General features: G+C 29.8%; 2 protein-coding genes and 1 pseudogene across 9 annotated transcripts; 1 reads left to right on the top strand and 2 right to left on the bottom strand.

The window, feature by feature from the left end:
- The first annotated feature begins 68,568 nt into the window (after positions 1–68,568).
- LOC111311639 (uncharacterized) lies at positions 68,569–87,880 on the top strand. 4 transcript variants are annotated; one of them, XR_002692655.2, is made up of 8 exons: positions 68,569–68,779; positions 69,230–69,667; positions 70,264–70,383; positions 70,529–70,582; positions 71,392–71,555; positions 76,917–77,093; positions 87,251–87,367; positions 87,535–87,668. XR_002692655.2 is itself a non-coding variant. In XM_022911201.2 (7 exons), exons 2-7 carry the CDS (start codon positions 69,296–69,298, stop codon positions 87,743–87,745), a joined length of 1,098 nt encoding a protein of 365 aa, XP_022766936.1. In that variant the 5' UTR covers positions 68,576–68,779; positions 69,230–69,295; the 3' UTR covers positions 87,746–87,880. The 4 variants fall into 4 exon arrangements, 3 of the variants coding, with proteins under 3 accessions (XP_022766936.1, XP_022766942.1, XP_089622020.1); XM_022911201.2 differs by lacking the exon at positions 87,251–87,367 and having other exon boundaries at positions 68,576–68,779; positions 87,535–87,880; XM_022911207.2 differs by lacking the exon at positions 87,251–87,367 and having other exon boundaries at positions 68,579–68,779; positions 69,362–69,667; positions 87,535–87,880.
- On the bottom strand, positions 85,658–86,715 carry LOC149516875 (uncharacterized; annotated as a pseudogene).
- A 34,504-nt stretch (positions 87,881–122,384) lies between the features above and the next one.
- On the bottom strand, positions 122,385–139,121 carry LOC111311625 (uncharacterized). 5 transcript variants are annotated; one of them, XM_022911175.2, is made up of 14 exons: positions 138,861–139,121; positions 138,478–138,548; positions 138,324–138,378; positions 137,712–137,983; positions 137,551–137,625; positions 137,400–137,458; positions 137,149–137,284; positions 136,826–136,922; positions 136,652–136,718; positions 134,909–135,007; positions 134,358–134,447; positions 130,014–130,168; positions 122,905–123,006; positions 122,385–122,814 (listed from the first exon to the last, which is right to left on the bottom strand). In XM_022911175.2, exons 4-14 carry the CDS (start codon positions 137,962–137,964, stop codon positions 122,691–122,693), a joined length of 1,257 nt encoding a protein of 418 aa, XP_022766910.2. In that variant the 5' UTR covers positions 137,965–137,983; positions 138,324–138,378; positions 138,478–138,548; positions 138,861–139,121; the 3' UTR covers positions 122,385–122,690. The 5 variants fall into 5 exon arrangements, 3 of the variants coding, with proteins under 3 accessions (XP_022766910.2, XP_089622018.1, XP_089622019.1); XR_016345193.1 differs by having other exon boundaries at positions 122,675–122,814; positions 122,905–123,011; positions 138,861–139,119; XM_089765892.1 differs by lacking the exon at positions 130,014–130,168 and having other exon boundaries at positions 122,525–122,814; positions 122,905–123,011; positions 138,861–139,119.
- Between the last annotated feature and the right edge of the window lie 5,058 nt (positions 139,122–144,179).

The raw sequence follows: 144,179 nt of genomic DNA, 5'->3' as shown, positions 1-144,179 counted from the left end.
GCAATGCTTCAACTATTACATCAGGGTAGTCTTCTACCTAATATTCATCACTTTCTATGCGTAAGCTATGGCATGCAAGTTGGTGTGCTACCCTATTTCCTATTCGTAATACATGCATGATTTGGCATAGTTGAAAACTGGCCAACCTCCATCTTGCCTCCTCTATGATCGTGCCTATAGGTGATAGATCAAACTCTGTCATCTTCAGTTTTCTGATCATTGCTAACCCTTCAACAATACGTTTTCAAACTTTATAGCAATCACCGCTGCTCTTGCTTTAGCTTGAAATGGGTTGCTAACACCACTTATTTGAATTGCTGCGGCTCCAAGAACTGCGCCCTGATGGTCTCTAATAATAATTCCTATGCCTTCTTTCCGTTCCTGTCGACAAAAGGATCCATCGAAATTGACTTTAACTAGCCCTTGTACCAGCTGGGTCCATTGCTGTGTTAAGAGCTATTGACTTTCTTTCCCAACCTGATACGTACCTTATTCTGCATTATATTGTTGAAGAAAGCATGCTGTTGCTTGTGGTGATTTCCTCTGTTCACCATGCTTTTCCTTGTTATATTCTCCCCATATCCCTTATATTGCTGTCATAAAGGCTCCAGTTGCCCATCTTTTAAGTTGTTACATGCATGTTTTATCCACGCTGCAGTATCAGTAAGGTTGTTCCAATCATTTTAATGTAGCTTTAGGTGACTCCATACCCTTAAAGCGTGCGGGCATTGAAGGCTTGCATGCAGTACCGATTCTTCCACTTCACCACACCTTGGGCATGCTGTGTTTACAGTCAAACCTCTCCGGTTAAGGTTTAACATGGTTGGTAATGCCTCACGGCTCAAATGCCATACCAATATCTGGACTTTAGGGTGGATACTTGCATTCCATAATTTCCTCCATGCCATCTCTGGGTTACGTTGCATTTATTCAACCCCTACTTGTTGCCCCTCTTCCGTTAGGATTTTGTAGGTGCTTCTCACTGTGTATTCCCCTTTGTTATCATGATGCCACATTAGAATATCAGGGCTGCTTAGAAAGCTGATTGGTATCGTACAGATTATGTTTGCTTTCCACGGTGTGAAAATTCCATTGATAATCTCTTTGTTCCAATACCTGCCTTGATGATCTATGAGATGTGCCACCATGGTATTTTCCTACTGCTTTCCTCGTTGTGTTTTCACTTTGAAAGGCCATGCCGTTAGGAGCCAGTTGTCCTCCCATATGTGAATGTTTTGCCCATTGCCGTCCCGCTATCTTAACCCTTTAACTAATATCTCCTTAACCCCCGTATGCTCCTCCACGTGAGTGAGGGGTTATGGCCCAACCTTGACCCCATGAAGGATGTATTCAGGAAATACCCAGCCTTAAGGACTTGGTTCACTAATGTGTTTGTTTGGATATGAGCCTCCGCCCTTTTTTCCCAGCAAAGCCTTGTTAAAAGTATCCATTTCTCTAAATTCCAATCCAACCTTCGATTTGGGTAGGCACAGCTCTTTCCACTTAAACCAATGAATGCCTTTCACATTTGTCCCTTGCCTCTACCAATATCTCTCGATTATGCTATTAATTTCTTTACACAAGCTTTTTGGTAGCATAAAACAATTCATAGCATAGGTTGGGACAGCTTGTAAAACTGACTTAATGAAAACTTCTTTCCCACCTTGTGGTGAGCATCTGTTGTTCCACCCTTCTATTTTTTTTTTTGATCCTCTCTTTGATCTCTCTGAAAGCTCTTGTTTTATTCCTCCCCACCATTGATGGCAGCCTAAGATACTTTTCAGGACTTTCTGTGGCTTGCACTCCAAACATTTCTTTAACGATCCCTTTCTGCTCTTGTCCCGTATTTGTGCTAAAATACAGTGTTGATTTATCGAAGTTGATCTGCTGCTTGGAGCCTTTTTCGTACTTTTGTAGCATGCTCTTCACCCTCTCGCCTTTACTTGATGTTACCTTAGCGAACAATAAGTTGTCATCTGCAAAGAATAGGTGAGTCGTTCTGGGGCCATCTCGGCTACCTTGGACTCCTTCGATGGAGCCCTCTCTGAGCTTGGCTAACAAAGATGACAATCCTTGACTGCATAATAAAAACAAATACGAAGATAGAAGGTCTTCTTGCCTAAGACCCCTTCCTGGCCAAAATTTGTCAATGATGCTTCCATTTATAATAATCGAATAAGAAACGGTTGTGACATATTGCATTATAAGAGATGTCCATCTAGGCTTGAAACCCATTCTGCCCATCATTTCTTTCGGGAAATCCCATTCAACCTTATTATAGGCTTTACTCATTTCGAGCTTTAAAGCAAGTATCCTTTCTGTCCATCTTTTTTTTTTTTTTTTAAAAGGAATGGAGAAGTTCATATGCAGCCAAAATATTATCAGTGATTAGTCGCCCTGGGACAAAAGCACTTTGAGACTCACTAATGCAATGTGGAAAGACACATTTTAGCCTGTTTGCTAGCACTTTAGTAATAATTTTATACAGCACATTATATAAACTAATGGGTCTAAATTGCATGATGTTCCTAGGGTCACTTATTTTGGGGATTAAGACTATTTTGGTGTGATTGACTTCCCTCAAATTACCCTTCTCATTAAAAAGGAAAGACAGAACTGGGTTACATCAATACCTACTAAATGCCAAAATTTTTTATAAAATAACGCAAACACACAGTCTGGTCCTGGGGATTTTAATGGATGCATTTGTTTTATGGCCATCTGGATCTCTTTAGTAATGAACTCCATTAGCAGAAGATCGTTCATCTCGTCGAATACTCGGCTTTCCACTGCTTCTGGGATCTCTTCCATGTTTCCACGCCCTTTGATTTGGAATAAGCTTTGAAAGTAGTTAGTGGCAATTTTTGTGATCCGTTCATCCTCTTCGCACCATTCGCCCCTATTATCCTCAATCCTTATATATTATTGCATCTTCTATGTTGGTTAGCTTTTGCATGAAAAAAGTCGTGTTGCGGTCCCCCTTCCTGAGTTAATTAATCCGTGATCTTTGTGACCAGAATAACTCTTCCCTTTTAATGGCCAAATTCAGCTCCTCCCGAACCACTCTCATCTGTTCCAAGTTTGCTTGATTCGACCTATCTTCCTTTAGCTGTTGGAGGTCTTTCGTAAGCTTTCTGACTTTTTCATGCAATCCTCGAAAGTGTTTTTGGTGCCTTTTAGAGAATCGAGTACTCGTACAAGCCAGTTTCCCATTCAACTGTACCTTACTACTTTCTTTCCAAGCGTCCTTGATCATGTCTTCACACTCTCTTTCTTTCGCCCAGGAGCTTTTGAATCTGTACGTAGACTTCTTCGCTTCTCTCTCTTTGAAGCTTTGACCATTTTTGGTATTGATTACTATTGGGTTATGGTTGGACACTGTTGATATTAGATGAGTGATCGTATATTATGGGAATAGCAAACCCCATGCTTGGTTGGCCACGCCTTTATCTAGCCTTACCCTTACATTATTTGTTAGGTTGTTCCCTTGTTCCTACATGTACCACTGACCCTTATACTCTAGATCATCAAGGCCTACCTCATGCAACACAAACAGAAATTCCTCTATCTGCCTTTCATGCCTAAGACATTTTTCGGACTTCTTGTGTGACCAGATGACCTCATTAAAGTCTCTTATACATATCCACAATGTTGTGAATTGCTCTACCAGCCTTTTTGAAACACCCCACGATTGCCATCTCCATCTCGTGTCAGGTTTCCCATAAAAACCAGTAAGTCATCATTTTTGTATGCTACTACTGTCCTACACCTCCATGTTTCGAATAGCTTAGCAGATGTAGCTTAATCCCATCATTCTATAACATTGCCAAACCCTCACTGGTACCATTAGCATCAATGCTAATGTATGACTGCATACCACATTTCCTTCTTATTTGATCCATCTTCTTAACATGTAACTTCATTTCAATAAGAAAAATCACACGGGAAGCTTCTGTTTTCAGTAGTTGTCGAAAGGCTCAAACAGCATGTAGGTTCCCGAGCCCACGGAAGTTCTATGATAAGCACTTCATGGCTTTTGGCGGGGCTGGCCACCAGCCTCCGCCTTTTCAAATGACTTTCCTTCTTTTTGGTTTGCTTTAATTCTGGTTTTCTTACCTTGGATGACATCTGTCGCTAATTCACAGTCAAATTCCCCTTCCATTTTAGTTGCCCTTCTCTTCCCCAAGTTTGTTTCCAGCATGCTTGACCCTGCTGTTTGATTCCTAGCTTTGCTCTTTCAAATTGTCTTTTCTCTGACTGCATTCTCTTTGTTTCCTATCTAGTGACTGCCTGTTCCATCAGACTACCCCATCTAGTGTGTTGTCATAAATGGTTCCATGTAGGTGGGTTATACCATTATTTTTTTCCACGTCAGAACCCATCTGTTTTGCATATTTCCTTTTTCCATTCTCTGGGATTCCTTGATTTGAAGATTTTCCCCACGTAGAATCCATCTTCTTAGTAATAATATCCTTTGCATTAGTTTTGCCCTCAATCTCGGCTGTTATCTCAATAAGTCATGATCCCCTACTAACTGTTCTTAAAAATCTTGTCGTGATTCCCTCTACGTGTTTGGATCCCTATTGAATGCTCTCGCCGCTCGTTCCCCTATCGAGGATCGTCCTTTGTCTCACCACCACCCTCTGTGTGTGTTGTACTCACATTATCCCAGTCGATCCAGTCTTCTTTTGTTTTGCCACCCTTCTAGCATCATTTTGGGGTAGTCGATATTGCTTCTCATGTTCCATTCCTGTTCCATTTCATCTACGCTTGGACATTCATTTGGTATGGTCTAGCATCCCACAAGCGCAACAAAACTTTGGTAGCCTTCCGTACTTGAGTTTGCCCCATATGTTGTTATTAAGTTATGAACCTTCTTAAGAGGTTTGGTCACATCAATCTCTACTCGTATTTCAAGGAACCTTTCCCACCCCATACAATCCATGTTATCATCTATTCATTTAACTACTCCAATTTCCTGGCCCACTCTTACTGCCATCTCTTAGTTGATCCATTTAAACGGGATGTCATACACTTTGACCAAGAATAAATCTCTATCAGAATTGTAATCAGATGACTTTAGATCTTCATTGTAGTCATGAAACAGAAGAAGCATTTTTTTGAAGGACCAAGGCGCCCCTTATAACACCCTTGTCTTGTCTTTTTTTGATCCAAACTTGAAAAGAAAAAGATTGTTGTCCAGAACACAGATCTAAACTTCTTGTACCAACTTCTATATTACCTTAAGAGTGCTTATCATTGCCTTTTAGTTAAAAGGTCTTGTGGTTAAGAGTTTCCCCACCAACCAGCAAGCGGCTTGGGCGTCACTATCTTCTTATTGTCTCGCTTCGATCTTTATATGTTCATTCTCTTCCTCGGTCAACTTCAAGCTTTTCCAAACCCCTTCCAAGCCATCTGCCATGATACACACCCCACTGCCATCGTCTTCTGTATCTCTTTTTGCCACTAACTGCTAACTACTAACTTTCTAGCCCCAAGTTTGCTTCAATGAAGAGCTCTTGAGGCAAACTTTGTATCCTACTAGAACTCATTCCTCCCACAGTGCTAAAACCCTAAGGAGATTCTAATACGTGACACCTTATTATTATTGTTGATTCTTATAATTTAATAATTTGAATTAAGTTCCCATTGGATAAATTATTTTGCTCCATCACTTGTGTCAGTATTGATGTGAATTATATGATGTCACTTTATTAATAACAAAATATAAAATTTTATTAACTTTTAAAATAAATACTGTAGATAATCTATCTTATTCTAGAATTTTTTGAAATTCATTGAGTTTTGAATTTTAATTTTGATTATGTAATTGGACCTTAATTGTAAAAATGAATTTTAGACCTGAAGATTAAGTCTTAAATGTTATTTGTATTTTAATTTTTTTTGTTTAAGTTTTGGTTTAATTTTTGTATTTTTAGTCAAAAGAATCAAAGCTAATTAGTAAAAAAACAAAAAAAGGGTAAAAATAAAAAAAAATGTGAGATTTTGCATGAAAAATCTTGGATTCAATTCAACTTTTGGATTCTATCTTAGATTTTAACTTTAATAGTTGAATAATTTTGGAAAGACTTAAGGCTTAATTTATTGAAAAAAGAAAGATTATATAGATAATAAAATTTGGAGAGAAATTCTAGATTCGGTTGAATTAATTTTTTCCAAATCGAAAGGGATTCACTCTCTGTATAAGGACATTGAATCTAAGATTAAAAGGGGGCCTCAGAGCAATTCACTTCAAAATCAAATAGAGATCATTGAAAAAAGAGAAATTTTGGGCAAAATTTTTAATCAATAAGGAAGAAGCAATCTAGCAAAAAATATTGCAAGAAGATCCAGTTGGAGTTTTTAGAAAGAAAGCTAACATTTATAGTAGGAAGCATCAATTTTAAAAGGTGAAAAATTGTTGGAATCTATTGAGGTAGTTTTTTTTTTTTTTTTTGTGATTTTTGCACAATTTTTATAATATTTAATTACTTACTCTTATTTTTATATTTATTGCATGGTATTTATTTTTGCATGAATTTGCATGACTAATATTGTATTTGCATGATAACTTATTTGCCTAATATATTTGTTTGCATGATTAATATATTTATTTGTGTGATTTATTAATATATTTGCATGATTATTAATATATTTATTTGTATGATTATGTTTAATTTGATTGCATGATTATTAATATATTTAATTACTTGATTATTAATATATTTATTTACATGATTATATATTTAATAACATGTTTATTTGCATGATTATATATTTAATTGCATGTCTATTTATATGATTATAAATTCATTTGTTTGTATGATTATTAATATATTTATTTGCATAGTTATTTATTTATTTATTATTATTGCATGATTTTATATTTATTGCATTATATGATATTGTATAATTAATATTATATTTGAATGACATTTGATTGCATATTTCTATATTTATTGTGTGCATAATTGCATGATTATATTTAATTTCATAATATATTTGTGTGATTATATTTGATTTCATGATTATATATTTGTATGGTATTTTATATTATTGCATGATAATTAATATATTTGCATGAATATTTAGTATGATCTAGGCATGATATTATTACATGACATTTGGTATGATTTATAATATATTTGCATGATAATTTTTGCATGGTATGATTTAATATTTATTGCATGATTGCTTGATATTCTTGATAGAATTGTTTGTATCACCATGTTTTGTAAATAAATAAAAGGATTGGAATTAATTTATTTGCATGATAAAACTATCTTTGATAAGGCTTAATTTAGATTACACATAATCAATTTGGTACCAATTTTGGGCGTAAAGGGGTGCTAATACTTTTCCTACACGTAATCAACTCTTGAATCTTAATTCTGTTGATGTAGACCAAAACCTATGGTTTTTAGAGACCCTTAATTTACACTTAGGACAACCTTAAAAAGAATAGATTCATATAGGTGGCCAATCACAACTAGGTAAAAAAGATTGGTGGTGACTCATGATTTTTGTGTCTAATGGGTAAGTTCTCCCAATCTAGACGTTATGACAGTTTGACGACTCCATTGGGGATTGATTAGAAAGTTAAGCCATTAGTTAGTTATATGTTATCTTAAGCCTTACTTTGATAGTTTTTATTATGTAATTATTTATGATTTAATGTGGACTAACCTATTTGTTTGTGATTTCTCATTATTAGCTCAATGACTTGGAATAAACCAAGAGGGGGTAATTGGTTTTAATAAAATTTTCAAAGATAATATTCAATAATCACAAATTATCAAAACAGATAAGCACAATAAATGAATATAAACAAGAGATAGGGTTAGAGAATTTAACACCAAGATTTATAGAGATTCGGTCCTTTCTTAGGCACCTATGTTCTCTCTCTTAGCCTCTTTTGCTAATGAGTTCAATCCACTATTAGATGAGGATTACAACTAAGCTTTCACAAAGCTTTACAAACTCAACAACATACACTCTTAAGGGTTATCCTCCCCCTTAAGCTTACACACTCACAATACAGAAATTTATAAGTATTTGGCAAACTTTAAGAACCTCACAAAGGTTAGGTGCTTGCTAAGTTGAAGTACACAGAGGTATAGATAAGAAAGTAGAGAAAAACTGATATGAATTCTGCACTTTTTCTCTTTTTAAGCTTTGAATGCTTAAGCAGATTGGTAGGTGAATAGCAATAAGTTTCTTTGGCTCTTGTTGCTCTTGGTCTGCAGTGGAATGCTTGATTTATGGTTAGGAAGAAGTTGAGACCCGTTGGAATGCATTTAATGCTTCTTACCTACAGAAATTTTAGCAAAAAAAATAGCTATTGAGAGTTTCTGACCTTCAGGGGATCGATCCCTTCCCTTAGGGGATCGATTGGTTCATGTTTGAGAAGGCTCGATTTTGTGCCTATTTTGCCTTACCCGATCTATCCCTTTCTTTAGGGGATCGATCTGTTCTTTAGGTGATCGATCCCTTATGTAGGAGGATCGATTGGTTTTTTTAGTTTCAACACTTGGAGAGCATTCTGTTTGAACAACCGATCGATCCCTTTAAGAGGGGATCGATCCCTTACCTTAGGTGATCGATCTCTTATGTAGGGGATCGATCCTTTTTCTAAAAAATTTCACGAAGAAAGCATTCTGTATGAAAAAGTGATTGATCCTTTGATTGAGGGGATCGATCTGGTCATCTTTCAACCTCAACCAATCAATCCCTACAGGGAGGGATCGATTGGTTTTTGCCAAAACTTGAAGGATTTTTTGTTCTAGAAGAAAACAGGATCAATCTTTTTTGCTAGGGGATTGATCTGGTAAGGAGGGAATCGATCCCTTCCATCACATCTTGCACTAAACATGTTTTGTTTCGATAATTTGACATATTTTGATTTTCAAATTGATTTTGGCAAGATAGAATGGTGGAAAAATGTTCATTTCAAACTTAGACAAGGTTGATTCAAATTAGGCAAATTTTTGTTTTGTCAAATCAAAATTCTTGATTAATTCAAGGCCAACAATCTCTCCATTTTTGATATGACAAAACCAAATGAAAAATTTGCATGAAAAACATTTTTCCTTTTGAAAACAAGTTCCCCCTAAACTTATGAAAGGCAAACTCCCCCTGAATTTAGGCATAAGATTTAAGGCAACTAGGTAAGAGTAATATCACCATAACCATCAATATCAAAGCATCATCAAATTTTCATATCAATATTTCTCTCCCTTTTTGTCATAACAAAAAGAATGAAGCAAATCAAAATAAGGGAATAAGCAATTCAAGGCCACCCAAGTGCACTTCAAACATCAAACCACACAACAATGCCACAAGCCACAAAGTTACAAGCCACAAGAGAATAAAAGATAAGTTGTATTAATATAAAGATCAAAGTCTACAAACGATAATGCAAAGTTATATTTACAAAATATAAAATATGTGGGAAAACACAATGGATGACACTAATGAAGCTCATTGTGGTGGAGGTGGAGAATGGGACGACTGATGAGGATGAGGAGAATGAAAAGATGGCTGCCCCATGGGTGAGGATGTAGACCTTATGTTCTCAACATCAACTCAAAGATGACGAACTTGTGTTACCAGCTCATGTTGAGTTTCCTCTATAGTCTCCAATCAAGTATTTATACTGCAAACCATTAAATACAAGCTATTCATCTGAAGTAAGAGCATCTCTAAGGTTCCTTGAAGATGGGATGGTTGGGTAGGGGGTTCATCTGGTTGTTCAGGCATATCCATAGGGTCTTGCTTTTCCCCCTCTTCCTGTGCAGCTCTAATGTCACCCTTTTTGACCCACAATCCAACTGTATTTTGAATGTACCCCATGCTATGTAATGTAGGAGCTTCAAGAACACTAAAAGGGTCATTGAAGGTCATTTGCTTATCTCCTCTAGTAGTTATCTCCAAATACCTCAACAGATTACTAATTGTATACCCATAGACTAAAGTAATATCTTTGTTCTGGACTACCCTCATCATATCATGAAAAATGAAATGCACCAAATTTGGTTTCTACTCATTCTTGATCTTATACATCCACCAATAATCTTGCTTTCTAATGGTGGAGTACTGTGTCCCAAAAGGTGCTAGAACATGGGTAACTATGAGATGGAGCAATCTATCATGCATGGGTAATCGAAAGGCTTGAGTTGGAGCAACTAAGAGATTTGGATTACTAAAGATATATTGTGCAAGTTGCACCATATCACATCTAGTGTCTGTTTCTCCCACATCATCTAGCTTGAAGGTTTCAACTAACATTTACTTGGTGACTAAAATTTCCCTTCTCATCACATAAGTTCTAAACTTATCAAGATAATGCCTATTTCTTCCTTCAATCTGAATACAACTTGCATTAATATAGAAAACTCTTACTAAGTTCTCAAATAACAGGCCTTCCATACACAAGTAATGTAGCCAACCAAATGCCTTAAAGATATGCAGATAAGGGAAGTTTATGGAGCGAAGAAAATATAGGGAAATTACCTTATCGTGTTTGACTTCTCGATGGGCAAAGTTCATCTCGTATTGGTCCTTTGCCTTTGAATTGTTGAAGTTCTGATTAAATGAGGGCTTCATCATAATGCTTGATGCCTTTCTTGGGGGGTTCCTTCGTCTGGCAGTAACTTTGGTTCTTGGGACCATTTTGAGGCAAAATTAATGGGTTTCAAAGAGGAATTTTGGCAAGAGGCCAAGTTGGAGTGAAGGAATTTGCACAAAATGGAGCTAGGAAGGAGCAATTTTGGGTGAAAAGTGTTTAGGGTTTGGAAAAGATGAGAGAGAAAATCTAAAATGATTGGTGAAAATGAGAAGACTTGACTTTATTACGCCCAAAAAACACGACCCGATCGATCGATTGAAGTAGGGGATCGATCAGTTATGGGTCTTTACATGGAACCGATCAATCTGTTTTGAAGGGGATCGATCGATTTTGCTCATTCCAACCTTCTTATAGCTACTAGTTAAATACCCGATCGATCCTATCCTAAGGGGAATCGATCGGTTCATGAGTTGAATGAAAATTGGCTACTGCCTACTCATCCGATCGATCCCTTTCCAAGGGGATCGATCGGTTCCTTATGTTTTCCCTTTAATCTAGCTACTGAGTGAATAACCAATCAATCCATTCCCAAAAGAGATCGATTGGTTTGAGCTGTAGCATTTTTTTATTTTTTAAATAATTAAAAAGATTTGAAAAACATGCAATATGATCATTTAAGTAGACAATCATGCACAAATAACAAAAAAATTTAGATAAACACACATTAGAACAATCAAGAGTGCACAATTCATCATAACATCAAGAAATTCACTTTAAGAAACATTCATCATGTCAAGTTCACCTCTAATTGCATAAAATTTATCTTTATCAAGAGGTTTTATGAAGATATCAGCTAGTTGATGCAAGGTATCCACATATTCAAGCACAATATCACCTTTTTGAACATGATCTCTAATAAAATGATGCCTAATTTCAATATGTTTGGTTCTAGATTATTGAATTGAATTTTTGGTGAGATTGATGGCACTAGTATTGTCACATTTAAGGGGAATATGATCCATGGTTATTCCAAAATCCTTCAATTGTTGTTCAATCTACAAAACCTAAGCACATCAACTTTCGACCGTTACATATTCAACTTCGGTTATAGATTGAGCAACACTATTTTGTTTCTTGGAAAATCATGATATGAGCATATTTCCAAACAATTGACAAGTACCAGAAGTACTTTTTCTACAATTTTGCACCCACCAAAATTTGCATCGAAATAGGCATGTAAAGCAAAATAAGAGCCTTTTGGGTACCATAATCCTAAATTTGGGTTCTCCTTGAGGTATCTAAAAATTCTTTTGATAGTAGATAAATGTGTTTCTTTCGGAGATTATTGAAATCTAGCACATAGACATACACTAAACATAATATCAGGTCTACTAGCAATAAAATATAGCAATGAACCAATCATAGACCTATATAGTTTAGAGTCAACACATTTACCTCTTTCATCATTGTCAAGCTTTGTTGAAGTGCTTGTTGGTGTCAAGCAAGGCTTTGATTCTCCCAATCCAAACCTTATGAGCAAATCCTTAATGTATTTAGCTTGATTAATGAAGGTGCCATCTTTTGTTTGCTTTACTTGTAGTCCCAAGAAGAATGTGAATTCTCCTATCATGCTCATTTCAAATTCACCTTGCATAATCTTAGCAAATTCTTAACAAAGAATTTCATTAGTAGCACTAAATATAATATCATCAACATAAATTTACACTATGAGAATGTTCTTACCTTTTGTTTTAATAAAAAGTGTAGTGTCAACCTTCCCTCTATTAAAACCATTTTCAATCAAAAAAATTGGCAATCTTTCATACCAAGCTCTAGGAGTTTGTTTTAAACCATATAATGCTTTTGTCAATTTATAAACATGATTTGGAAATTTTGGATTTTCAAAATCGGGAGGTTGCTCTACATACACTTTTTTATTTATAAAACCATTAAGAAATGCACTCTTGACATCTATTTGAAAAAGCTTAAAAATTTTAAAACATGTAAATGCAAGCACATCCTTATGGCTTCTAACCTTGCTACCAAGGCATAGGTTTCATCATAATCTATTCGTTCCTCTTGGCTATACCCTTGAGCTACCAATCTAGCTTTATTTCTAATGATATTCCCATTCTCATCCATTTTATTCCTAAAGACCCATTTGGTGCCTATGGTGGGATGATCACTAGGCCTAGGTACAAGATTCCATACATGGCTTCTTTCAAATTTGTTCAATTCTTCTTGCATGGCTAAAATCCAATGATCATCTCCTAATGCTTCATCTATATTTTTGGGTTCAATATGGGATAAGAAAGTAACATAATTACACACATTAAAAGAAAATTTAGTTCTTACCCCTTGAGTTGGATCACCAATGATTTCACTATCTTTTACATATCTCTTTTTTCTAGGATGACTTGGCTCTCTATCCTCTAAAAACTCATCTTCTTCCTTTCAATTTTTCTCTTCAATGTTATGAGGTGCATCATTGATCCATTCTTATTTCACTATCTTTGACATATCTCTTTTTTCTAGGATGACTTGGCTCTCTATCCTCTAAAAACTCATCTTCTTCCTTTCAATTTTTCTCTTCAATGTTATGAGGTGCATCATTGATCCATTCTTGAAATATACCTACATCATCATCATCAAGAAGCACCTTTCTCGGAGATGGGTTAGACTCATTAAAAATAACATGTATAGATTCTTCAATCACTAATGTTCTTTTATTGAAAACTTTATAAGCTTTTGAGTTCAAAGAATATCCTAGGAAAATTCTTTCATCACTTTTTGCATCAAATTTACCAAGATCATCTTTGCCATTGTTCAAAATAAAATATTTGCAACCAAAATGATGAAAATAACTTATGTTAGGCCTTTTTCCTTTAAAAAGTTCATAGGGGATTTTCTTCAAAATTGGCCTAATCATAGCTCTATTTATAATATAACAAGAAGTATTTATGGCTTCCGCCCAAAAATATCTAGGTAAATTATTTTCACAAAGCATGGTTCTAGCCATTTCTTCTAAAGTTCCATTTCTCCTTTCTACTACCCCATTTTGTTGAGGAGTTCTAGGAGCAGAAAAATTATGGCTAATACCATTTTCACTACAAGATACATTAAAGCCTAGATTTTCAAATTCCTTTCCATGATCACTTCTAATACTAGTAATTGAATAACCTTTTTTATTTTGTATTTGTTTGCTAAAAGTGATGAATTTTTCCAAGGCATCATTCTTTGAATGCAAAAAGAGAACCCATGAGAATCTAGTAAAATCATCAACAATAACAAACCCATATTGTTGTCCACCAAGACTCATTATTCTAGTAGGGCCAAAGAGATCAATATGCAATAGTTAAAGAGGTCTAGTAGTTGAAATGTAATTCTTAGGTTTGAAAGAAATTCTTCTATGTTTTTCTTGAGCACATGCATCACAAATTTTGTCATTTTCATATTTCAACTTTAGCAAACCAACAACTAAATTATTTTGAGAAAGTTTTGAAATTACATGCTTACTTGCACGTCCAAGCCTTCTATGCCAAATCCAACTCTCATTTTCTTTTTGAGCCATAAAACAAACATTTTTAGAGGATAGGTCATCTAGATACACTACATAAATGTTTTCTTGATGGTGTCCAACAAAAACAAGCTTGTTAGTTTTGACATTAATTACTTGACAGCACATGGATTCAAACACAACCCTAAATCCTTTATCACATAATTGACTAATGCTAAGTAAATTATTCTTGAGACCTTTTATAAGTAAAATATTTTCAATAGATGTAGAGGAATTGTTACCAATGGAGCCAATCCCTTTAATTTGGCTTTTTGAGTTGTCACCAAATGTAACATCTCCTTCACTTTTCGTTTTCAAGTCTTTAAAGAGAGTTTTGTCTCCAGTCATGTGTTTTGAGCATCCACTATTAAGGTATCATTAATTGTTCTTGCTTGAATTGGCTTTGTAGCAATGCTCATCCACCTTTGGCTCATCAAGAGCCATGAGACATAGGTTGGCTATTTCCCCCTCATTTGATTCATCATCGAAAAAGTCGCTATCACTCCATGTTGCTACCATAACTTTCTTCTTTGGCTTAGTCATGTTTTACTTTTTCCACAAAGGACAATCAAGTTTAATGTGACCTAGTTTATTGCATTCATAGCAAATAATTTGATCCCTTTCTCTTCTACTTGATTCCTCTTTAGTCATCTCCCTTTGTGGTCTTCTCCTACTTGGGAACTTGTTCATTCTTATGAACTTCTTGAATTTTTTTGTAAACATGGCCATCTCTTCATCTTCATCATCCTCTTTTTGAGCAAAATTTTCTTCATCCTCTTGAAAGGTAAATTTGAGAGTAATGTCACCTTTCTTGATTGGTTCTTATCCCCTTTTGATCTTTATTTCATAAGTGAAGAGAGAGCCCATTAGTTCATCAAAAAAAGTGTGTGAGGATCTTTAGACTTTTCAATGGCTATCACTTTGGCTTCCCAACTCTTTAGTAGACTATTAAGAATTTTCTTCACCATCTCCATATTTGAATATGTCTTCCCAAAAGCCTTTAAACCATTAATGATGTCGGTGAAGCGATTTGACATCTCACTAATGGTTTCATCGGGTTTCATCTTGAACAGCTTATAATTATGAGTAAGCATACCTATTTTTGTCTCATTTACTTGGTTTGTACCTTTATGGTGACAGTCAGCTTATCCTAAATTTTCTTTGTATTTTCACACAAGGAAACTCTATTATACTCACTTGGTCCCAATGCGCAAAAAGAGTGTGTGCATTGCTTTGGCATTGAGTTAAGCCATCTTCATGCCATTGATATCCTATTCACTCTCTAGCTTTATCACCTCTTTAGCATCCACCATCTTTATTGGAATTTGAAGACTATTTACATGACCCTCCAGACTTCATAATCATTAGCTTAAATGAACAACCTCATCCTAGTCTTCCAATAGAGTAGTTGTCACCAGCAAAGAGAGTAGTCTTCTAATAATTGAATGCCCTTCACTTCCAAGAGATGTTGTAATTGTTTCATTTGCCATGAGACACACCTCTTATTGGTCGGTATAGTTATTGTAGCTTGAGGATGGTTCTTCCACATTGATTACCATATTTCTTTGAGCCATTTTTAAGATCACTCTTAGGTTGTTAAACCTACAAAAAAGAGTACTAGCTTTGATACCAATTGTTAGCTTAAAGACTTGGAATAAACCAAGAGGGGGTGAACTGGTTTTAATAAAATTTTCAAAGATAATATTCAATAACCACAAATTATCAAAATAGATAAGCATAATAGATAAATATAAACAAGAGATAGGGTTAGAGAATTTAACTCTAAGATTTATAGAGGTTCGATCATTTCTTAGGCACCTACATCCTCTTTCTTAGCCTCTCTTGCTAAGGAGTTCAATCCACTATTAGATGAGGATTACAACTAAGCTTTCACAAAGCTTTACAAACTCTCTTAAGAGTTATCCTCCCCCTTAAGCTTACACACTCACAATACAAAAATTTAGAAATGTTTGGCAAACTTTAAGAACCTCACAAAGGTTAGGTGTTTGCTAAGTTGAAGTACACAGAGGTATAGATAAGAAGTAGAGAAAAATTAATATGAATTCTGTATTTTTTCTCTTTTTAAAATTTGAATGCTCGAGTAGATTGGTAGGTGAATAGCAATTAGTTTTTTTGGCTCTTATTGCTCTTGATCTGCAGTGGAATGCTTGATTTATAGTTAGGAAGAAGTTGTGACCCATTGGAATGCATTTAATGCTTCAAACCTGTAGAAATTTTAGCAAAAAAATAGCCATTTGGAGTTTCTGACCTTCAGGGGATCGATCCTTTCCCTTAAAGGATCGATTGGTTCATGTTTGAAAAGGCTTGATTTTGTGCCTATTTTGCCTTACCCGATCGATCCCTTTCTTTAGGTGATCGATCCCTTATGTAGGGGGATCGATTGGTTTTCTGGGTTTCAACACTTGAGGAGCATTCTGTTTGAACAATCAATCGATCCCTCTAAGAGGGGATCGATCCCTTACCTTAGGTGATCGATCCCTTATATAGGGGATCGATCCCTTTTCTAAAAAATTTCATGAAGACAGCATTCTGTATGAAAAAGTGATCGATCCCTTGATTGAGGGGATCGATCTGGTCATCTTGCAACCTTAACCAATCGATCCCTACTGGGAGGCGATTGATTGGATTTTGCCAAACCTTGAAGGATTTTTGGTTCTGAAGGAAACAGGATCGATCCCTTTTGCTAAGGGATCGATCTGGTAAGGAGAGGATCGATCACTTCCCTTAGGGGATCGATCTCTTCCATCACAGCTTGCACTAAACATGTTTTGTTCTGAGAATTTGGCATATTTTGGTTTTCAAATTGATTCTGACAAGATAAAAGGGTGAAAAAATGTTCATTTCAAGCTTAGACAAGGTTGATTCAAATTAGGTAAAATTTTGTTTTGTCAAATCAAAATTCTTGATTAATTCAGGATCAAGCGCTTACCATTACACTAAAAGCTATAGTTGATAGTGAAGGCGTAACTCTATTTTTTTATTCTTTTTTAGTAGTGTAAAGCTCCATATTAAGCGACAGGTGAACATAAGGGGCTTCACAAAGCCTTCATGGGATACCTCACCCATTGGGCCTCGACAGGTTGAGTTACCATACACCAGAGTCTGATCCACCATGGGATATCCCACCAAGATGAATTGACATATCGAGTCCCTAAAAAAGACTACTGGATCCCATAATCTAACAATCTTCCCTTCAATGGCACCTTGGGGACTCAAACCTGCAACCTCGCTCTGATATCAATTTTTAGGATCAAGCGCTTACCATTACACAAAAAGCTATAGTTGATAGTGAAGGTGCAACTCTATTTCTTCATTCTTTTTTGGTAGCGCAGAGCCCCGTACTAAGTGACAGGTAGACATAAGGGGCTTCGTAGTGACAGGTAGACATAAAGGGCTTCGTAAAGCCTTCGTGGGATACCTCACCCATTGGGCCACCATAAGATACCCCATACATCGAAATCTGATCCACCATAAGATACCCCACCCAGATGAATCGACATATCGAGTCCCTAAGGGAGACCACTAGACCCCATAATCCAACAGTAATTTATTTGTTTTATAGATATTAGTTTTTATTCACACCTATTTATTTGATTATTTGACATGTCCCTTTACACACATCATACTTGCATTTATGCATAAGCTCTATACCTAGGATTTATCCTTTATTAGGAGCGAGCAAGTACCTACACTCTTATAAGGTGATAACCTCCATGTGAGTTAGCAAAAACTTCCACTCAAATTAAATCATTTCCATTTGAGTCTATAACGATGGACAATGATTGTGATGCCCTACTAGTCTATAATGGACAATGATGTAGGGAATAGTTTAAGAGCCTTTAGATTGTCAAGCATTTGAACCTAGTATGTACATGAACCTTAAGGATCCAAAACTAAGCTAAAGCCCTACCCTTTCTTAAATTAGAAAAAACCTAAATAGGACACATGATGAGATAGTTATTATTCTTGTTAATTTATGTTATTTCTTGTATATATTTTTGCATATTAACCTTTTATATGTTGTTATTTCTTGTATATATTATATTATGTTAACTAACCTTTTTTTTCTTTACTTTATTGTGTATGCATGTATCATTGAGATTTACATAAAAAGTGATTGCCATAAAATAATCTTAACAAAAAGAATCTTAATTACATCCATTGAGAGCCTATCAAAGTTTCTTATGTGCCTGAGAATGAAGTCTAATGAAGCTTAGCTTAAATGAGGTAATTGTTTATCAGCTAATTATGTAACTACTCTGCTTACCAAAATCCATCTCAATCTCAAATGAAATGATCTTAGTGATTTGGTTAATATTTGGAGCCAATGGAGTGTCACTACCAATGAGACTTTCCAAAAGAAGTTTAGGGACTTTGCATTACTTCTTTTAGTTTTTGTTGATTAATGATCAACTTATTAAGGCCATGGTTCAGTTTTAGGACCCATCATATCACTACTTTGTGTTTAATGAGGTTGATGTGGTGCCAACTATTAAAGAATATTCAACTTTTCTTTGCTTGGATCTCGTTAATCCTGATAAGGTATATTGGAAAAATAAAAAGATTGATTGCCAAAAAAAGCTTGCTCAAATTATGGTCGTAGATGTCCAAACTATTGATACTTAGGTAAAAGAAAAAGGTGAAAGTTTTGGTATTCCTTAGTCCATTGTTCGTGACTTTATATATAAATATTTGGCACTAAAAGAGGAATGAATTTGATGGCATTGGCTTTCTATAGGATGATGGTATTTTTAAAAGTAATTGGCTATATTGATGTTGTAGTGGTGGATTTCTTTTATCAACTTGGTTACAAAATCAAACCTATTCTTGCAATTTTGGCTGAGACTATTAGATTTTTAAATCATTGTAGCTAAAATAAAAAGGACCCTTTTATTGGATGTGCTCAATTGTTAACCATTTGGATGAAAAGTCATATAAAAATAATGGTGGTAATTTTCACAAGCCATATTTCACTACAAGCACTCCCATCAAGGAATTCTATGAAAATGAATGGCCTACACAAAAATCCAAGAAAACATGGATCATATTTTTGCGCAAGCTCACTAGTTAAAATGTGATATGGAGAGCTCTTTGGATGCCTTATGGACCAATATTATATAGTTGTAAAGATAAGCTTTGGGTTCCACATTTAGGCCTTTGGGGTGCAATGAGTTATTCTTCCATCATGGTGCAAAGATAATATCACTATGAATAGTTTATCCCAGTCACTTTTTGACTTAGCAAAATGAAGTTCTCATATGCTAAAATTGATGCCTCCATAAAGATAGCCAAAGCCCTGCAAGCTTGGAATTGCCTTAAAGGGAAGATAAGAGAAGACAGTCAAATGAGGTTACCTTTGAGTACTTTGTGTGGCACATTAGGTGAGGTAAAGATATTAAAATCCTTGAAGAAACAACTCCAAATGACCCAATGAAATCACTACCTCTTGATCCCCTATTGGCAATGGAAATCATTAAAAGAATGCTCTTAGTTGAAAAAAATAAATTGGAGTTTGTAAACAAAAGGCTAAAAATAGAGTTAGAGGGAAACAAAAAGGTTCAAGCACTCAGACAAGAAATGGATGAATGGAAGAATTTTTTTTTCTAATCTCAACATCACACATTCATCCATTAATCATGAGTTAGCCCAACTTTTGAAAAAAAATAAACAATTGTAAGCAAAAATGCAAGAAAAAGATGAAGCACTCACTCACCGAAGCACAAAAGCACATCCAAATGCTTAATGAGGTAGTGGTTAAAATTGGAACACAAATGGGTGTTGTGAATGAAAAATATGAACAAACCAAATAAGCATATGTGAGAAAGCATAACCAATTAGAATGCCTTCTTGACCGAATCACTATGGCTACTTATAAAGCCAAGGACATGGTAAAAAAGGTTGAAAAATAAAAAACAAAAGTACCACCAGTAAGAGCACATAGCCAAAAGCTACTAGCTTTCTTTAATGAAGTGTAAGGGCAATATTAACAAATTAGGGATTTTTTTTCATAATAAATTTTAGACTTTTCATGGATATAATATTGGATTTGGTTAAAAATAACTTTCAATTCAATAAAGATTTTCTTTGTTAACAATTGTTATGTGGCAATTCCTACTTATTGCATTCATGCATTCATACATAAACATCTCTTCAAAGTGCATGATAATAAGTCACCCTAATTATTAAAAATTATGAAAAATCAAGATTTAATGATAACTCAATCTTTAAACAATTTGAGAGACTACAACACTAGATGTCAAGCAAGGAACATGGAAGAAAAAAACAATATTCACCTTAAAAAGCTAGAAAGAAAACAAAAAGAACTGAATAGACAATTGAAAACTACTACCGAATTGTTGAAAAGCATAAACAAAGAAAAGAAAGTGGTGAAAGAAGTAGTGATACAGAATGAGATTGATCCATTATTCCTTCTTGGCTTTAACCCATATTTAGCACGTGCATCCCAAAAGCCTAGCATAAAATGCCATTCATTACAAGTTATCCTTTTGTGCAGACTGACATGCTAACAACTGCTGCTCATGCTTTCATTTTCCCTGTTCTTGACATCAAAACATTTCATCCTACATAAGTTCCAAATCTTTATGACCTCAAGAAATAAGAAAAGCCAAAGATAGGCCTTGTTAAAACTAAAAAAAGCTTTGGTTCTTAAAAGATAGATCCCATAAAAGAAAGGCTTAAAACCATTAAAGGAACAAACTTTTATTGATCAATGGGTGCTACTAGATTATGCCTAATTTTTTATGTTGTGATTCTACCAAAGTTTAAAATACTTGAGTTTGAAAAGTATGATGGGACTAAATGCTCTATCACACATATTATGATGTATTATTGTAAGATGGTTACATATGCTTATAATAAAAAATTACTCATCCATGTATAGACACCCTAATCTATCTGGGGGTCTACAAGATATGGATTTTGTTAATAAAAAGATTAAAAAATAAAAAAAGGGAAAAATGGAAAAACCAAAAAAAAAATATGGTTGAAGAGTCTAAGTCGGATTAAAGGTTTGAAGTTAGAACTTAAAAGGGATTGAAATACCATATGGCTTAGATTTTCAGATTTGAAAACCTTATAAATATAGCCTTGGACACATAGATCAAAAGACATAGAAAATAAAAAAATAAAAAAAAATAAAAAACAGAAGTGGGAAAAATGTTTAAAAGGGCTACGGGAATCCTAGAAGTTTTAGAAATTTTTTCAAATTTTTGACAGTTTTTTTCCCTGGAAAATTTTTGGATTTTGGCGAAGTTTGAATTTTTTTTGGCAATTTTCAGGTGACTACCCAAGATTTCGACGAAGCTTCTAATGAGCTTTTGGCCAGATTCCGGTGACCTTACCCAGATTTCGATAACAATTCCAGAATCTAATGAAGGATTCAACCGGTGTTCTTGAATCATAGGGAGAGAAAGAGAGAAAAGATGGAGAAGAAAAAAAGGAAAAAAGGGAACTTCGGTGAAAAAGGCTGAAATTAGCCTTTTATACCATTGCTAAACAACATCGTTTTGGTGTTAAGAAAACTCCCAAGATCCGCACATTTTTATTCGGACCAACCCAACCTGAGTGCAACCCCCTTTTGGCCGACCCGCATTTCAGCCAACTCTTCAGCTGAGCTAAGCCGAGCCAAGTCACGTCTCTTAAGTTGCGCCTTCAAGTCATTTTTTGTGCCTCAAGCCAAGCCACTTCATTTTTTTATATTTTTTATTTATTTTTTTATGTGTTTGTTTTTTCTTGGTTTTTTTTTTTTGCATGATTAAATTTAGAAAAAAATAAAAAATAAAAACATAATAAATTTTGGGAATAAATATTAATTATCCAATGATGGAATTTATAGAAATTTCAAATGGTAAATTTTCATAAAATTCTTAGGTGAGAAATTTTGTCTAAATTTGTCCCAAATGATGGAATAATTTAGATAAAGTTTTAATAACAATAATTAATATTTATTTTCAATCCAAAAAAAATAAAAAAAATTTTGGTTGAAAGTTTTTTACAATTATCCAAGGATGAGATTCTTAGAAATTTCAAATGGTAAATTTTCTAAGAAATCTTTAGGTGAGAAATTTCTTTAAATTTGTCCAAATGGTGGAAGAATTTAAATGAGATTTCAACAAAAATAATTGTCATATTATTTTCTTTCTGAAAGGAAAAAAAAAAAGAAAAAAGAAAAAAAATTTCTAAATTGACCTAAATGGTGAAAAATTTAGTAATTCAAAAAGAGAAAATATTTTTAATATGGGCCAAATGGTGGAATAATTAGTTATATTTTCAATAAAAATCTTTCCAACGATGGAGCCTCTTCAAGAAATCAAATGGGATTCTTGAATACTCTTGAGGTGAGAAAATATGTTTAAAAATTTTACCAAATTAATAGAGAAATCTTAAGAATTATTTTCAATATTCAAGCATAAAAGTTGAAACCATTAGAATCAAGACCCTAGGATAAATTTAAAATAATATGGTACCATTCTTCGGATGGGTATGTGGAGGTGCTATAACATTTCCTATATATAATCAAACTTTCGAACCCTATTTTAGTTTGTAAACCTTGTAGACACCTAATTTGGTCCAGGCCCGGATAATTGGGCCTGGTCCAAATAGGGCAAGATAAGCCTATTTTTATTTTTATTTTTATTTTTTTTATTTTTTAATTTTTATTTTCAAATTTTAATTATTATTATTATTATTATTATTTGATTTATTTGTTCTGAATTTTGTTTTAATTATTATTGTTTTTTTTATATATGATTTTTTTTTTAGAAGAAACATTTTTGCCGTGAATTTGGGGGTTGGTAGAGTTTGAATTGGATTCAAAGATTGAATCCCAATCCTATAAGAAATTGGGATTGATCAGAAACTCTTTTGATCAATCCCTATAAATAAACGCTAGAACACAGAACAAATAACACACGAAACAGAAGAAAACATAAGCAAAAAAAAGGGTTCTAGAGAAAAAAAATAGTTTTATATTTTTTAGGAATTTTTCAAAATTTTGGGTTTTTTTTTCTAGAAAATTTTTGAAAAATTTCCAGAATCCAATCAATTTTCCTGTGAATTTTTTGACCAACTTTCAATTTTTCGGTGAGATTTTCCAGTTTTCGACGTGTTTTTCCAGATTTTGATAGAACATTCAATCGGAATCTGGGTTTTTTTAAAAGAAAAAGAAGAGAAAAAGAAGGGAAAGGAAAATCTAAAGGAAGATCGGGTTTCAACCTTTTTATACCCCTGCAAAATGACGTTGTTTTAGCATTAATAAGTCCCCAGGATTCGCGTGTTTCTGCTTGGGCTAACTCGACCCGATCGTGATCCGATTCGCTAACCCGCTTGCCAGCTGATCCTTAGAGCCAAGACGAGTCGCATCTTCCCAATCAAGCCCATGAGCCGCTTTTTGTTTCTACAGCTGAGCCATTCCAAATTCCAAGCCAAGCCATTTTCAATTTTTTTTTTTGATATTTTCTTATTTATTTTATTTAAGTATTTTATTTTTGTATTTTTTTTCCTTTAGTATTTTTTTCTCTTTTATTAAATTAAATAAAAAATAATAAAAATAAAATTTTGGGAATAAATATAAATTATCCAATGATGGAATTTATAGAAATTTCAAATGATAAATTTCTATAAAATTCCTAAGGTAAAAAATTTTGTCGAAATTTGTCCCAAATAGTAGAATAATTTAGATAAAGTTTCAATAACAATAATTAATATTTATTTTCAAACAAAAAAGTATAAAATAAAAAACCATAAAAATATAAAAAAAATTGTTTAAATGCAAATTACCCAAGGATAAGATTATTAAAAATTTCAAATGGTAAATTTTATAAGAAATCTCTAGGTGAGAAATTTTCTCTAAATTTGGCCCAAATGGTGAAATGATTTAAATGAAATTTCAATACAAGTAATTGTATTTTTTTTCCAAATAAAAAATTTTGCTTGAAAATATGTGATAATTACCTAATGATGAGATTATTAGGAATTTCAAATGGTAAATTCCCAAGAAATCTCTAGGTGAGAAATTTTCTCTAAATTTGGCCCAAATGGTGGAATAATTTAGATGAAATTTCAACAAAAATAATTGTCATATTATTTTCTTTCCAAAAAAAATTAAAAAGAATTTCTAAATAGGCCTAAATGGTGGAAAAATTTTAAAATTCAAAACAAGAAAATATTTCTAATTTGTCCCAAATGGTGGAATAATTAGATATATTTTCAACAAAAAAATAAAACTAAAAAAAAATTTTTTAAGGACGAAGCCTCTTTAAAATATCAAATGGGATTCTTGAATACTTTTGAGGTGAGGAAGTATTTTTTAAGAATTCTACCAAATTGATGAGAATCTTAAAAATTATTTCCAATATTTAACATAAAATTTGAAACCATTAGACTCAAGACCTTAGCATAAATTTGAAATAATATGGTACCATTCTTTGGATGGACATGTGGGGGTGCTATAAGCTTCCCTACACGTAACCGACTCTTGAATCCTGTTTTGGTTAGTAGACCCGAACTTATTCTTTTAAGGACCCTTAGTCAAGCTTAGAAACTCCTTAAAGGGATAGATTCATTAGGTGCCAATCACACCTAGTTAAAAAAGATTGGTGGCGACTCCATCCATTTGTTAAGTCTAGCTATAGATTTACGGATTTATATGTTATGACAGACCCGAACCTATTATTTTAGGGACCTTTAGTCAAGCTTAGGAACTCCTTAAAATGATATATTCCTTAGGTGGCCAATCACATATGGTTAAAAAAGATTGGTGGCGATTCCATTCATTTGTTAAATCTAGCTATAAATTTATGGATCTATATGTTATGATAGTTTGGCGACTCCATTGAGGATAGCCATAGAGAGCCAAGCCATAAACTTTTAAATTTATCCTATTCTTTGGTCTAATGATTTTAAATTGTAATGATTTGTGTTATTTATTTACTAATGCTTTTGTTTTTTTTTTTTCCTTTTATTTTTAGGGCATGAAACCTATATGTTCCTTCACACACTCTATCACATGCATTTGCATTACATGAGCTTTATACCTAGGCTATGTCCTTCTTAAAAAGGAGTAAAGTACTTACACTCTCGTGAGATGATAATCTTCGCAATGGCTAGCAAACTATTCTCACTTAAATTGAATCTTTTTCGTTGGTAGCCTGTGATGGGTGAGGATTTGACTGTCTTACTAGTCTGTGATGGATGATGATATAAGGAATAATTTTAGAACCTTTAGTGGTCAAAATCACCTAACCTTGTATATATTGTACACTTAAAAGGCCAACCCTAAGATAAAGCCCTTCCTACCCAAGATAGATATACCCCAAAACTAGGACACAATAAGGAATTTGTGTTTATCTAACCATTTTGATTGTTTGACTTTGTGTATTTGTATGTCATGTAACATTTTCATTGCCATATGTAATATTGTGCATTTACATCATATTAGATTTCATCCATGAAAAGGTACATTTCATGCATCAACATATCATGCATAAAGCATAACATTTTTTATCATAATTATGATACTCAAGGTTCAAGGATAGCTCTACCAACCAAGAATCACATACAATCAACTCACCAATACAACACAAGAGCTCGAGCCAAACAAATGGAATAAAAAATTTCTAATCATCTCGAGAGGATAGAGAAAGCCCAAAAGAAGCTAGAAGAAGAGTTGAATAGGATTTTATAAGCTTTAAACAAGGGAAATGGTATAAAAAAGGTACTAGCCAACAAGACAATCTATCACAAGAGGTGACTAACCTTTTATACCCTCCTGACTTTGGGCCTTATCAAGCCCAGTCCACTCAGGATGCACCACCTCAGTAATTTACATACCCTATAAGGTATACATACCCTTGAATGACATTAACTTCAAACCCAGGGAGTACCAGAGTTATATAAATTCTATCTTTACTGAAAAAGCAGTATAACCAATACTAGTCTCTAATTTAAATGATCCAAAAGAGAAAGAAAAACTAAGGCCTAAGGAGAAAGAGACTTTAGAAGTCTTAAAAGCTGAACAGAAGATAAACTTGTTAGAGGAAAGGCTGCGAGTAATGAAAAGAGTTAGTTTTTATGGTTCAATGGATGCTGCTAGGCTTTGTTTAGTCTTAGATATGGTTATTCCTCTAAAATTCAAGGTTTCAGAGTTTGAAAAGTATGATGGTACAAAATACCCAAAGACCCACATTATCATGTACTGTCAAAAAATGGCTACCCATGCTAATAATGAGAAGCTATTGATGCATGTTTTTTAAGATAGCTTCACGGGCTCTACTACTAGGTGGTATGTCCAGTTGGATTGGACCCGTATTCATTCTTGGAATGATATGGCCTATGCTTTCATTAATCAGTACCAACATATTATAGATTTGGTCTTTGATCACCTTTCTTTACAGAATATGGAAAAGAAGGTGACTAAATCATTTAAGAAATATTTGCAAATGTGAAAGGATATAGCTTCTCAAGTACAACATCTTTTAACTGAAAGGAGACTACAATGTTGTTTGTCAGCACTTTGAAATCTCTCTATTATGAAAAAATGAAAGGAAATGTCATAAAAAATTTTGTTAATATGGTGATCTTAGGAGAAATTATTGAGAATGTCATTAAAGATGGCAAGTTGAAAGGAGGGGAAACCACAAAAGTGCCAAAGAAGAAAGAGACTGAAGCTTAAGCTATGAGTCTTGATAGACAATTCAGGGGATATCAACCCTATCCATCACAAGGTTACTTTTCATATTATCCTGTTGTGAACAATATCTCGCCTTACCCTTACCAACCATATCCATAACCAGCTTACTCACTAACTTACCAATCAGCCTTTCAAGTACCTACATATGGTTCTAGTCATATCATTACATCAGCTTCAAAGCCTAACAACTAAGTGAGTGATTTAAAGAGATCTCGGGATAACCAAGAAAGGGCACATATTGATCCTATCCCTATGACTTACATTCAGTTATTCCTAAAACTGGTTAAGAACAACTTGGTATCTTCAATTATTCTAGAACCATTAAAGCCACCCTATCTAAGTGGTACGATGCTAATGTGATGTGTGATTATCATAGTGGAAACTTGGGTCATTCTATTGAAACCTGCCCTACTTTCAAATATAAAGTGCAAAATTTGATCTGCAAAAGCTTAGTGAGCTTTGACGAATTAGGGGGACAAGATGTCAATAAAAGTCCTTCACTTGATTACACATGGGTATAATTTTGAGAATGATGTTAAGAATGGTTGAGAGTTGCTTGTCATTGTAGGATTTCTTTTAGAGTAATGTTAGGATTTCTTTTTTGCAATAGGATTTCATTTGTTATCATTTTAATAAAAGGCAAGGATAATACATTTCATTACATTTTCTCTTTCATTAAACCATTATTCCATGCTTTGTTACCTTTCATAACTTTTCATTCTCATTCTTAAATTTTAGGTGGTGAATATTTAGACAATGATAACAATAATTCTTGGATTAATTTTAAGAACTCATTTACATTGATCTGAGGAGACTATTTGAGTAAAAGAAGCCAGCTGCTGGCAGATGTGAAATAGATATATCTTGAAGATGTGCAATCATTTATAAAGATCCATAAGCTTATTTTTGTTCAATAAATGATGTTCAAGGAAAGCATTAACATTTAAGATAAAAAATAGCCATCTTTCTTTTACCATTCGAAAAACCATTCATTGCTATCCCTTTGAGCTTATTATGATTTTTTTTTCTAAAAAAACCCTGACCAAGGATCACCTTCTATACTGAAGGTAATTTAAAAAAAAAAAAAGGCAAAAGGTCACAAAAGGTCTAAAAGTTAAAAAAAAAAAGAGAAAAAAAAAAAGAAAGAAAAGCAAAATGAAATAGAGAAAAGAGAAATGAATGCCACACATGATTTAGGGCATGAGATGGATGAAAACGAAAAAGTAGTGAAATGATGAGGCAAAATGTCAAGTTGTATCTAATGATAAGAAATGATCATTTGGTTTTGAACCCTCTAAACACATGTTTTGAGCCCATTTCATCCATTTCTTTCATGACCCATCACCATAGCCCACGTTACAACCTTTAAAAGTCCATTTGGATCAAAGGTGAGTACTCAAATTGAATGATCATATGTTGGGCTAAAGCATGCTTGTGATGGAATAATGGAATCATGCTGTATTGTTTTATAAATTGATGTGGAAGAGATATCAATAATGTGTGAAAAAATGAAAGAAAGATAAAAAGAAAAGAGAAAAAAGAAAAAAATGAAAAAGAGAGAAAAGGAAAACTCAAATTGAAAATCTGAAATAGCGATTTGGGTAGAAAAATCTCTAAGTTGAGAGTTGGATAAATAGTTCACATGGATAGAAGGTCAAAGACATTTGAAAATTTTTCAAAGCTGGGGCAAAGTTCAATGAGCTCAAAATGACTTCTAAAGTCAATGAAATGAAAAAGAATTCTAGATTAAAGTTAAAAATTATCTAAGTATTCATTGATTGGACATTGTCACACCATTCAATACCATTTTCAAGGACATACTCTGAATTTGTTCGTTTGCCTATTTATTTTATACCAGACTCACTCTTTATTAATTACCTTTCTCTCAATTCACCTTATGCTCTTCTATTCTTACATCCCTAGAGTGAATCAAGAAAGCGTGTGAATTCATTATATTTGTCATGATTTGAAATGATGATGAATGAATGACAAAATGCATAAAAGATTCTTGCATTCCTTTAAAAAAAATCTAGGATAATAGGGAGCAAAAAATGAAAAGTGCAAAAACTTGAAAAGATGATTTGAAAGAATACATGGTATGATCAAATGATGAATATGGTGATGGATTGGTCAACAAATGAAGAGAGGTTAAAAATTTTTAAAAAAAGATCAAGAAATAAATATGATGATGAATTGATCGACATAACTTGTGAGTTGAGGTCAAATGGTGGAAATAATATGGATCAAAGGAAGAAATTTATTTTGAAATGGCTAGTACTAAGAAGCCTGTAAATTATGGTGAAAATAGTATGGATTAATGGATGAAATCTATGGTGAAATTGCTAGAGCTGAGAAGCTTATGAATTGTGATCAAATGATGAGGATCAGTGGACGAAATTCATTCTAGAATGGATAGTGCTAAGAAGCCTATGAATGGTGATCAAGTGAAAATAATGTGGATAAAAGAACAGAATTTATTCTGAAATGGCTAATGCTGATAAGCCTGTGAATTGTGGTGAAAATAGTATGGATCAATAGATAAAATTTATTCTAAAATTGTTAGTGTTGAAAAGCCTGTGAATTGTGATCAAGTATTAATTAACGAAACTTGTTCTAAATGGTTAGTGCTGAGAAGTTGGAAAAGAAAGATGAGGGATGGTGAAGCTTGAGAACCATATTACCATAATTAATTAAAATTTCATGACATGGACATCCGCATTACATGTATTAGGCATTATTGTTTGGAGAATATTTGAAACTTTGAAATCATGATTGAGAACATGACATTTGTAGTATTGTGAGGATCTAGATTATTGCATTTGCATCATTAAGAAAGCATTTGCATCATTGATCATGACATTCATTATATACAAAATTTTGACTTTGGTAAAAGTTTGAAAATCATATGGAAAAAAAATTTTAAATCTTTGGATGAAGTCTTTTAAGATAAAATTATTAATCTTCGAATAAGAATCTTTGAGTCTTAAATGAAAATCTTTAAGACATTTTCAAATGAGAAGCTTTGAGTCTTAAATGAAAATCTTTAAGATATTTTTAAATGAGAATCTTTGAGTCTTAAATGAGAATCTTTAAGACATTTTCAAATGAGAAGCTTTGAATCTTAAATGAAAATCTTTAAGATGTTTTTAAATGAAAATCTTTAAGACATTTTGAGTCTTAAATGAGAATCTTTAAGATGTTTTCAAATGAGAATCTTTGAGTCTTAAATGAAAATCTTTAAGAAGTCCTCAAATGAGAATCTTTGAGTCTTAAATAAGAATCTTTAAGGAATCTAAAATTCAAATGAGAATCTTTTAGTCTTAAATGAGAACTTTTAAGACGATTTCAAATGAGAAGCTTTAAGTCTTAAATGAAAATCTTTAAGATGTTTTCAAATGAGAAGTTTTGAGTCTTAAATGATAATTTTTAAGATATTTTCAAATGAGAATCTTTGAGTCTTAAATGAAAATCTTTAAGACATTTTCAAATGAGAACCTTTGAGTTTTAAATTAGAATCTTTGATAATTTTTTAGTTTTCAAATGGAAATCTTTAAGATGTGAAACTCTGAAATTTGTCAGATATGAACCTTTGAACTCGAATGAGAAGCTTTGAACTTTTGAATGTGAATCTCCAAAATTCAAATAAGAATCTTTGATGTGAGTCTTGCAATTTGCAAATGCTAATCTTGAAATCTTGCAAATCTGAATTCATGTATATCTGTAATTTATGAATCAAATTCTTGTGAGACTAAAGTTTTGAGAATCAAGTTTCAGTGAACTCTTGCAAAGCTGAAAGGTTCTTGTGAATCTAAACCTTTGAATTTTGAACACAAATTATGAATCTTTAAGTTTCTATTTCATCACTTGATCTATGACTCCTCTAGATGTGATTGTCAATGAGCCTTTTATTTTTCAAAGTTATTAAACCTCTGATTGGAGGAGCCTTTTATTTTTCAAAGTTGTTGAGCCTCTGTTTAGAGGAGCTTTTTTTTTTTTTAAAGTCGTTAAACCTATGTTTAAAGGAGTTTTTATGTTATACAAGGAGTTTGTGTTGAGTTGATTGGATTATCTACGTCTTTGCAAAATTCTTGTTTCACAAAAAATGTGCAAAAAAGGGTAGTTGTGACACCTTAATCTGTCTGGGGGTCTACAAGATATGGATTTTGTTAATAAAAGATTAAAAAATAAAACAAATGGGGAAATGGAAAAACTAGAAAAAAACGTGGTTGAGGAGTTTAAGTCGAATTAAAGGTTTGGAGTTAGAACTCAAAAAGGATTGAAATCCCATCTGGCTTAGGATTTTTTGATTTGAAAACCCTATAAATATAGCCTTGGACACACAGATCAAAAGACATAAAAAATAAAAAAATAGAGAAAACAGAAAGCAAAAGTGGGGAAAAAGTGTTTAGAATGGCTACGGGAATCTTAGAATTTTTAGAAATTTTTTCAAATTTTTGACAGTTTTTTTCCTGGAAAATTTTTAAAAATTTTCCAAATTTCAGCAAAATTTTTTGACAAAATTTGAATTTTTTAATGATTTTCCAGCGACTTCTTCAGATTCGACGAAGTTCCTAGTTTTCAGCATCCATTTTCCAAAAAGTCGGTGAGCTTCCAGCCAAATTTCAATGACCTTACCCAGATTTTGGGAATAATTTTAGATTTTGGTGAAGGATTCAATCGGTGTTCTTGAATCCTAGAGAGAGAAAAAGAAAAAAGGGGGAAAAAGAGAGAGGGAAGAAGGGAACTTTGGTGAAAAAAGCGAAAATTAGTTTTTTATACAATTGCAAAAAGACATCGTTTTAGCGTTAAGAAACTCCTTAGGATCCGCATGTTTCTATTTGGACCAACCCGTCCTGAGCGCAACCCACTTTTGGCCAACCCGCATTCCAGCTAACCCTTCAGCCAAGTCGAGTCGAGCCACATCCCTTGAGCCGCGCCTTTGAGCCGCTTCATTCTTTTGGTATTTTTTATTTTTTTTATTTATGTGTTTGTTTTTTCTTAGTATTTTTTTGCATGATTAAATTTAGAAAAAAATAATAAATAATAAATTTTAGGAATAAATATTAATTATCCAATGATGGAATTTATAGAAATTTCAAATGGTAAATTTTCATAAATTTCTTAGGTTAGAAATTTTTTTCTAAATTTGTCCCAAATGGTGGAATAATTTAGATAAAATTTCAATAACAATAATTAAAATTTATTTTCAATCCAAAAAAATAAAAAAATTTTGGTTGAAAGTATTTGACAATTATTCAAGGATGAGATTCTTAGAAATTTCAAATGAAAAATTTTTTAAGAAATCTCTAGGTGAGAAATTTCTTTAAATTTGTCCCAAATTGTGGAATAATTTAAATGATATTTCAATAAAAATAATTGTCATATTATTTTCTTTGCAAAAATTTAAAAAAAAAAAGAAAAAAGAAAAAGAATTTCTAAATTGACCCAATGGTGAAAAATTTATAAATCCAAAAAGTAATAATAAATAAAGATAATTTCTAAATAGACCTAAATTGTGAAAATTTTAAAGATTCAAAAAGAGAAAATATTTCTAATTTGACCCTAATGGTGGAATAATTAGTTATATTTTCAATAAAAACCTAATAAAAAAATCTTTTTGATGATAAAGCCTCTTTAAGAAATCAAATGGGATTCTTGAATACTCTTGAGGTGAAGAAATATTTTTAAGAATTTTACCAGATTGATGGAGAAATTTTAAGAATTATTTTCAATATTCAAACATAAAATTTGAAACCATTAGAATCAAGACCCTAAAATAAATTTAAAATAATATGGTACCATCTTTCAGATGGGCATATAGGGGTGCTATAACCTTTCTCACATGTAACCAAACTCCTGAACCCTATTCTAATTTGAAGACCTGAACCTATTCTTTTAGGGACCCTTAGTCAAGCTTAGAAACTCCTTAAATGGATAGATTCCTTATGTGGCCAATCACACCTGGTTAAAAAAGATTGGTGGCAACTTCATTCATTTTTGAAGTCTAGCTATAGATTTACAGATCTATATATTCTGACACCATGTTTTTCAAGACAATTTTATTGGTTCAGTTGCTAGGTAGTATGTGTAACTGGATTGATCTCGCATTTATGGATAAAAAGAACTTGCTAGGTTTTCATTATACAATACAAACACATTATAGATCTGGTACCAAATCACATGTCTCTACTAAGCATGAAAAAGAAAGATACTAAAAGTTTCAAAGAATATGCCCAGAAATGGAAGGATATTGCTACCTAAGTTCAACTATCACTCACTGAATAGGAGACCACAATCCTGTTTGTCAATACTTTTAAGGCTCCTTATTATGAACAGATGATTAAAAATGTCACTAAAAATTTTAATAATATGGTCATTTTTGGAGAGATCATTGAAAATGCTATCAAGAATGGAAAGCTTGAAGGTTGTAATGCAAAGAAAGGGGCTGTGCTAAAAAAGAAAGAAGGAGATGCTCAAGTTATAATTCATGAGGGGCAATAGGTTGAAGGTTTCACCTTATATTCTCCTTACTTGATGTACCAACCTTACTATTCAACCACCAATAATGTTTTCCCAAGTCCTTATGCTCATCAACCAGTCATACAGTCACCCAACTTTTAGTCAGTTGCTCAACATAAGAATCAGATGGAAAAAGAAAGAGCTCCTATAAATCCAATTCTTATGACATACACTGAGCTACTTTCTTAACTCATTGAGAACTATTTAGTCATACCTATTTATTTAGAACTTATAAAGCTTCCCTACCCAAGTGGTATGATGCTAATACTACTTATGATTATCATCTTAAGATTGCTGGCCATTTTATAGAAAATTATACAGTATTGAAGTATAAAGTGCAAATTTTGGTCAAAAATGGTTGGTGAATTTTGATCAAAAAGTTGGGATATATGTTATCAATAACCATTTGCTTAACCACATTAGGGCATAATTTTGAAATAGTTTTTATAAATGTTTGGCACATTAGGAATTTTAAAAAATAATGCAAGTCAGGACCATTTGAGAGTCTTTTATGTCAGTCTTTTATTTATCTTTCATAATTTCAATAAAGTGATAGATGTATTTTCATTACTTTTCCTCAGTTTCATTGTTTCTATATACATGTCTTTTATATTTCACCAGTTCTCATACTCTAAATAATGAATTTTTAGACAATCATGATAATAATTTAAGATTCGATTTTGAAATCATTATTCATATTGATCAAATTAATAAGTTCAAACTCTTAATCTGTTGGGATCAATGAAGTAAAAGATGATAGATTTTGTGAAATGAAACTAGCTTGTAATTTCGCTCATTCATAGATAAAAGTGATGTAATGTGTGGTTTTTTTTATGATGGTTTGCTCACAAGTTTGCTTTTAGTCAATAAAATGTTATTCATTGAGAGTATTCATATTTGAAATGAGAAATGATCATCTTTCTTCTACCCTTCACATAAGGAGTAAAATTATCCATTTATGATACTATTTAAGCTATTGAATTTTCTTTAAAAAAAACCTAAATCAAGGATCATCCTCCACACTGGGGGTAAAGTTTGAAAAAGGCTTGATCGCAAAGAAAAAAATAAAGAAAAATGAGAAGTGAAGGTTCTTAATGACTGTATGGGGGAAAAAACTCTTTGGTGCTCAGATCTTTCTTGAAAAAAGATGGAAAGTGCAAATCGAAAAAATATGAAGAAAAGAAAGAAAAAAAAAGAGAGAATTGATGAAGAATGGGGCAAAAAACCAAGTTACTCCATATAATAATAAATGATCATTTAGTTTATAACCCTTCAAATTAACTTTGAGCCTACTTTGTCTATTTTTTTCATAACCTCTTACCCTAACCTACATTATGTCTTTTAAAAGTCTATTTTAATCAAATGTGAATGCTTGAAGTAGAGACTCATAAACTAAACTAAGACAAACTTGTAATGGAAATGTTAAATTTTTTTATCGAAATATCATTAATGGATTAAGAGAAAAGGGAAAATGAGAAGGAAATGATGTGAGAAAGATGTGCCAAAGAAAAGCAAAAAAAATAAAAAAAAATATAAAACAAAAAATTAAAAAAATGAGAAAAAAGGAAAACTTAAATTAAAAACCCAAAAGGGTAGTTTAAGTAACAAAAAGAAAACTTGAAGAAACAACCTTGATAAAGATCCTCAAGAAATAGGTATAATGTTTGAATTGATAAAAGATCAAGAATATCAATGGAATGAGCTTTTGAAGAATTCAAAATTAATTTGTCTAGAATCATCTGAATATTCATTTTCTTAGATGTTGCATACCTTTCCCAACATTTAACTTGATTCATCCTGAAATGATTTCTTTGTCAATTTATTCTTTAACAGACTTGTTTTTATAATAATTACCCTTTATTTGATTTTACTTGTTCTTCACCATTTATTTTTTCTCGTGATGAATTAAAGAAATGTGATGGATTACATTCGATATTAAATAAAATGATGATGAATGAATAAATGATTTTTATGAAAGATCCTTGCATTATTTTAGAAAAAATGAAAGTGATTGGGGCATATTGAAAATGAAATGTGAAAGATGAAAAAAAGTTTAAAATTATGTTGATCCTTGTGGCTTACAAATGAAAAGAAATAGTTCAAATGTCGAGATCAAATGATGAAGCTAATGAAGAAGAGTTTTTGGTCACAAATCAGTTGATACATTTGTTGGCCAGTTTCAAAGAAGTTGAAGCAAAACATTATGTGAAGCTAAAAAGAATACATGAAGAAAAGCCTTGAGATCCCATTGAAAAAAGAAAACTTTAGATTTAGATGATATAATGGATAAGCCTACTTGATGATGCGTGATAGCTCATGTTAAAAATCACAAGTATTGAAGCGTTAAAGAAACTAAGAAGATAAATTAAGAGCCTTAAGAATCCTCTGATTTACCACAATTGAAAAGATAAATGAATTGCATAGCAAACATTGCATTCACCACATGTATTACATGCATGTATCATATTGAGAATATTGCACTCATTCATGGCATTCATCATGCTATTTGAAAAAGAAAAGAAAATTTAAAGTTTGAAACTGAGTAGGAATTTTGCATTCATGCATTGTATTCACAGCATTTATTACATGTTGCATATATCATCGCATTTATTGCACTCATGCACTTCATGTTTGAAAAAGAAAGATCAAAGTTTAAGTTGTGAAATTAGGATAAAATTTTAAAAAATCTTTAGCTCATGCATTCATTGTATGCATACATTGTGTTCATCATATTCATAACATGCATCGTGCATGTTTGAAAAGAAGAAAAATTAAAGTTTGAATCTTGAAATTGAATTTGAGAATTATGAAGAATCTTTTCATTCATTGCATGCATTCATTGCATATGTTTGAAAAACATAAGGAAAAACTAGAAAAGGAAATAATTTTAAGAAGAGACATTGGAAGGCAATCAATGATAATTCAGATAAGATGCAGAAACTTAATTTAAGGTAAAATTTTTTAAAGTTTCAATACCTTTATCAAGGAGAAGCTTTTCAAGATAAAAATGATGATATTTCATTTTTCAAAAGTTTCAAAGCCTCAAGTGTGGGGGAGCATTTTATTTTTCAAAGTTACATATCCTCAATTGTGGGAGAGCATTTTATTTTTCAAAAGTTCCAAAGCCTCAATTATGGGCAAACATTTTATTTTCAAAGTTTCAAAGCTTATTTGTGGGGAGCAGTTTATATTTTCAAAGTTTCAAAGCCTCAGTTGTAGGGGAGTATTTTATTTTTCAAAAGTTTCAAAACCTTAGTTGTAAGGGAGCATTTTATTTTTCAAAAGTTTCAAAGCCTCAGTTATAGGAGAGCATTTTATTTTCCAAAGTTTCAAAGTTTCATTTATGAGGAGCATTTTATTTTAAAAAGTTTCAAAGCCTTAATTGCAGGGGATCATTTTTCCAAAAAAAGAAGTTTCAAACCTCTGAAGAGAGCCTTTGCAATTTTCTTTTTCGATTTCTCTTGATTCAGACAAAATGGATATCTTTTGTCTTTATACAATTCCTATTTCATAGAAAAGTGCATAAAGAGGGGCAACTATAGACACCCTATTTTGTTTAGAGATTTTTCGAAATACATTGGGCTTTGAATTTTAATTTTAATTGTGCAATTGAGCCTTAATTGGAAAAATGAATTTTGGGCCCAAATATGAAGCCCTAAATTTTATTTTTATTCTAATTTTTTAGTTTAATTTTTGGTTTAATTTTTTTTTTTTTGGTCAAAAGAGTCAAAGTCAATTGGTAAAAAGACAAAAAACAAAAAAAGGGTAAAAATAAAAAAATATGGGATTTTGCATGAAAAATCTCAGATTCAATTTAACTTTTGGATTCTATCTTAGATTTTAGCTTAAATGGTTGAAAAATTTTGGAAAGACTTAACGCTCAATCTATTAGAAAAAGAAAGATTACATAAGGAATAAAATTTGAAGAGAAATCTTAGATTCAATTGAATTAATTTTTTTGAAATTGAAAGTGATTCAATCCTATATAAGGACCTTGAATCTAATATCAAAAGAGGGGTCTTAGAGTAATTCACTTCAAGATCAAGTAGAAGTCAATGAAAAAAAGAGAAAATTTAGGCAAAATTTTTAATCAACAAGGAAGAAACAATCAAGCAAAAAAAATTTGCAAGAAAATTCATTTGGAGTTTTTGGAAAGAAAGCTAAAATTTATAGTAGAAAGCATCAATTTTTAAAAGGTAAAAAATTGTTGGAACCTGTAAAGGTAATGTTTGCTTTTATTTTTTATTTTTTGTGATTTTTGTATAACTTTTATAATATTTAATTACTTACTCTTATTCTTATATTTATTGCATAGTATTTATTTTTGCATGAATTTGCATGACTAATATTGTATTAGCATGATAAATTATTTGCCTAATATACTTGTTTACATGATTAATATATTTATTTGTGTGATTTATTAATATATTTGCATGATTATTAATATATTTATTTGTATGATTACACTTAGTTTGATTGCATGATTATTAATATATTTAATTGCTTGATTATTAATACATTTATTTACATGATTTTATATTTAATTGCAAGTTTATTTGCATGACTATATATTTAATTACATATTTTGCATAGTTTATATATTATTATTTACATGATTGCATGATTTATGTATTATTATTTGCATGATTATATATTTAATTGCATGTTTATTTGTGTGATTATATATTTAATTGCATATCTATTTGCATAATTATTAATTTATTTATTTGTATGATTGTATGATTATTAATATATTTATTTGTGTGGTTATTTATTTATTTAGCATTATTGCATGATTTTATATTTATTACATGATATGATATTGTACGATTAATATTATATTTAAATGATATTTGATTGCATGTTTCTATATTTATTGTATGCATAATAGCATGATTATATTTAATTACATAATATATTTGTGTGATTATATTTGATTTAATGATTATATATTTGCATCATCTTTATATTATTGCATGATATTATATATTTACATGATTGTTATTATTGTATGATAATTAATATATTTGCATGAATATTTTAGTATGATCTAGGCATGATATTATTACATGATATATGATATGATTTATAATATATTTGTAAGATAATTTTTGCATGGTATGATTTAATATTTATTGCATGATTGCTCAATATTCTTGATAAAATTATTTGTATCATCACATTTTTGTAAATAAATAAAAGGATTTGAATTTATTTATTTGTATATAAAAACTTAAAAAATTATTGTTTAGTACAATTAATCTTAATATTAATTACTTATATTTTATAAGACTATTATACTTAATAATTAAAATGAATAAATATAATATTATTATTTTACCTCTAAAATATATATTTTTTAAAGTTAATAATTAATTTTTATATTTATTACTTATTAATAAATAATAAATTTGATATATATATATATATATATAAAGTTAAATTAATCAATTGATCATATTTTGACCATTTAAATTTTCTTTCTTTCAAAATTGAAAATATAAAATTTCAACAGAAACCAAAAAAAAAAAAAAATCCATTCAATTTAATATCAACCTTAAATTTAAGGTTTGGTCATTTCGAATTCAAATTAATTTGTATTCATATTAATTCATATTCAAATTCAGTCAAATTTGAATAAATTTGGGTTCAAATCAATTTAAGTTAAAATTAGATTCGATTTTGATTGTTGACTTTTTAGTCAAATAAAATTCATTGATATGAGTTCGAGTTGGTCAGGCAAAATTTTTTTAACCTTACAATAAGGTAAACAAATATTAGCCATTCAATTCGATTAGTTGAATCTCAATCATTGATCAAATGTTAAAGTAAAGAATAGTAAAACTTATTTATCTAGTAATGAGATTGCAAAACAAATTTTAAATATTTTTATGCAATCTTTAGGTGGTTTTTCACTTTATGCACTAAAAAATCTAGTCTTTAATTTTTCACTTTCTTACTTGTTTATCGAATTACATAAAAATGAAAAACAATAAATTAAAATGTTCCTATTTCTAAAAAATTTTTAAAGTAACTTATATCTCTTAAAATAAAAAATATTATTAAATAAAAAGTATAATTCTACACAAATTAACAAAATATTACATAAAAAATACTTTCAAGAGAAAAAACAGCATAAAAGAATTGATATTTTAATAAAAAAAATTCAAAAAATTATTAACGTAAGATGAGAGGAAAAATTTTTTATATTAATTAACATAAAATGAGTTAAAAATTACATAATACCCTAAAAACGAGTTATCAAAATTTTAACCAAAAAATAAAAATAAATGATAGAAGATATTATTTTAATATAAATAATTAAGTTGACAATGTAAAATTTAAATTAATTATATTTCATGTAAATAAATAAGGCTAACGGTGGAAAAAATTGCTTTCAAGGCTAAAAAACAAATAATATAAAAAATGGATATTTTAAAATAAAAATAATTAAAAAATATAAATGTAAAACTTTTTTTTGAAGTTCCTAGTCTACTTTCAAACCTCCTTACCTTACTAATTATCTGACTGAAAAGGATTTTAATCACAAATTCTTTTGAACTTAACCTCTAAATGTCAATTGCAATGACATGCCAATTGATCTAAAACTCAATCAGCATATAAATGTAAAATTTCACTATTTAGATAATTACAAGTAGACCTAGCAATTTAATACACGATACTATAACATGATATTAAAATGATACGAATAAGAGACACGAAGGTAACACGGTTTAAAATTTTAACAAAACTAATAAATATGTTTAACAAAATAAATATATATTTCATAACATGAATTGTGATAAGTAATTTTCATATAAAATATGACACAAATATATGAATTATTAATATTTTTCACGACACAATACACGAATTCTCAAGTCTAATTGCAATAAGATATTATGGATATGGATATTGTAGGGCCAAGAACTTGTGTTGTTTAAGTAGTTATTAACATTTTTCCTTAAAAAAAAACCTAATTACTTAGGTATACAATACATTTGACTCTTTTATCATTCAAGAAACTCTTTTACATCTATGATATAACCAAAAATAACATGTGTTGGTTTTTATTTTTTAAGACATAAATGGACACATGATACTTAATAATTTTATCTTAATTTAAAATAAAGTAATTAAAATTTTGAGAAATAGATATAGTAAAAATCTACTTCTTTGATCATAAAATTTAAATATGTAAAAAAAAATTGAGTGAAAAATTGAGCATTGTGAGAGTTCATCCCTTTATGTTTCTAACAGATATGTATAAATTAAAAGCTATATTAAGTAATTCCTTTTTCAAGCATGTTTGTGAAGAAAACCACCAAATTGTGTCTATATCCAAGCTACATTCTTGTCCAATTTAGAATTAATAAAAATTACATTATTGATAAATTTCTTTGCATTCAATTAAGAAGCCATGCATTAAAAAGCAAAAAAACCAAAGATGCACAAAGATTATTTAGTGTTGGAAAACTAATTAATTAATAGTAGTTTCATTAAAAAAGAAAAATCAAAAGATACAAAGTCCAAAGAAGCTTATTCCATTCCAACTTTGCAAATTGCATATGGATACAAGTAAGATCACGAAAGTGTGAAATACCTTATTGTGAGCTGTAGAGCCACCATAGTGGTGCACAAGTGTGTCACCCATCCTCTCATGGAAACCTATTAATTCATTTGCCAAAAGATCATTGAGGTCTATTTTAGGTATATTTAATACCTAAAGCATGAAGCTAGTTCCCAAGAGTAGCCAATTCATATGCATGCCACCAAACATTTGTGCGATCTAGACAATTTATACAGTTGGTCCTAAACACACCTCTTTGGAATGTAGGAGGCTTAACAGAATTATTTCCATTAACAACATTATTATCTTTAGAAAAATTCTTGTTCGATCTATAAACATCCTCATTAACATTATTGAAATATTTTTTATGTGACATGTCACCATATGGATATTCCTACATCATATTTTCAAAACCAAAATGCCAATTTCAACTCAAAACAAAGAACATAACACAAATTATCAATATTTTATAACATGGCATCATTAAAATCCTACCATAATTATATTACTATAAGATAAAATGCCCGAGTAATTCATAAAGCCAAGTCACTTATACTAACCCCCTAAAACTTACAATCACATGCTCTTTTTTGGTAAAAAAACACATATGTACCACTAACCAGTTAATACATAATGATAACCTTTCAATCAAGTTACTTATGGTATTAACAAATCTAACTTTATAATAAAATAAGTTTCAAAGCGACAGTAACATAAATAGCTTCATGAAATGTGTTTTATGTCCTATCTAGCTAATTTTAGAATTATGCTTATTATACCAAACACCAAGCAACAATTTCATTAATTAACAGCCCATATTTTCAAACTTCACAATAAGATGCGAAATACAAAAAAAAAAAAAAAGCATTTTATAGCATATGGAGGGAAAATAAGACATATTCTTTTAATGTAAGTAAATGTAATGCAAAACATCTTAAATAAAAGGTAGATTAATGTAGTATTGAAAAATACATCTTATATAGAAGTTATACCAAATTTAATAATAGTAGTAGTAGTAGTACTTGTAAACAATTCAATCTTATTAATAAAATTGAAAAAATTGCAAAAAAAATGGATAAAACAAATATTTAGTCTTTATGATTTTAATAAATAAAAGCAAGTTTTTTGACTAATGAACAGAGTTATGAAAGTAGACAACATCTTCAAGTGATAAGCTTAAACTATACAAATACAAACTAATAAAAAATTAGAACAGATTTATATCTTTCTTTAAGGTAAGTAAGAATTCGTGAAGTTCCTTAACATTAGTAGTTATGATTTCCTTCTAGCTATTAATGAATTTTTCCATAGGATAAAAAAGAAATCATAGAAAAGAATGCATAAGGAAAACCCACAATCATAAACAAATAAAAATGGTCTATCGAAAAAGTGAAAGCAAAATGTAAATCATTTAATGTTACAAAGAGCATGAAAATAATAGAATTACACACCTTAGCAGCAACGCCTCATTTCAGCAACTCTTGAATGTTTAAGATTTGTGTACTCAATATTTTGTAAGTAACAAATGCATTGATTTTAGAAATTAATATTACTTGGGTGTCAAAATACATTGAAGTAATATATTCTTTCTTTCAAAAAGTACTTAATTTGAATAGACAATATTTTTTAAAAGGGCTGAATAAAAATAGATTTGTCTACCTTTTAAAATATAATCAAGCATAATTTTTTAGCTAATAATCTTGCAATAAGTTAAATGAGTGTTAAAAGGAAAACAAAAAAGTTTATTAGTAATATTTAAATTGCCTTCATATAGACCATGTTCCACTACCTTATCATGACAATACAATAGAATAAAAAAAATAAGAATCCATAAAAGAAAAATAAGTGTAAAATAGAGTAAAACTATGAAAGATTAAATCGCTTGAGCATACCTTTAAGTATTATTCGTAGCCTTAACTGCAAAACATAAAGTCTAAATTATATTGTGAGATCAATGATAAAAAGAACCATAATGAAAGGATGAAGGAATTCTTTTATATTACTAAAAATATTTATTCTACAAAAGAAAAACATGATAAAATATTATGCAAAAAGCTGTAATAATATATGTAGATACTTGATTTTGATTTTAGTTACTAATATTTTATTCTTATAAATTTCTCTAAAGTTTTTAAAGTTGAGATTAAGTTAGAACAAGTGATAAGGTTTTTCAGTAAAGATTATTTTATGGAAAAATTATTCAGGGAATAACTCTTTCATATAATAGTTATTCGTGAAAAAATTATTCAAAGAACAACTCCTTCACAAAATAACTATTCAAGGAACAACTCTCTTACGAAACAACATTTTCATAGAACAGTTATTGTCGAAACAACTTTCTCAAGAAACAACATTAACACCTTTATCGAAAACTCTTTAACCAAAAGTTGCTTCACTAAGAGTTATGCCACAAAATACGCTTAATCAAATATTACTTCACTGAATGAATATGTGAAAATAACTCTGGAATATGGTAGGATTATTGGGTTAATTTTACTATTAAAATGTTTCAGAGAGCTTGACTTGGTATATCAGATATAGAGTTAGTTAAGAGGTTTCCTCTTAACCTTTTCTTGAAATATAAGTGCTTATCCATTTTTTTTAGAACAGATAGTGAACTTCTATATTCACTATGCCTATCACTAAAAAATTAATTAAACTCCATTAAACAATACATTAATACCTTTTGTAATAGCCAATTCTCCCATTATTCATCATTATTCATATTTAATACTCATGTTATGTAACTCCCATTTTGAAGACCTATAATAGAAGCTCCCACAACTCTTTTGTGGCTACTTTTGGAGACTGCGGCAAATTTACTCAATTTTCTCTTCCTAAACCCATTTCTCATCCTTATTCTTTTTTCTTACTTAACCTTACTTCATCACCTACCGCTGCATTCAATACTTCAGAATCTGCTCCATCTTCTTCTTTGCCATCTCTTAGCATATCATGTTCTACTTGTTTGCAATGTTTTCTCATCTCAACAAAGAACCCTTTTATATTTTGGTGACTCTGTTGGGGAAGAGTGATTGCATGGGGTAAAACTCCACCAAAGACAGGATATGAGCAACTCTGCTAGATATGAAAAATCTTAGTACCATAAGAATACTCAATAGTGGAGCAATAATCTGGTTAGAACATTTTTTCTTTTATATTAGAAGTTTAATTAGTTATAAATATTTTAATCTTCACTTTTACTATTTTTCAACCATCTAAACATTTCTTTAGTATTATTATTTAGTGCATACACGTTTAAGAATTTCAATTAATTGATAAAAGGCTAAATGTGAAAAAAATAAAAAGCTAATAAATGCCTATTCTAATGTACGCTTCTTTATCAAATATTGTAAAAGTGATGAAAACGTTTACTTTTCTATAACTTTAAGAAAAAAGTTATTACCCTAAATTGTGTTAAGAGTTTTCTTTAATTGTATATGAGATTAATGTTTAAAATCAAATTGAGATACTAAGTTGATATGGCCACTATGTTGAATCCACCTTTATTGGCTATAATTTAATAATTCATGCTTTGAAATCAAATTAATCTCCTTGGAACTAAGTCAAGAAAAAAATTATCTCCTTAATACATAGTGAACTTTAATTTTTTCTTTTTGGGTTAAGAATTTACCTCCCTAGTATAAAATTGAGAATCACTCATTGGTCACAGCTTTATCGCTCATTCTTTGGTCACTACTCTATTGTTGATACTTGCTATCAAGTGAACCTTTTTAGTACCAAGTTAAGAATTATCTCTAAATCAAAAATTGTTATTTGGCCATAACTTTATGGTTTATACTTGCTATCAAGTGAGTTCCTTTAATATAAAGTTGAGAATTATCTCTTTCTTATAAATTAAGAATACAATTATTGGCTACAACTTTATCGCTTATTTATTGGCTTTAATTTTTTAAGCACTGTGATGTAAATCATTTCTCTTGATGCTTTTGGTTGCTTCATCACTTTTATTTGGATTGAGCATCTCCTTTGTATTGGGTTGAGAACTTCCCTAATATGAAGTCGAGAGTTCTCTTTGGCCATGCACACAATTATATTAGTGTTATTATTATTCACCTTACCTACCTCATAAGTGGAGATATTACAATTACAATTACAATGAAATGCTAATGTTATTAAGACTTTTTAAACATCAAAGTTGAAAAATCTCATGAGTACTACATCATATATATATATATATATTATTATATCATATATTTTTTATATGATAAGAAGTTCACCTTACGACAAAAGTAATTTGCTTATGAAACACTTAAAACTGTTTGGAATATAATAAAGCAAAAATGCATAGTGTATATATATGATGATACAAATTTGAAAGAATGGTTAATTCCAAATTTAAAAATTTTCATAAAAAAAATCCTAAAAGAAGCTAAACATCTTAAATTTTACTATTTCATTCAGTTTACATATGAGTTTTTCTAATAAAAAGCCTTATGGTCTTGTACTATTTTAGTCACTACCACATATCAAATATCTCAAAGAGAAAATTTCATAGCATTGCATTACTCTTGTTTGTAAGTTCTTCCCAATAAACAAAAGTTTGATGTTGTGATCTCTTTACTTTCTTCTGTCACTCTTTTAAAAAGAGAGTTCCATGTAACTCTCATATACAAGTTTTTCTTGAAATGAAGTTTATTGTTACAGTATTTTCTACTACTACATTACCTTATATACAAGTACTTCAAAAGAAAAAAAAGAAAAATTGACCATTGAAGTCTTCTGTATTATATTCTTATTGCTACTACTTTACTCTTTTATTAAAAATTCTTTCAAAAGAAATCAATTGACAATTGAAATCTCTTGCATACTTTTTATTGTGAAAAACTTCTTGTGCAACATCTCAAGAAACAACATCATCATTTTAAAAAATATTTCACTCATACTTGCATGTCACTTCAAATTTTTTTTTAGAAAAGGTGTATTTCTTGCATTATTCCAAGAAACGCTTTTAAAAAAATGCTTCTTGTTTAATATCGTAATATGGCTTCTATGTGTCATTTTTAAAAATTACTTTTGTTAGCTTTTTAGGTGAAATGGTGATTCAAGAGGGGTGCGAATTAGATCTCTCTAAGTTCCTCTTAAAAAATGATTTCAAAATAATTGAATGAAAAATTAAAATCAATATCAAACTATGATGCAAATGACAATAATTGATATATATTGAAGTAAATATAATCAACAATGAAAATAAAGAGATAGGAATAGAGAAATCAAACATAAAGATTTATAGAGGTTCGATCCTTTTCTACAAAGCACCTATATCCCCTAGTTTTGGTTATCCACACCAAGGTTTCAATCTAATAATTTTTAATTGAAAATGCAACCCTGCCTGTGTTTTTTTAAGGCTTAAGATAAAAATCTCTACCCTTTATAGTTTTTTACCAAATCTCACTACAAAGCTCTCAAGAGAATACCTCACATCTTACTCTCTTCTCTTTTTATATATCAAAGGTAATTTTGTAAACAATAAAACAACCTTTCTAAGGCTAGGTGTTTACTAAGTTTAAGTACAACGAAATGATGAATGAATAATAAATATGATTTGGATACAATAAATACAAAGATATAAACTTTAAAGCTCTTAAACTCTTGATTTCTTTAAGAGAATAAATATATATCTTGTTTGATCTTTCTCTCTTGATTCAACAACTTCTTGATATGTTGGAATGCCCAATTTATAGAGAAAAATGAAGAAATAGCCGTTAGGATTTCTTAGAAAATGAAAAACCATGTTTTCCTCCTTTGAAACTAACTGTTAGAGCTTGTTTGGCACGTAAGGATTGATTGGTTCTTGAATTCCACTCAATTTTTAGCGATTACAGCTAAGGGGAATGATTGGTTTTGGTACCCGATTGATTGGATTAGTCAGGTTTTGTATTCCCAACGATTCTGAATGAAAAGTGTCGTTAGTAGTCTCATGTTTTGCACTTTACTCACTAATGATCTAATTTGATCATATCTTGAGTTATACAATTCCAACTCAAGAACCGTTTGAAGATTTAGAAACTAAACTTAGTGGGCTTTCTATCCATATAAAATTCATCATCTAATTCAATGTATAAAAATTATAGTGAATTTTCAAAATTACCCCTTGTGCAGTTTTTAGACAACTTCATAGTTTCTAGTAAAAATTAAATTTTTTTCTTAACAAATTTGAATTTTGATTTTGTTTGATCCATTAAAAAGTAGATTCAAAGATCTTTTCAACCATATAAAATTTAAATGTTAAAACTTTGTGAATTAATATAGAAAAATAAAACAAATTCAATGTGAGAAAACTTTGTTCTTACAAAACAACTTTTTTAAGTTAATTTATTTTTTAAAGTCAATATTATCAAAATTTTATTGAATCCAAGATAAATAAGTTCACTTTAAAAATAACAATTGAACTTTCATTTAAGGTAAAATAAATAATATTTAAAGATAGTTTTGATTTGAGAAGTCTGAAAATAAAGAAAGGTTTGTTTACACTTTAAAAAACATATTATTCATTTAGTATAAAAAATAATAAAACTTAAAAACATGTATTAAATAAACCTTTTTCAAAATCTCAATCAAACTTATTTAGCTTAATATTTTGTCATTTCAAAATAAGGATCAATTAAAAGCTAACAAACTCTCCTTTTTTGATATGACAAAACTTAAAGATAAATTTGCTTAATGAAAAACTTTCTTTAAAATATTTAAGATTTTTGAAAAATATTTTGAAAAACTCTCCCTTAAACAATACATGGCAAAACTCTCCGTTAATTTATGCATTCTAATCCAACACAACTCAACAAAAAAATGTTACTCAAATATATCAAATAAGCACACTCAAGAACTTAAACAAGCAAGACACAATCAAATTTGTCTATAGATATTTTTTCCCTTTTTTGTCAAAGCAAAAATGTATGAGCAAATAAATACAAAGAGGCATTAATAAATATATTCATGAGACATTTCTCCCCTTTTTGTTTAAGCTCTTTATACCAAATGTTGAAACTCTTATAGTAATAGCTATAAGCATACAAAAAGAAATATCTATAAACTCTTTCCCTTTTTGTCATAACAAAAGAAAGAAAGATCAATTCAAGGTAAAGGACAAAATGCATGATACCAATAATATCAAGAGTATTTTTAAATGCATGTAATCAAGTGTAATATGCATAATGAAGTTCACATGCATGTATTCAATTACAAGAGCATAAAAGTATTCTAATGTATCCAATTTAAATGTTATAGCACAAAATCATTCATTCAACCTAGCCACATGAAATTTATGAGCAAAAGGATAATCAATGATATGCAACCTACTCATAAATCATGTTATCTTAAGATGTGTTTAGAACCTAAAACATCAATAGCAATTAAGCATAAATTCAACCATATGCATATAAGCTCATACCAATTATTAAGAATACCAATTGTTAAAGATATGTTATCATTAAGCATACCAATTATTATCACAAAATAAATCAAGCAAAATTGTATTCTAAGATTTCCCATTCTTTTCAAAATAAGGATTAATCAATTTAAAACACATACAATTTTGCATGAAACGTAAAAGCTAAATCAAGGATGAGCACATATGCAAGTATCCATGAAAGTTAAAAAATTCTTTAACAAGTTTGATACCAATTGTTAACAATTGTTAGCTATTTTGTTCACAAACTTTCAATGATCACAATATATTTCAAGCATATGAAAAGTTCAATCAATACATGCATAATAGCATTCTTTCATAAGCATATCCTATCCAAAACAAATATTCAATCATCATGTTATAGTAAAGAATTATAAAAGCATAATGTCCCTAACATGATGAACACATATGCTATAGCAAATAAATAATGAAAGTATAATCATTCAAATGTAATCAAAATTATTTCAATGCATAGTAATGTACTTACCCTAACATATACAGGTATTCAATCATATATTTTAATCAAAATCATACAAGTATATGCAAAATACATAAGCAATATACCTATTTCAAAAAACATATATATGCAAGCATTTAGGTATAATTTGATACATACTATCTCAATCAATGAACATGTATATAAATTTCAAATTTATAATTCATAATCTATGAGTCAAATCAATTTAAAGATCAAGAAATCAACATAGTTAACTTATAGCCATGTTCAAAGATTCATCTTAAATAAATATTCATGCAAAAAAAATATTAATCACATCAAGGTAATCAAGAATTAGCCGTGAATATTAATCAAAGTGAATTAATCAATCCAAGCTTTCAAAAACACTAAGACAAATTTTATCAAATAGCTTGGTGACTAATTTATGCAATGTGTTTATATGTTCAAGCATAATATCTCATTTTTGTACACAATCAAAGCATTCAAAACAAATAAGTATTTTAAGCACATATCAAGGCAAACATGTACTAAAACTCATTTATCATAGGCACATAGCATAAAGTCAATACATTTATCTCCAGCCATGTCAAGCTATGTTGTTAAGCTCACTTGGCTTTGAGTTCTTCATTCCAAATGTTTTGAGCAAATCTTTAAGGTACTTGAGCTTGATTGATAAGGATGCTTTGCTTACTCGCTAAACTTCAAATCCCAAAATGTAAACTCATTCATTCTCATTTCAAGTTCTCCTAGCATAGACTTAGAAAATATTCTTCATGAAGAAATGTTCATTAATAGCATCAAGAATATCAATTGATAAAAATTATACCAATTGTTAGAAAGTGATTTTCATATTCTAAGTCATAATAAGGAAAAGAAAATTTTATTATTAAACAAAATTGCCAAAAGCAATGGAGTATCCTTAAGCTAGAGGCTATATATCAAATTAAATATCATATATCACAAGAATGGCACAAAAGCAAAAGTTCACTTATATATGCAAAAGTCAATTTGTGAAAATAATGTACACAAAGAAAACATATTCAATATTCAAAATTATTCAAGAAATCACAAAAGAATATGTCAAAGGACATATTAAAATTGAAAAGCTCAAAGAAGACATATTTATCATCCAAATATATTTAAGAAAATTTCACCATTAAAGTATAAATTTGTTTACACAAATTATAGGCCATAATGGACAATGATTTAAGGTAAAAATAAGCATTATAAGAAAATCATGCACTTAAGTCATGTTCTAATCATATGAACTCTAGGCATAAAAATTCAAATATCAAGTTAAGCTAAATCATATTTAGCATACACTTGATAAGAATAATAAATGAACCAATAATATATTTAATTTAAAATTAAGTAATTCATCATGCATTAAATTTAAAAGCAAAAATCAAGAAATAAACAATTTAAAAATTTTCAAATCAAACATTTTGACCACATGAGCATTGCATCAAAAATTAATTTCATCCATATGTGCACATGAGATTTATGAGAGTAATAAAATTGAATTTCAAATATAAAAAATAATAAATTCAAGTTTTGAAAGCAAATTCTCAATTTTAGAATAAATACTTGTTCCAATGTAGCATTTAAAAATATTATCAAATAAATATTCATAATGCATACCCTTTTAATTCAAAAAATATTTATTTTTTTAAATTATTGAAAAAATTCAAGGTCAAAGTCAAAAGTCAAAAGGGTATAACATAAGTTTGGCACTTGTGATTTCAACCTATTTGAATAGCCAAAACTCAATTTAGTGGCATTTGATAGAATGGATCGATTGCCTTCATAAAGGGATTGATATTGTCATTGGGGTGATCGATTCCCCATGTAGGGTGATTGATCCATTCTTATGATTTTCAAGTCCATTTTGTTTTTTGGTCAGAAAATTAATCAATCCCTTAAAAAAGGGATCGAGCCCTTTTTTCTTTTGAAATAATAAATCAGTGAAAAATTATAACTTTTTGATTCCAAATCCAGGATTTTGATGTTTTTAGTCAAAAATAAATTTTAAACATGTTAAAAACATCATTTTAGACTTGTAAAAATAAGGCATTTCGATCAAAAATATTTTAAAGCAAAATTTTGGCATGATTTTGTAAATGTTCTAACTTTACCCTTTTTTGCAACTCAAGTACGAAAATGTGTTTGGATAAAATTTATACGTTGAAACCATTTCAAGCAAGTTTGAAATAATCAAATAAATATGATAAAAGTACAAATATTCAACAAATGCATGTATTTTAAATGTTTAATGGTCCAAACCTCGTTTATCCATGAATAGTGCCAAGAACATCCTTGAAATATTAAACCTTTGTCAATTTCATTCAAAAGACTTTGCAATAAGTTTGTAAACATTTTTTTCATAAATAAAAAAACTTGTTTAAGTCATAAAATATGTGTAATATGAACAAATTTCTCAAGCAAGCTTATTAGGCCTTATATAATTCAACCATCAATATATACTACACAAAATGCATTATGACCATAAAAATTATTTTTATAGCACTAAACTTATTTAAACAAATTTATTTATGCAAAAAAAAAAAGAAGGATAAACCATTCAAAGCTAAGGATTTTCAAGATTTTGATTTTTGACACCTTAAAGCTCATTTTCGCTTAGAAAATACATTTAAAAAAATTTTAAAACTTGTCAAAGTCATTTTTAACCAACTTGAATAATTCCAACAAATTTCAAATGTCAAAACAAAGTTGTTCAAGCGGTCATTTAGCCTTAAAAATAAGGAAATCAAAAAGTTGATTCTTAAACCCCATATTTTTTTTTGAAAATGGCTACTAAGATGGGCAAAAATATTAAAAATATATTTTAAGCTTTTTAAACCATTTAAAAAAGTTTTATATTACAATTTAAAAATGTTCAAATGGTTTTTATACCCCAAAATATTCATAAACAAGATTTAATCTTTTAAGCTCCAAAAACCTTTAAAACTTGCATGTAATACTATGAAAAATTAAAACCAATGCAAGTTATCAAGTTTCTTTATTTGAGCAAGTTTAAAACATTGAATACAAGATATTCAAATTCATTTTACACTTAAAAACTTGTTAAAACAAAATTTCATATTTTAAAACTTGACTCTAGCAAAAATCATTTTCAAAGCAAAACTTAAAAATTCAAAATCACTAAACTTTGTATGCTCCCCCTTAGTTTGTGCATAAATATAAAAATAATCAAGCACACAATTAATCACACCAAACATATAACATCAATATCAACTATTTTAATCAACAACAATACACATATGATCCTCAAAATAAGTACAAACATCTCTCAAACAATTAAACACTAAAATCAATTTCAATAAGCATCTCAAACATACTTTAGAGCAAAATTAAATACATACTCAATAACAATTTTAATATTCAATAAGAATAGGCAACCAATTTCATGTTCACTTTAATTTAGCTTAGAAGTTACCCATCTCTATTGAGTGTCTAGAGTTCCATTCTTCAAACTGACATTGTAGCTCTTTGCTTTAAATTACTTACAAGAGATATTCTCATTTGATTTTTGGTATCTAAATTGCTTTGGGTCCTTGAGAGTTAGTGACTAAATTTTTTGTTCTTTTAGGAACTCATACTTGCCTAATTTTGAATGGGACTTTTCTTTTAATAGGACAAGTGTGTGTGGTATGATCATTAAAATTACAAAAATTGCATTTCATCATTTTAGTACTTAAACAATTCTTGAAAAGGTTTTGTTTTACATTCATCAATTCATCAAATTTCTTTTGCAAATCAAAATTTTCATTTCTAAAACTTAATTTCTATTTTGAGAGGTTTCAAAATCTATTTTCAACTTTTCATTTTTTTTTCTAAAATATTTGCATTATCCATCACTTGCCTTATGTAATTTGCATCATTTGAAGGAATTCTAAGCCCTTTCTCTATCACATTCGAAGCTCTAAAATCTTGGGCAATTATAAACACCTTCATCCTCATTTTCCATTCATAAAACTCATATTTATTGATCATTGAAGCTTTGAAGACTTCCTCACCATCTTGGAACCTAAATTGAGTTATAGGATATTTACTTAAGTTGGTTAAACCTATAAAAATAAACCAAAACTCTTATACCAATTGTTAGCTTTTTAAGTGAAATGGTATGCAAGAGGAAGTGAATTGGATCTCTCAAAATTTTTTTCAAACAATGATTTTAAAATAATTAAATGAAAAATTAAAATCAATATCAAAATATGATGCAAATGACAACAATTGATATATCTTGAAGTAAATATAATCAATAATAAAAATAAAGAAATGGGGATAGATAAATCAAATACAAAGATTTATATAAGTTTTTATCCTTCTCTATGAGATACCTATGTCATTTCTTCTTGGTTGTCCACACCAAGGCTTCAATCTACTAATCTTGAATTGAAAATGCAACTCTATCTTTTTCTCTTTAGGCTTAGGATAGAAACCTCTGCCTTTTATAGTATTTTACTTAATCTCACTACAAAGCTCTCAAAAGGATACCTTACCTTTTACTCTATTTTCCTTTTGTATATCAAAGGTATTGTTGCAAACAATAGAACAACCTCTCTAAGGCTAGGTGTTTGCTAAGTTTAAGTACAAGATAATAATGAATGAATAACAAATATGATTTGGATACAATAAATACAAAGATATAGATTTTAAAGCTTTAAAACTCTTGATTTTCTTTAGAGAATGAATATATGACTTGTTTGATCTTGCTTTCTTGATTCATTAACTTTTTGATGTGTTGGAATGCCCAATTTAGAGAGAAAAATGAAGAAATAGCCATTAGGAATGCTTGGGAAATGAAAAACCTTGTTTTTCTCCTTTGAAATTAGCTGTTGGAATTTGTTTAACACAAATGGATCAATAGGTTTTGATAAGGGATTGATTGGTTAGTGAATTTCACTCAATTTTTTACTGTTACAACTAAAGGGATCAATTGGTGTTGGTAACCGATCAATTGAGTTAGCCAGATTTTGTATTCCCAGTGATTCTATATGAACAATGCCATTTGTAATCTCTTATTTTGCAGTCTACTCACTAATTTGATCATATTTGAGTTATATAATTCTAAATTAAGAACTATTTGAAGATTTAGAAACTAGACTTAAGGATCTTTCTATCGATAAAATCATCATCTAATTCAATGTATAAAAATTATAGTGAATTTTCAAATCTAACTTTTGTGTAATTTTTAGGCAACTACATAGTCTTTAATAAAAATTAAAAATCTTTTCTTAAAAAATTTGGATTTTAATTTTTTTTATCCATTAGAAAGTAGACTCAAAGAGCTTTTCAACCATATAAAATTTAAATATTAAAACTTTGTGAATTAATACAAAAAAAAAAATAAAACAAGCTATATGTTGGAAAACTTTGTTTTTACAAAATAACTTTTTGAAGTTAATCTATTTCTCAAAACCAATATTATCAAAATTTTATTTAATCCAAGATAAACAAGTTCACTTTAAAAACAACAATTGAACTTTCATTGAAGCTCAAATAAATAATGTTTAAAGATAATTTTGATTTGAGAAATATGAAAACAAAGAAAGGTTTGTTTACACTTTAAAAAATATATTATTTATTTAGTACCAAAAATAGTAAAACTTAAGAACAAGTATTTAGCTTAATGTTTTGTCATTTCAATATAAGGATCAACAAGACTAACAGCTTCTTTTGTACACAACATCATAAAAAATGATTTTTGCCACTAATTGTCTAAGAAACGCCTAGACAATAATTGTGCTTCACTTTAATAGGTATTTCTTAAGAAAAGAATTTCATGCATAACTTTAAAAGTTCTTTTCGTAATAAGTTTTCATGAATTATCCTATAAGATATTTTCATGCATTACTCAAAGAAACAATTCTCATTTAAAAATAAAAATTCTCTCTATGTACTCTCATGATGTCTTAATAAGTACTCTTCATGACTTAATAAGTACTCTTCATGAGTTTACTCTAAAAGATATTTCTTATTATTCAAAAGATAATTCTTAAAATATTCATGCGTATTTTTTTTTTAGAAAATCTTTCTACTTTCTAATGAAACACTTCATTAGCTATTTTTTTTAAGTGCATTTCATACATACTTCTGTAAAATGCTAAATGATGGGTTAAAAAAAAATTCTCCAAGAACTTTTTTGTTCATAATTTTTTAGAAGTATATCTCTTGCACCACTACAAAAAAATGCCTTTTACAATTTAAAAAGTGATTGACAATAAGCATTTCTTAACAAAGAAAGATTTCAACATGTTATTTCAAAGGTCATTTCTCATGCACTCTACAAAATGTATCCTGAAAATTAAAATTACAATGTACCCCATATTGTTTTGGGAAGTATTCCTTAGTATTGTTCCAAGTAGTTGTTTTTTTCACTACCTAAAAGTTAATTTTAAGACTTTCTATCATTCATTATTTTAAAAATGTATATTTCTTATGTACACTCCCAAAAAGAATGTTTTCCAAGAACCAATTTTCATTCACCATTTTCTAAAAAACGTTTCTCATATATTATCCTAAGAAACTTTTTCTCATTATAAAATTGTTTCAAAACACTTGCACACCTTAAAATAAAAAAATTCACAAGTGTAGCCATTTCTAAAAAGGAAATACACTACGCACAGGTGCTATTTATTCCACCAAATTCTATGCCACTAACAAAAATTTTTTTGGACTACTTAAGTTAAAGAATTACAAGGACATGTGAATAGCTTTGTACAAAGCTATGCACCACCAATTTCTATGTTACAAAATTTTTTTAATAGGAAAACAAAATGTTAGTTTGATATAACTAAAGTAATAGTACCTTGCTTTGCATGCCAAAAGGCATTTGTACAGATCCTTTTTTTTTTAAATGACAAGACTTTTATTGATTGATCGTAGTTCTCAAATTTATTTCATTGTGTCATATATTAAAATTACTAAAATCAACAATACTTGATTTATTTGTTTTCATTTTTTTTTAAAGAAGTATTGTCATTATTTATTCTTCTATTTTTTAGAAAAATATTTCTATTACTTGTTCTACTATTTTTTAGAAAAGCATTCGTTTTACTTGTTCTTCTATTTTTTAAGTAAACATTCTCATTGCTTATTCTTTTATTTTTAAGAGAAATCTTCATATTAATTGTTCACTTATTTTTTAAAAAAACACTCTCAGTACTTGTGTTTCTATTTTTTTTAGAAAAAAACACTTATTACTTGTTCTCCTATTTTTTAGGAAAACACTCCTATTACTTATTTTTCTATTTTTTAGGGAAATGCTCACCTATTTTTTAGGAAAATACTTTCATTACTTATTCTCATATTTTTAAAAAAAATACTCTCATTATCTTTTTTTTTTTTTAGAAAAACCCTTTCATTGCTTTTTTTATTTAAAAAAAAACACTAACGTTATAGCTTAAACTTTCATACACTATCTATCTTACAAGTAATTTTTTCATTTATATTAAAATTTACTTATTTTATATGTAGACACCTAATTTTGTTTGAGACTGTATGAGTTTACTTAATTTTTGTGCTTGATTTCACGTCCTAATTTGAACCCATTTGGACTTTTTAATCGGATTTATTTTATTTTGGGCCTAAATGAGTTTTGTTTTAGGATTAATTGTTTTTGGGCTAATGTCATAAGAGGTTATAGGTTCAATAGAAGTTCAAAATCCAAAATTTGCTTTTAAGACCCAAATTTATTGTTTTTAGGATTAATTTGATTTTAAGGCCCAATTTTATTTATTTATTTTTTTTTAGATTTAATTATTTTTATTAATTGATAAATTACAAAAAAATCAAAAAAGAAAAAGAAAAAGCCTAAATCCTAAAGCTTTGTCCGCCATGGTTGCCATCTTTCCCCACTAGAAACTTCCATTTTCCTAGGTGCATATCCCATATTTGGCTTTTTGTTTTCACTTTCTTTTACCCCACTGACTTCAAACATAATTTGAACAAAAAAGCTTGAAACCTCAAACAACAGTAAGCCATTGCTACCACTGTAACTACATTCCAAAATTTTCAATCATCTTTTTAGATGAATTGGAGAATTTCTATTGAAGGCTTCTGATAACAGAGGGAAAATCCACAACAAAAAAATTCACAGACAAAAAAGGTTCCAAGGAGCTTCTCTTTGCCACCGTAACTAAATCTCCATCACAGCCCCTATCAACCACCCATTTAGCAAGCCTTTACCCTCCACCATAATTGTAGCTGGTAAGCCTGCACCACCAGTAGCAGCTAGCCACCACACCCTCACCTATGCCTCACTTTATACCATCGCCACCATCAACCTAGCAAAAACTAAAACCAGCCGAACCTATAACCCCCCATCACCATCACTATCAATTTTACCTAGCAAAGCTTTTTTGCCATCCACTACCTTTTTGAACCAAAACCACTTTAGACCCAAGGCTATAAACCCTTCTAACGGTAAAAAAAAATCAATAACATTCATTCATCAAACTCGGCACCTTCCTAATCGAAACCTTTATACAAAACAAAACAATTAAAAAAAAATCAAAGCAACCCATCCTAGTCCACAAAAAACCATAAAAAATACAACACAAAAAAAACCACACATCCCCTTTTCAGGGAATCATAGAAAAACAAGAAAATTTTCTTTTAAATGCAAAACCAGGATTTCAATTTTTCAAAGTTCTAGGGAATTTTAAGCTATGATTTTTTGTGGTGGGAACAAGCAAGAAAAGGGAAACTATATAGTCTAAAACAATAAGAAATGGGGTAATCAAAATGGTTGTTTTAAGGGGTGAAGTTGTAACTTTCAGTTTAGATTTAAGAAGTTAAGTGGGCTTTCAAGCAAAATTAAGGTTAGAATAGTAAAAAAGGAAGCAGTAAAGATATTTGGGTGAAATTTGGGGTAATTTCAATGCCGACAAACAACGTCTAACGACGAAAGAAAAGGTAGTGACAGTGGTGGCTGTCAAATTTTGGGTTTTGGGTTTGAAGGTTGCCGACCATTTTTTGTTTATTTGAGAGAAGTGAATTTTTTTTTAGGAGAAGTTGTGAAATGAAGTAAAAAATTTTTTTAAGTTTTATAATAAAAAAAAGAAGAAAAATCGAAACGATATCGTTTAGGGTGTGAAGATCTGTACGTCGACCCAATCCGACTTAAAAAATTACGCGCCCAACTTGTAACCTACGTCAACCAACTGTACCAGATTAATCCAAACCAAAAAGCCAGTGAACTAGTTTGACCCAAAAATAACCGGTAAAAACCGTTAAAAACTAAAAAATTTACTCCAAACTGTTGGAAAAACTACCTCAAACTAACCAAACTGCACTTAGATCGTTGATCGAGATTAATTGGTTGATTTTTGACAATTTTCTTAATTTTTTTCAAGTTATTTAAATTATTTATTAATGCATGTTTACGTTTTAAATTCCTAGAATAAAAATATTTTTTAGAAATAAAAAATTTGGTTTTAAAAAATTTAGTAAATTAAAAAAATATATAGGTAAAAAATGTATAAAAATAAAAAAATACAAATAAGAATAAGAATAATAATAATAATAATAATAATAATAATAATAATAATAATAATAATAAGTCTCTTAAGATGAGATATTAAAGAAGTTCGAGTAGCCATTCCTTAAAATCTCTAGGTGATGATATTTTTTTAAAATACTATCAAAGTAACAAAGTCTTCAGAAAAAATTTTCAATGCACAAGACACTACAAGAAAACCGTTCTATACTGACATTCAAAAAACTATCAGTAAAACTTAAAAATCCATCAGTATAGCACAATAAACCATTTACTAATGGTTAAAATATCTATTCTGATGAATTTATAATCGTTAGTATATCCTTTGTCAGTATAAACCTATATTGATGATTTTTAAGTTGTCGAAATATGTAACAGAAATATAATGATGATTTTAGTCTGTCACTATATGTATAATTGTTGGTGTAGCAACTATTGTGTTTCCACACTATACCTTTTATCGACGATTATTCTCGTCAGTATAAACTCATATATTTTTAATTATTCAACTTATACCGATGATATCTCCATCAATATATCTTTTACCAACAATCAATGCTTGTCAATATAGCCTTATGCGTTTTAACTTTTACAACGATCTGTGATTACTGTCAGTATAGCATGAAATATTTCAATAGTAAATGCATCAATATAAATTTTAAGGCATCAGTAGAAACTTTTTTAATTATATTTTTAATTATTAATATTAATTTATTTATAATCATAATATGATATAGTTTCATATAAAGTAAAAATAAACAAAAAAGTAAAAATATTTAATAACATTTGAAATAAAAACAACAACCAAATTATTTTATAATCCACAAATTTAAAATAAGTCAAGAACTAACATCATTGTACCAAATCCAAAAAAAAAAAAACATTAATATCTATGATTGAATGTCTACAAACAAGGTGCTCGAAGTAAATAAACAACTCCCTAAAGTAAGATGATACCATCCCAAGTTGGTTTGAATACCTATTTATTAGTAAATCCCAATAAAAAATTCCATGTCTAACTAAGCTTTTACCAGTAAATTAACATAGGATATGTTTCCAAGGTCAAGTCAAGCATACCAAAAACTATAAACAAATGATTTCCTTACAAGATTTATCCACTGTTATAAACTCCTTCTGCTTCACCAACCCAAACAATTGCTGAAGTTGCTAAATTCTTCAAAATTGTTTAAGGGTCTCAAAGGGCTATTGCCCACCATCTAGATAAAATGGATCTAGGATTTTGTTCATAAGTTGATTATCATTACCTACATATAGGGAAAATATGTAATTTAATAATTGAATTCCAGGAAATATTTTTCAAACAAAGCAACTTACTATTTTGTTATACCTGCACCAAGGTTGTAAATGTGTTAAGCTATTACTTGCAGAGATTTGAGTGTTTTTTGTACAAATTGTGTGAACCAATTGGCATCAAAGAATCCTCTTGGTGCTATTACTAATGGCTGAATCTCAAATCCTCTATATATATTCTGAGCCTAGATTCATCCAATACAATAAAAAATATAAAAAATAGGCATGCTCGATGATACAAAATTAAAATACAAAAAATAAAAAATACTTTTGCGAAATGATGAAAGTCTTAATGCTTCAACTTTAATTCAACTCTAAAACAAAATGGGTGCTGATGGGTTTAAGTTTGTAAAGTTAATGAGAGGTGGAGAGAGTTGGTGGGAGGTAGAGATTAGGTTATGGGTACTGATGGGTGGAAAGAGTTGGTGGGAGATAGAGATTAAGTATGTAGAGTCGATAAGAGATGGAGGCAAAGAAAATGATTTAATTTAATAAGCCCACCATTTTTTTTGGATTATTCAAGGTGTTTTTAGCCAGAAACTCCTTCAATAATCCCTTTAAAAAATTCAATGGGGTTATTCAATATGTTTTTAACTAAAAATACCTTAAATAATCCCTTTTAATTTTTATTGGATGGGATTACTTGAGGTGTTTTTGGCCATAAATGCTTTAAATAATCCCTTCATTAAAATTAAATGGGATTATTCAAGGCATTTACGGTAAAAAACGCCTTGAATAATCCACTGCCTTTTTTTTTTGGGATTATTGAAGGTGTTTTTGGCTAGAAACGCATTGAATAATCCTTTACAAAAAATTAAAGAGGATTATTCAAGGAGTTTTTGACAAAAAATGCCTTGAATAATCCTTTAACAAAAACACTGAAGTAGTTCAATCAGTTAAAACATACACTTATTAAACATAAAGGTTGTAGGTTCGATCTTTTCCTCTAACAATTTGAGGGTTTTTCAAATGATTATTTAAGACATTTTTGGTAAAAAAACACCTTTAATAATCCATACAAATTTAATTAAGAGGATTATTGAAGGCATTTTGGCCAAAAATGCCTTAAATAATCCTTTGAAAAACCCTTAAAATGCTAGAGGAAGGGATCGCACCTATGACCTTATAATTATTAGGCGTATGTTCTAACCAACTGAGTTGCTCCAGTGTTTTTGTTAAAGTCTCATAAAATTGAAAGGGATTACTCAAGGCTTTTTTGGCCAAAAATACCTTGAATAATCTTGACCATTTTTTTTGGATTATTCAAGGCATTTTTGGCCAAAAACGCCTTGAATAATCCTTTAACAAAAACATTATAGCATTTTAGCTTGTTAGAGCATATGCCTATTAATCATAAGGTCATAAGTTCGATCCCTCCCTTTAGTGTTTTTGTATGGATTATTGAAGGTGTTTTTGTCCAAAAATACCTTAAATATTCCCTTGGAAAACCTTCAAAACACTAGAAGGAAGGATCGAACCATGATCTTATGGTTAATAGTTTTATACTCTAACTGATTGAGCTACTCCAATGTTTTGTTAAGGGATTATTGAAGGCATTTTTGGCTAAAAACACCTTGAATAATTTCCTCATAAAAATTGAAGGAGATTATTCAAGGCGTTTTTGGCCAAAAACGCTTCAATAATCCTATTTAATTTTTTGTAAGGGATTGTTCAAGACATTTATGGCCAAAAACATATTCAATAATCCCTTCCAAAATTTTTTGTTTGGATTATTGAAGTCATTTTTGGCCGAAATGCCTTTAAAAATCTCTTTCCAAATTTTTTTGAATGGATTATTGAAAGTGTTTTTGGCCAAAACTACTTTCAATAATCCTATTCAATTTTTTGTAAGCTAATTTTTTTTTTGTTTTGAGCCTATACTAACGATTACGTTAATAACCGTTAGTATATAATATATTTATACTGACAGATAGTCATATACCATTAGAAAAAGTTTATTTATACTGACGGTTAAACAAAGTGTTGGTATATATATTCTGACGGTATTAAAAATCCATAAGTAAAAGTCTCTTTTACTTACAGAATTTGATAGTCAATATAATCAAATGTCAGTATATGAAAAATTGTTTGTAGTGAGATCTTCGTTTACTTTTTTTTTTTAATGTAAAATAATAATAAATAAAAATAAAAGAATATTAATAAAAAATAATGGAAATGATCAAAGAAAAATGAATCATTTTTAGTAATAAAAATATATTTAAATATACATAAATATTATTGACAATAATTAATTATTATTTTTCTTAGAAAAAGAAGGAGAAAACAAAATAAAAATTTTCGAGGATGAGATCTTAAAAAAGTCAAAGTAATTATCCTTTAGGAATTTTTAGGTGAAAGAATTTTTCTAAAACACCACCAACGTATTGAAACATTTAATATAATTTTTTAATGAAGATTTTTGTTACTTTTTATTTAATAAAAAAATAAGAGAAGAATTTTATAAAAAGAAAAATATTATTTGGATTAAATTATAGGCATAATTTTTATTATTTTATTTTAAAGATAAATATAAACTGCTGATGATGAGATTCTTGATAACTCTTTGTAGTGATTTTGAAGAGATTCTTAGGTGAAAAAATTTCTTCTAATATTACTAAAGTATTGAAATATTTTTTGGAATCATTAGATACATAAAGTTCTTATTTATCTTTCAAGTAAAAGATTAAAAAAAAACAAAAAGATGTTTTTTATTGTAACATGAAAAAATCACGAAAATTATTCTTAAATATCAAAATTAATACTTTTTTTGTCAAAAGTGAAAGATAACATGTGATTAATTTGTACTGTTTTAAAATGAGCGTTGTGGGGTGCTAACCCTTCCCCACATGTAACTACACATTCGAACCCGACTTTGATTTTTGTATACTAAAAATTATCTTTTTAATAGATTTTAATTAATTTTAAAATTATATTAAAAAGATAAACCTTTTAGATGGCCAATCACACATAACCAACAAAGATTGGTGGTGACTCCCCTTGTTTTTGATATTTTTAAAATTTTCATAATAGTCCTCAAGATCGTTATGACATTATACACGGAATATTCCTTGATTTTTATCAAAGAAATTCCATGTAAGGGGCAATTACCCTGACCTTAACAATGCACAATCAAATATATATATATATATATATTTGAATGACGCATACATTATTCATCTTTAAATTACAAGAATAAATGTATTTTACTTATTATATATATTTTTTCTTACTTTTACTCTTTCATTATACTAGTGCATGAGAACTTCTTATACTAAGAATTCTCATACAGGAGGTAAAATGTAGATACTTGATTTTGGTTACTAATATTTTATTATTACAAATTTTTTTAAAGTTGTTAAAATCGATGATAAGTCAGAACATGTGATAAGGTTGTTTCAATGAAGGTTATTTTACAAAACAATTATTCAAAGAACAACTCTTTCATAAAACAGCTATTCACAAAACAACTATTCAAAGAATAATTCTTTCACAGAACAACACCTTCATAGAACAGCTATTGTCGAAACAACTTCTTCAAAAAAAACACCAACACTTTTATTAAAAATTCTTTCACCAAAAGTTGCTTCACTAAGACTTATTTCATAAAATACGCTTCAACAAATATAATTTCATTAAATGAAGAAGTGAAAATAACATCGGAATATGGCAGGGTTCTTAGGTTAATTCGCTATTGGGATGTTCCAAAAAACTTAGCTTGGTGGATCAGATATGGAGATAGTTAAGAAGTTTTCTCTTAACGTTTCCATGAAATATAAGTACTTCTCCATTTCTTTTAGAACAGATAGAAAACTTCTATATTCATTATGTCTATCACTAAAAAGTTAATTAAACTCTTATTAAAAAATACATTAGTACCTTTGGTGACGATAAATTCTCCCGTTATTCATAATTATTGATATTCAATTCTCATTTTATGTAACTTCATTTTGAAGACCTATACATAGAAGCTCCCACAACTCATTTAGGGGGACTTTGGAGACTTTAGCAAATTTACTCAATTCTCTATTCAATTATCTCTTCCTAAATCATTTTCTCAACCTTATTATCTTTCTCTACTTCGCCTTGCTTCACCATCTGTCACTGTACTTAATACTTTAGAGTCTACTTTAATATTCCTCTTTATCGTCTCTTGTCATATCTTGTTTACTTGTTAGTAACGCTTTTTCACCTTAACAAAGAATCCTTTTTACAACATATATGAACTGCAATTCTTTAAAACTTTTCTTTCCCAAAAAATGGTAAAAGCCTAAAGATAGGATACCTACCCAAATCCCCATCCACGCTTGCGATATGAGCTAAGCCTTGTAACTAGTTCTTTGCTAATTTGTAAGCATATTGAAAACAATTCAACTACACACTTTAACTAAATTGATAATTTTCTATGGATATTAAAGTAGTATTTAGTATGGACGATCACTAAAATAATCATGGTGATCTACGTATAGTGGTTAGATTAATTTGTTTGGTAACTTTTTAGTAATCTTATGTGGTGGTGATATTAGATCACTGAAAATAACTAAATCACTACCTTGGAGAGTGATTTAATTTCCATTTAAAGGGATGAAAAACTTTTATCATACAAGTAATATGTAAAATTAATAATGTCAATGTTATCCATTTAATAAGTGAATTAAAAACTCATTTCTTTTCAAATTAATTGTAATTTTATTATATTATAAATTTTTATAATTTCAAATTAATATTTATTATAAGAAATTTAAAAATAATTTGTGTGACTTCTTTTAATTTTTTAATTTATATATAATATAATGTTTTCATATTAATAAATTAGTTTTATTTTCTAATTCAAATATTTTTTTTACATAATTTACACTATAAAAACTAGTTTATCAATTAATAAATATACTTTTAATTTAATAATTTAATTATATTTTATTTTGAAGTATATAAAATATTACTAATATTTTATAAATTATTATCTTTCAAACAACATTGAACTTATTAACTTGTGTAGCTATTATAATGTGCTTGGTTATTTTGGTACTTTCATATGAAATAATGTTTGATTTTTAATAATACTAAATATAGTAATATTTAGTTATTACGAATTAGTGATTCTTAACCAAATAAAGTGATTTTATATCGTAAGTGATAAAATTACTTTAGTAATAAGATCACTACAATGATTAAATTATCATGATAATCTTGAAAATGTACCAAATGTTACCTAAAGAAATAATGCAGCTAACATACAACTATAAAAAAAAGTAAGGCACAAGTTTAATAAAAATATGAAAACATGCCATTGATTCCAATCCTTTTCTTCCCAATTCCCATTGCTCGATGATTACGATAAATAAGAAACAAGCCAAAAGCAAAACATTAATGCACAAAACTTCTAAACTAATTTGAAGATTACCAACCAGGCCTATTTATGCCTTTATTGTTCCCTAGTATGAAAAACAATTCATATGGAAGGAAAAATCCAAAATTTTACTTAAAAACGCACAAGGTATTTATATAGCAGGGATTTTGATGGTTTGGAAACTCTTTGAATTGTATTTTGGGCGAATAATTTTTTTAAAAATAGCATAACTCACACACATAAAAACTTAATTCAAGAAAGTCAAAAAATAAAATGATTGAAGAACAAAAGAAAAATAAAATTAATAAGAAGAAAAAAATAGAAAAGATTGTGTAAGAGTAAAAGACGAACCTTCTGCATCCTTTTTTTTCCTATCTCTTTGCCCAACTCTTTTTTTTTTTTTTTCAAATTTCTCTATCTTTGGATTTATCTACTATTTTCTTTTTCAAGTATGCAAATATGCTTCACCTTTCTACATGTACTCTAAATAGAATATGCTCCAAAAGTTTCTTTCCATAGAATCTTTGTTTTTATTTACTTCTCATTTTCCCTTCTTTTTCTTTTCTATTTTTTTTCATCCTTGTCTATCATCTGTCTCAATAAGCTTCTGAAAGAAGCTTTAGCATTTATTTTTTTCAATCTTTATCTTTTATTAGCATTTTATTTTTTTAAATTTAAGGGAGCATTTGGTTTGAGGAAATCTATGATTTTTCTCGGGAATCTTGCTTGTGGGAATATGATTTTCATGTCTGATTCACAGGTATCTGATTCTTAAAGGTAATCTTAGATTCTCAACAGTACCCAAAAGTTTCAAAATCAAAAACCTAAATCTCCCTGTGATTTTTTAAGATTTTTGGGATGAAAGTTATTTTCATCCCACATTTATCAGGAATAAAAAATACCTTTTTATTCTATTTTACCTTTTTAAAAGTCGACCTATGGAAAAATTTTAATTTTAGTTTTTTATTTACAAACATAGTATTGAAAACAAATTTCAAAAATATTGCATTTCTTGGAAGTTTAACATAATATTTGAGTACTATTTTTTTTCAATATCAAATATGACGTTTTTAGGGAACCAAACACAGTAATTGTGAATTTTTTTTTTAATTTTTTTAATACAGTGATGACATTTTTTATGAACAAAATGTCATTTACAATTTTTTTCAATGTCAAATACGATGTTTCTAGGGAACCAAATGCAGTAATTGTGGTTTAATTTTTTTTTTTGAAATTTTTAATAAAATAATGATGTTTTTTGTGAACCAAACATCTTTATTTTTATTATTATTTTGTGGAATTTAAACAAATGGCTCTAAGGATTGCTTTTTTAGTCCAGATCCAAATTAAAACGAATGGCTTTGAGGATTTTTTTTTCATTCATTCAAGCGGTCAAATCTTACTATTTTCTATTAGATTCTAAACCACATACACACACATATATAAAAAAAAGTAAGCAAATTAAATACAAGTCACAAGGTATCAAAGATCTCATGTAAACACTATCAACCTATCTAAAGCTCACACATAGTGGTAGGAAGGTGTGGACTTGAGATAACTTCAAGCAGAGTTTTCTCAAATATGACATTTTCCAACATAGAAACGTTGTAGTATTTGTTTTCATTTTTTTATATCAAATATGGTGTTTTTCAACATGAAAATGTTGTAGTATTTGTTTTCAAAATTTTTCTATATCAAATATGACGTTTTGTTTTATGATTTTTTTTAATAAAATAAACTATATTTTAATTCATATTTCGTTGGTTAACACTACGTTATATTTAACAAAAATGATGTATTTGACATGTAATGAAGGAAATTATTATAAAAAGATTTTATTAAGTAATTTGACTTTTTCCTAAATTAAACATAGAAATCTAACATTCCTATACTGAGAAGAATCACCCCTTACCAAGAATCCACACTTTCTTAGGGATCACTTTCCCTTTCGGAATATAAAATTTCGTGAACCAAATACTCTCTAAAAATTAAAAGAATCACTTGATGGTAGTAAAAAGAACCCTCTAAAAAAACTTTGTTACAAAAAAAAATTTAAGGTTGTTCTAAATACACCATAAAATCTTCTTTATACACCCCCTAAATTTTCTTTCAAAAATACCCACATAGCAAATATCAATTTTAGCCTTTAATAAATGACAAAAATATCTCAATAGCTTATACACCCCAAACCTTCTTTTTTTTTTCTTCTACTTCTTCTTTATTATTTTATTCCTTTTTCTTCTTCTTCTGTTTCTTCTTTCATCTTTCTTTTACATATACTAAACCCAAAATCTTTAAAATTAAAACCAACATTTTGAAACCTTTGTTAAATACTACAAATCACGTAATTCTTAGAAATAGATTTTCGAAAATTATATTATAGTCACAAAAATGAATTTCTAAAAGTGCAATATAATTCTTAGAAATGCAATATGGTGTATTTAGAACGCTCTTTAATTTTTTTTTTTAGCAAAGTTTTTCAGGAGAATTATTTTTCATTTTTGAAAATGCAATATAATTCTCGAAAATCTATTTTCAAAAATAAAATATAATTAAATTGTTCTTATGAATTTAATTAAATTGTTTCTATAGGGTGTTCAAGCTCGATTAGTGGACTAGCATGCATGTTAAGGTTTCTTGTATATCTATTTCTGAAAAATTTGATTTCACCTAAATTTTACCGTAAACCCTAACCTATATTCACATGCATTTCAACTACAATTCAACCAAAATCAATTGAAAACAAGGTAAGAATGAAAAATAGAAAGTGAGGATGGGGGGTATTTAGTAAAAATAGAAAATTGAGTTTTAAATTAAATATAATTAAAAGTTGGATGTATAAAATAATAAATGGGGGTGTAAATAGAATTCTTCAAATTTTAATCTACAAATGTCATAAATACCCCCAATAAATAATATGATATAATTATTATGTTTGAAATAAATTTCAAAACTCAAAAAGATTTTAAAAAATTAGTGTCAAGTAATTAAGTTTGGACACATATCGACATGAAATAGAAATGGGGATTACTTTAAGATAATGTTTGATATATAAGATTATTTATAGGATAATATGATAATCATCTTATATCATATTTGATTTGTATATAAACATAAAGATATGAATTGTAAGGAGAATTAATATATTCTTGACATAAAATTATTCAATTCTCCTTAAGTAGAGATGATTATTTTTAATTCATGAAATTAAACTTATATGTTTAATTATGTCTTTAAAAATTACATTACTAATTTAAATTTTTTAAATATTGAAGAAAGATAATTTTGACAAATAAATAAATTATTTTATCCTAATTTTTATATACATTAAATACAAAATAAAATGATAATATTATTTTATTTTTTCTTATAATAATTTTGTGTATTAGATTTATCTAAGTGTATTTAGTATAAATTTAGTATAGATACTAAAAAAAAATTTTCAAATTTTAAAGAAGGATATTGCACAATTTGATTACAAATATGTGAATGTGTGTGTTTATATATATATATATATTTATGTATATATGCATGTATGTCTGCTTTTGTTTTTTTTTGCTTCCGAAGGTTAACCCGTTCCTAGTTTCATTCAACCCAATATATTTTTGGATCTAACGATAAATAACAAGACTAACCAATCGGAGGGTTCATGTGTAATCACCCCAAGTTTATGGGGGTTTTTTTTTTTAATTTATTTATTAGATGGATTAGAGTTGGATCAGTCTTAAAAGGAAAAGCGGAAAGGGCGAAAAGACGCCCGAAATAAGCATGTAAGCAATTTTATTTATTTTTTCTTTTTTTTTTTTTTTTTCAATTTATTGGGCATTGCAAACCTACTTACAAACAAATCCTCGGATTATATGCGGCCTTTATTCTCAGAAATTACCCATCCGATACCGAGAAAATGTGTTATGTAAACAAACGGAAGCTGTAAAATCCTCATACAGATTTCCAAATGAACGTGCTCTTTTTTTCTTTTTAATTTTTTGTAAAATCTATTTTTTAATCCAAATGGTAACCTTCAGTTTACTTTTAAAATTTTTGTAAAGGTCAAATGCCTAGTCAGTTGATGGTTAGTTGAAATATTAGTATTTCTTTTTGCATTCATATGCGCCTTTTAGTTTTAGCCAATGTACGAGTTAGATGCTTTAGTTGCTGGAGTTTGAATTTGAATGATAAGCTAATGCTTTGTAATTGCTTGCTTGGTTGTTGTTCATCAGCTGGGTTATTGTTAAATCAAAGCAATTTGCTCATCTCAGCTGTTTCATTGCACTTAAAACTGAACAATGCTTATGATCTCATCCTTGAGCTTATCTTCAAACTGTCTCTCTGAGAAAATTGCATTAAAAAAGTATAGGAGAGGCATAAAGAGGGGTTGTATACAAAGGCCTAAGATATTGCCTGCTGCAACGAGAGATGGTTTTGGTCTACGGGTTTTTGTGCTCTCTGACTTGCATACCGACTATCCAGAGAATATGGCATGGGTGAGGAGTTTGTCAACTAGGAGACACAAGAAAGATGTTCTTCTTGTTGCTGGTGATGTAGCAGAGATATATGAGAACTTTGTTTTGACCATGTCTCTCTTGAAGGAAAGGTTTGAATATGTCTTCTATATACCAGGAAACCATGATCTATGGTGTCGTTGGGAGAGAGAAGATGTAAGAAATACAAACATACATACATACATACATACATACATGTTTGTATATGTATATATATGTATATATATAAATATATATACATATATATATATAAGAAAAGAAATTTAAGTTCACAATTCACATGCTTTTATATAGATGCATTTATCTGTGTGTGTTTACTTTTATGCAATTTTATCACTTAGTTAAACAAATTTCAACACTTTCTTTAGTTTCTTATCAAGTGTTTACCCGTTAGAATAGGCAGTTTTGTCACCTAATAATTCTGGAGGTTTTGTCAACCTTTTTGTCTTTTGAAAAGCTGCAGCCTGCAATTTGGTCATGTACTTGTCACTTAAGTTTCTGTTTAAATTCTGAAGATTTCCTTACTCTTCTGAAGGTGTTTATGATTTCTCTGTTGTATATTTGACCTCTAATTTATTGGATTGTCACAGGAATTAAAATATAATGTTATTTATCCAATTCCATTGCTCTATGTTTGATAATGTCACCATGCGTGCTTCTTGTTTTTCGAACTTGTTTCTGTTATAGTGTGTTCCTTTGCTGGTAATGTAAAATTTTCATCTTAGATTGAAGTAGTGTGGTTCCATTTTCAGCTTGATTCTATTGAGAAGCTGAATAAGTTGCTTGATGCATCTAGACAACTTGGAATTGAGACCAATCCAGTGGCTATAGATGGCTTGGGAATTGTTCCTTTATTTTCTTGGTACCATGAGGTGATTATTTCATAAATAGTTTTATTTATTTGTTTATTTATTTTTTAACTATTACAGTCCTTGGTTGCTTGACTGTTTGAAAGTTACACCTTTTAGTGTGCTAAAAGTAATTCCTGTTTGTTCTGTACCTCTGCTTCTGCTGCAGAGCTTTGATAGGGAGGAGAACATAAGTGGCATTCGAATTCCATCTTTGGATATGGTGATTCACTTTCTTTTACCCTTTTGAGGTTTTTGAAAGCTTTTTTTGGTGCAGAATTATCATCCTGTTCTTTTTTTTTCTCTGTCCAATTAAGCATAATAATTATAACTTTCTTTCTTGAGTTACAAATATTGAGATAATGCAAGTGACAATCCTAATGTTTGTACAAAAAGAAGCCATTGTGTTAAGCTATCTGATAATGCTTAAACAACTATCGTGAAGCATCATCTCTCATTGATGTTGATCTATGCTCTCTAGTAACATTGAAACAACTATGGTGACTTATGTGCAGTACCTACAGCTTAAATGCGCTAAATTTGCATATAATGAAGTGCCATCTCTCATTAATGTTGATCAATGCGGTTTATCTTATTTATACACAATAGATTGTTAATAGTGTAATACCATGGATTTCTTCTGTTCTTGGCCCTTACTCTTCATTCTATTTGATGAAGTCATCTCATACATTCTGCATAATTAACTGTTTTATGTTTAAAATGTCTAGCATTATGTAGATTGTTTTTGTACTTATGTTGGTGAATCACATGCTATGATGAGTTTTCTTATGTGTCGTTATCCACTCATTGCTTTTCATAATCTTCCGTCTAATAGTTGTTTGATGTTTAGGCATTTGCATCTTCATGCTTATCTCAAATTGTTTTGGAAATTCTTTACTTTGTTTCTTTCCTACTTCTCTTTCCTTGTTCATTTCTCTTTATTTGTCTGTTTTTGTCATGAAGTGTTTTCTGATTTTTGATTTGGTGAAGTACGAGACATTCTTAACTTGTTTGCTCGTTTTCTTCTTCTAGGCATGCAAGGACTTTCATGCATGCAAGTGGCCTGGCAACCTTTCAAACAGAGATACGTCTCTTGCTTTATGCTTTGATGCGATGAATGAAAAAAATCAGCATACTGTGAAGCAGATCCAGAGGACTTGTAGCCAAATAATTACATTTTCTCACTTTGTTCCTAGGTTAGCTACATGCTTATTCTCTTTATTTGTTTTAGCTAGTTGCTTGCTGATTCATATTGCTCCCATAATTTGTAATGTGCCAATGGTGGTTAGAGGAGGATAGTTTCTTTAACTTTGTTGAAAAGCATTGTCTTGTGAGAGAAATGGGATGAAATTTATTAGGATTTGGAGGAGTATGAAATGCTTATGTAAAGTAGGTAGCTAGATGCGGAGGCAAGAATGATCCTGCAAGCACCAAGTACATAATATAGGGATAGTGCAATACTTACATGGGTGAAGTATGTAAATGTCAACAAAAAAAAAAAAAAATGAGTGATGTAAAGATGATTGGGAATGGTGCAAACTGTGTGAACAAGAGGTTTTCTAGTTGCTGGAGGGACGAACTAGAAAGGGAAAATGATCAAGCCAGTTTGGGGTTGCAACCTATCCTAAAACATAATCTGGAATCAGGATTGATTAGGAGGATTGATTAATTGACAGTAATTCAGGTTTCATGGACACAGCTGCTTCCAGGAATCCTGAGGAAACTAAGAGGTTCGATTTCTGATTGTAAGTTACTTTAGGCATCAGTTAAATGTTTATGAGAAACCAGAACTTAGGGAAGCTTACTTGGATTTATGAAGAAATCTTGAAGACATTAAGGATAGAATTAAAAAGTTCTAGTAAGAGTTAAGACCAATGTCAGGATCAATTTGATTTGTCTGATATGAGAAGCATGAGCAGATTGCACGACAATAATAGAAATTGAATATGAACGGTTTTCCAGAAATCATTTGCAGATCCTGCTCAAAATAGGTGTTGGTGTCGAGCTGTCTTGACAAGGGCAAGAACTTGAAATCACAAGGTAGGAGGTCGGTTAGTAGCAAAGGCTGGAGGTTACTCCGGCATTTGTGCTTCGATGCTCAAGTTAATGCTTGGGAAGGGAGAGGGGAGAACTTGGAAATGAAGAATAAGGAAATTGAATGAATAGTACCGAAGGGAGAGGGGTTATCTATACCTGTAGGGTGAGAGTGTGGGCCTGGGTGGTCCGAGCTTTAAGTAGTGGGGTTAGGGCTGACATTGCTGGCCTGATCTGATCTGCTAGTCAACAACCCAATTGGGAAGTGACAAGTCAGCATTCCCATGTTCCTTTAGGTGGCAAATAGAGGTGGCTGAGTTGATGTCGATACCGGGACTTCAGGTCGGCTTGACATGTTAGCTCGGGTCAAAATGATAAAAGTGCCCTCGTGTGGTTGCTGGCTCACACTTTGGGATAAAATGTCTATTTTGCCCTTTGGACCATAAAATGCCTCTAACAATAGGATTGCTACAAAGTGCAGCCAATTTATTTCAGATTCAAGAATTGTGTAAACTTAAAGCTCGAAGGTGCCGTAAGTTGAGTGAGAGATTGATTCGGTGTAGACCTCCTTTTTGAAGGTTGGGTTTGGGTTCCATTAGGTTATTTCCTTTTTCCTCAACTCATTGTTTAACTTGAAATTCAATGAGCATTTATTTAATGTTGCCTAGATTTAATAATAGAAAGCATTAATCAAGGCATATATCTAGAGCAAATACCCTAATTGCATCTGTACTCTAAATGTCAGTACAACAAAGCCTTTTCCTGGTATATTAGTTGGTTGGAGGGATTAGGTTCCATATTAGGATCAAGTTAAATCTTAAGAGAAAGGTTACATTTTATTTCTCTCTCCTAGGTCTTATTAGGTCGCACCTCCCTCTTTTGACGAGGGTATCATTCAATAGAGCACATCTTGTGGTCATAGGTTGTACCTCACTTGTCCTAACCACCTTAAAATTCTCATACTTATTTCATCCGTAAGTTCTCTTCATTTTTGCATTTATATAAATCTTTACAGCAGTTTGTTTTCTTTCAACTTTTAACTTTTCTTGTATCTTCTTTTTTCCACAAACAAGTTTCTTTCCGTGGAGGTTTCCAATCTTTAAGAAATTCCTTAGCCACTTTTTGAATGTGATTGGCTGTACAACCCCAAATATATTGTTTACCAAACTTGTTCTTAAAGGCAATATGTTTTCCACATCTTAAATCTCACCAACTGATTTATGGGCTCTTTAAAGATCTTTTTACCTCTTTTTTCCATCCTTCAACATCTCATGATCACATCAAGAACCGCTAACCTCCATCCGCGTGGCAAGCATCCCTAGGACAATATTGCAATCCTTAGAAGTGGTCATGTGCTCATCACTCTTCTTAAAGCTAGTGCTACCTATCCTGACATCTTTCTGGCACAGTCCATATTAGCCTTTCCCTCATCATTTCTTTCTTTGATACCATGACGACCCATGAATATCTGTACTATATTTGCTGCATTTCCACTATGCCCTGTCAAATATCCCATAGAAATCTTCTCAAGGAAGTTCTTAGATAGTGCATCCAAATCTTTCCTAAATTTTTCATTAAGTTGTTCATTCTAACCAACTTGAATTGCATACACATTGATAATATTAAGTGTCTTCTTCCATCTCCTTTTTGACACCAATGATCTTCTCCCAATTCCTTTTCATTTCCATCATATCATCCTTCAGCATTTATAAAGATACACATCCGGCCGTGTTTTATCCCTACCTAAATACCAGAGTTTTGTGGCCAGTCCTTTCCCTAGTTCACTGTCTCTTTAAGGCACAAAACACCAATAGCTCTCTACTTCATAGCTTCAATCACTTCTTCTGATAGTTCTCGATATTCCATGTAACAAATGAAGCTTTTTAATCCTAGTGGACCAAGTTTTTTACTTGCACCAGTCCAAGAAGATGTAGGGATCCTTCCTTTTGCAGTACATTTGAGCATCGATGCATTGGCTCTTTCCTACTTTTCATTGTATTTCTAATTTGATTCATTTTTGGAGGTTCAACGACAATATATACTGCCTGTGGACTACCTTTTGCCACCTTCCTTTATTTGGGCTTGGTCCTGGCTTTCAAAATGAAGTCCTCAATGTCTGTAGGGTTTAAAATTAAAGTTAAGTAATATATAATAGAAAGAGCAAGGATATTCTTCTTTTTCATCTGCTTCAGAATTTAAAAGAGCACTATGTTCTTATCCCCATAATTAAGTCTTTGTAATGTTAAGGAGGTGACTTTCTTGTAATGAAGGATCACTATGTTGTCAATGTATCTGATGAGAGTTTCTGATTTAATAATGAGAATGTAGCACAAGTTCCACATTATTGACACAGAGGTGTCTTGTTGTAGGAAACACAGTTGAAACTTTTAACATTCCTTATAAGGGTTAAAAATCATTTGGATTGTCCTTGATGAGTCTCAAATCTACTTTTATTGCTCTATATGTTCTTCTAATTGGAATTTATCATAGTATCTTGCATCTATCGGAGGAATTTGTTTGTTTGTGAAGTTGAGAAACCCTGACACAAGTTGGAGTTGAATCAAGTGCCATTTGACTGATGGTTGACATGATTTTGGATAAACTTCAGTTTTTACTAATTAATAAATTGTGAGTCAACTTAATGGCACTTGGTTTCAGGACCAGCAGTGATAATCCTTTTTTGGAAATAATCTAACTTTTAGTGCCTAGTTCTTGTAAACTATCATGAAATTGTCTAGTAAAAGTAAGTTTGTCTCTTCTGCATTTTCTATTGTAACATGTCATTTAAAATTATAGGGGAAGAGAAGAGAGAGAGGGAGAAACAGGGTGGGATGCGGGGATGGGGTTTGCATAAGTAATCGAAACAAATATGATATGTAGGAATTTACCTTGAGCTCCTAATGTCAGATTGAAAAGAGATAAAGAGCTCTTTTTGTTGCATCGTTTTGATATTTGAAAGGAGAAAGAGAGGATCCAAACATGAGAGAGAATGATCACAAAATTGTCAATCAAGTCACAGTATCTAGATATTGGGTGGGCAAGTGGTGGTTTTCATGATATGAATTGTTATGGGAAATTGAAGGAACACTATAGAAATTTTCAATTGATGGACCATAGGCTGGAGCAGCATATTGTGGTGCATGAGTTTATATTTGATGCATGTATAGATTCTATATAGTGTCAGTAAATTAGATAGTTCCAACTCATTAATGAGATTTTTTTTTAAATTAAGTTTTTGTGTATTTATTTAAGGGCTAGTAAAAATTTATGTTTGATCATTGATGAAGTGGCATCATTTGATTCACTTACAATGTATAGATTCTACACATTACAGTGAATCAAATATAAATTATTTTCCTATTTACTTTTTTTTTTCAAAAAATGAACCAAAAACAAAAAGAAAAATTAAAAAATGAATAGAAAACAAAAGGTCAATACCATAAACATCAACCAAACAGTCTTATTAATTTGGAGTAAACTTGTGGCATAATCATGAAAGTTTATTAGGAAAAGTCATTTACCTGGAGACAGAAGAAGGTTGTGGAAGAGACCAAACAGTATGCTGGCTTCCGTATGGTACTTCTGTATTATTTTATTAAATAATTATTTAAAATTTTTTTCTATAAGGAAATAATTAGTTTAATTGAAAATAAAATTTAATAATCTGCATTAAATTATAAGAAATCTTGCAGAATTGTTGAGGTTGATGATTAAATATTTGTGCTGCCAACTTTAAAAAATTGGTTGTCAGTAACTTCTTTGTCTTGTTAAAATCCCTGAATAATTAGTTAGGATTTAATGAGACAACAGGAGTTTGAGAACTACTGGTGATATATTTACCAAATTATACCTCGATATTGTTACCAAAGAAAATCTTAAACTGCTTGTTATGTAACATAATTGGCATTACTTTTTGTCTAACAGCATATAGAGGATCAAAAAATAATGTCCTGATTTCTTTTGCACTAGAAGTCTTTGAAAGGAAATACATTATACTAATAGATCCTTAAGATCAAAATCTTATTTTTTTTAATGTATTCTACGGTACTTGTCACACATGCTTTAAGTTTTTCAACTAAACATCTTTATTTCAGTTTCTGTCTTGGCTATTCATATTCACAGCATTTTTTGTCAATAACTGCCTTTAAGAGGCAAAATATTTTACTTTTTCTAAAGCTTCAATTTCTCTTTACTTACTGGTAAATGAGTTTCTTATTTTTGAAACTCATTGAGGCACATTGGAAATAAGAAAACTTTAGTCTATTGCTTAAACAAAAGATTTTTGTTCAGGTTTAGAATTTCTCAAAAAAATTGCTGTCTTTTGCAAATAATACAGAACTCCATTTACTCAATTCTATGTGGGTGTGGGCTTTTTTTTTTCCATTTAAATAGCAATATCATGCATGTTTGCTTTTTTTCTTAGCCTGAACCTGAAAAACCTTTTATGTTAGCATAAACAGAGTTCATAAAATCAGTTTGACAAATACTTGGGGCAAGAAGTTACTGTTGCTATTCTTATGCAGGCAAGAACTGTGTCCAGAGAAAAGAATGTTGTTCTATCCAAACCTCCCAAAAATCATTGGCTCTGATTGGCTTGAGGATCGTATAAGGTCTATACATGGGATTAAAGATAGTTCCTCTGCATGTCATGTATTTGGCCACACACATTTTTGCTGGGATGCCATAGTGGATGGTATCAGGTATTTTGATTGTCCCCCCCCTTTTTTTCAGCAATTTACTGATTCTTCTTGAGAAATTTCTATATTAAATACAATTTATGTAGTTAGGAAGAATATAGAGAGATTATTTTGATTAGTATTTACCACCTTTCGGTTTGCACTAGATGGTAACAAATAATAATTTAAATTAAAATATAACAATTTGCTAACATGCAGTTGAGTATAGTGTTTAGTCAATATCATTAGCATCTTTCATCCTCCATCACAAAAAAAAGGTGTGAAAAAGCTATAGGCTTATTTAATTTTAGATAATGTTTTCCATTTTCCCTCCCTATTTCTTATGATATGAATAATCAATGAATAAGGGTAATAAATAAATTTGGCAACCCTCGTTTTCCTATTTTCTATAAAATTGGAAAATTGTTAAAAGTGGTTTTTCTCATTTGAAATCCCTTGTTTTGTGATTTTTCAAATTTAGTTATTTATCTTATCTTAATGATCATTTATAGAGTGTAAACAAAAATGAAAAATGGAAAACATTTTAAAAAAATAAATTGGCCCTTTATTTTTATATTTTGCTTTTTTCTAATGGCTGCATATTTTATCATAATGACATTAAAAATCTTATTTAACTTTGTTAAGGATTCAATTGTCACATGGGCAAGTTGTTAAAATAATGATTTGTCAACAGAACAGAACAGTCAAAGAGACAATAACTTTTTATTGATTAACATGAGAGTTACAAAGAGTTAAATAGACTAAAATTTAAAATTTGAAATTTAACTTCCTATCTACTTGAGCATAATTCTAGGAACTAAATAACAACCTAATCACCTAAAAATCCAAATCTGTTAATATTTAACAGTTTAGATTTTATAACAAAAAATCCTGATGTTTCTACACTCTCTCTCAAGTTGGTGCATAGATTTTAATTATGCCTAACTTCTTGACTAGTGCTTCAAAACTAGGTTTAGACGAACTTTTAGAATGTCTGTTGTTTGTTGCTCTAAGGTGACAAATGGCATGCAGATTACTTCACTTTCTAACTTCTCCTTAATAAAATGCCTATCAATCTTGACATGTTTCGTTAGATCATGCTAAACTAGATTATTAGTTATGCTGATTGTTGCTTTATTATCACAAAACTGCTTCATAGGAGGTTCTGATTCTAGTTTCAGTTCTTCGAGAACTCTCTTCAGCTACATCATCTCACATGCTCCATTAGCCATAGCTCAAAATTCTGCCTTTGCACTACTTTGTGCAACAACATTTTGCTTCTTACTCTTGAAAGTGACAAGATCAAGATTACCCCAAGGAAATGCACAATGCACAATAACCAGAAGTTGATCTTCTATTAGTGATTGAGCTTGCCCAATTTGCATCTGTGAAAACTTTCACACTTCTCAAATGATTTTTCTTGAGCAACAATCCTTTCCTAGTTGTATTTTTAAGATATCTCAAAATCCTGTGTACTGTCACAAGTGAGTGTATAAATTGTCTTACAACACTGATTGCAAATGCAACATTCAGCCTTGTGTGGGAAAGATAGATTAGTTTTCCTACAAGGCGCTGGTACCTTCCTTTTTCAATTGGGAATCCTTCAATCTTTCTTCCAAGCTTTTGGTTTGTGTCCATTGGTGTATCACTTAGCTTGCAACCACTCATTCCAATCTTTTTTAGCAAGTTTAAGATGTACTTCCCTTGTGATACAAAAATTCCCTTTTTTTATGTAACTTCCATTCCCAAAATGTACCCTAGTGGTCCCAAATCTTTGATCTCAAATTCTACTACAAGGCATCTCTTAAATCTAGCTATCTTAGCATCATCACATCTTGTAAGGATTATGTCATCTACATAGACAATTAGAATTGCAATCTTCTCACCATTAGTATACTTCATGAACGTTGTATGATCTGTTTGTCCTTGACTATCCCCTTGATTCTTGACTGACTTTGTAAATCACTCAAACCATGCCCTTGGAGATTGCTTTAAATCATATAAAGACTTTTTTACCCTACATACTTTGGACTCAAAATTGTCTTCAAGTCTTGGTGGAGGATCCATAAAGACCTCTTCTTCTAAGTTACCATTAAGAAATGCATTCGTAACATCTAATTGATGTAATGACCATTCCAAGTTCATAGCCACGAAAAAAAGCACATGCACTGTATTTAATTTTGCAACTGGTAGTCGATCCCATACCACTCTTGCCTTATAACACTCCAAAGTCCTATTTGATTTGAATTTTATTGTGAATACACACTTACATCTCACAAGCATCTTCCTTTCTGGCAAACTAACATTTTCCCATGTGTCATTCTTCTCCAGAGCCTTCATCTCCTCAAAGACAGGCTCCCTCCGTTCAGGAACAACTAGAGCCTCCTGTATTTTCTTAGGAATATCCATACTAGACAACTATGAGATAAAAACAAATAAGAAGGGTGATAGATTTTTATATGACGTATACTTGGAAATTGGATGCTTGGTACATGTTCTAACACCTTTTCTAAGAACAATCGAAATATCTACAAATTCAAGAATGTCAATTTTTGAAAGATTAGATTCATAAGAGTTACTTGGACGTAAAGGTACTGTCTTATTTGGATCTATTCTCGTATTAGATTTTTAATTTTATAAGGTTGTGACGTCATCTTTCTTGTGAATCTATTTTTTCCTTGATTAGCAATGAGCTCAGAACCTTTCTTTACTTCTTGAATTATTCTCTGCTCTAGTTTCTATTTCACTTATAGGTAGGGACGTACGTTGCTCCACTTTTGGATATGAAACTCCAAAATCCAAACTCATTAAAGTATCTGGTTGTAGTACAAAATCTGTATTTTTACCTTTAAGTTCAAACAACGAGTCTTCACAACTATTCTCCCCTTGAAAATGAGTGTCAAAAACACTTTTGAGATTAAAAAAAAAGTGACATCCATAGTTATTAAAAACATTTTTGTTTGAGGTTGAAAACAGCAATACCCTTTTTATGTTGAAGAGTATCCAAGAAAAACACCTTTTATAGCTCGTGGGTCCAATTTACTGCGGTTATGGTCATGCACATGCATGAAAGCTGTGAAAAAAATAAAAAATAAAATTGTGTGAAAAAGTAAGAGTAAAACTAAATGTATATCAAAAAACTGCTCTTTCATAATTATACAAACGCTTTAGGTTTATATACAACTAATTAGTGGGTAAACTAGAAAACTAAATCTTTCTAAAACTGATCCTATAATTGAGAGATTGTCTATCTTAATTTTCTATCCCAAATTCTAGAGATAAAAATATAAATATACAGATTACAATATTACAACTAGCTGTAAATAAGTGTTTTCGCACACTCTTCCTTAAGCTTGTGAATAAGTGTTTTTCATTCCCAGCTTAGAAATAATTTTTTGAAATGTTGCACTGCTTAGACCTTTAGTCAACACATTGACCCTTGGTTGATACATACGTTGTACAAATCAAACCATTGTATAATTTCTCCTTTATGAAGTGCAGTCTACTTCAATGTGTTTTGTTCTATCATGTTGCACAGGATTGTGTGCAATACTTATTGTAGACTTGCTATCATAGTAGAGTTTCACTGGTTCATCCCACTTGATCTTCAGGCCTTCTAGGATAATCTTTAACCACAGTAGTTCATAAATTCCTTGACCATTGCTCTGAACTCAGCTTTGGCACTTGATCTTGCCATCACATTCTGTTTTTTATTCCTCCAAGTCACAAGATTACCACCTAGGAAAGTGCAGTAGTTTAAGGTGGATCTTTTATTAGTTACTAAACTTGCATAATCCACATCTGTATATGTCTTTAGAACCAACCCCAAATTTCTTTTAAACAAGATACCTCTCCCAAGATTGGCCTTCAAAGTAATATACGGTAGATAGTCTATAGGTGCACTTTTTTTGGATTATACATAAATTGACTTATCATACTCGTAGCATATGCTATATCAGGTTTAGTATGTGAGAGATAAATGAGTCTTCCAACTAATCTCTAGTACATCTCTCTCTCTACAGTGACATTTTCATTAGCTTATCCAAGTTTATGATTAGGATTTATAGGGGTATTTGCAGGTTTACATACAAGCTTCCCAATTTCCTTCAAAAGATCCATCACATATTTCTGTTGTGAGATGAAAATACTATGTCGTGAGTGAGCTACTTCAATTCCTAGGAAGTACTTCAATCTCCTAGGAAGTACTTCAATCTCCCTAATTCTTTTATCTCAAATTCTCTAACCAAGCATTGTTGAAGAGATTCTCTTTTTTTCATCATCTCTGGTTATAATTATATCATCAACATCACTAATAGAACTGTGACTTTCTCTGAATCTGAGTGCTTGATAAAAAATGTGTGATCTTTTTTACTCTACTTATATCCCATTGCTAGCCTCACTTTGGCAAATCTCCTGAACCAAGCCCTAGGAGATTGTTTAAGGCCATATAAAGCTTTTTTCAGCTTGCATACTTTGTTTACTTCTAGATGACTTTTAAATCATGGTGGAACTTTCATATATATTTCTTCTTCCAAATCACCATGTAGAAAAGCATTCTTTACATCAAATTGTTGAAGCTGCCAATTGCAAGGATAACAAAATCCTAACTATATTCATCTTGGCAACTAGAGCAAAAGTTTCCTGATAATCCACTCCATAAGTTTGAGTGTAGCCATTAGCCACCAACCTGGCCTTATATCTTCCAATAGTACCATCTGCCTTGTATTTTACAGTGAAAACCCATTTACACTCAATTGAATTTTTTCTTTTAGGCAACTCTACTAGTTCCCATGTTTTATTTTTCTTTAAGGCCTCCATTTCTATTTTCATGGCGTACCTCAATTTCTCATTGGATAATGTTTCAGATAATGTAGTTGGAATAGAAATAGTGTTTAAGCTCACAAGAAAAATTTTGTGGGATGGTACGAATTTTTCAAATGACACAAAATTAGAGATTAGGTATAGTGGATGCTTAGTACATTCTCCGGTTCCTTTCTTAATGGCAATAGGCAAATGATAATCACTAGTTATAGTTTTAGGAGATTCATAATCATTTTGAGAAATAGAGTCAGAGATTGTAGTTACCTCATTTTGAAAGTTAGGATTAGGTTCTTGGACTTGCATCGGTTCAAGATCTTGAACTTTCCTTCTTGAGTACACCTGTAATTCCTTCTAGTATCAAGAACAATATTATCCTTTGTCACATCTTTTGTGTTTGGAATTGGTCTAGACTCATTCAGTGTTTGACTTGGACTCAGAAGAAATAGGTTTAAACTCAAAGAATTAATGGGTGAAAATGTTGAAGAGGAGGACAAGTCAAGCAAAAAGAAGTCTTTATTTTTATCTTTCATGAATGAAGTCTCCCTTTAAAGATAATGTTGAGTAAAAAATGGTTTACTTTTTTCAAAAGTGATATCTGTAGACACAAAATTTTTTGGTACGAGGATGATAGCATTTAAACCTTTTAGGAGTTGATGAATACCCTACAAAAATGTATTTAACTGCTCTAAGATCCAACTTCCCCCTATTATGACTGTGAATATGAACAAATGATGTACAACCAAATATCCTAGGTGTGAGGTTATTTGTGGTATTAAAGTTGGATAGAATTATGAGAGTAGTTCCATAAGAGTTTTAAATCCCAAAAACTTTAAAGGAAACATATTTATAATATGTGTCGCAGTAAGAATAGCTTCCCCCTAGTAGGATTTGGGTACGTTTGCTTGAAAGAGTAAAGCTTGGGATGTGGCTAGTAAATCACTATTTTTCCTTTCTACCTCTCCGTTTTGCTGTGGAGTATCAACACAAGATGACTCATGGATAATTTCCTCCTTTTGGAAATAGGTAGATAGACTTTGGTTGAAATAGTGTCTTGCATTTTCAGACTTAAATCTCTTGATTTTCACTCCAAATTGATTTTGGATTATGTTTGGAAAACTTAAAAACAAACTATTTACATCTGATTTGGATTTAAGTAAAAATATCCAAGAGATCCCAGTACAATCCTCTTATGAAAAAAACAAACCACCTTGTACCTTGCACCAGAAGTATTATGAATTGTAGATGGAACCTATGTCACTATGAATCAAGTAAAAAGGAGTAGAATTTCTTTTATTGCTATTTGAAAAAAAAACACGTCTATGCTTTGAAATATTAGGAATTGTAGAGGGAGCCAATGTCACTATGAAGCAAGTAAAAAAGAGTATAACTTCTTTTATTGCTATTTGAAAAAAAAAAAAACATGTCTATGCTTTGCAAGTTCACAAAAAATCACAATGAAAATTTTTGGCATTTAATCCATTGAACAAAGAAGGAAACGTGTTTTTCAAAGTTTCAAAAGAAGGATGTCCAAGACGAAAATGATAAAGCAAGATTTTGTCTTTCTTGGGAGATTTTTCAGAAAGAATTGACAAAGGTAAACTATTCTTGATATTACTTGTATTGTTTGATATCTCAAGATAGTATAGTCTATCCTTCTCTTTAGTGAGTCTAATCTTTTTCCCCAAACTTTGGTATTGAAATTCACTATAGGAGGGATAAAAAATCACTTTGCAGTTCATGTCGCTAGTAAGTTTTTGTATGGATATCAGATTAGTAGACAATCCAAGACCGTGAACATTTTAAAGAACAAATGAGCAATTAATTTGAACATATCCTAATCTAGCCACTGTAGTAAGTGAACCATCTACAACAATAATTTTTTTATTACTAAGACATAGGGTATATATATTAAATTTCTGTGAGGAATGTATCATATGGTCTGTAGCTCCTAAGTCAATGACCTAAGAACTTGTAATATGGTTAACTGAGACATTTAATCCATAAGAACCAGAAGTTTTACCGGAACTAGAGACTTTACCCAAAGAACATACCCTAGTAGGCTTTTCAATGGTTTTCAATAGGCTTCTTAGTTTCTCAATCTCTTCTCTATCCAATTCTCTTTGTTCTTGAGATTTTTGTAGTACTTCGGTGGTTTTACTAGTTGTCACTTCTTTAAATCAAGTAGTAGTGGTAGATTCTATTATCTCTGGCATGGTTATCTTTCTCAGGACTAAAACAAGTCTTGATAGTAAAAGTTTAACCAGAGACTGTTCTAGGCAATGAAAGCTAAAGAAGGAAAAAATAAGATCAAAAGATTTAACAAGATTTGGCTATGAAGGCTTAAAATAGGATTTAGCAATGAAAGTTGAAAAAAATTTTTCCCAAGAAAAGCCTAAAGCTTTGATACCATGTGGAAAAACTAAAAAATAAAACTGTGAAAAAATAAGAGTAAAACTAAATGTATATTGAAAAACTGCCTTTTTAGATTTATACAAGTACCTTAGGTTTATATACAACTAACTAGTGGTAAACTATGATACTAAATCTTTCTAAAACTGATCTTATAATTAAAGGATTGTCTGTCTTATTTTTCTGTCCTTAATTTTAAGGATATAAATACTTAATTCTAGAGATACAAATATAAATATACGATTACAATATTACAACTAGATGTAAATAAGTGTTTTCCCATAGAAGCAACACATCCAACTACTTTAAGAGATAAATCAAAAACTAAGCATGACATTGGAAAACATTTTTCAAACATTTTTAATGGTGTTTGAAAGTTCAAAACTCTTGATGGCATTCTATTATTCAGGTAAGTAGCAGTAAGAATAACTTCCCCCCACAAGTATTTAGGTACTTTACTTATAAATATTAAAAACCTAGCTACTTCTAAAAGATGTTTATTTTTTTCTTTGTGCCACTCTGTCCTATTGTGGAGTGTTAATACAAGAGCTTTGATGAATAATCTTTTTTTCCAGAAAATATATTCCAAGAATCTGATTAAAGTATTCTTTTTTGTTATTACTTCGAAACACTATAATTTTTTCTTGAAATTGTGTTTCAACCATATTATAAAATGTGTTGAAAACATGTTCAACATCTGATTTTTCTTTGAGTAGATAAAGCCAACAAATCCTGTTATGATCATCAATTAATGTTAGAAACCATCTTTTTTCAGAAATTATTGGTGTTTTACATGGACCCCACACCTCATTGTGAACAAGAGCATATGACTTATAAGACTTATAAAGCTAAATAGAAAATGATGCACGGTGATGCTTTGTAGTTTGACAAATATCACATTGAAAAAAAGATGGATTTTTATTTTTAAATAAATACGGAAACAAGTACATCAAATAGTGAAAGTTAGGATGGCCTAACCTAAGATGTCACAACATTATGTCATTGTTACTAGAGATAGGGATTGGCCCAATACAAGTCATTTGAGCTTGTCCACACATGGTACTTCCATTTTCAAAATAATAGAGTCCATCAATTTCCTTAGCTTTGCCAATCATCCTCCTTGAGTCCAATTCTTGAAAATCATAGAGGTTTGAGAAGAATTTAGCACAGCAATTTAAATCACAAGTTAATTTGTTAATAGATAGCAAATTACAAGAGAGGTTTGGAACATGGAGAACATTATGAAGAATAAGAGATTTTGAAATAGCTATTGATCTTTTTCCAGCAATTGTTGGAAGGGAACCATTGACAATTTAACCTTTTTGATTTCCTGCACATGGGCTATAAGAAGAAAACAATTTAAAGCAACCTGTCATATGGCTTGTTACACCAGAATCAATGATCCATGGACAACTAGTAATTGAGGAGACATTAAAAGCAATAGCTTGAAGATGGTTACCTTTTTAAGCTTAAGAACAAGGGGAAGACATATTGTTTGAGAATTATGTGAATTGGAATAGTTTATACAATTGGTCTAATTGTTCCTTATTGAAGGAGATGTCTCTGTGGTTCCTCTTGAACCATTCAGATTAGCTTGCTTCTCAACACCTATTTGAAATGCTCTTGATTCACGATTGGATGATCTTGGCTTCCAATTCTGTGGTTTCCAATGTAGTTTCGAACATGTATCTCGTGTGTCGTGGCTTGTGGTAATGATCACACCGCACTTTTTGTCATCTTGTATACTCTGTCGTGTCTATCCAGATTGATCATAAGACTAAGTCTTAGTGGTGAGAGCAAAAGCTTTAGCAATAGGTTGGTTATTCTCTTCGAACATCACCTTTCGTCGACCTTCTTCTCTTCTTATTTCAGCAAACACTTAATGAAAAGTTGGCAGTGCTTTCCTGCCAAGAATTTGGCCTCTAACCTCATCTAGATTCTTGTTCAATGCTGCCAAAAAAACATATACTCTTGTCATTTTACATCATCTTCATGTATCTTGCATTATCATTTGCACACTCCCAATCTTTTTCATAATACAAGTCCTGCTTTTGCCACAATGCTTTCATCTCATTATAATACTCTATCACCTCTTGATCTCCTTGTTTAGAATGCCACAAATTTGTCTTCAACTCAAAGATTTGAGATGAGTTTTCCAGATCAGAGTATGTCTCTCGAATCGCTTGCCATAGTTGACAAAAACAAATAGGTTTTTCTAATTGCTAGCTCCATGAAATTTACAAGCCATACAATCACTAAAGAATTCTTAAATCTCCATGTCTTCAATGTTAGGTCATTGTTAGCTAGTTTCTTTGCCTCACTTGTGAGCTTTCCCTTGCTAGCAAATCATGAGCTTCATTGATTGCGCTCATTCTAGATAATTTTTACAGTTTAGTTTGTGAATGGCAATTGGATAAATGGATTTTTAAATCCATTAATATTTACGGAGAAACACCTCTTCTAACAGCACCTACGGATGTTATGCCTTTTTTTCTAGTCATGGCTATTTTGCCATCACAATTTTCAAGTGAAATGCCTAAGCTTTGATACCATGTGAACAGAATAGAAGAGAAAGAGAAAATAACATCTTATTGATTAACATGAGTGTTATTAGGATTTAAATAAGACTAAAAGTTAAATTTTAAATTTTAACTTACAATCTACTCGAGCATAATTGTAAGAACTAAATAACAACCTAAGCATCTAAAAATCCAAATCTGTTGATATTTAACAGTTTATTTTTTATAACAAAAAATCCTGATATTTCTGCATGATTGTTGGGGATGTAACAGCTTTTTTGGAATGTCATCTCTTTGACACTAGAGAAAGAGCATTGCTTATTTAACTACAATATGTTCACCAATTTTCAATTTTGTTTTAACATTAGTTGTTATGGTTATCAGTCATTTTCATTTTTGTCATTATCTCTCTTCTTCTGGTGTAAATTATAGGTGAATCTCCTGTATTTTGACTTCCATGTGTTTTGAAGTAAAATCTTGTTACTATCAAATTGGATCACAAAAAGTTGCAGGTGGAACAAGGCAGCCCCTTCCTCTTTTTTAAACAAAGTACAGCTTAGCCTACCACCTTGAAACAGATTATTTTTTCATTTTTAGGATTTACATCGTAGTGGGATAGAAGAGCTAGGGAACTTGGGGTTCTTTTTTTTTTTTTTTTTTTTTTTTTTCTCTCCGTAGTTCAACTCAGAGGATAACGATGGTGAAAATTCATGCAGATATGTGCAGGCACCATTGGCTTACCCTAGAGAGAGGAGAAGAAGAATGAATGGGGGAGAAACTTGGTTGCCATTTTGTATTTATTTGGAGGGGGGTTTCGCTGCCAGAATTTCGCCTTGTTACTGGTCTGATTATTATGCTGTAAATCCAAGAACCCCTGGTAACACTCAACTTGCGCCTTGGGTTGCCAGATTTTATAACTTGATTTAACACAAAATATAAAATTCTTACCCATTTATTTTATCTTCCTTTTTTTTTTTTTTTCTAAGAGAATTTTTTATATTACATTTTTTAATAGTTGTAATCTGAGCATTCGGTATAAAATTACCCTCTCAATTGGATCCAGTTGCAGTTGTTATGATTGAACGATTAATCAATTGAGTCAACTCCATTGGTATTCAATAATTGAGTCAAATTTAAGGATGGGAGATTGTGGGATTGGAGTAAGCATACCTTGCTCAAAAAATTTATTCAGTAATTTTACTTTTGTATCTTTGATACTTAGTTTTATGTTTAAAAGTTAATTAATATCAATTAAAAAAAAAGTTAATAACATCAATTGCCATTCTCGCATTTTGCTAGATGATACATGTATATATGATATGTTTAAAAAATTAAGTTCAATAAAATAATTCTATAAAGGTTTTTTAACATTTGAAAAAAATTCACTCCTATGCTTCAAATTAAATGTTCCTATTTGACGAGCATAGAGATTGAAAAAATATTTTGGTTTTTAAGTATCTTATGTTTTTCTTTTAAAAATTTAAAAAAATGTCAAAGTTTTGGGTAAATAGTATTTGTGCGTCCAAATTTTAAGTCAAATTTTATTTGGTTTTTAATTTTTAAAAAGCCTTAATTGGATCATTAATTATCTATAATTATTTTATTTTGATCTTTTTATCAATCGAACCATTTAAATTGACGTATATACTAGTTAATGTCACATGAATGATGCGTGAACAATGTAGTTTGCATCTCATGTGAAAGATGAAGGGATTAAAATAGAATTCTATTTAAAATTTCAGGATAAAAATGCTACTATATCAAATTTTTATATTTTAGATATATTTTATAAATATTAAATTTAAAATAAATTTTTATATTTTTTATTATAATATAATATATTCATTAAATATTTTTTGTTTTTAATAGAAAATAAATTTTCAAAAATTTAAATTAAGTCACAATTCTCAAATTTTTTTTTGAAAAGAATTCTATATAATTTTTTAAAATTAAGCAAAAACTTTTATATCGGTTTAAAAAATTAAATAAAATTTTATATCCTTTTAAAATATTAACTAAAAATTTTCAAATCTTTTGAAAATTAATTTATTAACTGATTCATAATATTTTTATTAAAAAATTATTTTGAATTTAATTTTTATTAAAATTTTATATTTATAAAAAATTAAAAAAAAATAAATAATCAAAACAACTTTTACTGCCTCTAATTTGATAATAGAAAGAAATCAAGTTATTGAAAATAATATTTTTTATTTTTGTATAAGTTAACAAAAAATATATTCAAAAAATATTTTTTGAATAGAAAATAGATTTTTGAATATATTAATAAATCTATTTTTAAAATGATATGAAATTGTTCACTTAACATTTTAAAATGATATGGAGTTTTTATTTAATTTTTTTAAAACAGATATAGAAATTTTTATTTAATTTTCTAAAATGACAAAGGATTTTCAAAATTTTAACTAAATTTTAATTTTTGATATAATATTTTTTATTAAAATAGTATTTTACTAATAAATAATATCATAATAAAAATAAAAATATTTTAAATTATAATATTTTATAAAATATATATGAAATGTAAAAAATCAATTTTTCTTTAATTATTTTTAGTTTTCTTTTCTTTTTCCTTTTTTCTTTATAAAATATATTAGAAAAATGAAAAAAAAAGATATTAAATATTTTTAATACAAATAAAATTTTTCGAAAAGAAAATAATATTTTCTATTATGGTTTATTAGTAAAATAATACTTTCAATATAAAATAGTTTTTTATTTTTAAAATTATATGTAAATTTTTTCAAAAAGTTTTTAAAATTTTTAAATTAATTTTAATTTTTGAATATATATTTTTTATCAAAGCAAAAATATTTAACTAATAAATTATATTACAATGAAAATATAAAAAATTTATTTTAAATTTAATAGTCTATAAAAATATATTTAAAATAAAAAATTGTCTCATAAAAATCTAACTGATATCTTTCACGTGGTGTGAATTGAAATTTATTGTTAATTCATAGGATTTCATAAACAAAAAGATCAAAATATGGCAATTTTAAAAAATTGTGAATCTAATTAAAACTTTTTAAACATTAAATTAAAAATCAAAATAAAATTTGACTCAAAATTTAGATATCACCGATACTATTAACTCAAAAGTTTTGTATGCAATATAGTATTACTTATCTGTTAGATGACAAACATTGACAGGAATCTTAAAAGTCTAAATCTACCATTTATCAAAAACTTTAAATTTTTAGGTTGACTAGTGGACGTGGCATGGTTGTTGAGTTTCACAAAATCTAGAAACTCTTTTTAAGATTTAGCTAATTAGTTTCAAAAATTAAAAGGGTGAAAAATGGAGATTTAGTCATAACAAAATGATTACAAAGGTGATTTATAACCTAAAACCTATTCTTGATTGTTTTCTCATAGTCTACAATTGTTAAAGAGTCCATTTTTGCATGGAGTTTGATAGAAAATCTATCAAGTGATGATAGACAAACATGTGATAGAAATCTATCGAATAGGTAAAAATTTTCCAACTAAAAAAAATCAATGATGTAACTAAGAGAGATCGAGTCAAAAGCCACATGCCTAAATATAAAAAATTTAAAAGATTTGAGTTAGTTTATGATTTTGTGGAATGGTTCACATTAATTAGTAAAAGTGGTTGCCTAGGTCAAAATCCAAGTAAATGGTTAGTACAAAAGAGGTGGTTATTAGTGAAAGACCAAATCAAGACCATGTGATCCCAAAAATAAGTTACCTAACTTGGGAAGTTGATGCATTTTAAGTGGAAGTTGCTTTTTTGCTCCAAAATCTCAAGAAAGTGGCTAACGGAAATGTGTTAGATCTAGGCTATTGAAATGATCCTACGAATCTAGAAGTTTTAAAAATAGGACTAATAGTTGCATATCAAACACAGACAAAGCAACACATCAACTACACAACATGTTTTAAATCAACCTCAATAACTCTTGTCTTTACTTTTTCTCAAATTTCTTTTAAGTTTTCTCTATACTTTAAAGCTCCCCATGAGCATTACTTTATAGCAAATTCTATTTTCAGCAAGAAAATTGTTTAATTTTGGTTATTATAAGCCTATTGATACTCAATCAATCAACAATTGCTTCTAAGCACTTTGGCATTAAGTTTATTCTATTTCTTTGCGAAGAGACTTCAATTAATAAGATTTCTCTTTACTTGCTCTCATTTAAATTCCAATTTTGTTGAAATTTTTTTTATTTTACTTTAGGTTGTTCTTTAGTATTTTTAATTGGTTAAGTGCTCAATTTAGATTAAATGTTTAAATTGTTGTTCATTTCAAAATTAAATATATTATTTTATCCAAATTAAGATCATACGTTATTAACTTCTAATCATTTTGAACTTTTTTTAAATAAAAAAAAAATGAAAGGCAGGAAAAAAAGTGACATAAAAATTACAAGGCATTTCTCTAATTTAAAAAATGTTTCTTTTACTTTAATATTTTTTTCTTCTTTTCTTTCCTAGTTCCCTCTCTCCCTCACACCTATTCTCTTTCTAAATCTTTAAATCTCCCATAAACAACCCATAATCTTCTTCCCTAATACATTATCATTTTTCAAGCACTACTAGTTCTTCAACAACAACCAAGTCACACATAATAAAAAAAAAAAAAAAAACACCACTAGTAATGGCAAACACTAATCATTCAACCTTATTTTATTTCTTTACATTTTACTTTATTTTCTCAAAGAAACAACTAAAATTCCATGAACCCCTTCACCCTCTCCTCCATCCATGCCAATTCCTCATCTCTTTCATTAATAAAGAATATTCAGTAATAATATTTCAAAAGTCAAAATGACATAGACACACACACACACATACATATATATATATATATGAAACCTGGCTTTTGTTTCACTCATGCCCTTTCATTATCTTTTAGTATTTCAAAAGGTGAAGAGAGACGGCTCAACAAGGAAGCAATGGGAAATCACCAAGCTATTAGATCTAAGTTTTATAATTTCTTTTAAGAAGAAAAAATAGGATGGTAGGAGTAAAAAGTTATTTTTTGAAAAAAATCAAAGTTAGTCAGTGATGATCAGAAGCTAGATTTTTGGTTGTTAGGGTGGCTATGGAGAACTGAAGAATGAAAATAGCAGGTATGAGAGAAAACTAGTAGAGAGAGAAGAAAAAGAAAATAAAAGTAAAGAGATTAAACTTTTCATTTAAATTTTTTTATTTTTTATGAGTTCAGCGACCAAATTTGATTTTCTTTCCAAGTCAACAGCCAATTTTGATTTTTTTCCAACTATTACGATTTAAAAAATGGCTCGTACATTTCACTTTCTTAATTTTGTTAAAAAAATTTCTTAATTGATCAAATCAAAAAAGTGTTTGATCTTGATTCAGATGGAATAATATGTTTAATTTTGAAGTGAGCAACACTCTAAACTTGTCTATCATTTAACATTTCAAATTCTTATTTTAAATGATTTAAGCAATCTTTTGTAGTGTTAGAAGGAATTTATTAACTCAATCATCTTTTAAAAGTTGTAAATCGAATAATTGATTTCACTAAGGTGCATTTTTCTCAAATTTCTAATAGCTACACCACTTCACAAGATGAAGGTTAGATTAAATGTAGATAAACAAACCAATAGGAGATTGAAATAATATGACTTTGGTGAAAATTCATTGAAACACTAAAGTATCAAATGTAGTTAAAGTATAAATAAACAACTTCAACATAAAAAGAAGTAAAAATGAAAAGTCAAATGCTAAATTTTATAAAGGTTCTATCTTTCTATGAAGGTACTTACATCAATTCTCTTAGCTTTTTCTTACCAAAGAGTTCAATGCATTATTTTTTTTTCAAGTTTATAAATACCTTTTGAAGGCTAAGGTATAACCTTTACAATCTATACCTTTCAAGGCTAAGGAGTAAACTCTCAATTCTACTTTTTAAGGCTAAAATAAACCTTTAAACTTAAAGTGAGTTTTTACCAAAACTCACAAAATACTTCAAAGCATTTTTTACCCCTTGATTCCAAATAAGTTTTAGGTTTTACAAATAATTTACAAATTAAAAATACCTCATAAAGTTGGTATCTACTTATATAGTACATTGAGAGACAAATGAAGAATGAATAAATATTGAATATTAGAGTTGAAAGAATTGAAGCACTAAACACTTGGAATCTAGGCAGAACTTTAAATATAACTTTAGGCAAAATTTTAAAAATACCTTTTTTCGTCGAAGATTCATCACAATATTTCTTGAAAATAAAAATAATAATATTTGTAGATAATGATTGTTGGTGACTTTCCAACATCTAGGTAAAATATGAAAAATTATTTCTCTTAGAATGTTATTTTAGTTTTGTTTTCAAATCTATTTTTTAATAACATTTTTCATAAAAAGATACTTATGTAAAAAATGATGATGCTATAAATAATGAACAAATAGTAACAATTAAATAATATAAACATGTGAGAGGAGTGCTACCAATAATCTAGAGATAAAAATATGCAAAAAATGTAATACACATTAATGAAATGCAATTTCGGGATGGATCCTTAAATATAAAAAGACAACTCAAACTCTTCAACCTTTAGGCAAAGCTTAGGTACGATTATTTATATTTGAAATCTTATTTTTTATTTTTTCTTTGTCTTATCTTATCATTATTATTTGAGTTAAGGAATAATATGAAAGAAAATTTAATGATATAAAATTTTTTAAATACCTCATCCTTTAGGCGGCATTTGAGAATAGATTACTTCATATGAGATTTTCATATGTATTCTTAAAATTTTGGGATGATTTTAGGTATAGGCTTAAGTTCAGGTTTTTAGGGTTTGAATGATTTTTGGGTGATAATTTAGGGTTACGGGTCGGATTTAGGGTTTAAGGTTCAAGGTTTTAAGATTTTGGTGTTTTAAAGTTTTAGAGTTTTGGTTTTTACATATTTTTATGAATCTCTTTAAAAATTCCTAACATCTAAGTAGATTTTCAAAGTAAGTTCGGCTTTTATATTTCTTTTTTTTGCTTAGAAGTTTTGTATTAATGCAACATAAAACAAATAAATTATGCAAATGCAAACTAAAAATTGAAACAAACAATTTAATCCATGCTACGCATATTTAATCCTATATTATTTTCTTTCGGTTCTTTTCCAAAATAAAAAAAAATTAAAAAATGAAAGCAACTTTGTTTATTATTTTTTAATTTGTAAAGAAAATTTTTTAATTTTTAATTTCTCAACATTTAGGCAAAATTAAATTATTCAAAACATGATTTGAATTCCCTCCGACATCTAAGCAAGGTTTTCAAAATTGTTTTTCACTTAAAGATATCATTTTAATTTTTTAATTTCCAAAAATCTCTTCTTTAAAGAAAATCATTTTTAAATCATAAAAATGTTATCTATCACTTTTTTTCAAATTACATTTTTATTTTATTAATCATCCATAAATAATTTAACTTTCAAAAATATATCTATGTGCTTTTTTTGTTATTATTACGATTATTATTTTCTACAATTTCTAAAGCAACATTAACAAACCTAAAAAAATTAAGAATATAATAAAATAAATAACCAAAAGGAGAAGGAAATATACCCGATAGAGCTTTAACATTGAAGCCCAAAGTCCACAATCTACTGAACCCAAAGAACATGATTGCCAGGTTGAAAAGTGATATGAGCTTTGTCCAAAACAAAAGGGGTTGGAAGTTAGCTAGGCTTGGATTCGGCTTGGGTCACCGATTTGGGTCAAGATAGAAGAATCTAGGCTAGTTCGTGGGAAGCCTTTGAGTTGGTACATGTCAATCCATTGGGTCATGGTTGGGTTGATCGATTTTTTTATCATTTTTTTCTTCACACCATCACCACCACACCTTTCCATCAACCAATAGTCAATTGGCTCCCAAATTTCACTGAAAGCTTCCTCTCTTTGTCTTTTTCTCATATCCAAACTTTATTTTTTTTCCAAAATGACCTAGATTTATCTAGATTTAAAATTCTAAATCAAAACTTCAAACCTCTAGATCTCATTCTTCCACTGTTTGATTTTTTTGTATTTTTAATATGTTGTTCTACTCCTTTCCTTCCTCATTGCCATCGGTTCAAATTGACCAAAAAGCCTTCACTACCATAAGCTACCATTACCCACCGTTGGCTCTGTTGCTCCAACTGAATCTAACTGCCCCTATTTTTTTTTTGGACGACTGAATCTAATGTTTTTTATTTTTTTTTTCTTAGCTAGGTTGATGCTTCACACTGGGTTTCTCACAATGTAAAGACTGAGACTTTTTGTTTTGCTTTTTTGTGATATTTGGAATAAAGAATGAAATGAATTTTTTTTTAGTTTTCCAAAAATGGCTGAATAGTAAGGTTTATGGGGGCTATTGGTGGGTTTCAACTTTTTTTTTTTTGTGATGGGTTAGTGTTATGAAAGGACGTTAGTAAGGGCAAGGCTGTGATGGTGAACGAGGGCTAGTACAGGTTGGGTTTTGATACTGAGGAAGATTTCAGCGGAGCTTGGCTTTGTGGTGGTAAAGGTTTAGGTGTGTGCAAGGGCCGATCAAGTGGTGATCAGGTTGGTGTTGTAATTGGTGCTGGTGTGGACAAGGGCTGGGTACGTACAAGGATTGGTGCTGGTGCTGTAAATTGTGAGTTGGCCATAAGGAATTGTGGGTGAAGCTAGTCAAATTTTTTTTCTTGGTCATTCAGCTATTAATGGGAATTGGGATTTTTGTTGTGAAATTTTCGATAACTAAATGATTTTTGGGAAAAAAATGCTAGTTTTTTCTTTTCTTCTCAGGACTAGAATGGAACTCCATTTTTTTCGTTTGTAGATGGCCCTTTTAAGTTTTTTTGTAGCAGTAGTTGCTTCAATTTGGAGCTTTGCAATGCTACATTTCGGGAAAAGGAAAAGTAAGGAATTTTATTCAAATCATGTTAAAAGTAAATGAAAATAGGAAAAGGTAAAATAATCCATAGTCAAGGATAAAAATGTACAGTGCTAGTCTTAGTTTGAAGAGAATGTAAGGGTGAAAAGCCTAGCCACGAAAATCCCTTTTACTATTGCTTTTTGTAAATTTTCTTCTTTTTTATGTAATTTTTTAATTAATAATTTAGGCCTTAAAATTAAAATTTGGACTTCAAATTTCCTCTAAACCCATATAGAGGCCCAATATTGACATAGAGTGGGCTTTGATTAAAGTAAAATGACAAAAAATGATTTATCTAAAATACAAGTCAAATAAGGCCAATTTGATAGATTCAATTAAGTTTAAATTTGTCCCACATCAAAGTATTCAAATCAAGCATTAAAAAATTGAAGAAAATTTGAGTTGATTAAGATAAAATTAGATGTATACAACTTTTTCTTTTTATACATTACTAAGAATTAGGAATATGGCAAATATATAAACAACAATTCTGTCCAAAGTAAACGATTTAAGGATTTCTTTCCAAAGATTTTTTTGTAATTTTTTTTTGGATTTAAAAAAAAAACTTTGGTGTTTTGTTTTTGTTTTTATTTTAAATTTTTTGTTCTTTTTTTGTTTTATTTTTCATTTTTTTAGAGGTTTCCAAAGCTGGAATTGATCTAGACTAAACCATAAATCAAGAAGTAAAATGACCAAAACTAAACCATAAATCGAAAAATAATAATGACTAGGACTAAGTTGCAAATCGAGAAATGAGAATGATCGAAACTGAACCGCAAGTCAAGAAATAAGAATTATCAGGACTGAACAATAAGTTTAAAGATAAGAATGATCAAGATTGAGCAGCAAGTCTAGAGATAACAAATTGAGACTAAGCTACAAGTCAAGAAATGAGAATAAATGAGACTAAACCGTGACTCTAGTGATAAGAATGACCAAGACGGAGCTGTAAGTTGAGAAATAAGAATGATCGGGATTGAGTCATAAGTCAAGAAATAAGAATAATCGAGACTGAATTAGAAGTCTAGATATAAAAATGACCAGGATTGGATCGCAAGTCAAGAGATAAAAATGACTAGGACTAAGCCACATGTCAAAAAAGAAAGATGTTTGAGACTGAGCTGCAAGCAAGGAAATAAAAATGATCGGGATTGAACCGCAAGTCAAAGAATAAAGATGATTGGGACTAAGCCGTAAGTCAAGAAATAAAAACAACCTGGATTGAGCTACAAGTTAAGAGATAAAGATGATTGGGTCTAAGTCACAAGTCAGGAAATTAAAACGATTGGGACTAAGCGCAAGTTGAAGAACAAAGATGACCAGGACTAAACTGTAAGTTAGGAAATAAAAAAGACAAGATTGAACCGTAAAGTTAAGAAATAAAGATAATCGAGATTGAGCAATAAGTCAAGAAACAAAAAAGATTGTAACTAAACTGTGAGTTAAAAAATAAAGATGATCGGGACTAAGTCACAAGTCAAGAAATAAAGATGATTGAGACTGAACTGCAAGTCGAAGAATAAAGATGACTGAGACTAAGCTACAAGTTAGAAAATAAAGACGACTGAGATTGAACGGCAAGTCAAAGAATAAAAACGACCAAAATTGAGCCACAAGTAAGGAAATAAAGATAACTGGGATTGAATTATAAGTAAAAAAATAAAGACGATCCGGATTGAATTGTAAGTAAAAGAAAAAATATGACTGAAATTGACCCTAAGTAAGGAAATAAAAACAATTAGGATTGAACTGTAAGTCAAAAAATAAAGATGATCTAGATTGAATCACAAGTCAGGAAATTAAAACAATTGGGATTGAATTGCCAGTCAAGAAATAAAGATGATTGGGATTGAACCACGAGTTGAAAAGTAAAGATGACCAAGATTGAACCACAAGTTAGAAAATAAAGAAGAAACAACACTTTAATCTATTATGAACATTATCAGTCATTATCTTAATTTCAAATGACAAAAGCAATGATTCCATATGCAAGGTTAAATATGAGATTTAATTAACAATGGAGTATTTATTTTGGTTTAGAAAGAGAAAGATAAGCTTTTCGAAACACAAAAAGCAGGTAATTCAAAAAAATCTATGGAATCAAATATCAGTTCTTTGAATAATGAACATTTGAATGAACATTTGAATGAACTAGACCAACTCAGACCAGATCGTTTCCCAAAATCTCATAGCATTTGCAATCTTGCTATATTTAATCCCATATGACTAATCTTTGTCCTACATTTAAAATTAATAGAAACTTGCCCTAAAAGTCATTTCCCTTAACTCTGACGTGGTTTTGTCCAGCCATGTGCTATCTTTTCATTTTTTTTTAAAGGGTTTCATTATAGCTCCTCCTTCATTTAAGCCGTATTTTCAAGTTTTTAGCTTAAATGATCCCTTTTTTTTTGTTCAGATCACCATTTCCAGGTTTTTAGTTTGAATCATCTTTTTTTCCTTTTTCTCTTTTTTTATTCTTTTTTTATTTTAATTTTTTGGGCCATCAAGGGTTTTAAAAATTTTAAAATCTTAAGTTTGAAATTTAAAACATTTTGCTCAAAGGACTTATAAATCATGACACTATAAATAGATTCAGCTTTGAAAATTTACGAATCTCATCTGGAAAACTTAGAAACTATGCTTAGAAGTCTTATAAGTCTTAACACTTAAATAGATTTAGCTCAAAAGACTTACAAATCTTACTCGATGTCATAACGTATTGGTTCGAAGACTTGATTTCTAGATGTAAAAATTTAAAAATTATGAAAAACATGAGGAATCACCACCAATATTTTTTTAGGGTGTGATTGACTACCCAAAAATTTTTCTTTTTAATAAAATGACAAAATGGGTTTAAAGATTTATTAGAAAGATAGTTTTGATTTATGAAAACAAGATTAGGTTTAGGAGTTAGTTACATATAGGAAAGGATTAGCACCCCAACAATGCCCACAATTGGTACCAATTAATTATGCGTTATTTTGTAATTATGGATAAAATAGTTTTTTATATGAAATTTAATTATAATTCCCTTTGTTTTTATGAAATAAAATTAGTTTTAAAAAAATCTTTATTTAAGAATATTATGAAAACATTCAAATTAAAGAACTACTTTCAAAGTCTTTGACATAAAGACAGAATTCGAAGATAGTCTTTTCATTTAAAATTTATCATAACATTCTTTCCTAAATAATAAAATAACACTCTTTATAAATGATAATCACTGATGACTGTCCAACATCTAGGGAGAGTACCAAAATTATATTTCATGGAATGATATTTTAATTTTATTTGTTCAAAATAAAAATTTTTAAGAAAACTTTTTACGTAGTAAAAAATGAATAATATAATTAATATTAAACATCAACAAACGTATATATGAATCATGAATGTACACATTATTCTAAAAATGAGTTATATGCAAATGATAATAAAATGTAAATTTAAAAATCGAGTTTTTAAATATAAATAGACCACCTGGACTCCCCAACCTTTAGGCAGAGTTTAAGTGTGACTTTTTATATTTAGAATCCCATCATATTATTCTTAATATTTTTATATTTATATTGGTTATTTTAATAAAACGAATTTATTTTGAGTTACAAAAATGTGTGAAAACTCTTAATGTAATAAATTTTCCTAAATACCTCATTATCTATGTGGCATTTAGGAACAGATTACTTTATAAAAGGTTTTCATGCATATCCTTAAAAGTTTAAAATGAGTTTGGGGTTTTGGGTAGGTTTGGATTCAAATTTTAAGAATTTACGAACCTCTCTAAAAATCTCAAACATCTAAGCAGACTTTCGAATCAAACTCATTTTTATAATTTTTTTAAAAATGAATTTTTATATTTTTACAAAATTTATATATATTTCTTCCTTTTTTTAAATCATCATCATCATCATTATTATTATTATTATTATGCATAAATTTAAAGTACATGAAATATAAAATATACCAAACATAGATTAAAGTATGTAAAATTTAATTAAAATGATCATAGGAATCCAACTAATAAGGAAATTAACATTGAAAAAAAATTAAACTTGTAATTAAATTTAAACAACATAAAAAAAATTCAACGCAAAAAATGCCTCCCCACGCCATGACTTTGTAAACCTACATGATGTTATGTAACAACCTTACAATAATGGCCCCACATCATGCAAGGAAATAAAGAAAATGATAGATTCAAGTCGGATGGGATCCCATAAGTTATACCTCAACCTAATAAGAACCACATACTATCCTCATCTAGCATCAAAGGCCCTGAATAGCTAGGGAAATGAGTCAAACAATGAGCAAACAACCACAATGAGATTGAAGTTAAGTAGTGAAAACAACCCCATTTTCTTCTCAAACTCTAAGTATTTTCTCTCACAAAATGCATGAAATAAAGTTGGAAAACAAGTAAGGAGCAACAAAAGAATTTTAGGAAAGCAAATGAAAAGTGAAATAGAACCAAAATAGTGGCCAAACCATAACTACCTATCCTTGGGAGGCAGCATAGTTTTGGCATTTAAAATAAGCTTAAATCAGTGGCTATTGCTTTAAAAATTGATATGTAAAGTAGCTAACAAATAGGTAAACATATTGGGCAAAGCTCAAGAGAATTTAAATGGAAATTAAAACAGAAAGGCTATAGAACATTAGCAAGGTAATAGCTAGAAACTAAATAGAGTACATATGAATTTTATTAAAGTTTTCAAGTATTTTTCTTTTTTTTCAAAAGTTTCATTGAAAGTAAACTACAAGCAGGGAAATAAAATAAGAAATTCTAAGGATAATAAGGAAGGAAAACAAATGGAAGAAGCTTTGTGGAAAAGCTCAAACCATGATTACTCACGACAAGCAAACTAGCATGGTTTGGCCATTACCAGTTGATTTCCAGGTTTGTTTTTTTCTAGCTTAAGTTAACTAAAAGTAGGGGATAAAAAATGAAAAAGCAAGGATCTAAAGGTAGGGAAATAAAAGTGGAAAAGCTTTGTGGAATGCTATCAACTACTGCTGCCATTAAAGGAGGCAAAAACTGTTTTGCAATTCCAGTTGATGAAGAGTGATATGCGACTCTCTTCCCACAAACAGCCATTTTGCAAAAGCTAAAAAACACGTAAAGTTATACTTCATCAACATACATGCCAAAGTCAAAACATGCATGGAATGACCATGAATAGACTTCACAAAAAATAGAAGAGCAGATGCAAAAATAATGTAGCAAGAACTAGTAACCATGTAAGGTTTGGAGCTTTAAGCTAGCATACACAAGCCACATGCAAGGAAAAGAAACAACATACATGAAGGGAACTTTTATAATGGTAAACAAAAGAATTTTTCATGGATAGTGTGGTAAGATAGATCAGAAAATCTTTAAAAAAAAAAAACCTTTTTAAGCTCAAAACCTTTTAAAACCCTAGTTTGTTTCTTGTATCTTGGAAAGTATTGGTTTTTTTTAAGTAAAATGACAATGTTTTCAATGTAGCCATTAGTAAATATGAAGAAGGTGGAAGCTTTAAAGCTTATATATGCATCAACCAATGAAAGAATGGTAGACACATACCCTATATGACCACGTTTATAGACTATTTTACATGGAAAGCAAGTAGACTCATTTATGTTTTATAACACAAATGGAAAACATCAATGCTAACTCATGCCATAAACCTTGTATAAAAATATGATAGTTTTTTATATGTTGGTAAGTTAGCTGAGAAGTGTAAAAAGTTACCTTTTTTTTAGTTTTCTAATAGCTAGTTTTTTATTTTTGGGAAAGCTTCCACCTTTTTCAAACTTTCTCTCTTAAAATACCTTTGTTTTTTCATGTCAAGTTTCTCTCTCTCTCTCTCTCTCTCTCTGTCTTTTTAACTAACTTCCTCATTCCTTTTTTTTTTCTAATAACCTCCTTTAAGTTCCCCCCCCTTTTTCTCAAATGGCTTCCTTTTTTTTTTTAAAAAAAAAACCAAACAAGCCTCCTCCCCTTTTAGAAAGAAGAAATCCACCAAAATATCTTTAAAAGATTAAACATAGGCTTTTGGATCAAATCTCATCCAAGGGCCAAAATTCTTTCTTTTTTTTTTTTTCAAGGAAAAATTTTTAGCCATTGGATCAATATTCAATAAGAGATCTAGTGGTCCACATTATTCATTGCAAAGGTTGGATTTTTATAGCCTTTAAACTAAATGAAAAGACTATTTTACCTTTAGTATAAGGTTTTTAGTTTTCAAACCAATTCCTTAGAAATCAATGTTTCTATGCTCATTTTTAGGATTTTAAAACACCAAAAATCATGAAATATTATAAAATTGAGATCTAAAAAGTTTCATGAAAATATGAGCTTAGAAGGCCAAATTTTGAAAATACCCATAAGAGGTATTTTCATAATTTCACTCCTTTTGGGGTACTGCTTTGATTTCAAATGCATAAAAAATCATGAAATATTATGAAATTAAGATAAAAAAAGTTTCATGAAAATTCGAGCTCAAAAATGCCAAATTACAAAAATACCCCTAAAGAATATTTTTGTAATTTCACACCTTTCGAGGTACTATTGTGATTTCAAATGCACCAAAAATCATGAAATATTATGAAATTGAGATCTAAAAAATTTTATAGAAATTCTAGCTAAAAAGGTCAAATTACCAAAATACCTTTAAAGGGTATTTTGTTAATTTTACTTCTCTAAATGCAATAAAAATTTTTAGTGTTTTCAAAAATCACCAATTTTAACTTTTAACCCACATTGATTCCAATTAGGTTGTAAATTTCGAGAATTAACTTGGGTTCTATATATTTTGACTAAGTTTTACGTAATTTTGACTTTGTTTGACTAATTTTAATTTTATTGACCAAATTTGATCGGATTTGATCCGAGTTCATTTTGGATCCCTAAATGGGTTAACTTGTGGGCTCTTTATGGGTTATAAATAATTCTCCTAAATGATTTACATAATGGTTATATATTAATGGTTTCGGCTTATGTTGCAAATAAGCCCAAGTCAATCATGTTAAAAATGTTCCGAATAAAATTCAGTGTGTACACCCAAAAGACTTAGAGACTATGCTCGAAGGTCTCGTAAGTCTTAACATTTAAATAGATTCAGCTTTAAAACTTATGGATCTTGCCCAAAGGATTTAGAATTTGCTTAAAAATTTAAAATTTTATCCGGAGATCTTGTAGATTATTTAAAAATATAAAATTTTACCTAGAGGTCTTGAATCATGTACTCATTCTCCTAATTGTAATCTCCTTTAGAGTTTGAAATCTTTTTACTTCAAAGTATTCATTTTTTGTTTCAAAAGTGTTTCATACCATTTCTTAAGTGTTTTATATTTCAAAAGAACAAATTTTCTCTTTCTTGCTTTATTACCCAAATTTTGGCAAACATATCATGATGCAAAAAGACTATTGAAATGATTATACGGATGCAAACTTTACTTCATGCAAAGATGCAAGTACAAATGCTCTATGCAAATATGAAAATGCCTTTTTCTAGATACAAACACAAATGTATTTTTCTTGATGCAAATGTTCGATGTAATTATGCAAATACAAATGTCTATCACAATGATGCAAATTTTTGCAATGATGCAAGTGCAAACACCTTTTTCATGATGCAAATAAAAATATGAGGATGAGCATACAAAGGTCTTTGCCATGATGGAGAAGTGCATTTTTTTTATAGGATGCAAATGTCTCTATAAAGATGCAAGTGCTGATGTTCATACATAACATTGATGCCCCAGATGTAAATGCAAATTTGCAAATTCAAATTTTGTTTCTTTTTTTTTCACTCTTTTTTTTTTTCAAATATTCCTTGGAAGTATATAACTTCACTTTGTAAATACCCATAGATGAAAGCAGGTGAAAAAACAAAAAAAAAGGTAAGTTAAGATCATTTTGGGAAGAAAAATACAGGAACTTCATGATAAATGTGCCCCAACATAAACACTAAAATGCTCTTTTTTCCAAAAGAAATTTTTTTTTCAATTTTTCTTATCGCTCATTCCCAATTAAAATAATTTTTTGATTTCTTCCCAAAATGATCTTAACTTACCTTTCTTTTATTTTTTCACCAATTTTCATCTAATTTCTTCACCAATTTCTACTTTTTTTTTCTTTTCAAACAAACTTTCTTGACTTTCCTTTCAATTTTCAATAGGCTTTCGTTTTTATTTTTATTTTCAACATATAATATGCAGCATGCATTTTGGACTCTTTTGCAAGCCCAAGAAGATAAAACACGATGTTTCTCATAAATTTTTTAAAATTTTTTTAATTCTTCAATGAGAACATTTTTCTTTCTTGAATCCAAAGCAATTTGAAGGTTTTCACAATTCGATAATTTTCTTTTACACCCAAACATGGTTTTCTTATTTTTTACAAAAATGTGTGATTGATCATTCAAAAATTTTTACAATGATCAACAAAATTGCCTCGTATAATTAAAGTTCTATGGTCATAAACAATGAAATGTCCAAACAAATGTGATGTTACAGTCTCTTGAAAATTGGTGTTCCCTATTAGAAATGAAAGAGGTGACAATGGATTTAATGGTTCGGTATGTCAAGGTTTCAGTTTATTCAAAAAAGGTTCATCACTTGAAAGGAACAAAAGAGATGTATACTTTTTCATTTAAACTCACAAATGAAACATAAATTTTTCAAAAAGCATGAATTCATTGAAAACTAAAATGTTTGACACTTTTTTTCTAGTCTCCGAATGTGTCATCTTGATAGACGTTAAGGTTAAGGATACATATGAAAATCTCATATGAAGTAAGCTGCTCTTGAATGCCACCTAAACGATGTGATATTTAAGAAATTATATATCATTAAGTTTTCTTTCGTATAATTCCTTAACTTAAATAATAACAATAAGATAAGACAAAGAAAAAATTAAAAAAAAAGATTTCAAATATAAATAGTCGAACATAAACTTTGCCTAGAGATTGGAGAGTTTGAGTGGTCTTTTAATATTTAAGGACCTGATCCCAAAATTGCATTTCATTAACTTACATTACATTTGTTTGTATATATTTATCTCTAGATTATTAGTAGCGTTCCTCTCACATTTTTATGTCTTTTAATTGTTACTATTTGTTCATTAATTATAGCATCATCCTTTTCTACATAAGTATCTTTTTTATGAAAAATTTATTAAAAATGGATTTGAAAATAAAACTAAAATAATATTATAAGAGAAATAATTCTTGGTACTCTGTCTAGATGTTGAAAAGTCACCAACAATCATCATCTACAAAGAATGTTATTTTCATTTTCAAGGAATATCATGATGAATCTTAGACGAAAGGAGTTAACTTTAAAGTTTTACTTAGATGTTGGAGAATTTTAAGGTAATTTTTTAACCGAAAGGTTTTCTCAATATTCCTAAACAAAGAATTTTAATAAAATTGATTTTCATTTTGAAAGTGAAGGGAATTATTGTTAAATTTCAAATCGAAACCATTTTATCCAACATCGAAGATAACGCATGATTAATTGGTACCAATTTTTATGGGCATTGTGGGGGTGTTAATCTTTCCCACTGTAACTGACTCTTGAATCCAATTCTATTTGCATAGACCAAAATCATCTTTTTGATAAACTTTAATTTCATTTTATTATTTCATTAAAAAGATAAACTTTTGGTGGCCAATCATACCTAACAAAAAAGATTGATGGTGACTCCTTTTATTTTTTTATTATTAAAATTTTTCATCTAGTGGCTCCAAAACCGTTATGATGGCTTGGTAAGTCCACTGCTCATATTTTTTAGAGTTAGGTCAAAAATTAATCATGTGTTATCTCAAGTTTTGGATTTAACAGTTTAAGTGATATTTAATTTTAATTCTTTTGAAAAATAATACATATTAGTTACATCCATACTTTGATTTTGTCATTTATTTATTTACTTATATTGTTTTAATTGTTATATTTCCCCCCACACTTTGCATATGCACTTGTATGTATGAGCTCTATACTCAGGTTCCATCCCTATTATGAGAAAGTAAATTAGCTATGCTATCGTAAAGTGATAACTTTCGCATTTGCACTCCTACTCAAGTTGAGTCCTTTACGTTTATAGCTTGTAAAGGATGAGAATCGAGGTGTCTTACTAGTCTATAATGAAAGATGATGTGAGGAATAATTTGAAAACCTTTAAACGTATAAATCCTAACCCAACATATTGTGAGCCATTAGGAGCCAACCTTAGGTAGAGCCATGCTGAATATTTTTATAGAAATTATCCAAATTAGGACACATAAGGAACACTCTCATACAACTTGTATTTTGGGGGTAATAATAACACAAAAGAAACTAAAATTTTGAAAAAGAAAAAGAAGCAAAATGCTTCCAATAAAATTTTCTTTTGACATATTGTTTGGTTTGTCTAATGTTTGTTTGATAATTGCATCTTTAAAAAAATTATTTTTGTTCAACAGAAAAAAGAAAAACCACAAAAAAGCAAAAAAAAAAATTTTTTAAAAAGGAATTTTTCTTAATTTCTTTGTTAGCCAAATAAAAAGTAAAATTGTAAGAAAGAAAAAATATTAAAAAAAAAGAGTTTACCCCTTTTGTTTCAACCCAAATTTTCTTTTGAGTGAATTTAGAATCAAGTTGTTATGTATTTTTATTGTCGCCACATTTTGAATAAAAAGGAAGTTTTGGAATTGATCAAATAGTCTAGTGGGTTTTGTAAAAAAAATATATGGTAAAAAATTCAATAAAATATTTAAAAAAAAAAAGAATAGGTTTCTTAAATTCTTTATTTGTTGGCCAAGTAAAAAACTAAAATATATAAAAAAATTCAAATCTTAGTCATTCTTTGTGATTTTTTTGTGTTCTTGAATTTTCTCTCTTTTTAGAAAATGAAAAAAAGTTATTAGTTTGAGTGTTCTTCATTTGATGCATTTTACATACATTTTTATCATGTCTTTGAAGTTGGGAATAATAAGATAGCATAGGCATTCTATCTCATACACATTTTGATAAGATAATACAGTCATTCCATCTCATTCACATTTTGATAAGATAGTACATGCACCCCATATGCATATCTCAATATATGGTACATGCATTCTTTCTCATAGACGTCTTAATAGATAGTACATGCACTTTATCTTATACATATTTAAATGGTAGTGTCAATTGCATTAGATTTACATAACACATCATTGAATTTCATGTGAACATATCTCATGCATATAATATGTTAGTGCATTTTATATGATGTATGTTTCATCAATCACAGGCATAGAACTCTTTACTCATGTAGCATGTCGTTATATTTCATGCATACATTCATAAATGATATGATTCTAAACTTGCATTATATGCACATTGCATTTCATGCAAACACATCATGAAATAGAACATTGCATTTCATGCATACACACTCACATGGTTTGTATTGTACATATACTGCATTTCATATAAATGTATTTCATCACTCATTTCATGTGCATATATTCAAAAATGGTATAATTACCATCACATTACATTGTAGATACACTTTATTTCATGTAAATATGTTTTGTTATTTTGAGTATGTGGATAAATAATATGATTCTCATCAAACTTGAATGGTATATATATTGCATTTTAGAAAAGCATGCATCACCTTTGTTACACATATTTGCAAATTCATCATGAAAATATCATTTCATTCATTCATTTATTTAACTATTCTCTAATGACATCCCATCATTTGATGAATAAATAGTGTTCCACATGGGTAAAAAAAAAAGTTTTGTAAGGGAAAATCATGATCATGGAAATTTGATAGAGCTTAAGTCATCTTCCAGTCAGCATACTTCTTTTTTGTCTAAGTTTTGGCAAGAACTTTGAAAAATTGAATATTGGAAAAGATTGAGCACATCGAACTTAATGGGTCTAAGATAAAAACAATATTGTGGACTTGAAAGTGTAATCATTGCTCACAAATGATCTTTGGTCTCTCTAGTGTTATACGTAATTTTGTTTTCAAAATTCTTGAAGGTGGAATGTTGTTTCTTCAAAAAGGGATAATTTTAATTTTTGAACTTTGTAAATAATAACACATTGACTGGTTAGATTGGATTTGTAAATATTGTTTTATATATAGTTTCTAACTTTTGGTTGAGAACAATTCAAAAAAATTGATTTGTATTTGTTTGAGAATAAAGCCTCATACAAGTAGTTTTCAAGATTTTGAAGGAAAACTAGGATAAAAAGGAAGTAAAAATTTTAAAAAAATGGACCTTTAAAAAAAAGAGAAGAAATCCATAAAAGGTGACTAGAGTCTCGAAATAATTGGTGATTACTATTAGAAATAAACCCATCCAATACCTTCACACCCTCTCTGAACATTCTCATGCTCCAAACCACTTACATGATTTCGCTCATAAGCCATAGCCATTTAAAATGCATGAACTTGAACTCGTAAGTCTTGTCTTCACTTGATCATATTGTGATATAAAAGGGTAATAATCTTTTCTTAGGTAATGAATAATGAGACAATTAATTTAAAATATATATATACATTTTGGATTTCTAGAAAATCAAGCAAACATGACACTTTTTTTTTAGAAACTTAGAGGTTAATAATTTGATGTGTCAAGACTATGCTATAGCCTCAAGTGTGCCAAATGCAAAATCACCCATATTTTATTAAACTTTTTTGAACACATAAAGTCTTAATTCTCAACTTACCTTATTTCATGTTTTAGGCCAAATCGCCCTTAAGATAACTTGATAAGTGCCACAACCCTTTCTTTTGTTGGATGATATGAACCATTTGAGACCCATAGTGAGTTTATCAACATGATTGTCATTTGAAGTGGCACATTGAATGAGACAGTTTTATGAATTGTGTGTTTGGCAAAGTGGATTGATGTGTGAGTTATTAGGGCATAGAAAAAAAAAGGAAAGAAAAAGCAAAAAAATGATTGTGGCATCATGTACTTTAGAAGTTTGAATAATTACAAACAAGGACTTGAAAAATCCAAAATCCAAAAAAAACCCAAAAATTTGTAAAAGAAACCAAAATAAACCAAAACAAAAACAAAACAAAAAAAAAGTAAAAAAAACCAAAAAATCCTAAGAAAAAATTAAAAAAAAAACCTTTATTCGGATTCATTTTCCTAAAAGGAATCATTTTTCAATTTAAGTGATTGTGTTTAAGATGAAAAAAGACCATTTTTCATCATCTTTTCACAAACATGAAAATTATCCACTTACTTCCCCTTTGAATCTAATGAATTTTTTTTAAATGAAACTTGACTAAGGATCACCCTCAAATTAAAGGGCAAAGTAGGGACATATTTAATAATCATATGTGCTGAGGTCCTATTCAAGTACAAGGAAACAACCCTATATATTTGTAACTTGGATTGTAAATGCATGATGAAACAAACCATTTTAGATGAAACTTGGATTGTTAAGTGCATGATGAAATAATCAAGAAAAAAAAATGAAAGAAGAATGTGGCTTTAGGGCGAAAACTCCAAAACGAACAGTCAAAAGCAAGTTTGAAAACCATAAAGCCAATCCTATGCATATGAAGTAAGAGAAATCAATATGAAGCCACCCAGATTTTTGAAAGATCCAAGAAGGTTAATGCTATAGAAGTTTGAAATTGATTAAAGGATTAATTTTCAAAATTTGTAGGCTTAGGTCAAGGTTTTTATGGTTTGAATGATTTTTGAGTGATAATTTGAGGTTGCGGGTCAAATTTGGAGTTTGGATTAAATTTAGGATTATAGGGTTTTAAGATTTTAGGGTTTTAGCATTTCGAGGTTTTATGATTTTAGGGTTTTGGTTTTTTCATATTGTTATGAATCTCTCTAAAAATTTCCAATATCTAGGTGGACTTTTGAAGCAAATTTGGTTTTCATATTTCTCCTTTTTGTTTTAAAGTTCTATATTAATCAACATGAAACAAACAAATTATGCAAATGCAAACTAAAAATTGAAACCAATTTAATCCATGCTATGCATATTTAATCATATACTATTTTCTTTCAATTCCTTCCCAAAATAAAAAAATAAAAACAAAAGCAACTTTGTTTATTATTTTTTGGTTTGTAAAGAACAATTTTTTAATGTTAATTTTTAAAATTTTTTAAAATTTTAATTTTTTAACATTTAGGCGGAATTAAATTCTTTAAAATACGATTTGAATTCCCTCCAAAAAGTAGGCAAGGTTTCTAAATTTGGTTTTCACTTAAAAATATCATTTTAATTTTTTAATTTCCAAAAATGTTCTTTTTAAAGAAAATTATTTTTAAATCATAAAAATATTATCTTTCACCTTTCGTTTTCAAATTACATTTTTATTTTATTAATCATCCACAAATAATTTAACTTTCAAAAATATATCTATGTGCATTTTATTTATTATTATGATTATTATTTTTTATAATTTTTAAAGCAACATTAACAAACCTAAAAAAGAATTAAGGATATAATAAAATAAATAACCAAAAGGAGAAGAAAATATACCCAAATAGAGCTCTAACATTAAAGCCCAAAGTTTACATTCTATTAAGCCCTAGGAACAAAATTGCTTGGTTGAAAAAAGCCCCCTAGTTGCTAGCCGAAAATTGCTATTATAACCACCACACCTTGTTGTCAGCCACCATTGGCTGACATCATTTGGCTCTCAAATTTCGTCGAGAGCTTCCTTTCTTCGTACTCTTCTTAATCCAACCTTCATTTTTTCCATAATGGCCTAGCTCTGCTTAGATTTGAAAATCTAAAATGACACTTCAAACATTTAGATCTCATTCCTCCACCATTTGATATCCTTGTACTTTTAGTACGTTGTTTTACTGCTCTCTTTCCTCGTTTCCATTGGTTTAGATCAACCAAAAAGCCTTTTCTGCCACGAGCCATTATTACCACTGTTGGCTCCACAGCTTCAGTTGAATCTGACTACCTTTTATTTCTCTTTTTTTTTTTTAGGGACAATCGAATCTAACCTTTGTTATTTTTTCTTGGCTAGGTCAATGCTTGGCACTGGGTTCCTCACAACATTAAGGACTATGGTTTTTTGTTTTTTTTATTTATTTTTTGTGATCTTTAGAACAGAGGATAAAAAAGAATTTTTTTTTTGTTCCACGGATGGTCGAATAGTGAGGTTTGGGGTGCTATTAGTGGGTTTTGGCTTTTTTTTTTTTTTTTTTGGTAATGGGTTAGGCCACTCATGATGGTGGTCTAAGGTTGGTGTAGGTAGAAGATGGACTATGAAGTGGGGTTTTGAGTATGATGGAGATTGGTGAGAAATTGGTGGATGTCGGTACTGGAGACATGAGGCAACGTTTGTCAGGGCAAAGCTATGATGGCATGCGAGGGCTAGTGTGAGTAGGGGCTTAATGCTAAAGGATATTTTAGTGGAGCTTGACTTTGAGGTGGTAATGGCTTGGGCATGTGCAAAGGTCAATCAAGTAGCGATCAGGTTGGTATTGTAACTACTGTTGGTGTGGACAAAGGTTAGGTACGTGCGGGGATTGGTGCTAGTGCTGGTGCTGTGAATTGTGAGCTAGTTGTAATGAATTATGGGTGATGCTGGTTAATTTTTTTTTTTTTTGGATCATTTGGCTATTAATGGGATTTGGGATTTTTGCTAGGAATTTTTTTATAGCCAAATGGTTTTTGGGAAAAAAAATTGTTGGTTTCTTCCTTTCTTCCCAATACCAAAATGAAACTCCCTTTTTTTTGTTTGTAAATGGCCCTTTTATGTTTTTTACAGTAGTAGTTGCTGCATTTTAGGGTTTTGCAATGCTACATTTAGGGGGAAGGAAAAGTAAGGAATTTTGTTCAAATCATGTTGAAAGTAAATGGAAACAGGAGAAGGTAAAAACAATCCATAGTTGAGGATGGAAATGTGTGGTGCCGGTCTTAGTTTGAAGAGAAAGTGAAGGTGAAAAGCCTAGCCACGAAAATCCCTTTTTTTGTTTTTTTTTTTGTAAATTTTCTTTTCTTTTTTTTTTTATTTTTCGTGTAATTTTTCAATTAATAATTTGGGCCTTAAAATTAAAATTTAGACTTCAAATTTCCTCCAAGCCCATATAGAGGCCCAATATTGACATCAAGTGGGCTTTGATTAAAGTAAAATGACCAAAAATGATTCCTTCAAAATAAAATTCGAATGAGCCCAATTAGGTAAATTCAATTAAGAAAGTTTAAATTTGTCCCACATTGAAATATTCAAATCAAGCATAAGAAACTTAAGTCGATCTAAACAAAATTGGGCATCTATAAGAATAGATTGATTCCTTCCAAGCTGTCAACTAAATTTTCTCTTTGAAAAAAGTTAGGAGATTGATCCCTTCATAGACGGAATTGATCCTTTCAAGCTTGGCAGTTTTCAAGGGGTATTTTGTTTTTGAGGGAATCAATCCTCTCATAAAAGGTTCAATCACATCTCCAATTTCCTTAAAATCTTTTATTTTTTAAATTAAAAAAAGGTTGTATTGTTTGACTTTTATTTTTAATTTTTAATTTTTTTTAAATTAAAAATCTTTCATTTTTTGAAAAAATATTTTGAATTTTCAAATTAATTTTCAAGTCCGAGAATAAATATTTGTAAAGTAAATTTTTTGGATTCTCTTTTAGCTTAATATTGAAAACATTTCTTTAATTTTCATTTTTTTTTTCGAAATTTGATTCCATAAAGAAAATATTAGAGTTCAATACATTTCTCTTTTCAAGAACCAAAGCTCTAGTCAAATAAATCATATGGAAAATTTTTTTTACTTGAAATCAATAATGGTAAAATTGTATTTGTCCAAGAAAAATAAATTTTGTTTGAATATCAATTTGGACTTACATTTTCAAGTAAAGTATATAGCAAAATTTATTTTCTCAAAATTAAAAATGCCAAAATTATATCATGTTCAAAAAATGAAAATTTCTTTAAATATCAATTGAACTTGCATTTTCAAGTAGAACACAACTAAAAAAGACTTTTATATAAGCTCAAATAAATCATCTTTAAAATACTATTTTTTTTGTTTGAGAAATGTATAAATATCTTAAGCAAATTTAATTCAAAAAGCAAAATTATTTTTTCATTTCAATGTAATGATCAATTTAGGCTAACAAGATTCAAAATTAGCCAGTATGTCTAGTCAATTTTGGTGTGATAAAAAAATTAGTTCAACATTTTCTTTTGGCACACCAAATGGGACTCAAGTTGAAAATGCCATTAAAAATCATAGGTAAAAAATCAAGAAGTATTTAAGGTAGAATGTCAACAAAACAAGTTTCTGACAACATCTTTTTCTAGAGGTGTAGCAATAGCAACTCAACCAACAAGTCTTGTAGTCATAAGAAGATAGATAAAATTGCCTAGTCTTTTAAGGAACACATAAAGGTCAAGGCAAAATTTCTCAACAAAAACGTTGATAATTGCAAGAATGAGATGGCTATTAGACCGATAATTTATGTCATCATATCATATTTTGTATCAGACACGATTTTAAACATGACATGAATATTTAAATGACACAAATGACAAAAATACGAACACGATACATTAATTATGCATGTTACACGTAATACGATATGATTAACATGTTTTAATTCGTTTTAGAAATGAGTAATATGACACGATATGATTAACACGATTATACATAATTAATATGATCAAACACAATTAACACTAGAATATCTAATTAATAATTCAAAATTAAATCAAAATAATAATATAATAAAATACTAAAACAAGATTATATGTGTGTTATAAATATGTCATTTATAAATGTTAACACGATACATGATTAAAACATGATTAATTAATTAGTTGTCTTAAATGTATAACACGGATAAGGCACAAAACATGACATGTGTAACATTGTATCTTAAACATGTCAACTCAATTAAAACAAGAAACACAATTATAAAAAACACATACACAATTTATTACGTGTTATTGTCATATTGTGTTATCTTGTTGTATTTAAAATTGCTACGCTACCACTAAAGATATTTTTAGGATTCCATAGATAGATTGTCAACAAACCACGTTGTGGGATAGCATCAACTTTAGGCAAATGAAAATGAGCTAGAAATTAGAACTATCACCTTTGACCCAAGCAAGGCTAGAGCCATACCTACCTTCGAAGGCAAGGGAAGCACAATAAATTTTATATCACATCATTCCATGCATCATAAAAACCTTTAACTTAAAACTAGGATCTTTAGGGAGCTTAAGATTTACATCAGACTACTCTTCTTCTTAGGATTCCTTTTTTCATCCAAGATAATATCTTTGGGCATATAATAAATTTGAAGTTTCAATAATTTCTCATCAACTAATCTACCAATATCCCTAATGATTTGCAAAGAAAGCTTATAAGGCAATCGAATTTATAGTAAGCCATTGTACCAATTAGAGGAATAAGGTTGGAATAAACCTTTTCATATATAGGCCAATGGATTTATAATAGATTAGTTATAAAGTATCAATAAATTGATCTTCGACTTTATGTATTTGCATAATTCAAAATTGCTTAATTAAAAAGAAAGTAATTGTGTTTGCATAATTCAAAAGAAAACCAATACGAGTTTGGATAACCCAAACTGTATGTTTTGTAATAACCTTAACCTTAATTCCCAAATAACTAATCAAAAATATTTCCCATATAAAAACTCATATATATATATATATATATATATATCCATCGTCACAATTTAAAAGCTACTTTGATATGAATTATTGTTTACTACCATTATTGTCTCATTATCTCTTTATAATTATTAAGACATATATCTTGCTTGTGGTGGGTATGCATTTATTTTGTGTCAAAATAGGCAAAGCCTTTTTCTAATATTTGTGTTTACGAGAAAATTTTCTCACAAAAGTGAATTATGATATGAAATTTAAGTCTCCCAATTTTATCAAAAGTTAGGCCTTGTGTGGATGTGAATATGGATATGAGTTACTTGAATTTCATCTCATTTATCTTTTTGTTGGACTTATAAATTTCTTTTGTAATTGTGTATGTACAAAATTCTTTCCATTTATAAAGAAAAAAATTGTAAATAGTCCACTATTTTGAGAATTAATCATGAAATCAACATAAAAGCAATAAAAATTTTAAATTTTAATTCTCAAAAAGATAAATCACACATTGATTTTGTTTGGGGTAACCCTGGCACTAACTAGAAGATAAAGAGACTTCCCTTGAAACCCTAAAATCAGCAAAAATAAAAACACCAAGAAACTTTAGTTGACATTGTTGTAAACCTTTAGTTGTCCAAATGTTAAACCTCTACTGATAGTTCACACAAACAAGTAATGAGAAAATCTACTTAAGAGATGAATTGGTATTTGGTCAAATGCTAGTGCTAGCTACAAACTGATTGTCTCTTGCAATTGTATCATGTATGTCATACATGTAATAAAAGGGGAAGTCAAAGTATCCTTATATGGAGGGATATTCGACCACTCCTAGTCCAACTAGATTATGTGTCTTTTTAATTTATCCTTTGATCATTGATTTGATTCAATTAAGTCCTTCAAGTTCCTAATTCATTTTAATTAAATTCAACTTAATAATTCCATTTTAATTTCTCTTTCTACATTTTATTATGTTTGATCTATTAAATTCTTTAACATGTTGGTAATAAATATGAATATTGTAATTTTTCTTTAATTAGGATTAGATGAATCAAAATCTTTTCAATTCATCATTAACCCTCTAATCAATCAAATCATATTTGTAGATCATGATTGTTATTTAGCAATGTTTCATGACAATCCAATTTTTAAGAAAGGTTAATGAAGTTTGACCAACCTATTAGTGCATAGTTTGTTAGTATGATTTTTATCATTTCCTCACTTAATATCTCTTAGAAATAGAGTATGGATTAGTGTTAACTCAAATAATCTAACTAATGGTTGGTTTTAAATTTAAACTATCAACTCTTCGAATGAATTTTAAAATTATTTGAAATTTTCATTTTACTTTAATTAAAGATTTCTTGAAATAATACTTACCAAGATCAATGAGATATTCTCTTAGTCACTAGGTAATAAACCATTTCTCAATTACTCATAATATATTTTCATATGATTCATGTTATACACAAAATATCCTATGACGACATCCATGCTTAAGATCATAAAATGATAACATCAAAATATAACATTTCATCATACAATATCCATGGCAATCTCAAATAAGAAGATCACTTATATAACTTTTATATGAGAATGTTGCCATAGATAGTAAGTGATTTATCAAATGGCATTCACATGTCAGGTAATGTTTAGCAAAATTATTCTTGAAACAAGCATCTATAAATTAGTTCAAATTTATCCAAATTTCAACTTATGAAATCTATTGCTTACTTCATAAATAAGAGTATCACTTGTGTGTATACACAAATTTTGAGTAAAAAATAAGACTAGAAAAATTGAAGATAAATAATAATTTTATTTATCAAATATAGAAATTACAATCTTTGAAAACTTATAAATAAAAAAGATTCTCTAATTCTATTCTTCACAAAAAAAAATCCATTTCAAGGGTCTATAAGACTTTTTCTTTAACAAACAGAATTGAACTCCTTTTAGGTGGAACAAGATTCTTTACGAAAAATTCACTTCAATGGTTTGGAAAACTTGATCTTGTACAAATAAGATTGATCTCCTTCTTTTAGGTGAACAAGATTTTTACAAAAAAAAATCCACTTTAAAGGTCTTGATGACATGATTTTGAACAAACAAAATTGATGTCTTTTCTTTAGATAGAATAAGATCGAAAAGTAATTTCATGACAATTCTTATAACACAAATACTGCGTTTTGTGAGTTCTTCAAAAAAACAATTTTCAATTTTTTAGAACTTGATTTTTGAAACTTTGGAAAGGCTTTGAATCTAAAATCTTTTTTTTCTTTTCAAAATTGTGAATTGTTTTCTTCAACAAAATTCGCTTCAAGGCTCTTAATGACTTGTTTTTGAATTAAATAAATTTGAATCCAAAATTTAGGATTTCTTTGAGTTCTTGAAATTTGGTCCCAAAATTTAAGAACTCTAGAAAATCTTGAAATTTGGTCCTAAGTTAGGGATTTTTAGAATTTGATCTAAATTTAAGAATTTTTCAAATTTGGTCTCAATTTAGAGATTCTTGGATCTTCAAACTTAGACTTCCAAATCTTTCTTCTTGGATTTGTTTGTTGAAACTCTAAAATCTTTATTTTTCAAATTTTCCTTCTTGAACTTGTGGGGGCTTTAAAGACTTCAATTCTTTAGATATTTTCTTTCTCTAATTGTCTTGTTGAATTTGTTTGTTCTTTGTATCTTCAAATCTCTTATATTGAATTTGTAAGAACTCTGGAGACATTAATTTTTCAAATCTTCTCTTTTCCATTTGTCTTCTTGAATTTGCTTATTAGAAGCATGAAGACTTCATTGTTTAGATTTTTTATGTTAGACTTATGGGAATTTGGAGACTTTGATTATTCATATGTTCTCTTTTGCACTTATCTTTATTTCCTTCCCCAAAAATTGTGTTCTCTTTTCCATTATTTTTGGAAACTTGTGGGAGCTTTGAAATTTTTTATTCTTCAAATATTTTCTTTCCCCATTTGTCTTCAAGTGGTTTTTCCCAAAAAAATTGTGTCAAATGGCCTAGAGGAAATTTGTATTTTTAATGATAGGTGATGATAGGTAAGAGAGTTCTAAAATAACTTAAACTTTTTTATTTCATCTTTAAATTCTTTTAATTTAATTAGAGATAAAGAAAATGACTCATGGATAAAATTTGATTGGATGACCCTTGTAATCTTGAGAATTTGAGTGGCTAGAATTTGATTTTATCTCTAAATTATTTTAATTTATCTAGAGATAAAATGGAAGATTTATAAGAGAATTCTAATTAATTGAATTATGAGTCCTTGAATTTTGATTAGTCAAACCACATTTTTCATCTTCATTTACCAAAAGACTTTAATAAATCTTCAATTAATTTATTTATTAACACAAAAAATTTAATTGATCACTAAATAAAATTTTAAAAAAATCAAAAGGCAAGTGCCACATTGATTGCTAATATATATATATATATATATATATATATTTCTATAATGTGTTAATCTCAATAATTTTGTCAATGTTTTATCTTGATATAGTATTGACAGAAAACTTTTAATAATTCAGTTTGAACTTGATTGAATTTTAATTCTTAAATTCAAACTCGACTTGAGATAAACATCAAGATACTTGAGCTCAATTCCATGCTTGACTTCAAGCTCGATTATTTGTGTTCGAGCTCAAGCTCATTTTAATATATATAAAGGTAAAATAGTAATTTTTAATTAAAATAAAAAATATACATTAAAATATACAAGTTTGATTAGGCTCTCAAACTATTTAAATCAAACATTAGAATGCCCGAACTTGACTCATTCGATAAGTCGAGCTACTAGTGCTTGAGCTTGGCTCGACTATGACCAAGTCAAATTGGAGTTTTATCTAAGCCGAACCCAAATAGCTTATGAGTATTGGTGTATCATTTACATCTTTAGGCACCATTGCCTCATCACACAAGGTCCAAACATTTGTTTTCAAAATTTTAATGACAATAAAAAATAAAAATAAATTAATTACATATTTATACTCAAATTATAGTGAAATTATTTGTTTTGTACTTAAAAATAAATAAATTCACAATTAAATGCTCAACCTTCATTTCGTTAGGTAGATTGCACATTTTTCTAATTTTATTAACCAAATGGATGACATAATAAAAATCAATCAATAAAAATTTAAACTCCTATCTCATAATTTGTCACATCACTCATTTATAACAATATAAAAAGGAGTCTCCAATTAACACTTCATGCACCGTTCATAGAATTTTTCAATTTTGTGCCATTGTCCTCTTTTGAATTACATGGTCCACTGTTAATTAATTGTTATCATTTACTTGACATGTTTCCAAGGAGGATGAGAAGGAATTTTCATCAATTACAAAGGCTATTAGGTCTAAACAAAAAAAGAAAAAGAAAAAAGGAATGAGGAAAAAAGAATGAGAAGAAATAGGGTTAGGAGTGAAAGAGAGTAAAAGTGGAAAAAGGAGGGTGGAAGCAAGATGATGGTGGTGCATGTCTGAGAAAGCATCGGTAGAAAAAAGAGATAAATAGAGAGGAAAAAATAAAAAATGAGAAAATGAGAGGGAAAATGACATTGATCTAGTTTCTTAATGCCGTTCCATTATGACTATTGCATCAAGTTGTCTGTAGCCATCGTTGCATCATTACAAGAGTTTGATCCTCTCATTTGTCGGTTAAGCAACCTTTGTCAAACGCAAACAAAAAAAAAAAGAAAGGAAAAAATAGAAAAAGGGAGAAAATAATAATAATAAAAAAAGCTTAAGAGAAAAAAGGAAAGAATAAAAATAACGCATATTTTTTATTTTATTTTGTAAATTCAAAAGTACAAATTAATACCATATATATTATATGTTTAAATTATACTAACTTCTATGTAGAAAATATTTTGAAAAATGAATAAAATGAACAGAGGTAAAAAATAAATTAAATTTATAAGATAATACATCAATGTCATAATAAACATTTTCACCATATCACATATTTGTTCCAAAAATATTATTTTTATATTATTTGTATATGACTAATTATTCAATTTCTTTATCCATTAGTTTTTTTTTCCTATTTCTCTCATTGTTTTCTTTATTTTCTCTTTGTTTTTCATCTTTTCTTTTTCTTTTAATTTAATAATGATGTTATATTGTTAATCTTTAATTAATTTTATCAACGTAGTTTTTTCTTTTCCCTTTCTTCCTATTTATATAATTAGGGATAAATACATATTTGGCCATTGTACTATATATTTTATGTCAGTTTAATATTCAAAGAAATAAAATTATCAATTTGCTACTTTAACTTCCAATCCATCAATCACTTACCTCAAACTAATATCGTTAGTCAACTTATTAACATGACATTAATATTTAATAAAACGCTGACACATGTCAAAAAGTTTAATCAACGTCACATCAACTATCACGTCAATATTAAAAAAAAGTTCAAAATTTTTAAATAAATCTAAAATATTTTTAAAATTATAAAAAATTAAAATTTGAAATATTTTTAAAATCATAAAAATTTTTAAAATAAGAAAATATAAACAAATTCAAAAAATATAAAACTTTAACCAAAATAAACATTTTTTAAAATTTAAAAAAATCACAAAAACTTTAAGAAAATGAGAACTAAAAAAAATCTTATATTTTTTTTAAGAAAAATCTAAATTTCTTTTTTAAAAAAATTCTAAAATGTTAAAAAATTTCAGAAAAAATTGAAATATTTTTAAATATTTAGAAAAAATTAAAAAAATTATGAAAATTTTATAAAATATAAAAAATAAAAAAATCTAAACTTTTTAATTTTTAATTTTTAATAAAAAAAATCCCAAAAATCTAAAAAATTGTGAAAAATTAAAAAATATATAAAAAAATTAAATATAAAATGACTCCTAAATTATACACTTTCTGTTAGGAATGTAAGCAAACAAAGCTTTCAATAAACCATTCGTGAACATGGTCAATTTTTATTTCATTTATATTCGTTTACTAAGCTTAACAAACAATCTTGAACATCATTTATATGTTCATTTATTAAACAAACCAAACACGAACAGCTGTTTGCTCATTCATTTATGTTCATGAACAAGCTCGTTTATGGTTCTTTTAAAACTCATTCGTTTATTGTTCATTTGCTGTTTTATCCTTTACCCTAATCCTATTTTAAATTTCGTTTATATTTGTTTATGTTTGTTTATATTCATTTAGATTTTGTTTGTTTAAATTTGTTTGGGTATGATTTGTTTATTGTGCATGAATATGTTCATTTATATATGTTCATAAACATATTCGTGAACATGTTCGTTTAATGTTCACGAACGAGCTCATTTAATTTAATTGAACGAACAAAAACTAAACCTAAATAACCTATTATTTAAATGAATAAACATGAATGAGCAGAGCAATTTTCTTAACGAACATGAACCGAATACGAACTCCATTAAAAATAAACAAACAAACATAAACATATGTTCGTTCATTCATATTCAGTTCATTTACATTCCTACTTTTTGTTAGTTTAGCATCTAAAAAAATAAAATTATCAATTTGATATTCAAACTTTCATTTTGTCATCACTTTGGTGCTTTAAACTAATATACTATTAATCCACTGGCTAACGTGACATGAATATTTAATAAAATGCTAACGTGTCAAAAATTTCAATCAATACCAAACTAATGCGGTTAACTGACCACATTATTTTAAGATACTAATGCAATTGATGGAATAAGAGTTAAATTATGAAATTGATAATTTCATTTCTTTATATACCAAACTAACAGAAAGAATATAATATAAAAAGTAAATGAATAAAAGTTAAATTATGGAACTGATAATTTCATTTCTTTAAACACCAAACTGACAGAAAAGGTATAATATAGAAAGCAAATGATCATAATTAACTCATGCAATTATGATCATAATTATAACAATATTACATTATAAATTTATCCTTTTGAATGAAAATAAGAGAATTTCCCAACATAGTGCGAATTTGGTTCCTAATAAAATTAATCTCCGATGTCTATTTAATCTTTCAAACAAAATAAAATACAAATTATTAACAAAAGCAAAATTCAAATACTTATTTACAAATTTATAGACTTTAAATACCAAATTAAAATTTTGATTATAAAAGAATAACAAATATTTAATTATACCAAATTGCAAATGCACCAAATTCAAAAATTTTGTATTATTTTCAGATTTTTAAGTTTTTGTGATCTTTTTTAATTTGAAGAATTTAAAAAAAAAAAAAATTCTTCATTTTTGGAATTTATAAAATTTCTTTGAATTTTTATTAAATTTTTTATATTTTTTTATTTTTAAATATTTTAGTTTTATTTTTTTTATATAATTTTGAAAATATTTCAGATTTTTGAAAATATTTTTAAAAAATTTTAAAATTTTTTATGAAAATTTTAAAATTTAAATGTTTATCCCACGTCAATAAGTTAACTAATTATATTAGTGCCAAATACTAATGCAATTGAGAAATAAAAATTAGAATACTAATTTGATAATTTTATTTTTTTAGATATCAAATTAACAAAAAAATATACAATACAAGAAGCAATATGAACATTTAATCCATACAACTAAGATCATAATTATAACAGTATTTACATTATGAATTTACGTTTCTGAATGAAAATAACTGGATTCCACCACATAGCACAGACGTAGTTATTAAATTAATCTCCATTGGCCCTTTAATATTCCAAACAAAATAAAATAAAAATACAAAAGCAAAATTCAAATACTTAATTACAAAATTTTAAACTTTGAATTACCACATTAAAATTTTGATTATAATCAGAATACCAAATATTTAATTATACCAAACTGCAAATGCACCAAATTCAATGCAATTTTACTTGGGTCTAAATAAATTATTTACTCACCCCATCCAAATTTAATCCATAATTTGATGACTAATAATGCGAAAAATGAAGATAGAATAGTCAAGGAATGAAAGGACAAGAAAAGTAATAAAGATAGAAAAAGGAAGATGGTGAAAATATTACATTGATGACGAGGCAGATTGCACAGGGAATAGGCAAAAAAAGAGGCATACATTTATAAGGAAATGGACAGAATAATTCTTCTTCTGCAATCGGTCAATTTACACAGAATATGATTTTGAACAAGGCCTTATTACAGCATATTTATGGGGAAAAAGTTATTGCGAAGGAATAAGAAAAATAAAAAGATGGAAGTCGATGGAACTCTGCTACACAACAATTGGAGAAGTCTAACTACATTTAAAGCTTTATATTTTTGTGCCTGGCAGGCCCTTGTATCTCTTTGATACACAAAAATTATCATTATAAACAGTTATCTTTTATCACGCTCCACCTAATTAAATGCCAATGTGGCTCACCTGCACATTCTCATTCCATGAGGGATCCACCGGAGGTAGATGACATTCATCAGGTTTCAACGCTAAAGCAAAATCTGGTAAAGTTGGAGCTGTCTCCATGATTCTGAATAACGTTACCATTACTTATTTTATCCTCATTTTATTAACCAAAAGAATTGAATGTCAAATTTGGAATTAGAAACCGTACACTTACTTTTCATAAGAGTAGAGGTCACGGTTTATCCGCACCTTGCTAGAAGTGTCTTTTGGAATTTTCTCAGATAGATACTTCATGGTCCCCCAAAGAGGTGGATTTCTGCACTAAAAATCAAGAATCATTAGTGAGTATATTACAAGTAAGTACGATTTGCTGGTAGAGAAAATCTACTAGCGGATAACTTCAAATTACTAGAAGAATATGCTAGTTTGTCAGTATATAGCACAATAGAGATCAGGTCCAAACAGTGCAAGCATGTAAGGAAATCGTGTTGGCAAGATTATTTTACCAATCTAAGAGATCACCTGATCAAAAGAGTGTCTCAAGATTCAACCCAAGATACATCTATAGTCTCTTATAAGAAGCAAAATCAACATACATCTCTAGTCTACCATTATTGGGAATTTACACAAACAACTATTTTTATTTTGTTTGAATGAAAGTGAGCCAACAAATCTTATTATCTGATAACACCATCATGCTGTCAATTTTTCAGATAAAATTTTCAATGTAAACCAAGAATCTCAGTACTTGCAAACCCATTTCAGCAGAATCTCAAAAAGCTTAGGGCAGAATTTCCCTCAAAAAATGCTTAGGGAAAAGATTTGAGACAAGAAATTTAGCTAAAATACATTATGTGCAAGTAAAATCAACATCACACGATACCGGCGTGGTTAAATAAAAACAGAGTTCTCTTATAAGATAAATTTTAGTTGCAAGCATAGATTATTATAAAATGAGACAAGAGATGTCAGTTTTTGCATGTCAATTTTAAACAAGGAAAAAGGAAGAGTATAAGAGTTTGTTACCAAGTTGAATAAGACATCAACTGATTTTCAAAATTTTAAAATAAAACAGCGAATTTGTGTGATAACAATGCCCCTTGTGAAAAAACACTTATTTACAACTAGTTGTAATCTTGTAATTTGTATATTTATATTTGTATCTCTAGAATTAAGTATTTATATCCCTATAATTAAGGATAAAAAATTAGGATAGACAATCCCTCAATTATAGGATCAGTTTTAGGAAGATTTAGTTTCCTAGTTTACCTACTAATTAGTTGTATATAAACCTAAGGTGCTTGTATAATTCTTTATGTGCAGTTTTTCAATATACATTCAGTTTTACTCATAGTTTTCTACACAGTTTTATTTTTTAGTTTTTTCACATGGTATCAGAGCTTCAGGCTCTTCTTAAGAAGAAAATTTTTTTCAACCTTCATTGCTGAATTCTATTTCAGGCCTTCATACCCAAATCTTGTTAAATCTTTCAGTCTTATTTTTTCCCTCTTTGGCCTTCATTGCCTAGAATCATCACTGGTTAAATATTTACTATAAAGACTCGTTTCAATTCTAATAAAGATAACCATACCAGAGATATTAGAATCTGCCACTACTACCTGATTTGAAGAAGTGACAACGGGTAAAACCAGCAGAATACTACAAAAGTCTTGGGAACAAATAGAGTTGGATAGAGAAGAGATTGAGAAACTAAAAAGCCTATTGAAAACTCTCGAAAAACCTACTGGGGTATGTTATTTGGGTAAGGTCTCTAGTTCAGGTAAAGCTTCTGGTTCTCATGGATTAAATGTCTCAGTTAAGCCAATTACAAGTTCTTGAGTCATTGATCCAAGAGCCACAGACCAAATGACACATTCCCTACAGAAGTTTAGTACATATACCCTATGTCCTAGTAATAAGAAAATTGTTGTTGCAGATGAGTCACTTACTACAATGGCAAGATTAGGAGATGTTCAAATTCATCCCTCGTTTGTTCTTAAAAATGTTCTTCATGTTCCTAGATTGTCTACTAATCTTATATCTATACAAAAACTTACCAAAGATATGAATTGCAAAATGACTTTTTATCCCTCTTATTGTGAATTTAGACTAGAGCTCGAGGAAGAATATTGGATTTGCTAAGAAAAATGATGGACTATGATATCTTGAGACATCAAACAACACAAGTAATATCTAGAATAGTTTACCTTTGTCATTTCTTTCTAAAAAATCTCCCAATAAAGACCACATTTGGCTTTATCATTTTTGTCTTGGACATCCTTCCTTTGGAATTTTGAAAAACATGTCTCTTTCTTTGTTCAAAGGATTAAATGCTGAAAATTTTTACTATGATGTTTGTGAACTTGTAAAACATAGACGTGTGTCTTTTCCAATTAGCAATAAAAGTAGTTCTACTCCTTTTACTTGTTTCATAGTGACATAGAGGGTCCCTCTACAATTCCTAATTTTTTTATGCAAGGTGGTTTGTTTCTTTCATAAATGATTGTACTACGGTCTCTTGGATATTTTTACTTAAATCCAAATCAGATGTGAATAGTATTTTTAAGCTTCCAAAACATGATCCAAAATCAATTTGGAGTAAAAACCAAAAGATTTAGGTCTGATAATACAAGAGACTATTTCGACCAAAGTTTATCTACTAATTTCCAAAAAAAGGGGATTATCGATGAGTGATCTTGTGTTAGTATTCCATAGTAGAATAGAGAGGCAAAGAGAAAAAATAGTCACTTACTAGCCACAACCCAAGCTTTACTTTTTCAAGCAAACGTACCCAAATCTTACTGGGGGGAAGCTATTCTCACTGCCACACATATTATAAATAGGTTACCTTCAAGGGTTTTGAGATTTAAAACTCCTATGAAACTACTCTCACAATTCTATCCCATCTTTAATTCCACAAACAACCTCATACCTAGGATATTTGGTTATACATCATTTGTTCATGTTCACAGTCACAATAGGAAGAAGTTGGATCCTAGAGCAATTAAGTGCATTTTTATGGGATATTCATCAACTCAGAAAGGGTATAAGTGCTATCATCCTCCTACTAGAAAATTCTATGTCAAAAGATGTCACTTTTGAATAAGTAAACCATTTTTTACTCAACCTTATCTTCAAGGAGAGACTTCATTCATGGAAGATAAGGATAAAGACTTCTTTTTTCTTAATTTGTCCTCCTCTTCAACATTTTCACTCATTAATTCTTCTGAATCGAAACCTATTTCTTCTAAGTCAAAGTCAAACTCTGAATTTGAGTTTGAACCCATTCCAAACACAAAAGATGTGACAAAGGATAATATTGTTCTTGATTCTATGAAGGAATTACAAGTGTACTCAAGAAGGAAAGTTCTAGATCCTAAACTAGTGCAAGTTCAAAAACCTGATCCTAACTCTAGAAATGAGGTAACAATAGTTTTTCACTTTGTTTCTCAGAATGAGCATAAATCTCCTAAAACTATAACTAGTGATTATGATCTGCCTATTGCTATTAAGAAAAGAACCAAAGAATGTACTAAGTATCCACTATAACCAATCTCTAATTGTGTCATTTGAAAAATTCTCACCATCCCACAAAAATTTTCTTGTGAACCTAAACACTATTTTTGTTCCAACTACATTATCCAAGGCATTATCTAGTGAGAAATGGAGGCAAGCCATGAAAATAGAAATGGAGGTCTCTAAGAAAAATAAGACATAAGATCCGGTAAAGTTGCTTAAAGAAAAAAATCCAGTTGGGTGTAAATGAATTTTCACTATAAAATACAAAGCGAATGGTACTGTTGAAAGGTATAAAGCCAGGTTGGTGGTTAAGGGCTACACTCAAACTTAGGGAGTGGATTATCAGGAAACTTTTGCTCTAGTTGCCAAGATGAATACAATTAAGATTTTGTTATCATTGGCTGCAAATTACAATTGACATCTTCAACAATTTGATGTAAAGAATTCTTTTCTACATGGTGATTTGGAAGAAGAAATATATATGAAGGTCCCACCGAAATTTGGAGGTCATCTAGAAGCAAATAAAGTATGCAAGCTGAAAAAGGCTTTATACGGCCTTAAATAGTTTCCTAGTGCTTGGTTCGGGAGATTTGCCAAAATGATGCTAGCAATGGAATATAAGCAGAGTCAAGAAGATCACACATTGTTTATCAAGCACTCTGATTCAAGGAAAGTCACAGTTCTATTAGTGCTTATTAATGATATAATTGTAACTGGAGATGATGAAAAAGAGAATCTCTAAAACAGTGTTTCGCTAGAGAATTTGAGATAAAAGAGCTAGGGAGATTGAAGTACTTCCTAGGAATTGAAGTAGCTCACTCACGGAATGGTATTTTCATCTTACAACAGAAATATGTGATGGATCTTCTGAAGGAAACTAGGAAGCTCACATGTAAACCTACAAATACCCCTATAGATCCTAATCATAAACTTGGGGAAGCTAATGAAGATACTGTTGTAGATAAAGAGATGTACCAAAGATTAGTTGGAAGACTCATTTATCTCTCACCTGATATAACATCTATTGTGAGTGTGATAATTCAATTTATGCATAGTCCTAAAGAAGTGCACCTACAAGCTGTCTATCGTGTATTGCACTATTTTTGAAGGCCAATCTTGAGAGAGCTATCTTATTCAAAAGAAATTCGGGGCTGGTTCTAGAGGTATATACATATGCTGATGATGCAGGTTTAGTAACTTATAGAAGATCCACCTCAAGCTACTGCACTTTCCTATGTGGTAATCTTATGACTTGGAGGAGTAAAAAACAGAATTTGATGACAAGATCAAATGCTGAAGCAGAGTTCAAAGCAATGACCCAAGGAATTTGTGAACTAATATAGTTAAAGATTATCCTAGAAGACTTGAAGATCAAGTGGGATGGACTAATGAGACTCTACTATGATAATAAGCCTGCAATAAGCATTGCACACAATCATGTGTAACATGAAAAAACAAAACACGTTGAAATGGACCGGTATTTCATAAAGAAAAAACTAGACAGTGGGTTGATTTATACACCGTATGTATCAACCAAGGGTCAACTTGCAGATGTATTGACTAAAGGTCTCAGCAGTGCAACATTTCAAGAAATTATTTCCAAGCTAGGAATGGAAAACACCTACGCACCAGCTTGAGGGCGAGTGTGAGAAAACACTTATTTACAACTGGTTGTAATCTTGTATCTGTATATTTATATTTATATCTTTAGAATTAAGTATTTATATCCCTAGAATTAAGGAAAAAAAATTAGGATAGACAATCCCTCAATTATATGATCAGTTTTAAGAAGAATTAGTTTCCTAGTTTACCCACTAGTTTGTTGTATATAAACCTAAGATGTTTGTATAATTTTTATGAGCAGTTTTTCAATATATATTCAGTTTTACTCTTAGTTTTCCACACACCTAATGGCATCACATATTAGTGTTAAGTCATAATCTAGTAAGAATATTGAACAAATGTTTAAGCATTTTTTTATGAAATTATTTCTTTTATAATAATAAGACATCAATGTGCACCAAAGATTTTAGTTTGTGCTACCAATCTTAGGCATCATAAGGATTACAAAGACCAAGAGTTTGACTCATAGCTTCATAGCATGGTAGGCACCTTCCTTGGTATCTAGAGGATCATTCTAAAGCGCACAACTCACTAAAGGTTGATCCACAACTTTTTGAGGGAAAATGGACTCTAGTTAATTCAAAGATCAGCTAGAAAAATTCAAGGACTTGTTTGAGTGGTGTGCTTGACTGACCAAAACAAACAAGTTAGTTCACCAAGTATTTACCTTCAACAAGCCAATAATGTAACCAGTTAGTTATATGGGGTAATTTATGAGCACATGCATCGGTGTAGTTGAGAAGGATCCTTTTCATAAAGCTAGGACGTTTATTCATGGAATAAAAAGGAAACCAAGAAGGATGTACAACTCTCTGTTATTTAGAAGAAGCTATAAAAGTGCACTCATTGCTGAGAACTAGGGAATTTTTCCAACATGTCACTTCTTTACAGTTTGATAGTCATGTTCAATCCAAGGGCATCTTATTGTTAAGACTTAGGAATAGTACTGCTAAGAAAGGCATCTTACCATTAGAACTTAAGAATGGGAGAAATGCTAAGAATTAGGAATTTTGTCTTTTAATACCAACAGTCCTAGAGCCTATTTGGCCAGAGCACAGTGGAAAGAAAAAGTATTCTTGGAGTAGAGATCTCAACAAAGTGCTATCAAAATGAATTTATTTGAAATAACAATGAGAATATTTTTTCTATTTAAAATTTTATTAAATTTTCCTATAAGCTTTTCGTTAAATAGCTTTTTTCAAAAGCACCAATGTAGCTCCCAAAAGCTCATAAATGTTTTAGCAAAACCCTGTTTGACCTGGGTTCTGCCTCTGGAGTAGAGAAAGCTGGGTAAAACAGCAGCTACTGATCCTAATGGATTTAGTGGTTCTTCAATTAAGTGTTTTCCATGCAATACTCAAGGTTACATGGCTTCACAGGGTCCAGAATGAGCTTAATTTCTGAAGTAGAGAAGGAAATTTCCATATAGTGAAAACTTTGAATATCCCAAGGATGATTACCTTGGAAAGGAAAATACCAACAAAGTGACAACCATATTTAGGCCAATGGATGATTTGATATCAAAGAAGGACTAGAGGATGATGTTGGATATAAGAATGAGGAAACAGAAAGTGCACCTAAAAGAGTGAGTAAAGACATTGAACTTATTGAGTGCACAAGTGCATTCCCTTTTCAGAGTTCTATAGGGAGAAATGAACTGGTACTAGTGATTTGAAAATTGGATATTAATTAGCTAGTTGTCTACCAATTACTATGTGATACTAATTAGCTAGTTGTCTACCAATTACCAAGTAGGCCATAAATACTTGTGTTACACCCCCCCCCCCCCCCCACCTTGGCAGGCCTTTTCTGTTTCTTCCAGCACTATGAACATAAGGTAACAATTATACAACCTGATATGGCACTATGATTAAGTCCTTGTGGCAATTGTGGAAGCAGTTTTATCATTAAGTTGTGACGATGAGATTGTAGGACCTAGGATGGCCAGGGATAAGCATCAAATTTTTGCCCCCACAGATACAAAGATAGGGTTATAGCCCCCTTGCCACCTTCCTATCTGTTCCTGTTCCTACAAGGCTAAAATTAGCTTGGTTCCATAGCCTAAGAACACAGATAGATTCCTCAAAAAAGAAAAAAATGCTTAGAGAATAAATATCAATTACAACAAAAGACCAATTAGACATCTGAATTTAAATCCCAAAACAATCCAATATAAATTACCTAGACAAAGGATGAGCTGCATTAAACACCTCACAAGCCTTCTTACTTTCTTTGAAATATTCATCAGCAGCTTGCAAAGCAGCTACAGCCATACCATGGGATTTCTCTGTGTTTCCCTCATCAAGGATTAAACCATGATAATAATATGCTGCAGCCTGCATTTGTATAAATAAATAAATTAATTAAATTAAATTACTACCATTAGCCAAGAAATGCAGCCTCAAGATAGTCATCTCTGTATTTGTACAAATAAATAAATTAAATTATTACCATTAGCCAAGAAATGCAACCTCAAGATAGTCATCTCTACAAGCACCATATGTCAGTAGTAAAAGAAACTGTTGTAAATATAGTAAGTAAATATTTACTTAATTATGGTGGCCAAAAAATATATATTTATTTAATTATAGGGCTGACTTTAGATAGCTTGATTTTAGGACTTAAATTGATTTGATTCTCTAGCTTCAGTATATATATTTACCTAATGTACTTCTTGAGATATGGAATAGAAAAGACATTTTGTTCTTCTTCTATATAAAAGAAACCATGTTGGGTGCATCAGTACAGTCTAACAAGTCAATTTTGCCAAGCAAGGTCGGTCAGACCTACAAAAGTTTCAGTAAACAAAATAGAAAAGTAACATCATAAAAGAAATTTGATCCGAGAAAGATCACATTTCAACTAATCCTAATAGCTAAAAAATAAGCTGTGGAGATTAAAGTTGGTCAGCAAACAGACTACACGCCCAAACAGTAACAATCCCTTGTATAGGAAAAGCTACCATATACACTTGACGGTAATAATTACTGCAATATCCTACAGATATAGGCACCATCTCTAACATTGTTCTACTCACTAAAAGTACAAAGCTAATAGTTATTTATATGTTTGCCCGGACTCAAGTTTAGCATAGATATGCATCCAAATGTCTGACATGAAATTGCACACAATTGAAGACATCACTATACAGCTATGCAAGGTCTGACAAGAGAGTAAGGGTGCAGAAATTCATCATCCCTATTAGAGTGTTAAGATTTTTAATATTACCATATCGGTTGTCTAATGATTTATATTGTCTAATGATTTATAAAAAGTTAAACATGATATCAACTTTTGGGTACCACCCTGCCAGCAGAATACGATAAAGGAAAATGAGTTCCAAATATCCATTTTTCCATGCTCATTTAAATTTGGCTCAAACTATGCAAAACCAAATGGCATTGGATGGTTTTTTCGCTCTCTTCACATTTATTGATTTTTTTTGTTTTTGTGAAGGAATTGCATTAGTAAGTGAACCTGACCAAAAAAATAAATAAATTGGTGCCATTGAGAATGTGAGGAGTGGAGTCAATATGAAACTGAATTTAAACACTACTGGTATTATTGCAGCCCAAATGACGTTTTTGGTCCTATTTATTCTTCATTTCAGAATATTTCCCTATTCCTCTCTTCTCATTTCCGGTCACTTAATTCTGTCCAAATCTGTCCATCACAGTTTTCCCACAATAATGCCCCATTCTCTCTTTATGCAGCATGCTTCTTAGAATTTCCTCAATTGATTATACCTTGTTTTAGTTTGTTTTGGGGTATGAAGATTTTACCATAGTTGAAGCAAAATAGTAAGGAAAGAGAAAAAAATCTGGTTAGAGTAGCAAGTAGGCACACTATGTGTCATTATCACTGAGCAGATTTTGGAGAGTTTGGACACAAATTCCAAACACAAGCCAATGTCAAGCCACATTGACACAGGAACACCAAAAATGTGAGTCTAAGCAACATCGAGTTATTCAATCCAAATTCAACCAATACAAATGCCGCACCAATCACTATGTTTCAATTAATTCACAAACTGTCCTCAATAGCCATCTATAGATTTTCCTTGTTGCATGGCAGAAAGTTCAACAAGTTTCATCACTTCCTTAATCAAGGTTGCTTGTCAGCAACCAAACTGATTTAGCAAAAGTACATTAATATCTATCATGTTGAGGGCCTTGTCTAATTTGCTGGCTAATCTCTTTCTTAAGTAGAAGAAGAATATAGCTCACACTGCTAGAAAATCTAGCAAATATCCCTTTGATTGATATTTGCTACATTCACCAAATATTGTTAGTATTTCATCAAAAAAGGTACCATAAACTGATATTTAAATTCAAGAATGCACTTAGAGAATATTTACATAACCATGCTTTTGTCCTCATGACTAATAGAGAAATGAAAAAAGGATGATATGGATAATTCTATATTTTTACAGAATTACCATAGCTTTTCATAGGCTTTTATCGTGAAATTTTGCTTGTTTCTTAGGAAAATGAGGAAAAATTACTCCTAATTGTTAAAATGTTCCTTGTGTAGGTAATTCTATGAATTTTGAGGAAAAAGAATAGTTTGAGGAAGAACTAGAAGTATTTTAGTGCAATTTCCCTTGATTAGCTGAACCTAGTGTACAAAAGAAATTATTGCTATATGCAAGATTTCCTTAGCTTAATTATAGTTGCTTTCATTTACAATAGTGCTTAATTAGACTTATTTCAAGTTACATTAATTATGGATACTTTCTTCCAGTAGCTAATTAGAATTGTTTGAGCTTTGCAGTAAAAATGCAAAGAAGCTTTAGGAGGAAGGTGCAATAGAGAGTGGTTTCAAGGCTTAAGAAGAGCTGATTTGAAGCTTGAATTTTGTTGAATTTTAATTGGCTTAGTTGGCATTTAGATGACATCTCATTGCTGAATTTCAACCTCAAAGATCACTACAAAGGGGCCCCGAAAATAAAGAGGTGAAGGAGATGTGAGCTGGCTGAACATATAGGCAATGCATAGGAGCACTTTGGTGGTTCAAGTGTGAACACAAGGGAAGGCCAATGGTTGCTTGCTGACTTGGCATTTTAGAGGCTTCTTATTGGTGCAACTTAAGTGACTTGGAGCTTGGTGAACTCAAAGACGAGAGGACTTGAAGAGAGGAGAGGAAAAGAGTGCAACTAGAAGACATTCTAGAAGAATTTAAATGAGTTGGAAATATCTTCCCACTTGGCATCCTAGTTGGTAATTTGGAGTGCTCGTTGGTCTTAGATCTAGACTTGTCTATAAATAGGAGAGAGGGGTGGCAAAAAGAGGGAGCTCAAAACTTTCTCTCTAGGCAGCTTTCTCCTCTTTTCTTTTGGAGGCTGTTTGGGAAATTTTCTCTTTAATTTTCTTGCAAATTTACTTTCAAGCACTTTAATTTTCATGCACATTTACAGTTCTTTAATGCAATTTACAAATTCCTTTACTTTCTCACAAATTTTCTTTCATTTTCCTTTAATTTCCCAAAGTTGTTTGGTTACTGTTTTCTCTGCACGTGTTTCGGTTTTCACTCTAGATCACTAGGTTTTAGTCATGTTTTTTCTCTAAATTTTTACTGAATATTCTACATTCATAGCACTACAGATCTGGAAAATTTTCAGCTTTGAGTTCGTTCTAGTTTTTTTTTTTTTCTAAAATTCCTCAAAGTTTCAGTTCAGTTGCTGGCAGAAGAGGAGGCAGCAGTGGTGACAGCACTTGTGGTGGCCTTTTCCCCTAGCTAGGCGGCTGGTCCACTCTTGCTCTCTTTACTCAATTGTTAACATGTGTTTAGGTGTAGATTTATGATTCCATGCAATTTAATTCATGTTTTTAGTGGCTGTTTGGTTCATTTACATGTTGATTGCTCTGTATTCTCTGTATTTGAGCTTGACTTTGATTTGAGTTAATTGAGCTTTTTTTTTTTTTATTGATTCTTTTTGCTGATTTTAAACTTCACTTGCTAATTGAGTTGCCTTAAGTTCAGTTTCAGTTCATTCTTTAAATTGAGCTCCAGATCTAGGATTTAAGATTCAGTGAATTTAAATTATATTCATGCTTTCATTCTCGGATTGTAAGTTTTTTGCATTTCCTTTATTTCTTTCATGTTAAAATGTTTACAAGTTAGATTTTGCAATTAAATTTATAGTTCTTATGTTTGGTCATTTCACTTTTGTGCAAGTTTTCATTTGGTCTTCATAATTCCAACTTTACTTCTTGCTGTGTTGTTTCAATTCATGTTGTTACTTGTTTTCCTTAGTATAGGAGTAGTGTAATTGATAACCCTTGGTTCAATTGATTAAATGTAGTTGTAGTATATTGATCCTTGGTACTTAGACTAGGCTGCCCCAATATTCAGTATTTAAGGGACGATACTTGACTTATCACTTTTATTCCTTGAATGGCCTGTGCACCTACAGTACCAATTAAGTTTTTGATAATAATGATTCAAGCAAAAACATTTAAGCACATATCAAGAAAAATTATCAAAAATTTTGGAAAATATTTGAACAAATTTTCCTATACTTACCTTAGCTTCAATATATTTCCACTTTATAAAAAGTCGATGCTTTTCACCCCATCCATTTGATAATGGTAGATTCATAATGTTATCTTGAGCCTATAAAGAAAAGGCAATAAATATAAATATAAATATATGTTTGAAGATCAGTAACTACACTTTTATTCAACAAATAGATGATATAGTGAGACAAGATGAATGATTCATAAAAGGCTTAGTGAAGAAAGAAGACAAACCATGATTTCTATAGCAAAATAAGTAAATTTTCAAAAACTTTTTTATTAAACTATGATAAAAATAAAGGTCATAATAGATTCTCATTAAGTGCCAAAAATTGTGACCTAGGTGAAAAATTATCAGGACATCATTAGTCTCATTCAAACTACATAGTATCACCAATAAAACACAAGGCCTACACAAAACTGAACAATTATATATGCAAATCAAATACAAAAGAAAATTTGACGAAAAATTAGAAGTATAACAGAACTGAAAACTTTAAAGGATGTACATGGCTGGTCAGAGCTCAAAATATGATAAAACAAAAGGTGCACTCATACCTGCTGCCAGTATTTCACCATCTCACATCCAAGCCTTCGCTTCACAGCTAGCGTAGCCTTGGTACTATCAATTGCCATTCCAAGCTGGATATCAACACCCTACACCAGACAAAAATAACCCTTAACCATGAAGAGATAAAAAATGCCAACACAGTTTTTGTTCAAAATTGTTCTTAGACACGCGCACCCACACATCAAAATGAAAGAAAGTGCAAATGAACAACACTCAATCACTCCACTAATGTGTTCTTTAAGAAATGAAAGACTATCACTCCATCTCATTACACCGCATAAAAGTTTTTTAATGTACCAAGAGCATGAAAAGAAACACAAATGAGTATACAAGAATGGTCCTTTTAGCAAACAAGTACTAATTCCTGTCTTAATGTATTAATTCCATGGCATTTTAGCAAACAAGTCATGTTTCCAAAAGAATGGTCCTTCTATCCTTGTTTTATACAATAAAGTCATTCACAGCAATAACAAACAACAAAGTAAGCCTTTTCTCACCATGTATGGATCATATTGAACCATTATACTTATACAAAATTATATCCTCAAAAGGCTCAACTAAAGAAAGATCCTTTTTCCTTAGTTTATATCCATGTTCTGTTAGAACTTCCTCTGTATTTCTTAATACAAGTATCCTCTGTTAATCACATCTTCCCAATAGGCATTTGTAAGTCTCCTCTTATTCACTAATTCGAATTCTTAATTTTCCCTGTATGGCCATCCATCTAGGGTACCCTACCCATCTCAGTCACACTCCTAAATAATATATCATATCACACTGTTGTGGATGCAGAAACATATCCTCAATGTTATTCTTAAACAGGAGCTTTTGGTGCTCAACATGATATTGACAACTGAGAGCCCAATTTTTTGGACAGAATATATTATATCCCATGTTATTCATGTTCAGTACACCTAAACTAGATTGTTTTACATAGTCCACATTATTCAAGGTGCAGAAGAAGAAGAAAACAAAAGGAAGAAGCTCAACTTTAAGGACTTTATGCATACATGTGGCATAAAGGATACAAGCATAATATGTTATGCACATAGACTAATTCTTGGAAAAATAGGATACAGTCCAATATACTGTTTCCTTTTCTTTTCTTCTTTCTTTTTGTGCTAGTGTTTGTTGTGAGTGTCTATACTATCTCAATTCTATAAGATCTTGTTTATTACAAGTTAAGTCATTAAAGAAAAAAACTGTGTAAAAAGTGGAAAAAGGTTTTTACAAGGTTCAGCATGTTTCTGACAATCCAAAAGTTTTTTAACATTGGAAGTGCCAGAAAGGTTGAAATTTTTGCTTTTAAATTGGATATGCAAATTAAGTATCAGAAATGTATTTGGAAGCACTAGATGACTGTACTGTATCCAACATGGATATAATGCAGGATAGAGCTGCCATCTAACAAGCTACACTATTTATGCTTCTAGAAAATACTAGTATCTTTAGCATTTAAGGGCAATTCACACAACTAAACAGCTGTCATCAAATGAAAAAGAATATCAGATGTGTGCAGCAATACAAATCCAGCAACATTCAGACATGTCACTCCAATGTTTACAAGAATATGAGAATGATAGAATAGTTTATTGATTGCCAAAATGCATTGATATTCATTAAAAGAACAAATCCACCAAATGAGATACCAGAAAGTCCGCATTTATAAACTTGATTCACAAGCAACCTAATAGATCATACCTATATCTATTCAGATATGAAGTTAGTACCTGCCCTAATGCTTGCAAACAAAGTGCTCGAAGAACTCCTTCTGCTAGGTCTACTGGTAAATTTCTCCTACCATCAAAGTTGAGATCAATAGATTACTACTAAATTTGGAAAGCAAGAAAGTGATTGTGAAGATATCAACAAAAGTTGACTGCAAGTATTTCATCTTTATACACCTGAGTTCAGGTGGCAACTGAGGGAGAACATGCCTGACAGCATAATCCAAGTATCCAGCTGCCTTCAAGAAAATATCAATAGAAGCTCGTCTGCTTTCTGTTTATTGAGAAAAAATGGCATTCATTAGGCCCATGGAAATAAAGCTTAAAGCAAAGGTAAGAATGGAAATCTAAAATGTGTAGAAAGGATCAATAGATTTGGCAGTACTCAGTCCTTTAAACTTTAAAAACAAAAGCAGAGAGGGAAAGAAAGAGTACAAAGCAATATCAGCCAGAGAGAATAATCAGCATTGGAATTTTCTATTTTCTTCATAACTACCCACCTTCTGATACTTTTGGCTGATAACCATCAGCAGAAGTCCTTGGAAGAAGCAATAAGTTGGCTTGTGATAATGATAACATCGCCATCAAATGCAATATTGACAACACTTCATACCAAGCATTAAACATGGCTGTTTCCTGCCAAAAAATTGATTCACATCAATCTGTATTCCTCAAAGAGTAGAGGGACCAATTAAAACACCAAAACCAAATAAAAGGCAGGTTGAAAATAATAGCCTAAACCCAGTCAGACCTCAGCATCATCCTCCTGATTTATCCAAATAAACTGTACTTTGTATTGTAGCTGGCTCCCTGAATGATAACAATGAACCATAGTGTTAGACTTTGCCTTATACAGCATACTAAACACTTTAAGGAGTGTGACACTTAATAACATGTTTCACCATCTGTAACTAATCCCAAAAGCATAGGCAAGTAGTCTTCAAGAGCCTGATGAAGATCTGCCAATGTTGAACCTCCTGTAGACAGTATTTTCGACTGAAATATCAGTAAAAATGCTTAAGACAATCCATTTAGAAGGAAACCAGGTTTGCCTGCAACAAACCATGCTGTGTAGCAGTTTTCCTCCTTGTTCTTGTAATTGTAGGTGCTTCTTGGCCAGCTATAACAACTATACGAGTTCTCAAGGCAGTAAGGCGTTCCACTAACGTCTTTGACAAGTGACCACTGAGTGATTGAAAGAAATCAATAGGCTTGGGAATTCGTAAACCTGGTACATACACAGAAACTTCTCCAATATTTCCTGGCCTCCTCCTATTTCCCCCAGAATCCATCGGTGTTGAAACCAGACATCCCATATCTTGAGAGTTACAATAGCTGCCAATCCAGGAAGAATGAAGTCAAATTCCCCGATAAAATCAACTTATTTCCAGCATGAAAGACAGGAGTCCTAAAGTGTGTAGCCAATATAATGAGATAGACTATAAAAGGGAAGGGCAAAGTGGAAGGAACACAGACATGTCTTGCAAAAGAAGCATATGAGAGTATGCAATATGCAAGGCATAGAGAAAAAACTAATTAAATGTCCAACCAACAAAGCAGAACTAGTAGGTAACTCACGAGCCCCATCAAAGGACTCCAACTACAACTCTCCAAAAGATTTTTTACTTTTTTAATAGAAAGCAAAAGAAGAGAAAAGAGTGATGGATTTACTCACCTTGTTGTCCCTTATCAGAAGAAGGTTAAGGAATAGGTCAAAACTCTACAAGTTTCTGCATTCAAAAGTAAAAATAAAGGAGGAGGAATAAGTAAACAGACCAAATAAGTAAATTGATAAATAAAAGCAAGTGCATCACGAGAAAGGCATGAACCTTTTCATATTGCAATGAAAAAGAGTGCTTAAATAGTTGGACTTTCCATTCTAAGACAATTTTAGATGGTTCTGCATTCAAAATTCAAAAGAATAATGTGAAAGCGAAGAATTATGAATTGAATTCACAAGCAGCTTTAATAATAACAACAATAACAAGAGACCATTTAATTTTATTCGAATTGCGAGTCAAGAAAGCATCTCTGAAATTTTGACTCGAAGCATAATGAAAATCGTAATGTTTAGTAAAGCAGAAACCAGAAGATCAATCATCAAAGTGAAAATGGAAAAAAGAAAGAGACAAAAGCATTCCAACTTTTTGCTTCCGCGATCGAAAGCAGACAGTTGATCAAAGCTGTGTAAAATCAAAAAAGAACATCTCACCATGCGTCTGAGTAAAGAGTCAAACTCCAAAATCCAAAACCCTAGCAGCAGCGTTAGCGGGCAAGGCAATTGCTTTTGCTTTTGAGGAGGAAACTTGAAGCGATTGAAAGGAAACGTCTGAGAATTTCCAAGTTTCTGATGGGAACTGAAGAGAGAGAAGGGCGGCGCTTGGAATTAGAATTAGGATAAGTCGCTTTGGTGCCAAAGTTTCATGGTGGCATGAGTTAAAAGGCACCCGTAACTGTAATGCGTTGCAGTTACAAGAAAAATAAAATTGTTAAGTACAAAAATTTTAAGGTTGATTGATTTGAGAAAATATTTTTTTATTATTTAAAAATTAATTTTAAGGAATGTATTCGTTGAATCAAAATAAAAGTTACTTTCTAAAAATGCAAAATATTAAAATATGTTTGATATTAGTGTATAATTTTTTTTTTGTTTCACATGTCTTTCCTCTCTCTAAAACCTCTTTTTGTACGCTTTATTTTCTCAATCGACAATTATCTTAAATCTAGGCTCTAACTTTTGATCGTTGCCTTTGCTACTGCTTGTTCGCATTAGAGTTCTTTTAAAATTCACTTGTTTACTTTTTTTAGTTTAGATTTTTTTTCAAAATCTTTAAATAGTCTTACATTTAAATTCAAACTTGCATTTTTTTCACCTAAAAACTCTAATTTTTCCACTACAAAGTTTAAACCAGAATTAAAACATTTTCTTTAACTATTTCCATTCTTTTTATACCTTAAAAACTTTTTAAAAAATCATTTCTTTTTTTTTTATTGTGGTAAGGGAAGGTAAAGCAAAGCAAGTGGAAAAAACTTTCCTTTGCTGGTGTGTCACATAAATTAAAGAAAAAAAATGGTAGGATACGTAGCCTCCTTTAATACTGTTAAAATTTTTCATAAGTAAACTATTATTAATTGATTATTTTAATTTGACAAAATCGACTGATGAATTTAATTTTAATACGAGATAAGTATAAAAACTTAATTAATTTTATGTGATCATCTAAGTAGGAGTTTTTACATATTTTATTGATGCAGACTTTTAGCCTGATAAACTTTTAATATGGAGGTTACTATGGTTATTTAAACAATAGGCTAATATCTCCTCTTCACTTCTCATATTTGGTAAGTATCTAGTGAGAAATCGTTACGAGAGAGAAGAGCGAAGAGAAATATCATAGCCATTCAGGATCATTTCGCTTCTGTAATTTCACAATAACTACCCAAACAATTATACCTGATCTCGTTGATACAAGTAAGGTGTTCTAATCTTCACGCAATAATCTTAAGATTGTGCTTGCATGTGGTATCAAAGTTCGATTGTGTGAAATTAGAACCCTAATTTCATTATTTTTTAATTAATTTTAGATTAATTGCTTGTTTGGGTAATTTTAATGTTGTTGAAATTTTTAAATTTTAATCGTTATTATGTAAAATTGATTAAGGGCTTTTGTTTCTCTCTAAAAGAGGATCAAATCCATAAAAGGATTATTTTCTAATTCCTTGTATGGAGGGAGAAATCAGAGTTCAAAGTTTTCTGTTATAATATTGGTAAAAATTATTGTTTTGATTAAATCATCAACATTTTATGTGTTTGATTTGAAATTGATCCATGTTTGATGTTTCTAATATGTTATAAAAATGGATCAAAGTTTTAATTTCATAAAATGTTGTTGTAAAATTATCAAATCTGAAGAAAACAAAAACAAGTTGTTTATGGCTTTGAAGAAGCCAAAACTTTTCTCAAATTGATCATATTTTTTGTTGTTTTCTATGTGATTTTGTGCATGGGCTTTCTAGAAACTGACTTTAATTGAGTGTTTGAAACTTCAATTTGATGAAAATGGTAAGAAAAAGCATAAAAAATGGCAAAGAAAACCCAAACGAACCCAAATGGATCAAGAACCACCCCAATCTAGTCAGTCCAACCTAGCTGGAGGTTGAAAAGATAGCTAGCCATGTTCCAGATGAGGCCCACATGCAAAAGGAGGTGCATGCAGTGCATGTGGGCCCGTCCAATGACCATTTTCTCTAACTTTTTTCTAACGTGCTTAGAATTTAATTTTTTATTTTTATATGATTTTTTTGAAATTTTTTTAGTTCATGAAATATTTATTATTTACAATTCATGCTCTATTAAAAAATTATTATATGGTATGCACATGATTTTGCTTACTTTAGTACATGATAAAAGATTTTGACATGTTGGAAGTCTAATGGTAGTATGTACTCTTTTTAGTTAGATCGAAATATTTGTATACTATCGGGTTGAATTTTATGTGCATAATTGGTTAGTAATTTAAAATAGTTTTAAATTAAGTTCAAGACCTAAGTTTAAATGCAATAAACATTACTTATAGAACCTAAGGAGATACATCTAAGTTTAGTATCTTAGCTGGAATAATCCATAGCATACATTAAGGTTGAGTATGCAAATTAAAAATTTTGGACAATTAATGAAATTTTCTAATTTGAAAATTTTTTTCATTAATTGATATAAGTGCTTGGCTACCAAAGTGGCTCACTTGTTGAAGTTAATGGAATATTTTATCATTCTAAGGTTATAGGATATTTGTTAAATTATCTTACGCATTTACCTACCCAAATGGGGTTTATGTGTAGGATAATTTGATTTGGAACATTAAGTATCATGGTTGAGGGTGTACCGATCTAAAAAATTTGTATGCCTAAAAGGGATAGGTTTTAAAAAATTAAGACATTCTCATATTAGTTTTATGTGAAAAGTTTCTAATCGCATATTGCATTCTCTGCCCAAAGGAGAGTTTGTGATGAAGCATCTGGATCTTTCAGTAATTGTTAGCACATTATGAATAATTGTTATACAACTTATGATATTGCCCATTGACTGATGTTGCAATTTGTTTTGAACAATGACTTTTACTATCAATAACAATCAAGCTACTATCAAAATACTTCGTGGATCTAATTATAAGAGATGGAATAAATATCTAAATTTTGCTTTAATTATGAGCAAGATAGACATAGCCTTACATTTTTCAAAGTCTATTGATCTTACTAATGAAAATACTGTTGAATAAAAGAAATTTTTTACCAAATGGAAAAAGATAAATCACATGTGTCTATATGCCATTAAGAGGTCTATCTTTGAACACCTTTTAAATAGGTTAGATATCACAGATATTGCTAGGGATTTTAACAATGCTGTAGGAAATATATACAAAAAAAAAATTGAGGTTGGGAACATTATAAATGAGCTTACAAGTATAAGATATGATAGTATAGGAGCTGTTAGAGATTTTATTATGAGAATAGTCCATATTCAAGCAAAACTGACTTCTCATGAAATTATCCTCATTGACAAATTCATTATTCACTATGCCCTTAACTCCTGACCTATTGAGTTTACCATATCAAAACAACCTGCTAGGAATGAAATTTGGAATGTTAATGATCTCTTCTCAAAATGTGTTTCTGAGGAAGAAAAACTCAAGAAAGAAAAAAGTAAGAGTGCTTATCTTACTACTTACTCCAAACCCAATTATTAAAAAAATTATGGGAAACCTAAAAGATATGTTCCTAATGCTTGTAAGAAAGTTCAAGATGATAAGAAACAAGGTAGTGGTCAGACTAAAGAGGTAACCGATCCTAAAACTATCATTAAAAAAAATATTAGGTATTTTTCTTGTGAAGAAAGGTCACATGAAATTTGAATGCCCCAAATATAAGGCTTGGTTAAAAAAAAAAAAGAATAAACAAGAAGGCAATTCATTAGCTCTGGTTTGTTTTGAATCTTACTTTGTTAGTGCTTTACTAAATTCATGGTGGCTTGATAGTGGTGTAACTATTCATCTTGTTGTTACCTTGCAAGGGTTTAAAAGCAAAGGCAACCAAGTGAAAAAGAGGGCAAATTGAAAGTTGGAAATAATGCTGAAGTAGACATTATTCATATAGGAACAATAGGTTTAAATTTGGATTTTGGCTTTGAACTTGTTTTGGAAAATGTTTTTTACGTACCTTCATTTAGAAGGACTTTGATTTCAATTTCTGTTTTGGACAAACATGGTTATTATTTTCACATTGAAAATGGAAAAGTTGACTTGTTTTTAAATTCAAATATTGTTGGTGGGTTTAAACTTGTTCACAATTTATATAAATAGTGTTTGGCCTTCAATAATGAATGTAATTGTAATAACGTTGAAAAGATAGTGTCTAAAAGATATTTGATTAAAGAAAACTCTATCTTTTTATGGCATAAAAGGTTAGGTCACATTTTTTTATGAAAGAGTTCAAAGATTGATAAAAAATTGTATTTTACCATCCCTTGATTTTTAAAAATTAGACACTTGTATTGATTATATAAGAGGTAAACTAACTAAGACTAAGAAGAAAAGGGCAACTTGCAATTCTGACCTTTTGGAAAATGTACATATTGATAATACTGGACCTCTTACATCTATTTTCTGTAGTAACAAATATTTTGTTACTTTTATTGATGACTATTTTCGTTATGAGTATCTTTACCTGCTAGGTGAAAAATCTGATACTTTTGATAAATTCAAAATTTTTAAGACTAAGGTAAAGAAACAATTAGGGAAAGTCATCAAAGTTATTAGGTCTAACCATGATAATGAGTATTATGGCAGACATGGTGAAACTAGACAACACATGGGACGGTTTGCCAAATACTTACAAAAGTGTAGGATTGTTGCGTAATATATTATGCTTGGTAGTCTTGAACAAAATGGTGTAACTGAAAGATAGAATCACACCTGTAAGGATATGATGAGGAACATGATAAGTAAGACTAATTTTCTTGAATCTATTTGGGGTAAAGCCATTAAAACTACCATGTATATACTCGATAGGGTACTTAGTAAATCAGTTCCTAAAATACCTTTTGAATTGTAAACTGGTAAGAAACCTAGCTTGAACCACTTTTGAGTTTAGAGATGTTCTATCAAAGTTAGAATCTATAACCCTTCTGAAAGAAAATTTGAACCCAAGAGCACTCATTACTTTTTCATAAGGTCTCTAGACCATTCTAAGGGATATAAGTTCTATTGTCCTACATGTGAAACTAAAATTATAAAGTCGCAAGTGGCAAAGTTTCTTATATTGAATGTTGCTGATAAGGGTATGGCAAAGGCTGTGAAAAATAATGAATATGTTATACATATCTCTACTCATTTGCCTACAATATAGTGCCATGTTGTGCTAGTGGCCATAAAGAAAGAAGATCGAGGGCAATTGGATACAAGCCTGTCTCTTATTAATCTCGTTTTATAGATATACCGTAAGTTTAAGAAAATAAGATTGAAATGCCTTTAAAGAG

Source organism: Durio zibethinus, chromosome 9 (genome assembly GCF_047325235.1).
Source record: "Durio zibethinus cultivar Kanyao isolate XHJ-2024 chromosome 9, ASM4732523v1, whole genome shotgun sequence".
In the NCBI taxonomy this organism is placed as follows: domain Eukaryota; kingdom Viridiplantae; phylum Streptophyta; class Magnoliopsida; order Malvales; family Malvaceae; genus Durio; species Durio zibethinus.
The sequence above is the reverse complement of the archived record's forward strand: the minus strand, read 5'-3'. Positions and strand labels throughout refer to the sequence as shown.

What these genes read in the sequence shown, in the direction of transcription:
- LOC111311639 (XM_022911201.2), top strand. Translation starts at nt 69,296, where the DNA reads ATGCTTATGATCTCATCCTTGAGCTTATCTTCAAACTGTCTCTCTGAG. An exon ending in GTCGTTGGGAGAGAGAAGAT is followed by an intron (nt 69,668 to 70,263) that starts GTAAGAAATACA and finishes TTCCATTTTCAG; the next exon opens with CTTGATTCTATTGAGAAGCT. An exon ending in TATTTTCTTGGTACCATGAG is followed by an intron (nt 70,384 to 70,528) that starts GTGATTATTTCA and finishes CTTCTGCTGCAG; the next exon opens with AGCTTTGATAGGGAGGAGAA.
- LOC111311625 (XM_022911175.2), bottom strand. Translation starts at nt 137,964, where the DNA reads ATGGGATGTCTGGTTTCAACACCGATGGATTCTGGGGGAAATAGGAGG. An exon ending in GTTTGCAAGCATTAGGGCAG is followed by an intron (nt 135,008 to 136,651) that starts GTACTAACTTCA and finishes TGTCTGGTGTAG; the next exon opens with GGTGTTGATATCCAGCTTGG. An exon ending in TGGTGAAATACTGGCAGCAG is followed by an intron (nt 134,448 to 134,908) that starts GTATGAGTGCAC and finishes TTTTCTTTATAG; the next exon opens with GCTCAAGATAACATTATGAA.